The sequence below is a fragment of the Prionailurus bengalensis genome, chromosome C1 (genome assembly GCF_016509475.1).
Source record: "Prionailurus bengalensis isolate Pbe53 chromosome C1, Fcat_Pben_1.1_paternal_pri, whole genome shotgun sequence".
In the NCBI taxonomy this organism is placed as follows: domain Eukaryota; kingdom Metazoa; phylum Chordata; class Mammalia; order Carnivora; family Felidae; genus Prionailurus; species Prionailurus bengalensis.
In genome coordinates this window covers 362,171-478,745 of record NC_057345.1, presented here as the reverse complement: position 1 = coordinate 478,745, position 116,575 = coordinate 362,171, and the positions used below count along the sequence as shown (strand labels likewise).

Sequence of the window (116,575 nt, the reverse complement as noted above, 5' to 3'; positions counted from 1 at the left end):
CTCTGGGTTTGAGCAGTTTGAGGCGAGGGCAGTGTCTGCACCTGCCCCACCCCAGCTGCCCCTCACCCAGGCTTTCCCAGCATCCTCACATGGGTTCTCGCACTAGTCCTGGTAAAAGTTTCGGTACAAATCATTTGTACCGCAGTTACTCCTCTGGTACAGATGCGATAGCAGTACTGCTGTCAGATGACGTTAAAAAAAAGAAAAAGAAAAAAAGATAAAAACCCTGAGAGAGCTAGGAGTAACTGATGAGGAAACAGAGGCTCAGGATCAAGAGGGGTTCACAAATGCACAAACCCCTTCGAAGGCTCCCCACCGGAAAATAAAGTCCAAGCTCCCTCCCACCCTCCCGGGGCCATCCACCCTGGCTCTCTTTCCCCCGATCCCGGGAAGAACTAAGGCCTTTTCCCATGCTCCGCAGAAACATCGAATTCAACGTTTACAGTTACTTTTCCCGTGGCCCCCGTTTGGAAGGCAAGAATTTCAGGAATCTGGTGGCAACATCTGCACCCCAAGGATAACGACCACGCCAGCTGTCACGTATCAACTCCGGCAAACCGCACCCCATGGCTGCGGGCGCGGGTTGGAGACAACTCACCAGCACGCGCACCAATCTTTTCATCCTGTCGACCGGCCACCGGAGGCCTCCGCGGGCCCTGCTCCCACGCCCCGGGCAGCCCGGCTCTCGGGACGCAATCCCGGCGGAAAGAAAGCCGCCACGCCCCCGCACGCGCCCTCACGCAAAGGTGCCGCGCCCCGCCGGTCCGGCGCGGGGTCGGCCTACCGCGCGCAGAATCTCTCAGGATAGGCCGGACCCCGCCCCCCCAAGAAGCCCTGGGGCTGCGGCGGGAGCTCCACGAGCTGCCAAGGCTTTGTGCCGAAGGTTCGGACTCGCCGGGCAGGGCACCGCCAGTACTGCTTCCGGGTCGGGCCGCAGACCCTGGTCTCACCCGGGCGCCGCGGGGTCCCCTGGGTAACGAGCCCGCCCCCGCCCTCGCGGGGTTCCGGCGTCGACGTCTGTCGCGACGCTGACGGGTAGATTGCCCAGCCAATCGCGGCAAGGCGGCGCCGGGCCGCCCGCCGAACGAACCAATGGCACGCGGAGGGGGCGGGGCAGTCGTGGCTGTGGATCGTCGCGAGGAGCCGCCCTGCCGGGAAGGAGCCCGAAGGGGAGTCAGCGGCACAAAATGGCGGCGGCGGCGGCGGCGGCGACGGTCGCGGCTGGGACTCCGGGGCCGGCTGCCACCGCGGCAGCGGTCTGCGCCCCGGGGTCGGGGAACGCAGCCCCCGGGTCGCAGGGGATGTTGATCGGGGACCGGCTGTACTCCGGGGTGCTCATCACCTTGGAGAACTGCCTCCTGCCTGACGACAAGCTCCGCTTCACGCCGTCCATGTCGAGTGGCCTCGACACCGACACAGAGACCGACCTCCGCGTGGTGGGCTGCGAGCTCATCCAGGCGGCCGGCATCCTGCTCCGCTTGCCGCAGGTGAGGGCGCGGCCGCGAGCCTGAGGCCGAGGTAACCGCCGCGCCGGCTCCGGGGGGAGGCCGTCGGGCCCTTTGTTGGCGGCGGGGCCGGGCCTGGCGCCGACCCCCGACCCCTCCTCGTCCCCGCAGGGGCCCCGGGCTCCGCGCCGATCCCGGCCCCGCGTCTCAGCGCTGCCGTCCGTCAGGGGCGATGAGGGAGGCGAGGCGGTGGGGCGCGAAGAGCCTGTGCGGACTGGGGACACGGCTTAGTGCCTGCTCCTGTGTCCGTCGCCCGAAACCAGGGGACTGCGCTGCGAAAGCCTTGGGTCGCGGCTTTAGAAGTGAGGGGAACTCTTCTCTTTTCCAGGTGGCCATGGCTACAGGGCAGGTGTTGTTCCAGCGATTTTTTTATACCAAGTCCTTTGTGAAGCATTCCATGGAGGTAAGCGTGCTCCCCCGTGTCTTTCCCGCGGAAATCCACCGAGGGAAAACCTGGGCTGCTGTTGGCGGGTTGCTCAGAGGAGCGAGAACCTGCCTTCTGGCTGGGGTGCTGTACGTGAGGGGTTGGGGAGCCCCCGGGACTCGAGTGGCCTCTTGGAAGCGGCCCTTGCGGGGGTGCCCCCGCTCGCTGCTCTGCCGCGCTGTTGAGGCGGCGGAGGGTCTCGGTGGAGGGAACCCACCTGTGTGTGCGATGCTCACCTTCCAGCACGTGTCGATGGCTTGTGTTCACCTGGCCTCCAAGATAGAAGAGGCTCCGAGACGGATACGGGACGTCATCAATGTGTTCCATCGCCTTCGACACCTGAGAGAGAAAAAGTAAGTAAGCGTTGGTGTGCTCGTGTTCGCCGTTAGGCTGCGCGAAGGTGTCTGGGTGTGGGGTGCTAAGCTGCGCCCGGGACAGGGCCTGCGGCCCAGGAGGTCCGCACCGGGTGCTGTTCCTGAGCGAAGGAGCCGCGGCAAGAAGGGCAGGGCGCTGTGGCTACGGTTGCGGGACCCTGGCCTCCTGGTGTGCCCACGCCAGTCTCTCAAACGCTCTGGAGCTGTGTCCTCCGTCTCCGCGCTGCTGCCCTCACGGGCCGGGTGGTGCTTTGTCTCGAGGACCGTCCTGTGGGTGGCAGGGTGTTTAGCAGCATCCCCGACCTCTCTCTCGGTCGTGACGGCCAAACCGGGTCTCCCGACGTGGCCCCGGGATAGCAGAATTGCCCCCCGGTCGAGCACCACCGCCCGGACGACCCAGACTGTGCTCCTCAGGCTGACGCGAGTCCTTTGGAAAGCGCAGCCGCTGGCTGTTTAAACGGTCTACGTCTGTGGTTGTCGGTTTTCCATTTCGTCTACGACGCACGACACTTGCGTCCTGAGCCGGGTGACGTGCTTGTGTGATGAGGCCTCGAGATCTTCCGCTCAGTGCTCGTCGTGCGTCTTGGGCTGGTCGTGGAAGGAAAAGAGTACGTTTAGCGCCGGGGTTTGTGGAGGAGCCTCTGCTTGTGTTAAAGGAGACGAAGCGAGCTTCCTAGGCCGCGTGTATGGTGTGGCGTGTGGCGTAGACTTTCACCGGTTGGCGGTCATCGGGGTTCGAGGGACTGTTCTGTTTGACCCTTACGTGGACATGTGCTTTGTCTGTGTAGGAAGCCTGTGCCTCTGCTGTTGGACCAAGATTACGTTAACTTAAAGAATCAGATTATAAAGGCAGAAAGACGAGTTCTCAAAGAGCTGGGTTTCTGTGTCCACGTGAAGCACCCTCACAAGGTGGGTATGTGGCCCTGCTGCCACGTGAGCCCACCTGAGCCACTGCTCCGTTGTCACCAAGGTCGAAAACTCTGAAGAGGACTAGATGTATCCCTGATGTGGTTTTCCAGTTTCTATCTAAAACGTCAGAACGGTTACTTGTTAGTCTTCTCATACCGTTAATTTTAGTGGTACGTGTTTGAGAGTTCTGGAAATGGCGTTAAGTTTGAGTTTCCACAGAGAGCGATGAACTTGTAAAAATGGAATCTGTCAGTTTATGTTTTTCTTTCCCGACAACTAATTTTCTGAAGTTGCTTTAGTGATAGCCTTATTTCCTCTTTTGGGGGCACTGGAAGGATTCTGAACCCTCTGTTTGGAAATGAGCTAAAGCAACGCTGTGGCGCGTGTCCGCCGAGGAGCGTGGCTGCCGTACGGCACCAGGGGAACTTTTATGTGACACGCACACAAATTTCTTTAAAAAAAAAAAAAAAAAAAAAAAAAGACTGCAATTTGCATCTTTGCTTTTATTCCCCCTTTTTTTTTTGGTGCATGTTTTCGTATCTTTTCTCTCTTGCTTGTTTGACTTTCTGGCATTCATTCAAATTCTTGATAAGTTACCGTAGTTTTTAGAACTTTTTTTTCACACCGTGTCTTGTGTAAGTTGGTGACTAGGGTGCAGAGATGTTTAGGACAAGCTGATCTCACTGGTGGAAACTATGTCGAAGATGAGAATGAGAATCAGCCTTGTGATGGCCATGAGAAATGAGGCCGCCTCTGCTGTGGGAGCAGCCTGGTCCTCACGTGCTTTTGTGCTGCCTGGGTTCGACAGCAGGTAGCGGGGCCTGTCAGCAAAAACTCCCCTCCAGCCAAACTGTGCACCGGGCATTTGACCAGGAGCCACCCCTGGGATCTAGCATGAGGCTCATGTTTGCTGCATGGACGCTCTCAAGATCTGGCTTCTGGCTTCTCGGCGTTCTTGGTAATAACTGCCTGACCTGTATCTTCCAGATAATCGTTATGTACCTTCAGGTGTTAGAGTGTGAGCGTAACCAGCACCTGGTCCAGACCTCATGGTGAGTTTACTTTCCTTGTTTTATGAGAGCAGCAAGGGCAGTGCAGGAATATGTTGATTTGAGGCACTTGGGCAGTGGGTAGTCGGTCCCATGACTTGATTGTGGGCTGGAGTTGTCTGAGTGCCCAGTGTTCCTGCTGTGTAAATTCCAGTCAGCCTCCCCAATATATCAGGCACTGGTGTAACGGTAAGGTGGCCCATACCCTCCCCCGACCCTCCAGGACAGCACTTACTGGGCTTCCCTTTGGGGGCGGTTGACTTGGCACGTCACGATCTTTCCCACGTCGGTGCCAACGTCGATGTAGTGGTCCTGTATCTCCTGTGAAATTGCTTCCAACTGCCTCTCGTTAGAGAGGATCTTACGGGGAGAGAGAGGGTTAGGATAAAGTTTTTCGGGGGACCGGTTTTAACGATGCATATGTGCTAGAAATGAAGCCCAGGGTAACAGTCAGTGCTGGGTGCTTTGTGAATTTTTTCCACCGAGTTAAGTCTGTAAGGGTCATATTTTTGCTGCCTGAATTGTCTGGTGCTATGCCATCTCTAATAGAGAACCCATTTTGACTTTTCTTTTCTGTACTCTTTCAATCAAAGGGTAGCCTCTGAGGGTAAGTGACTAAGACTTCTCCTCTACTGTCCAAGCGCTTTGGTGCAGGGACAGCGGCCGTCCTCAGCCAGTCCAGTGCAGGCTCTCCGCCGAAGGCCGGCTCTAGACGGTGGTATGCTCTCGATAGTATAGTGCTGGCCGACTGCTGCTGTGGTTCTCTGCCGGTTGTGCTTCTTGTAATCCTCTGTCGTGCTTTGGTAATTGTATCGATTAGAGTTAACTGTCTTGACTTGAATTTTGTCCCTTTAAAACTGCTGTTCTTGTGCAATAAAGATGCAGTACCTTTCTCTTAAAAATTGTTTCTACGGAAAGCCGTTAAGAATTGGCTGATGGGAATTCAGACTTCAGAGTGGGATTATGTCATTATTCCTGGAAGTCCTAAAGTTGCTCTTTTCAGCAGCTGAGTATTGACACGTTTTAGTAAAAGGTGTGCATCTTTACATTATTTCATGGACACTTTTTATATTGTAACTTAGATGTACAATAAGTTAAAATACACGTTTCAGGGACTTCATTTGTTTTGTTTTTAGGATTTAAAAGTTAGTAGATTAATGTTCTGACTGTTTGAGTACTGAACATTTATTAGAACCAAAAAAGTTACTGATGGTTATGTTGATGAAGTGTTTGAACTGTTCAGTTGAATTGCTCTGAGACCTACGGCCTTGGTGCCATCACATGGGTTTTTCCTCCATTACCTCTCGGTGCCTGGAGCAAGGGCTTCCAGAGCCAGGGGCCACTAGCTGGCGTTTGTTGACTGTATCACTGAGAAATCGGGAGCGGGTCTGTGTGTTCTCTTCGCCAGGGTTTAGGGCAGAGGTATTGGGGGGGTGGGGGGGGGTGGGGGTATCAGTCAAATCCGGCAGCCTGACTTGGCTCCCCTGTGGGTGTGGCCTGATCTTAAGGCTCGCCGGAGTGGGATACGTTAGGAGCAGTAAATGTATGATCTAGTTGACTGTCTTCTCTTGGAATTCATCTGTCGTTTTTGCAGTATTGATGAAATTAATATGAGATCTGATTTTGGTCTAGTTTAGAGAAACAGATCTAAAAGAAAATGTTGAAATGTAGCCAATTTTAAAACCCTTAAGCTTATTAAAAATGCAAATGTTTTGTATTTTTATATCTTCTAAAGTACAGTGTTTTTTAAATGTATTGATTATGATGAAACTTGTAGTGTTTTGTTGCTTTTGTCTGATTTTATGAATGTTCATTTTAAGACTCCTTATTGAAATGGGACAATTTGGAAACGGTTCTTTGATAAGCCTGAGAAGAGGACTTCCCTTTGGGCATTGAGTCTTCCTCTGCATGATGTTCCCATGCACCCAAGGGTGTTTTCCCTTTCCAAGTGGACTCCGTCACGGAACGAGAAGGGCCAGACCCCGAGCGCCTCTTCAAGGAAAAGGGACACGAGAGGACGGCTTGTCTCCGAAGAGCCCTCGCAGGCTGCCTGCTCAGCCCATTCATTTGAGTTTGCATGTTTCTCTGCACTATGGATTTTGAGCATTTAGATTCCTTTCATCAAGTACATTTCAACCGCTACGGTAGACCTTTTTTCTCTGAGGCATTGTGCTTTGCACGAGAGCAGCCAGAAGTTGAGGGAAAAGTAAAGTTAAAGTCGGTTCTCTTTCATGGCAACACGTGTTGTCTGACATTCAGCCAGCTTTTTAGATTTTTTTCCAGTAATTTCCCTGTTTTCCTATCCTGTCCTCAACAAAACCCAGCTAGAATGTCTCTCCAGGAATCCTGAGCCTCACAGGACTGTGTAGCTCTAAGCCTAGGAGTAGACTGCGTAGAGTAGTGGTCTTGTGTAGACGGCGCACACGGGTATCCGGGGGGCGCCCGGGGCGTTGCAGTTCCTCCTGCCTTTGGTTTTCAGGAATTACATGAACGACAGCCTTCGCACAGACGTCTTCGTGAGGTTCCAGCCTGAGAGCATCGCCTGCGCCTGCATTTATCTTGCTGCCCGGACACTGGAGGTCAGTGTTGTGCCAGCACAGGGGATCCCCGTGTGATTCTTTCTCCAGTCTCCATTAAGCTTCTATGTAGCGTCCTTCAGATTATGCTCATCAGTGCCAATAGAAAGCATGTCTCGGTGACCGGCAGGCTTGTATTTTCTTGCCCTGAGAATCTGATTGGCCATGAAGAGAAGTATTGACAGGGATGCTATTTGTGTTTACAGATCCCTTTGCCCAATCGTCCCCACTGGTTTCTTTTGTTTGGAGCAACTGAAGAAGAAATTCAAGAAATCTGCTTAAAAATTCTGCAGCTTTATACCCGGAAAAAGGTTCTATATTTTTCCATGTAACATACGCATTTGTGTTTGACTAGAGGTATCTGGTTCTGAGTAAGTGGAGTTTGACTCTCATAGGTTGATCTGACACACCTTGAAAGCGAAGTGGAGAAGAGAAGGCACGCCATCGAAGAGGCCAAGGCACAGGCCAAGGGCTTGCTGCCTGCTGGCACCCAGGTCCTGGACAGCACTTCAGGGTTCTCACCTGCCCCCAAGCTGGGTGAGTGTTGGGGTGTGTGGCCCTCCTTTCCTCCAGATTTCTTAGAACTGTGTCTGCTGCTGGCCTGAGCAGTCTGTAGGCACCAGGGTCCCCAGCAGATGTTTGGTGATCTTTGAAATGAGAGGCGTGCTCCTAAAGGAGTTTTCGTGGCTTGTACGTCTTCTTTTTAAGATTTAATTTGTTTTATTAAAAGTAATTTTGTAATGTTTACTTTTTATTTTTAGTATTTTTTAAAATGTTTATTATTTTTTGAGAGTGAGAGAGAGCGTGAGCAGGGAAGGGGCAGAGAGAGAGGGAGACATCCAAAGCAGGCTCCAGACTCCGAGCTGTCAGCACAGAGCCCGATGTGGGGCTCAAACTCATGACCTGAGCCGAAGCTGGACGCTCAACCGACTGAGCCACTCAGGCACCCCTAATTGATTTTTAAATGTTTATTGATACATTTTGAGAGTTCGTGTGTGTGAGCTGGGGAGAGGCAGAGAGAGAGAATCCCAAGCAGACTGGGCTGTCAGTGCAGAGTCCGATGTGGGCCTCAAACTCACAAACTGTGAGATCATAATCTGAGCCAAAATCAAGAGTCAGATGCTTAACCAGCTGAGGCATCCGGGTGCCCCTAAGATTTTATTTTGAAGTAATCTCTACACCCAACGTGGAATTTGAAATTGAAACCCCGAGATCAAGAGCTGCACGTTCCACCAACTAAGCCAGCCAGGCGCCTTCCTTCCTTACGTTTTTATTAGCAAGAGACGTGGGCAGGCTTTCCAAAATGCATTTGTTTATCCAGCCCACCTAGTTAGCTACTCTCTTGATGAAAACAGCATAAATCTGGAGCAGCAGATTCTGTTGTCGGGGCCTAGAGTTAAGCATGCTGCACATCCCTAGTCCCTGAGGGAAGTCAAGTGAGACAGGTGGCCTTTCTGTATCTTTCAGGTGCGTGTTTAGGTTCTGAGTCCCAGGCCGGGAACGGGGAGTCTCCACAAGTCCCACAGAAGTGGTGTTGTCTTGCTCTGCTAGTGTGCTTCTTGTTAGAACGGTTTTCTGATAAGAAACTTTGTTTTTAAGTTTATTTTTTGAGAGAGGGGCACAGAGACACACAAGCGTGGGGGAGGGGCAGTGAGACAGGGGGACGGAGGACCCGAAGCAGGCTCCAGGCTCCAGGCTCCGAGCTGTCAGTACAGAGGCTGACGTGGGGCTCGAACTCATGACGTGTGAGATCACGACCTGAGCCAGTCGGACTCTTAACTGACTGAGGCACCCGGGTGCCCCTTAAATTTTTTTTTTATGTTTATTTTTGAGAGTGAGTGGGGGAGGGGCAGAGAGAGAGGGAGACACAGAATCCGAAGCAGGATCCAGGCTCCAAGCTGACGTCACAGAGCCCGACGCTGGGCTGGAACTCCTGAAGCATGAGATCATAACCTGAGCCAAAGTCTGACGCTTAACCGATCGAGCTCCCCAGGTGCCCCTCTCTATAAGAAACTTCTTGATTCTTTCTAGCAGAATCCCCCAAAGAAGGTAAAGGAAACAAGACTTCCCCCCTGTCTGTGAAGAACGCCAAGAGGAAGATGGAGGGCATGAAGAAAGCCAAGGCTGACAGCCCGGTGAACGGGTGAGTACCCAGCAGGCTGTTGGGGTCGGCCGGAAGGACTTCAGGTCTGTAACTGCTCTCCCTGTGTCCTCAGCTTGCCAAAGGGGCGAGGGAGCCGAAGCCGGAGCGGGAGTCGTGAGCAGAGCTACTCGAGGTCCCCGTCACGATCTGCTTCTCCTAAGAGGAGGTATGTGCTGCGCAGGGCCCATCCGGGACCTGCACCTGGCAAGGGGGGGGTCTTTTCCCCAGGGTGGCTAGAGGGGGTGTGGCTGCCCCTCGGGAAAGTCACTCCTGACCCTGAGGTGGTTGGGGCAAGTGGTCATCTGCTTGGTGGTGGTGTCCTTCCTAACAGGAAAAGTGACAGTGGCTCCACGTCTGGCGGGTCCAAGTCGCAGAGCCGCTCACGGAGCAGGAGTGACTCCCCACCGAGACAGGCGCACAGAGGTGCTCCCTACAAAGGCTCCAAGGTAAGGAGCTATCGGAAGTCTAAGGACTGCAAGTACCCCGCCCAGAAGCCACACAAGTCCCGGAGCCGGAGCTCCTCTCGCTCTCGAAGCCGCTCACGGGAGCGGCCAGATAATTCTGGGAAATACAAGAAGAAAAGTCATTACTATAGAGATCAGCGAAGGGAGCGTTCTCGGTCTTACGAGCGAACAGGCCATCGCTACGAGCGGGATCACCCTGGGCACAGCAGGCATCGGAGGTGAGGCGTGGGGCTCCCAGAGCGCTGCCCTTTGACCCTTGGTGTGCACACCCCGGTGTGACTGGCCCTGTGGTGAGACTCTTTTTGGAAGCGGCTGTTGACTCTGGACCTTGTGATGAGTTTGGAGATGGAATCCAGAGGCCGGCGAGGTGCCCTTTAGGCCGGCCTGGGCACGGCGCACAGCTGTGCCGGCACAGGGCCCACCTCAGCAGCAGCCCCGTGGCTGCTGGATGTGGACGTCCTGGTGGTGTGGCTTGGTGCTAACGACAGGCTGTGTCTTTACTCCCGTACCGATACTGAATTACGTTAAACCAAGAAAATGACTATTAGAATCTTTGCCTATATTAGGTTGTACTTATGTACATATTTTGCAGCATTTCACAATGAGAAATGGCCTTAATAGCCCCTTATTCTCTATCCACCTTGTAAATAAACATGTGTTTAATACAAGTTAAAGCTATATATGAAAACTCAGAACTTGAATTCCGTCAGCTTAAAACTTGTGTAGAGAATTCGGATTTTTAAAATGTGAAGGTATTTAGATCTGTGTTGAAAGTCGTATATTTTTATCTGTGCGATGCTGAGTGCAGGCCACCAGCTCCTAAATAGAGAAGTTTCCTATATATGCATTTTACGTGGTTAAATAAACAATTCTCTCTACTCAGGACATTTGGACGCTGAAGAACGTGTAGTTTGTCATTCTGCTTGCTTGTCCCCGTGCACAGCCTGCGGCACCGTCCTCGTGGTGTGTCTGTGCTGCCGGCTCTGATCTCATTCCGGTGTTGCATTTCGTGTTGAGCTCCTGTGCAGCTGGTTTTCCCTGGAAGGCCGGTCATGAACCTGAGCCATCTCTGCTCTGACAAAGGCTGCTTCCTTGGGGGCCAAAAAGGGAAGGTTGGAAAAGAACAAAATGCTTCTGGAGTCCTCTTGCTCTGGAGGGTCAGCGTGTCTGCGTCAGGCTGGTGGCAACCAGGCAGGCACTGGGAGCATCAGACCTGGGGGGTGTCCCGCAGAACAGGGGTTTGGTGAGCAGGGAAGGTCTTGGGGTTGTTTCCCAGTCCTGTCTGAGCTGTAAGGATGGGGAGGGCTGTTGGGGGCTTGTCCTAGGCCCAGCATCTTCCCAAACCAGGACCTCCAGGTGGGTGTGAGGCAACTGGACATGGCCATCCTAGTGTCACTGGCCCTGGAGAAAGGTGCCCGCAAGTCAGGCAAGTCCAGGAGCTGTGGAGGTGGCAGGGTCGGCACCTAGGGTCCGGGAGGCTCGCCCTGATGACCAAATCGTGAATGCCTGAGGAGGCTGTGCAGCTGGAGTGAGGCACACTGCGGGTGCGTGGGGGCATGTCAATAGACCTTCCTACTTGGGAACCCGAGTGACACCTCTGGCCGCCGCTGTCACGGAACGGGGCCTGTTTCTGCCATCCGCTGGCCTCTTCTCCACTCAGTGCTTCGCCAGGTTGGGGCAGGGGGATGACCCGGCCTGGCCGCACCCTGCAGAGACCCGCTGGGAGCTCCTTCTGCAGGGGCAAACTTCGGAGCAGATCCAGGGACTCCGAGGGCCACCCCCCCTCCCCGTGCCCCTCTCCTACCTGGCCCCCTGAAGGTTCACTATGGGGATCCTGTCCATCCTTGCCAACCTCAGTGAGAACAACGGAACCCCGGCAGCCCCCTACCCCGAGGCGCGGCGGAACCCAAACCACGGAGGCCGCTTTCGGTTTTCGGCAAGAACTAAAGTTTCTAATTTTTCTTCCCACGGCACAGGAAGGCAGTCGGCTTTCAAAAAGGAAAAAATACGTATCCCCCTAAGCAAAAGGCGTCGTGCTCTCCCGCGTTAGAGGCACGGCCGCCTTCACTGATCCAGTTTCGTGGGTCACTGATCCAGTTTCGTGGGCAGAGGAGGCTGCTGGGCCCGCAGCCCCGCGGGAGTCCTGGCGGGCCGGGCGCCCCGGCTCTGCCTAGGCTCTGCCCCAGCACCCGGCACGGCGCCCTCTCCCCCAGCGAGACCACTCCCCAGGCCACGGAGGAGGGGCCGAGGCCCTTCGCTTACAACCCCAGTGGGTCACTTCCGTCTTCCAGAGAACTCTTTCCGCCGCCGGGCCAACGCCACTTCCGCCCGCCCTCGATGCCAGGCCGCCGGCTCATCCGGAAGTAAAGCGGAAGTAAATCCGGAACTAAAGCGAGGTCGGGCCAAGCCGGCGCACAGGGCATCCCTTGGGATTGTGGGAAATGTGGTTTTTCGCCAACGTCAGAGAGGGGCGGAGCCTGCGGGCTGTGGGCGGGGCAGGCCGCTCCTCTGGCCGGAAACCGCTGCCTTCTGGGCCCGGCCGGACCTGGGCCGACGCGGAGCGGGACGCCGTGACGCCGCCAGGGGGCGCTGGGAGTGGGTACGGCCTGGCGGCTGCCTGCGGGGCTCAGGGCCGGTTTAGGGACGGACCGGAAGTGCCCAAACTCGGCGGCAGAGTGGTCAGTTTCAGTCCACCCGGGTTAGGTGTGGGGAGGCTCGGCGCGAGCCCTAGGCTGCGGGGGGTCGCGGTCGGGTGAGGCTGGGGCCGGACGGGGACCGCCGCCTCGGGGCCTGGGACGCGCGGCTTCCGTGCCTCCGAGCGTCGACTCCGCCCCCTTGGTGGGTCCCTGGGGTGAAGCGGAGGCTCGGGGAGAGTCTGTGACTGCCCCCAGCTGCGCAGCTGCGGAGCGGGGTTTGTGCCCCAGGCTGGCTGTTTGAGGGAGTGAGCCCTGTTTGAAGTGGCATCCTCATCGTGGGAGAGGGTGATGAGGGTGCCGGGAGTTCTGGTCTGACCGGGGCCGCTGCCGGCGCCTCCCCGCCACTCCCGCGTGACCTCCACGCTCACCTACCTATATTCCAGCCACCCTGAGCACCTGGGGCCGCCACCGCCCACAGACCATGTTCCTGGTGCGCCTGACTTCTCAGCTGCTTAGGGCTGTTCCTCGGGCAGGTAAGCGGCCCCGTGGGGGCAGGGCAGATGGGCAGGATACACACCTGGATTAGGAATGTGGGGCTAGGTAGTCCGAACTGCCCCACCTGCAGAGCCTCACCAGCTTGAGGCCGGGGCCTGGCCACACAGACTCCCTTGTAAACATCCAAGTAACAAAAAAGGGGAAGTCTGGGCCTGAGCACAGCCAGCAGGAGTTCCACTGGGCATACTAGGCCATCCTAGTCTGTGAAGACAGTTCTGCTGCCCAATCGGTGAGGCGGGATTGGCCGTGCTCAGGTCTAGTGTGGCTGGTTGAGTGGTGACTGTGCCATCGTGTTTCCTGCAGGTTGCGGTCGGCCCTGGCCCGTCTCAGGGGTGCTAGGCAGGTGTGCCTGTCGGCCCTGCTACAGCACACAGCCAACAGGCCCAAGCGGAGTTGCCGCCATCCCTGGCAGGGGGCTCCAGCTGGAGCTTGAGGAGATGCTGGTCCCCAGAAAGATGTCCGTCAGTCCCCTGGAGAGCTGGCTGACCGCCCACTACCTCCTACCCAGACTAGCTGCTGGAGGCCCAGCGACCGTGGCTCCAGCCCGACTCTATGAGTGTCCACCTAGCCAAGTGGGGGAACGGGCTGAGCGGGGGGATGTGGGGGCCTGGGACGCACCCCGGATGCAGTGCAAAAATGTACTGAAGATCCGCCGGCGGAAGATGAATCACCACAAGTACCGCAAACTGGTCAAAAGGACCCGGTTCCTGCGGCGGAAGGTCCGGGAAGGGCGCCTGAAACGGAAGCAGGTGAGTGTGGGCCTCTCAGCCTAGGGCCCGGCAAGGAGGCTGAGAATGCGTGACTGTGCCACAAACCAGTCAGCGGTCCCTCCCTGTGCCTTTGCAGATCAAGTTCGAGAGAGACCTGAGGCGCATCTGGCTGAAGGCAGGCTTGAAGGAAGCCCCTGCAGGCTGGCAGACCCCCAAGATCTACCTGAAGGGCAAATGACTCTAGTGCTCCTCCCCCCACCCGTTACCGCTGACGACCCATTGTAATAAACGTTCAGAGAACGCAGCTGTCCCCGACTGCCCTGGACCCTCTTCTGCCTAGTGTGACCTGTCTTAGGTTCGATGCTGGTGCCAGCCTCTGGTTTTCTAGGAGGCACAAGGGCCCCAGGGTGCAGACTGGTGGTTCCTTCCCGGCGAGGGCCCTTCCTGGTGCCAAGCCTGCAGGAATGACAGCCTCCCCTGCCTAGGAACGGTTGCTGCCAGAACAGCTGTAAGCAGAGGCCCAGCCCCGCCCTTAAGGCTGTTTCAGTGGGGGAGGCCGACTCTTACTGGACACACCGATGGCAAGAGTACCAAGGGACAATGCTGGGGGTGGGCGGTGTCCGGACGGAGTGGGGTGTGGTTGGGTTGTAAGGCGGGGCAGGGAGGGCCTCACTGGGAAGACTGGGGGAGGGGGCCAGGCCGCGTCCCCAGAGATGGAGCTTGGTCCCCTGCAGGTCCCACAGGCCTGGGCCTCGAGTGGCTCTCCGAGCTGTCCTGCTCAGCTAGGGCTGGGGACCCCTCGTCTCCTTTGGGCTCCGTGGCTCTGCACCTCACGGGACCCTGAGTGGGGGCTGATGAAGAAAGGATGGTTGGAGGCAGGTGCTCTGGCAGGCCGAGGGTTGGGGCTCACTGAGGACAGGGCGCTGTTAGCGTGAGCAGGTGGCCCCCAGTGGTTGCAGGTTCCTCCTGGGTGCGGAGGGTCATATGATCTCCGACAGCGGGTGGGGGGGACCCGGAGCAGCCTGTGGGCCCCTGCGTCCAGGCTTGGCGAGGGCTGGGCTGCGGGCAGGGGGGCCCGGCCGGAATGCCATGGATGTGGGTGAGGCTGGTTCTCAGCATCTGCCCCGCTCCCTGGTGGCTGGTGTCCTCCCCCCCATCCCCACCACCCCGTGGAGGGCGACACCACTTCTCACCGGGGCTGTAGGGACTCCTCGCCTTGTTCCAGAAACGTGTCTGGGGCCGGGCTTGAGTTCTCAGCAAATTACGCACCTCTCGGGGAGGGCTTGAGCGTGGGTTACCCGGCAGTTTCTCTGGGATGGAACAGACCGCATTGTGTTTCTCACCCCACGTTGTCTCAGCGAGCCAGGTGGGCCCCTGCCCTGTGCGTGCCAGCCAGCCAGCCAGGTAACAGCTGGGCCTGTCCGGGTCTCTGTCCGTCAGGGGAGACGGCTCGTGGAACTGCTGTGTATTGTGGGTGATGAGAAGGGTGAAGCTGGCCGTGATCTGGAGGGGACCTTACACAATTGAGGGTACAGGCCTGCTTCCGCATTCGGGCTCCTGGCAGCCCCCAGGGGTCGGGGCTGGGACCAGGGCAGCCAGAGCGCCCTGCCGGCCCAGTCACCTGAGAGGGCCCAGGGGGGCCCTGAAAGGCTCCCAGCTAGGATCACAGGCATCCTTCCTGGGTCTCGGTTTCCCCATGTTGGGGGTGTGGGGGCAGTCAGAGGTGCCAGGACGCGGCGGTGGAGCCTTCTGGGGTGGAGGGGGCCATGCCCTGTTAGTGCCAAGTCTGGGCTCCAATCCGCCCAGTCTCCCAGCAGGGCCTCTGCTTGCCAGTGGTGCCCTTGGCCCGTGCCCATGGCTGCCAAGCAGCTGCTGTGCTCACGGATCTTGGGCCACCCAGTCGCGGTAGCTGCCCTGCGGTTTACTCCACTCCTCCCCGGCCGGTGAGAGAGGCACCGGGATACTAAGTTGGTCTGCCATCTGGAGACAAAGCCCCTGTCAGGAGCTTGGCTGGGCAGTGGTTCCAGGAGGTGTGACTGGCTGGCCCGTGCAGGAAGCCACAGACCCAGGCTCCTGGAGGCCGGCAGCTGGCAGAGCACCACAGGGCCCCGGCACCCGGGGCACCTGCTCCTACCTCTTCCACCTGCGGTGGGTGCCAGCTGGGGGGGTCCCCTGGAGGTAGGGCACCTGGCCACACCTGGTTGTCCCATGCGTGGGGTACTGCCAGCAGGGGGCAGGGGCCGGGAAAGCTGTTAAGTGAGCGCATGGGGCAGCCCCTGCTGGAGAGTAAAACATCAGTGGGACTGTGGTTGAGACCTCCGCTCCAGGTGTCACTCACGCCTTTGGGTTCCCTCGTGAGCCCCCCCCCCCCCCCCGGCCCCTGCTCCCTTCTCTCCCTGCCACTGCCTGCGCTGCACATGTGCACAACCCCTCCTGCCCGTGGCTCGGACCTCTTTGGGCCCCGACCGCGGCCTCAGGAGGCAATTTTGGTGATTTTATTTTTATCTTTGCAGTTCCTCCCAGACTATGAGAGACTCTGCCCCTTCCCTCTTCCCCGTGGGGCCTCCACCCTGCCCCCAGCCTGCGGGGATGTGCAACTCCTCCCTGCTGGCCCCGGGCACCTCCACCCAGCAGAAGGGCAGAGGCAGATGGGCGTGGCAGAATACCCCTCCTGTCCCTCACTCCAGCCTCTCCCAGCACTGCCTAGGGCTTGGGTTCTGGCCAGAGGCGGCCCCAGCCAGGGCCAGAGCTACTGGCGGCGTTCTTAGGCCCTCGCCGGGGCCCTGCCTCTTGGGCCCAATGTGGAGGCATCTCTGAACTCATCCCTTGTGCCTTGCCACTCTGCTGCTCCGTGTCTGGGGCACGGCCGGTGTCTTGCCTGGGTGTTCCTGCCTACACGGTGGGCCGAGGAAGGAGCCCGAGGCAGGCTCAGGCCCCGGGGGAGGATGCTGAGGCTGGATGCTGGGTCCTGGGAGGGCTGGTTGTGGCCCGTTCACAGCAGATGCACAGGAGACAGCGTGCGTATGTGCAGGGGCCCTGAGCTGGGAATGGCTGTACTCCCCGCTGTCCACGAGGAGTGTGCAGACTGGTGAGGGTGACAGGCTGAGAGCGAGGCCTGTTCCCTGGCCTGGCTATGGTCAGCTGAGCTTGGTGAGGAAGGTCTCTGGAACCCAGGTGGACAGGGGTGGGAGGGAACATTCCTCTCGGGGGCCGAGTTTTGGGAAAAGCTCTTAAAGGGTTCTTGAGCTATGGCCCCTGGGATGGGGCCAAGGAGTCCAGACCTGGGTGTGGAGTTGGCCTCAGGTGGGGGCCAGAGGGTGACAACTCCCACCACCCAGTTTGGCGCCCAGAGGCCAGCCCGTGCCCCCATCAAATTCTGTCCACTGCTGACCTCAGCCTCACAGGGCCATTTGAATGAGGAAACTGCCCCAGGGCATTGGGTCACACAAGGGCTAAATGCTAGAGCCGGGCCTAGAGTCCAGGGAGGCTGGGACTTGGCCACTTCCGGGGGTGGAGTCTGAGCAGCATCCTGAGGCTTGGGGGTCTCGGAGGGTGTGGGGGGGCCACTATGCCTGCGTGTGTTGAGGACCACTCCCGGATGTGCAGGGGAAGGAAGCCCTGAACACGACTCCCAGATGAGCCACGGGCAGGGGAGTGGCTCTGGGAGCGTGGGGCCAGCCACAGGGCTGTCAGGGCTCCCTGAGGCCGAGGCTGAGGGGAGGGGAGGGGAGGCCTCAGGCCGGGTGCAACCTCTAGAACGTGGCCAAGACCGGGGTCGAGCGGGGTCACCAGGTGGCATTCATAATGCCTGCATCTTGTGGAGGGTGCGTCGGCCCGGCAGATTCGGGAACACAGGGGTCAGCTACAGCTGGACACGGGTGAGTGCCCTGGGACCCGGCACTCCGCGCCCCACATCCTTGTCCCCAGGCTGGCCTCACCCTGCCGCAGATGACGTGCGGTGCGGGAGAAGCAGAGCCCAGCAGCCCAAGGTCTGCTGCGGGTGGAAGGGGGTCCCCGAGGCCAGCGAGACCGTCTCATGGACAGGGGCCTCCTGTCCACCACCTGTGCCAGCCGAGGGGGGTCAGGTAACCACTGGGTCCTCTGCGCCCAGACCAGGGGGGGCCGGGTCGGACGGGCTCTGGGCCCCTCCCCTCCTCCAAGAGGAGCCCATTCACTTTGACCGGTCTTGTTGGTTTTATTATTTTGTATTTACAGTTGAATTTTATTCTTTAGCTTTTCAGCTGAAAGGGGTCTATTCAAAGCCCCCTCCCCAGTCAAGCTTACAGACAAAACTGACGGTTGTCTGCACTTGGCCCTAACTGGGTTTCTCCAGGTCGTGATGCTCTGCATTCTCAGAAAACAGACCCCAACTACAAAACATTGTTGTTTTAATTTTATTTGAGAGAGAGAGCTGGTGAGAGGGGCAGAAACGGGGGTGGGGGGGTGGGGGGGGGCAGGGGAGAGAATCTTAAGTAGGCTCCACGCTTGGCATGGAGCCCAGTGTGGGGCTCAATCCTACAACCCTGGGATCATGACCTGAGTCGAAATCAAGAGTCAGATGATCAACCAACTGAGCCACCCAGGCGCCCCTGCAAAACATATTTTTCTCCTGCTGGGCCACAGCCCACATCCTGGATACAGCCCAGGACAGAGCCCCTGGAGAAGGACACAGCCTAGGACATAGACCCTGGAGAAGGACACCGCCCAGGACACAGCCCCTGGAGAAAACTGCCATCTCTTGCTGTCCTCTGGACCGGAGTCGGCCCCCTCCACACACACCCCAAGGGCACAGCCAGGCAACCTTCTCACACCCTTAAAACCCCTTAAAAGGCCCAGCCCTACAGAAGCTCGGAGCCAACATTTCGCCTGACGTCCGGCCCCTCTCCTCCCTTGGAGAATTAACTCGGTCCTGCTGGCTGCTCCGCCCTGTGTCACGGCCACCCCAACACCCACAGCCCAGTAAGATTGTAGCTGCGGGTGAAGCTGTCGTACCAAGCTGAGGACAAAGCGGCGCCCACTGCCTCACCCGCCCTGAGGCCATCGCAGAAGGGCACCCACGGCCCTGCATTCCTGCGCCTCCCGGTGCGGCTGCGACCCAGCCTCCCAGCGCTCCCGCGGCCCCTCGACTCGGCAAGATCACGTGTCCTTTCTCGTGCCGCTATTTCTTGTCCGGTTTTGTTGTTGCGTGTTTTTCTTTCTATTTACCTGAAGTCTCAGTTTGGCCCAAAGCCCTCAAGGAATTGTTCACAGGGAGCCGCCCTCCTGGCGCCTCTGTCTGGGACCCCTTCGGGGACGCCATGTTCCCGTCTTTCCAGGTTTCCTCCCTTCTGCTGGACCACGTCCTTCTGGGGGTGCGTGGGAGATAGATCATACAGTAGGGATCATGTTTTTTTTAAAAAATTAGTAGGGGGGCGCCTGGGTGACTCAGTCGGTTGAGTGTCTGACTTTGGCTCAAGTCACGATCTCACGGTCCGTGGGTTTGGGCCCCACGAATGGCTTTGCGCTGACAGTGTGGAGTCTGCTTTGAATTCTGTCTCCTTCGCTCTCTGCCCCTCCCCCGATTGTGCTCCCTCCCTCCTTCTCTCTCTCTCTCTAACAAAACATTAAGAAAGGTAAAAATACGTAAAAACGAGTGGTAAGAATTGGCACGCGAGCGGATTCCCTGCACCACAGGTGTTGTGCTGGTTCTTGACGGGAGTGACTTCCTTTCACAGCAGACCCGTGATGCGCCTGTTTTCCGAGGGCCCAAGTACAGGGGTCAACCTGCCTACCGGTGGCGAAGAAGCATCCGTGACCCAGCTGCCAGTCTGCCTGACTCTAAAATTTAATTTTAAAATATTTTTACGGAGGTTATGCTCGCATGTGCCTGAGTAGTTCAATAGTTCAACGGTGCTTATGGAAACTACCACACCACCTGCCCAGAGGCCACTGTAGCCCCTTAGGTGATTCTTTTGGTGTTTGTTGTCATAACTTCAAATTGGTGGCTTTTAGATTTTTTTTTTTTTTTATTTTGAGAGAGAGAGAGAGAGTGAAGGAGGGGCAGAGAGAGCGGGGACAGAGAATCCCAAGCAGGCTCCCCGTTATCAGCGCAGAGCCCGATGCAGGGCTCAAACTCACAAACCCGCGAGGTCATGACCTGAGCTGAAATCAGGAGTCGGGCGCTTAGCCGACTGAGCCACCCAGGCCCCCCCAAATAATTTTCATTGTAAGTATGCCCCAGGGGTGCCTGGGTGGCTCAGTTGGTTTAAGTGGCCAACTTCGGCTCAGGTCATGATCTCAAGGTCTATGAGTTCGAGCCCTGAGTCGGGCTCTGTGCTGACGGCTTGGAGCCTGGAACCTGCTTCGGATTCTGTGTGTGTCTCTCTCTCTGCCCCTCCCCTGCTCTCTCTCTCTCTCTTTCTCAAAATAAATAAAACTTGTTATTTATTTACGGTCATGTAAACGTACATATGTATGTTTATATCCTATGAAAATAAGTGCTCTCTATCACTAAACATGTCTTGTAAACGCCAGTGCTCTGAATTATTTGCACTTCATTATGCCACGTATCTCTCACGTCCCGTGGTACATTATCTTGACGATGTCACAACAGTGTCCCCTTCCCTGCACACATGCTGCCGGGCATCGTGACTCTGTTGCTCGTTCTGCCGAAAGTGGCGTCTGCCTCCCTCCGCGTGACCTGCTCTGGCCCCAGCGTGGAAGCTGCCGAGCCTGGGCCTTGGGGGCCCGGCAGCTTCCGTCAGCGGAAGGAGGCCTGGGCCGGGTTGCTGAGAACCAGGTGAGCGGAGAGAAGGGGCCCCATGGACAGAGGGCCACGTAGAGAGAGACGGGGCCCCGTGGAGAGAAGATCCAGCCGATGCCCCCTCTGAGGCCCCAGGGGCCAGAATGAAGCCGTCCGGACCCTCCAGCCCCGGTCACACCATCCCTCCCAGCGCCGCGTGGGGCAGACAAGCTGTCCTGCCGGAATTCCTGACCCGCAGAAGCGTGAGCAGGAGATCACGGACACAGGTCGGGTCCCTCCCGCACCACGCCGTGTGGTGAGGGCTGGGCCCCTGCAAGCTACTTTCTGCTTTGGCCGCATAAATGATCTGGGACTCTCCTGCCTTTATCAATCAGCATGGGGGCGCCTGGGTGGCTCAGTCGGTTAAGCGGCCGACTCCGGCTCAGGTCATGATCTCACGGTCCGTGAGTTCAGGCCCCGCGTCGGGCTCTGTGCTGACCGCTCAGAGCCTGGAGCCTGTTTCAGATTCTGTGTCTCCCTCTCTCTGCCCCTCCCCCGTTCATGCTCTGTCTCTCTCTGTCTCAAAAATAAATAAACGTTAAAAAAAAATTAAAAAAAATCAGCATGGACGCGGGGATGCTGTCTTTCTATTTGGATGACGATGCAACAAACTTGACTGACTTTCTTGCCGCACCGGTCCCAGCTTTGGCTCCTGCGCCCTTTGACACACCCCATCATTCTTGTTTGTTCGTTAGCACTTGCTTGCTTTTTGGCACCATGGGTTCTCCAGGCTTATCTCGTGTATTTCCTCCCCCAGTCCTAAAATAAGCCATTTCTTCAAGGAACCCCGATTCCTTTGTTGGAAAATGGTCTTAGGGACCAGGATCTAAGGGGTGGGCTTGCTGCCTCCCGAACGCAGAGCTAGAAAATGCGAGTATGTGTACTGACCCACGTGTAGACACAGCTCTATGCTTCACATATGCACCTGTGTGCACACCGCTCGGGACATGAGCTGATACAGGCGTCTCCCGGCAGTAATCCACGGCCACACGGCTCATTGGAGCCTCCTCTCCTTCCTTAGCCCCCAAGTAGTGACGGACCCGGCCGCCACTGGCCGCCACCACCCGCTTGCCTCATTGTACACATCGGAACGGGTAACCCTGACCCTAACCCGCTGGACAGCTCTGTCGGCTCGAGGGCGGGGCTGTGTGCACTTCCTCTCGTGTGGTAGTGCAGACTCTTACCTTAACTTAGGCCAGCGCTGCCCACCCCCAGTCCCTCCCCTCCCCTCCCCCACCTCCTCCCCTCCCACTCCACTCCACCCCCTCCACTGAGCTCCTTTCACTCCTAATGTCCTTTGCTTGCTTGTTTCTGTCACTTTCTGATTCTCCCAACTTCCTAAACGAGTTTTTAAAAATGTGTCTGTCTTGAGGTTCACTGAGAACTGTGTGGTTCCTTGGGTCTCAGTAAACACACAGTGTCACTTATGCACCATCACGGTAATGTACAGCAGGGCTCTCTTGCTCTTAAGAAATCCCCTGGGCCCCCTACTCAGCCTCATGTTGTAGTTTTAAGGTGGTTTGTTATGCATCAAAGGCTATAAGAAATATCTGGATATATATTGGAATTCCCAAAGATCGAGACTACAGAAATAGTGATCACGATATAAAAACATTTGTTCTTTTCGCATTATGTGTTCTCTGGATGGTAAAGTCAATGTGGTATTTGTGCTGTGTTGCATACGCACTTGAGTGCAGATAACCTGAAGCTGACAGTTTAAATATGTTATCTACAATATAAATGTCTGTGTACGTGCACTCACACAAAGGTAAAGGAATGTTGTTAAACTGAGAAAGTGTGTACATAATAAAGAGAAAATGGGGCGCCTGGGCGGCTCCGTCGGCTAAGTGTCCGACTTGGGCTCAGGTCATGATCTCACGGTTCGTGGGTTCGAGCCCCGCGTCAGGCTCTGCACTGACAGCTCAGAGCCTGGAGCCTGCTTCGGATTCTGTGCCTCTCTCTCGCTGCCCCTCCCCCGCTCATGCTCTTTCTGTTTCTCAAAAATAAATAAAACATTAAAAATAAATAAAAATAAATAAATAAATAAATAAATAGATTAAAAAAAAAAAAAGGAATGCCATCATTATTGCTACGTTTGAGCAACGTCGCATGTTCACGCCCACGGGTGGGACCCGCACGGTAAGCGTGTTTTGGTGCCCTTGCCCGTCAGTGACAATCAGGACCCCATGAGGTGAGCAGGAAGCCCCTGGCAGTTTCTCGCGCCCTCCAAGCTCGTCATCGGTTCTTGCTCTCAGAGTGATTGGTGATCAAATCCTTGGAAGGTGCGTTACAGCTGAAGACAGGCTCCGCTCTCCGACCTTCGGATGCGCCGGCCGCCCCGTCAGCTGCGATGCTTCCTGCTCTCCTCATACTTCCCTGCTGCCAACTGCAAATCTGACGCGGATTTTTCTGCGAGAAGGATCAAGAGGGCCCGTTTCTGACAGGCTGTTTCAGGGACTCTTGGCTGGCGATGCCGTACGAAACAGCCTCCTTGGACAAGCTGTCATATGACCACAGCCGGGGACCCGAGCCACGCTGTCCCCGGGGGCCACATCGGGGCTCCGGGGCCCCTCCGCACCAGTTGCTTCCTCTCTGGATGAGGAAGAGCATCCCTCGCATCCAGACTCAGCCTCTTTGGGGCCTCTCCTTTCAGTGTCAGGCTGGTCCCCACCGAAGCTCAAAGCAGACGGCCTGGGAACACATTCAGCTTAGCCCCAGGTCCCCATGACGAAGCAGAGTGAGCGGCGGCCCCGGCTGTGGGTGCAGGTGGGGGTGCTGGGCACGCGCAGCGATGGGAGCCCCCCAGGCTGCGGAGCCCACGGCGGGCAATGCAGAGGGAGGCGGGCGCCGGTGTCCCTGTTGAGAGCACTCCAGGAAGATTGCTGTGGTCAAGTCAAGGCTTCAGGATGGCCGAGGGACCGTGCGCCGTGGGCACGACGCCACCGGCCCACCCAGCCCAGCCGGACACACGGGAGAGCCCGACACCCAGTGCAGAGCGGAGATGTGCACAGGGCTCGCGTGCGTGGCCCTACGGCCTGTCCTGGGGGACGGGATGGTGGTGGCCATGTCACATTTAAAGGCAGATCTATTGCCCTCGGGTGGGCACGGGAAGCAACCATGTCCTCGAGGAGCCGGGACACGCACTGCGTGCGGGAGCAACGCTCCGTGGGGCCTCTCAGGACACTGGCCCGGAGGCCGCTCCGCAGCCTGCCCGCCCAGCCGTCCCCAAGGACAGAGCGTCCCTTCCCGGCAAGCTGGAGATGTGGGGGGACATGGGGATCTCGCAGGCGGAGGTCACCCCCACAGTCAGAGGCGCCGCAGGCGGAATCCGCTAGAACCAGATCATCGGTTCTTGGTTCCTGGCTTCAAAACTGATGGCCTGTGAGGACAGTACAGAAACGATCCCAGCACGACAGGAGACGCCGTTTATGGACGTGGCCCAGGAGCCCGAGGCTTACAAACCATAGAATAAATAGGCTTCTGCGCATCATCGGCTGGTTGGCAGGGCCGCCACAGACCGAGGAAGCCGAGCGAGGACAGCACCCCACTAACGATGCCACGCCAGGAAACCGCTGATCGGGGGGCCGACCGTGACTAGTAAAATCTGTGGTCCTGGTCGCTTGACATTTTCTCGGGACGAAAGCGTTGGCTGCTCCCTGAAGCCAGGTTTCTGTATTTCCATAGTTTGTCTGTATTTTCAGATCACGGTGTCTCGATGCCTGGACGATGTCCCAGCCCCGTCTTGGCGGGCCATCCGGCCCACGGTCCTCACGAGAAGGCAGCTCACGGTCTGTTCCTCGGGGTCACCGGCTCTCCTGAGGGACGCGCCCAGGCTGTGCGAGTCTACTGCCTCCCTTGTGGCGTGAGACGTGACCGTGTGGCAAACCGCTGCGCCTCGGGGGGAGGGACCAGCACACATGCAAGCGGCCCCTCCCCGGAGCTGGTCAGAACCGGCAGAGGCTGGCCGTGGCGCTGGGAGAGCTTGTGTCGCTCACACGTGGACGCAGCTCCCGAGCAGCCTGGGGCCTGCCCGCACCATCCCTGCGGCCAGCGGCCAGTCCCAGACTGGACACCAGCTGCTTTTCCTTGTGGAACTTGTGCCTCGTGCTGCCGTAGGCCCTGCCCCCGCTCTGTGCCGGGAGCCCGCTGCCTTGGCCGTCCAGTGCTGTACCGCGCGCGGCCACAGGTTAGCGGCGTGGCACGGGAGACTCGTCACACAGCTCCCATGGCCCACACGCCCGGATACGTGGCTTCTGGGCCCTCGGCGTCCTCCCCCGCGATCATTCCGGGGACGCTGCAGGACTGAGGTCCATTTTCTTCTCGGCTGGTTGCCTGGGGGCAGCCCCGCGGTCCCCTCCAAGGGCCCTTTCACGCGCCGGCCGGCCGTGATGGCGACCGGCAGACAGTGACATCCCAGCATGTTGTCACGTGGGTGCAAAGGACTCTTCCAGCCTTGTCGCCGCTCCTGCCCACGCTGAGGGAGACAGGACACAGGGGGACCGAGCCTCACAGCTCGGCACACCACCTGGCCCCGGCAGGGCTGTTTTCCTTGTGTGTTCACGTCAATCCTCCCAGCCCTGAGCCGTCTGGACCACACCCTCCTCACTTAGACCCTGCGGGCCCCCCCACGAGAGCCAGACTGCAGCCCTCACGGACCTCCCTGTGCGAGGCGCTGCTCTCTCCCCTGGGAGGTGGTTCCCCAGGCGCCGCCCGCCTGGAAGGACATTTACCTGTGGGTGTCCCTGCATCAGAGGCCATCCCGGTCAGTCCCACGGAGGAAGACCCTGCCCCGTTTTCGTCTCCAGACAGCACTTCTCCCAGAGATGAAAACAACCTTATTTGTCAGTGGGCGGACCTGCCGTCCGTCTGCCTCCCTCCAGCAACTCGCAGTGCCCTGGCACACAGTAGGCGCTCAGCAAATATTTGTTGCGTGACATTATTGGTGGGTGTGAGCACGTGTCTCTGTGTCTGGTTGTGGCTGGTGGCGTCTCTGAGTGCCTGTGGTTTCTCCTCCCAGTGAGCCCGGCTGCCTGGAATGTCTGAGTCCTCGGGAGGAAGAGGCAGAAGCTGAGTCTGTCAGGCTGAGTGACCGACCCCGGCCTCGTCCAGCCACGCCTCCGAGGAGAGGGGCGGTGGGTCTGGGCCTCTGGGCTGGCTGGGGGATTGGCCAGAGTTCAGGGTGGGACCAAGGTGATGTCCGTGGGTTTGTTTTGTCCTGGTCGGTTCCCTTCCCTTCCCGAGGGAAAACGGAGTGCGGGCGACACCGGGAAATGAGCAACCCACAGGCACTCGTGAAGGAGCAGGAGGCCTCAAGCCTCTGCCGGGGGAGGGGCACGTGGCCTGCTGGCTCTCTGCTCTCATCTGTGGCTATTTCCTGCCAAGAGCGGGGGTGGAGGGGTGGGCAGCGGCCCTTTGCCGCTGACTTTGGTTTTGCTGGCCTCAAGCAGAGAGGGCAGGGAAAGGGGTTTGCAGCCCTCCACTGCCTCTGTCCCTTCTTGCCCAGGGTGCGTGGGGGGTCAGCTTCCCCCCAGGGGCGGCCCCCTCAGACTTCTGCACTTGGGCCGAGCTGAGGGCTGAGTCCAGACCTCGAGGGCCCCGCTGGACCTCAATGTGCAGGGCCTGAGGCCAGGGAACCTGTTGGGAACAGGAGGGCGCCCACAGGCTCAGGGCTGGAGCTGCCCCCTACCCCCTTGTCCCCTCCCAGACAGAGGGACCAGCCCTGGGCCATTTCTGTCTCCCTCCAGCACTGCCTGGACATCTTCCCTCCGTGGGGGAGAGGCAGCCCGGCAGACAGAGGCGGGAATGGGGGACAGAGATGGAGAGACATGGGCGGGGCCCAGAGAAGGGAGGTCACCAGCTAATATAAACCAGTTAAAAAAACAGGAGGAGAGGCCAGGCCTCAAGGCCAGCCAGGCGGGCTTGTTTTTCCAGAATGAAAGGCCCAGGGAGGGGCTGGGGCCAGGAAAAGCTCTGATTCCAGTTTGGAAAAGGGGCTCCAGCCCCCCCCCCCCGGGGCCTGGGTCTTGCTGAGGAAATGGGTTCATTAGGTCTGGGTTGGGGGGGCCCTCTTCACACCCTCGTGGCTGGTCCCCCTTGTGGCCTTCACTCCCTCCGTGGCAGTGGCAGTCTCCCCAGCTGACTTGGAGCCTAAGAGTCTGGTTGGGCTGGGTTTCTTGCTACTCTGAGGACTTGGGGACCAGGACAGGGTTCAAGGGTGAGATGCCAGCCACCAGGAACTGATGCCCGTGACCATAATTCTATTCAAATGGGCAGTCTAAAAAATGCACTGTGGAGTTTTTGCGGTTGTTTGGATTTTTTCTTCCTTTTTTTCCTTTTTGAGGTTTGCTTAACTAGAAAGAGTGGGTTTGGTACACAGTGTGTGCTCTGTTATTTTGCATTTGTTTACGTGACTTGGTAATTTTTCCCAGAGCTTCAAATTTGTGCTTTCCGGGGGGCAGGCTCCCAGCACCACCCCCCCCCCCCGACTCTGGGCAAGGAGGAGGTGCTCCAGGGAACATCTTCGCCAGGGTTTGGTTTCAGGGACACCAAGGTCTGCCCTTGATGGTGGGCAGATGGGGGGGGGCAGGGGGTGTCCAGGCGGGGGGGAGGGGCTGCTCAAACGCTGGGTGCTCAGTGCTCAGGGTCCCCACCCTCATGCCCTGGCAGGCTCCTCTGGGTGGTAGAGATGACTGACCAAGAGCAGGGCCCACTGTGCTGTCCTGAAGCTCCTGGGCTGGTGTCCCTGTTCCCTTCGGTTTACGGGTGAATATGTGCAGCGCCCCCTCCCCCCAGGAGGCTAAGGGGAAGAGCTGTGGGTCTGGTAGCTGGGGCTCCTTGGGGGTCCCCAAGCCCCAGGATGCCTGGAACGACACAGCAGGCGCGGAGGGGACGGCCAGGCTGTCCACGTAGGGGAACCCCCTGGGCCAGGGTCCGCCTACAGAGGTGGAAGGGAGGTGAAGTACGCCCCAGAAGCCCAGCTCTGCAGCAGCCCCAGAAGGGCCTCTTATGTCACAGCCGCCCCCACGGCATTAGGGCCATGCCCTCAGCCCTCCTGCCCCTCTAAGGGCTGGGCTACTGCCCCCCCATCCTCCCAGGGCCTGAGCCATCCCCGGGCCGGATGGCTGCTCAGATTCCCCTCACCTTGTCGGACACAGTGACCATGCTCCTACCCCTCCCCACCAGGCCAGACCAGGATTCGGGGAAGACTAGGGGCCAGCTAGAGCCAGAGGGGGCGGTCTGCAGACTGTCGACCCGGCCCAGGGCTCCGTGATGTCATGGCGGGTGCTAAGGAGGGGGAGGGGGCCGGGCTGTTTTTCTGGAGAGTTGGAGCAGAAGTGAGACAAAGCCAGGCAGGCGGGCCAGGCGGGCGCCATGGAGCTGCGGTCTCATCAAGTCCTGCTCTGGGAACTGTTGCTTCTGCAGAGTGAGTGCGGGGTGGGTGAGGGTCCGGAGTGGGAGCACAGGCGGGTCTTCGGGAGTTTCCATTCTGGGCAAAGCCTCCGGTCTGAGCTTGAGCGCAGAGGGGTGGGACACTCCCACCCTGCCGGGAAGGGGCTGGTCTGGGGGGCCTCGAGGGAGTAGCTCGCCAGGATAAGGGCCCCCCAGGACCCAGGAGGGTGTGAGGATTTATGTTGGATCTCCACCAGAACTTTCCCTCACACGGATTAGGGAGCCAGAGGCTGAGGTGGTGGGCGCCTCTCGCTGGGGTCCCTCCTGCACCCCACTCTTCCAGGAAGCTCCTCAGGTCTGCACTTCTCCCAGTGGCCAGAAAAGGAGTAGGTTGGGGATTTAGGGGGCCTGGGAGTGGTGCGGCTCACAGGGTCTGTTCCAGACGCCCCCTGGCTCCCAGGCCCCCTGAGCCCGCCTCCTGGGCTGGCCTGCTGACCCGGCACATTCCTCCTGGTCCCGGGCGCTCAGCCCATCTCTGGAGCAGGAACTTGCTGGTGGGGTGCGGATGGTCCAGCCGCTCGTGCTTTGGACCTCTGCCCTTCGGAAGGGCTGAGGGGGCTCCGACCCTGAGAACTGGGTGCGGGGCAGGGCTCCCAGCTGTCTGAGAACCCTCAAGGGCTCACGTGGCATGGCCCTCGGCAGGTGCACCTACCACGTGGGATATGAACCAGCAGGAGCCCCCTCCCCCCCCAAACCAGCTTGGGTATCAGGCTTTGGTGCTCTGGGGGCCTTGCTGCAGTGATGGTGACAGTGGCCACCATTCCTGTGGGGGGCTGTTGGTCACACACACACACACTCCAGAGCCGGCCCCACCGTCCAGCCCCAGAAGGGCAAGTGCTGCGCCGCAGCCCAGGGAGGTGGCTGTGAGGACTGGGTGGGGGGGCCGTGGGAGGGGTGCCTCTGTCATGCCGGGCTAAAGGAGACCGCCCTCCGCCCACTTGGCCTGGCTCTCCTGACTTTATCCCCACCTGTGAGGCAGGTGTTCATTAACACCCACCTGGCAGGGACTATAGAGGGACGCAGGGATCCAAGTGTGATGGCCCTGGGCCGGGTGGATGACGGGGGTGTAAATGTTCAGGTTGCGCTCCCCCTCCCCCAGTGTGACTCTCCTCTTCTTCTAGGCTCTGCTGTGCTTCTGTCCTCAGGTTAGTGACCGCCCCCTCCCTCGTGCCAGACCCACCCTATACCATCCCCTCGGGTCCTTCCCTCCCCCTGACTCCTCCTCCCCACCAGTGCCCTCAGGGCCCGCGCCAGCCGCCAGCTCCGTGGTGTCCGAGTCCACCGTGAGCTGGGCGGCCGGCGCCCTGGCGGTGCTGCGCTGCCAGAGCCCGAGAATGGTGTGGACCCAGGACCGGCTGCACGACCGCCAGCGCGTGGTCCACTGGGACCTGAGCGGCGGCCCGGGCGGCGGCCCCGCCCGCCGGCTCGTAGACATGTACTCCGCGGGCGAGCAGCGCGTGTACGAGCCGCGCGACCGCGGCCGCCTCCTGCTGCCGCTCTCCGCCTTCCACGACGGCAATTTCTCGCTGCTCATCCGCGGTAAGGAGCCTGGGGCGCGCGGCGGGGGCCGCAGGGGCCGCGGGGGCGCGGGCCGGCCGCGCACCCCACCGCTGGGTTTTCTCTCGGGTCCGCAGCGGTGGAGGAGGCCGACGAGGGGCTGTACACCTGCAACCTGCACCACCATTACTGCCACCTGTACGAGACCCTGGCCATACGCCTCCAGGTCACGGACAACCGTGAGTGCGCCCGCCCCCGCCCGCGCCCCCCGCCCCCCGCCGGCCCCCTCCCCGCCCGCGCGCGCTGACCCGCACCTGCACCCCCAGCCCGGGCGGCCGGCGCGCACTGGGACGGCGAGAAGGAGGTGCTGGTGGTGGAGCGCGGCGCGCCCGCGCTGCTGACCTGCGTGAACCGGGCGCACGTGTGGACCGACCGGCACCTGGAGGAGGCGCAGCAGGTGGTGCACTGGGACCGGCAGCCGCCCGGGGTGCCGCACGACCGCGCCGACCGCCTGCTGGACCTGTACGCCTCGGGTGAGCGCCGCGCCTACGCGCCGCCCTTCCTGCGCGACCGCGTGGCGGTGGGGGCGGACGCCTTCGCGCGCGGCGACTTCTCGCTGCGCATCGAGCCGCTGGAGCCCGCCGACGAGGGCACCTACTCCTGCCACCTGCACCACCACTACTGCGGCCTGCACGAGCGCCGCATCTTCCACCTGACGGTCACCGAGCCGGTCGCTGAGCCGCCCCCGCGGGACTCGCCGGGCAACGGTTCCAGCCACAGCGGTGCCCCTGGCCCAGGTGCCGCGTGGCCCCTCCCCGCCCCAACCCCGGGCCCTGGGTGTCTGGCGAGGGGAGCCGAGCCCCCCCCCCCCCCCCCCCCCCCGGCCCCACCGTGGGCCGCGGCCGGCTGTCCCTTCCCGGGACCCGGACCCGGTGCACGCTCGGCGGGTCATGCCGCGCGCTCCCTGACGCCTTCCCCGTACGGCCCCGTGCAGATCCCACGCTGGTGCGCGGCCGCAGCGTCATCAACGTCATCGTCCCCGAGGGCCGGGCCCACTTCTTCCAGCAGCTGGGCTACGTGCTGGCCACGCTGCTCCTCTTCATTTTGCTGTTCATCGCCGTCATCCTGGCCACCCGCCAGCGCCGCCGCGGAGGTGAGCTGGGGCTCTCCGGCGCAGGGGTGAGGCCAGAGCCAGCAAGCCTTTCCCGACCAGAAGCGGGATGTGGGGTGCGGCGGGGATGGGAACGCCCCTCAGGGCCTAGGGAGCTGGGGAGGGGGCGAGACGGCACCCAACTCGAGTCTCCCTCCCCAGGCTACGAATACTCGGACAAGAAGTCAGGGAAGCCAAAGGGGTGAGTGTCGCCTCCAGGCTCTCCTGGGGACCAGAACCACCCCCCCTCCACCCCACCGCCTGCTCTAACCACCCACCACCCTCGCACCTCCAGGAAGGATGTGAACATGGCAGAGTTTGCTGTGGCCACAGGAGACCAGGCTCTTTACAGGAGTGAGGATATCCAACTAGGTGAGGGGGGCCCCAGAACCAAGACCGACTGTGGCTCCAGGCCTGGGCTAGGGGAAGCACAGCCCCGCGGGGGGCGGGGCGAGGAGGCTCAGCCTGCTCTTTGCCTACACCAGATTACAAAAACAACATCCTGAAGGAGAGGGCTGAGCTGGCCCACAGCCCACTGCCCGCCAAGTACATTGACTTGGACAAAGGTGAGTGGCTAGGAGGGCGGGGCTGGTACCTCACCTCACCCACGCTCACTAGCCAACACCCCCCCCCCTGGGGGGGGGCAGGAGTCCCTGGGCGGTCCTGCTGGATGTCTGCCTTGTGTTTACCCCACCTGTCCCCCTTGGCTTCCAGAGTTCAGGAAGGAGTACTGCAAATAAGGCGACCCTGGGCTCCTGGCTGGGCCAGCAGCCCTGCCGACTCCTGTCTTGGAGGATGACCTCCTGACCCTCATGTGGCTCACCCTACACCCTTCAGCGGCTGGTCCCGCTGTTCTGGAACTTGGCCTCGACTGGCACAGAGCAAGGCTGCCTCCCAGGAGCTGTACTAATCCCCACAAGCAGCAGGGGGCTCTCTGGGACTCTGCTCCATGCAGCAGCCCTCAGGTGCCTATTGGCTCCCACACCCACTGGTGGTCCTGCCCCCCCCCCCCCTCCAGGCAGAGCCCAGACCCCACTGATGTTGACCAACCCTTTGGGCTCTCCTGGCCTCTGGCGCTGTGGGCTGGGGCTCGGTGCTCAGATCAGCCCCAGGACTAGCACCCCTCCTTCACCCCTTTCTAGGGGGACCCTAAGGCTGGGATCTGAGGATTGCACACTCCAGGCCCCAGGCTAATTCCCCTCTGCTCTGTGTCGGGGTACTTGGGGCTGCGCGGGGGCCCCTTCTCTGCCTTCCGCCCAAATTGCCTTGACAGTCACTGGGCTCCGTGTGACTTTTGACCCTGACCCCACTCCCATAGCCCCTCCCTGGGCTGGAGTCTGGGGCTGGGACCTCCTCCTTCGGCCTGTTTTGGCTGAGGACAGGGGAAGGGTAAAGATGGTTCTAGAGTGGCTTGTGTTGCCACTCCCAACACCCCACGTTTGCTCCTCCTAGGAAACTGCCATCATCACAATAAAGACCACATGATTTTTAGACTCTGCCCGGGTATGCATGCCTCTGTGGCTCCTGCTTTATGTCCCGGGGGCAGAGTCTGGGCTTTGGGAACCTCAAAATGCTTTCCTTCATCTGAAGCCCTGCTGTCACTGCCCATTTCTTTGAGTGGAAGGTCTGAGTCCAGGTACCCCGGGAAGAGCCACATCAAGGTCAATCCTATGGCACTATTCCTGGTCGGTCGTGAAGGAATTTCAGTTCTCTTCTGAGGGTTTATTTGGACACGGAGGAGGAGAGCCAGGATGCGCTCAGGGGACAGTCCTCTGAGAAAGCAGACGCCAAAATGGGATTCGATGTGTGAGGGTAAAGAGGGGGGAAGCAGGAGTGGGCACCAAAGGTAGGACACTTGTGAGGGGGAGGGGAGGGGGCTGCAGGAGGAAGAGGACTGTGTTTCTCCAAACATGCCCCCCTCCTCTAAAACCCTCCCAGGCAGCAAGGGCTGGAAACCGGAGGTCGTGTGTCAGTAACATGCAGCTTAGGGCGCCTGGGTGGCTCAGTAGGTTAAGCATCTGACTTTGGCTCAGGTCATGATCTCATGGTTTGTGAGTTTGGGCCCCACCTTGGGTGAGCACGAGCCCCGCTTCTCTCTGCCCCTCGTGGGATTCTCTCTCTCTCCTCACTCACTTGCGCACGCGCTCTCTCTTAAATAAAAATGTGCAGTTTATGACTGTCTACGTTAGGGTGCACAAGCCACCCACACGGAGTCCGCAGGTAACTTGGCATCTGAGCTCCCACTCTGGGGACGTGAAAACCCCAGGGCTGCTTTGGGGAAGGCACAGTTTCAGTACACTCACACAAAGGAAGTCAAAAGATTTGTTACTTACAGATCCTAGAACAGGGGTGCAGTGAGCAGGGGGAGGGCAGTTCTCTATCCCAGATCAGCAGAGAGCAGAAGAGAGACTGCAGGGTGCCATACGCCCATTACTTAGAACGTGGCTGGGGCAGGGGTCGCTAATTTTTTGTAGGCTCAATTCTGAACGGCCAGTTTAAAAGGTACCTAGGGAAACACGAGGCAGGCGTTTGTGGTGGACACCCTAAGCTCGGGTTCTTAGCTCAGTGTCGGGACTCAGTGTGAGCAGGCTTGTCTTGCTGTAAATGCCTGGACAGCACCTCAGAATGGCTGTTTTCTCACCACACACCTGCAAGGGTCCCACAGTGGCAAAGGCAGGGAGCGAGGCTGGGCCAAGGGGCTGTGGCTTGCTTGCTAATGGGCCTCCCTCTCAGCCTAGTGACCCCTAGCCCCACAGTAGCTGCACTGCTCTGACCACAGACTCACCTCTCCTTGCTGTGTGCCAGCCTGACCACATCAGAATCCACTCTGGTATTGTCTCTAGCCTCCAGCTACCAGTGTCCCATGACTTGGGCAGTCTGGTGAGAAAGAAAGGCTTGGGGGGGCCAAAGCGCGGATGGGGCATCAGACCCCCTGCATGTACGTGACCGGCAGTCATTTATATCTGGCCCGCGAGATGCTGGGCCACTAGTGAGCTCTCGGGTGGGGACTATCTTCCTCCTTCCCTAGACACCCAGCAGAGAGCCATGGCAGACCCTTCATCCAAGGCCATACTGCCCAGTATCCTCAGATTACTTCTGGGGAAACGGAGCCCCAAGGGGAGAAAGCACAGGCTTTGTTAAGTGGAGGTCAACCTCACAGATCCCTGCCTGCTCTCCCTGTCAGAGCGCAGGAGACTGGAGGTCAGCACCCTTGGCCCAGGCTGACCCAGGGGTGGTCCCCAGCCTGGGCTCAGGGACTTACCTTCTTCAGTCTGGCCCCGCCAGTCAGTGGTGGACTGATGGGCTTTCTCCTGTGCTGGTCACCCTCCAAGGACAGCCATGACTAGGCAGATGGCAGAACCCAAGCTCCAGCCAGCTTCAGGGGAAGTGCTGGGGACACACCAGGAGGGGCATCCCCCTCAACATCACTCTTGGGTCCTGTCCTGGGGACTATCCTGTTCCTCACTCTGGCCAATGTGGGACTCCCTCTAGTGGCCTCAAGTTGTCCTCCTGGGACGGACGCGGGGGGGGGGGGGGGGGAGGCGCGGGAGATCCTTTACCTTCAGTTGGAGCAGCGTGTGGTTGTACCCTCCACAACCCGAGCGAGAGGCACTGCTCTGGGTCTCCCGTGGTTCACAGAGGACCCCAGGCTGGTTGGATCCGCAGATGCAGGGGTGGGGGTCGGGGGATCTCTTCACCTGCTACCAGAAGCACCTTGCCTGGGTACCTCTATGCACACGCGCGAGTGCACCGCTGCTCACGCTGAGCTCCGCTGACCTTCGCTGTTGCCGTCAGCAGCACATACACGTGTTCACGCGAGCACTCCCGCCTTCACGCCAGCACTTGCATGCACTTGGCCCGTGTTTCTCAGGGCCTCCGTGGGACCCGGCAGAGGGCGCGAGAGCCCGGAGTGGGCGCGGGGGCGCAGAGACCGGGCTGTCTTCGGCTCACGGCCCGGCCCAAAGTATCCCCAGCTTCCCGTGGTGCCCGCCGATATGATTTTGAGCACCTGAGGACCCTGGGAGACCTCGCGAGGGGGCGGAGGACCCGAACCCCGGCCCAGCCACACTTCTGTGTTCCGCAGTGGACCCAGGGAGCCCTGGCCAGGGGCTTGGCGTTGCCTGGGGCGGGGTCTCCTTTCTGACAGCTGGGTTGCACGTCGAGGGTCCCCAGCCGCCTCCCTCCGGGGGACGCCCCCCTGTCCGCCCACGGACCGAGACCCTAGGCCCAGCGTGGGGTGAGACCCGAGCACATTGTGGACGTCCCCTCGTGCCGGGCCAGGAACCCGTGGCCCACGACAGCCGCGAGGGCGGCGCGCCGGCGCCACCACCTCCGCCCGGCCACTGCCCACGCGCGTGCGCTCCGCCCTCCCGCCCTTCCGCGCGTGCGCAGCCCTGCCCCGCCCCGCGCCGCGGGCGGCCGGGTGACGTCAGGCCCCGCCCGCTCTCGGGCGCCCCCCGGCGGGCGCGCTCAGCCCGGGGCCGGCGGTCCCTTTAACTGCGCGGCCCGAGGGGGCGGCGGCGGCGGCGGCGGCGGCGGGGCGCACGGACGCGGCCGGGCCTCGCACGCCCTCCCTGCCTGCGTCCCCAGGCCGGGGCGGATGGGCGGCCGCGGGCCGCGGGGCAGCAGCCGGGGCGCGAGGAGAGCCGGGGCCGGCGGGGCGGGTGGGGCTGGGGCGGCCGGGCGGGGCGCCGGGGGCCTGGTAGCGGCCGGGCCCGGAGCGGGCGGGCGGGCAGGCGGGGCGCAGGCCGGCAGCGGCGAGGCGGCGGCGTCCGAGCCCCGGGCCGGGCCGGGAGCGCCGCGCGGGCCCCGCGCCGCCGCCGCCGCGCCATGGCGGAGACCAAGATCATCTATCACATGGATGAGGAGGAGACGCCGTACCTGGTCAAGCTGCCCGTGGCGCCCGAGCGCGTCACTCTGGCCGACTTCAAGAATGTGCTCAGCAACCGGCCCGTGCACGCTTACAAATTCTTCTTCAAGTCCATGGACCAGGACTTCGGGTCAGTGGGCCGTGGGGCCTGTGCTGCCAGGACGGGTGTCCGCACCTGTCCGTACCGGGGCAGGGCCTTGGGGAATCTTGGGGCTGTGACTGGGGCAGTGCCTCCGCTCCCTGGGGTTGCCGCGAGTCCCATCTGTCTGTGGCCTGAGCTGGGAACGAATGATTGTCCCTGACTGCCTGTCCAGGAGCCCGAGAGTGCTGGCCAGTGTGCGGGAGAGGGTCCTCGTTTCTGCCCCCACTCTGGACCTGGGCCTGTGTGCCTGAGTGTGTTTGACTTTCAGGTGGTCAAGGTCCGTGGCCCAGAGTGAGCTGACGTCCTACCTTGGCACTTGTCAGACTCAGGATCCCACTGCCCCCCTTCTGTGGAAGGCAGGTGCTTAGAGCTGGCCTGGAGGGCTTGTGATTCATGGGGCCCCGGGGTCACAGGAGTGGAGGGGTGGGGGGAGAAGGAGAGGGGCAGTATCCCAGCTGCCCAGTAGGTCCTCTGTAGTTAGCATGGGGGAAATGAGGTACTCTGGGACAGACACAGATATGTCTGTTGGGGTCTGCAGAGGTTTCCAGAGGCTCAAGGCAGCCTCTCTCTGGACCCCTTCTCCAGGGTCCTGAGGATAGAGCAGAGATCAAGGGTCACTGGGGACCCTGGATTGTCACTCCACCTGCCCCTGCCTGAGTGTTGCCGTTTGTTGGGTCTCTATCCCTGTTGAGCCACATAGTACTTGGGTTCCTGGGAGCAGCCTAGGCCATCTGCTGACTCCAGGCAGCCTCTGGGTCAGTGTCCCCATGTCCAGCCTTAGTGGTGGTTGTCTTGGCTGAGGGGACTTCCCGCTTGCACCGTGCTGGGCTTCTGGAACTGTGAGCAGGAGGCTGGCCGTCCACTTGAAGCTCTATCCGAGGCCTGACCTAGCACAGCCATGGGTAACCTGAGTCCCCAGCTCAGCAGTGCTGGGGGGTGGGGTACTCAGAGGCCTCATGGGCTAAGCAGGTGGGCCTGGCCGCCCTCAGGCAGCCTGTGTCCTTGTGTGCGACTGTGTCTCGGGACTTTGACATTGAGGCCATTTCCTGGATTCTCTGGTTTGCATGGATACTGGACAGCCCCAGGGCAGGTCACGCTGGGGCCATTCTGCAGTTCTCAAGGGGCCTGAGGTACATTTGGACAACTAGACTCTCTTGGGCACCACCACCACTGGCGAGAGGCAGAGAGTGAGGGCGTGTTCTTAGCAGTCCTGGCTGGGCTGGGGCAGCGGCCCTACCATGCGAAGGGTAGCCTGGAATCAGGGGCTGTGAGGAACACCCTGGTGAGCCTCCTGCCCCAACCTTCCTTCCCACTGTGGGCCAGGGCCTGAGTTCCCAGAGCCTCATGTTCCTGGCCACAGCTGGACACCTAGTAAGGGAAAGGGGAGTCTGAGCTGTGGCCATGGCCACCTGCTCTGGGCCGGGTCCCACTCCCATTTTTGGCCAGGTGGGTGGGGAGTCCTGAGCCCACGTCTCACTTTTCCCATGCAGGTCACAGCCATTCTGACCCAGCAGAGCTGGGGAAGGTCTCTGGGCCTATGGGGGGCTGGCCCAGAGGTGCCAAGCTTTGGCTTTGGTGAGCCATGGTGCAGGGAGGGGTCTGGGCCTAGCTTTTAGATGGTGAGGCACACGTTGAAGTGCCCTTGCCACCAGGGCTGCCTTGCTGATACCAGGCCTGGTTGGGCTTGGCACTTAGTTCGTCTGCCTGGTGGTGGCCCTGGCCTCTCCATCTCTGGGCCAGGAGCTCCGGTCGCTGGAGCCACCTGCCTGTGGGCCGTGTGAGGGCTGTGGGGCAGGGGATGGGGGCTGGGCCTGACCCAGATTGCCTGGGTGAATGCCCACTCTGCCCTCCACAGCTGGTCCGTCTGGGGTCAGTGCCTTAGTGGTGTCGGGAGAGTCCAGGGTGTAGAGGACCGGGGCCCCCTGGCCCTGGAGTCTGCAGAGCTGAGCTTGGGGGAGCTCTAGGATCAAGAGGTGGTGGTGGGGGGCAGGTGAAAGCAAGGTGGGAGCTGAGGATCCCTGACTCGTGGGTGCAGGAGGGGGACTCTTGGAGGTCTCCCCGGTTGTGTCTAGTTTGCTCTGCAGCCTCCCGCTCCATGGTGGGGAGGTCTGGTTGAGGGGACCCTGTGCCTCTGGGGACACATTTGTGGCTAGCCCACTGGGAAGGGCTGGCCTGTGGCATGCTGTGGCCTCTGGGAGCCCTGGGGGTTCCCCTGGGCCTGCGTCTGTGCCCGGTTCCAAGGGCCCTGGGGGTCCCCTTGGGCCTGTGTCTGTGCCCGGTTCCAAGGGCCCTGCTCTGCAAAGATTCCTTGCCAGGGCGAGTCTGCGGGGGCGGCAGGCGGGGCCGGACAGCCACGAGTTTGAGGTTAACCGGGATCTCGCCAGGAATTCTGAGGTTGGGGGCGTGATGCCAATGGCGGTGCCCCTGGATGGCCACCCCTGAGGGTCGGTGGAGACTCCTCCTGAGGCCTGCTCTTCCACCTGGTGAGGCCCGGCCCAGGAGGGGGCCCCAGAATTGCTTGGAGGCACTTCCCCCAGCTCCACTGAGGCCTCTCCTACCCTTGTCTCTGCCCTGGAGCACCCAGAGATCGTGCTGGTCAGTGGTGGGCAGCATCGTGTATCCTGGGGAAAGCACCCGCGCCCTCGTCCTGGGGGCTCTGGTGCCCCTTCCCCCAGCCTGGCTGTCTTGGCCTAGCTGGGTGGGGGACTGTGGTATCCCCCAGTGCCCCAGGCCTCAGGTGGAAGGCAGGATGCTCTGTCGTGCTGGTTGGAGGACAGGCTGGGGGGGCCAGGGAGGCAGGGACTCTGGGCCCTGGGGGTGGGGCGTCTGTACAGGGGTCGGGGACAACCCTGGCTGATTGGTCATCTCTAGGCCCTGGCCAGGTGAGCAGTAGAGACCTGGGGTGCTTCTGGCGCGTCTGCCCCTGGGGGAGCCAGGCAGGCCCTGTGGTGTGGGGGCTGGGGCACCCATCTGCCTGCTGGGGCGGGGGGGGGGGGGTGAGTCAGAAAGGGCGGGGGTTTGGGAATGGCAGGAAAGGCTGGGCCACCTGGGCTGTGAGACAGGAATCAGGTCCCTCCCAAGTCTCTGTCGCTGCCGTCACTCAGAGACTGTGCTCTCCGCCTGCTGGGCTCCCAGGAGGGCTTGCTCCAGGGCTTTGTCTGCTGGCTGCGGCTGGCAGAGCCCCAGGTGTCCCTAGGCCACCTCAGGTCTTGCTGTGGTGACACCCTCTTACGTGGCCTCTGCTGAGTCCGGGGCTGGGTCACGGCCTCCCCTGGAAGCCCAACTCTGTAGGGCTGTGGTGCAGTCGTAAGTTGGGGCGGCAGACGTGGGGCCTTCTCCCACTGGGGTGTCCACCTAATCATTGCGTGTGTGGCTGACCCTGGCAGGGTGTCCCTTCCCGCCCAGGCTGGCCTTGTGTCTTTTGTCTTCTGAGGCCTGGGTGGTGGGTGGTGGACTTGGGCCTTGCTCCCTGAGGGGAGTGTGCGGTGCCAGCTCCGTGGGGACCTCCTGCCACCTGTTGCTGCCCAGGACTAGCAGAGTCCAGGTGTCCGGGCTCAGCAGGTCACAAGGCTGCTTCCTGCCTGTTCTGGCTCCTGTTTCTCCACTGGGCCCAAGTCCCGGGTGTGGAAATCTCTCTGTGTTGGGCAGGGTTGGGCTCCAGGGGGGTAGGGCGTAGGGGTGCCTCCTGCTGTAGGCCTGACCCTGCCTGCCCTCATCCCTGGGGGTGCGTCTGGGCCGTAACCACTGCCTGCTCTGCCCCACCGCCCCTCCCCAGCTGCCCCTGTGATCTGTGCGGGCTGCTGTTCTCCTTGGCCCTCTGAATCTGAGACCTGACACCCCGCCCCCCTCGCAAACCTGTGTCTGACCACAGCATTGTACGCTTCCCTCCCAGTGTCCTCTGTGTCCTGCCTGGGTACCTTCCCCACCCCGAAACCCCCCTGAGCAAGTGTGGCATTGAAACATAGGCCGGGGGCTGATGGCGGGGCATCGTGGCTGCTGGGGCTTGCTGGCCTCTGGGGCTGAGACTCCGCGGTGGGCCCCAAAGCCTTGTGCCTGGCTGTGTTTCAGTCCTTGGGTTGGGCTGTTGCAGTGAGTCGGGGGGTCTGCTTCTGTCTCCTTGGCCAGTTAGATGGGTCAGGAGGGCTGTGGCCTGCCCTCCGTGTGCGTGTACAGGCCTGTCTGCCACCCATCTCTACCTGCCTGTGTCCGTGTGGTCTGACTGACTGTCCTCACATCTGTATGGAGGCCTGCTGTGAACAGGCCCTGTTCTGGGTTGGGGCTGGGGTTGGGGGAGGGGAGGGGGAGGGGGAAAGCCAGACAGAGCCCCACCGTCACGGATCCACACTGCGTGGGGCACACAACACAAAGCAAGATTAATGCTCGCATTATAGGGGGCTGTAGGAGCTGACCCCCTGCTGGTAGAGGGTCGGGAGTTTGGACCTCTCTCTGACCCGGGCCCTGGGAGGGGTCCGCAGGAAGGGAACGTGTTGGGCAGCAGCATCCACAGACTGGCATCCGGGCGTGGGGCTGTGCGCCCTGGGCCGGCACGCACCCTGGACGCGAGTGTGGGGCGGTCTTAGCTCCGGCGTCCGCTGGTGTGAGCAGGCCCTGGTGCAGGTGGCCTCACGGCCGTGTCTGCCCACAGGGTGGTAAAGGAGGAGATCTCTGACGATAACGCCAAGCTGCCCGGCTTCAACGGCCGCGTGGTCTCCTGGGTGAGTCCGTGGGATGTCGGCAGAGGCTGCTAGGCTACGGTGGGGGCTGGGCTTGGGTGAGCCCGTGGCGGGGGTGGGGGTGGCGGTGGGGGGTGGGCCCGCAGGCGGGGGGCGTCCCTGAGCCATCGCTCTCCTCCACAGCTGGTCCTGGCTGAGGGCGCGCACTCGGACGCAGGGTCTCAGAGCACCGATGGCCATACAGACCTGCCCCCGCCTCTTGAGAGGACGGGCGGCATTGGGGATTCCCGGCCCCCTTCTTTCCAGTAAGGACTGTGGGCGGGGGGCTGAGGCTGGTGGTGCTGAGGGGCCCTGCTGCCGGCCAGGCCTTTCGGGAGGAGGGGCAGCTGACCAGGGACCCACGGGCAGTAGAAACTGGTCAGCGGATGCGGGGCGGGCAGAGAGGCCCGATCTAGGTAGGTGGGCGGGTGGGAGAAGGGGCAAGGAGCTGGGAGGGCGTCCAAGGTACAGCCTGCCCTGGCCCACCCCCTCTTGTGGGCACAGCCCCAATGTAGCGAGCAGCCGTGATTGCATGGACAACGACACTGGCACGGAGTCCATGGTCAGCCACCGGCGGGAGAGAGCCCGACGCCGGAACCGCGAAGAGGGTAACAGGGCCACACGGCGGACACCCCTGGGCCCCTATGGTGCACCCCATGTCCCTGCCTGCTCCCAGTTACTGCCCCCAACCGGTAGGGGACCCTGGGTGGAGGTCCTAGGCCCGTCTGCACAGGACCCCGGTGATCCCGCCCCCCAGCAGTCCCACAGTCACCTGGCCAGCTCCTAGTTCAGCTGGTGCTCGAGGCAACACGGGACCCCACGGCCAGCTCCCCTACTGGCTTTCCCCGCAGCTGCCCGGACCAATGGGCACCCGAGGGGGGACCGGCGGCGAGAGCTGGGGCTGCCCGCCGACAGCGCGTCCACCGTGCTGAGCAGTGAGCTTGAGTCCAGTAGTTTCATCGACTCGGACGAGGATGACAACACAAGCCGGTGCGTGGGTGTGCATGCAGGTGTGCACGGGTGTGCTATAGGTGTACGCACACGTGGGCGTGGTGTGTGGGGGCACGTGTGTGTAGGTGTGTAATGGGTGCGCACGTATGGGCATGGGCCTATGTGTGTGGACGGGTGTGTGTGTGCATGGCCACATTCTACATGGGTGCGCAGGTGTATACAGGTGTGTGTGTGTGTGTGTGCGCGCGTGTGCACGGGTGTGTGTGACCCTGGACGTGTGCTTGATTGCACGGGCATGTGTACGTGAATGGGTGTGTGTGTCGAGTGGGTGTGTTACAGGTGTACGTGCACGAATGTGCTGGCTCAGTGTCTGTGTCTCCGTTTGTCCTGAGAGAAGTGCTCCGTGCAGGTGCGGGGTGTGTACGTGTCATGTGTGCACAACCAGAAGCTGAGCCTTCTCCTGAGCAAACTGTACCTCAGCCCCGTGTCTCCCACAGTCGGCCTGGTCGGGGCCGGGGGGCGGGGGGGACAACGCCCATCACCTCCACTCCCTGCGTGTGTGTGTTGGGGGGCGCCCTGTTCTCCCCACCTGCCTCAGCCCTGCAGCCTGTGGCCTGGCCCCTGACCTTCACGCCCCCCCAGACTGAGCAGCTCCACAGAGCAGAGCACCTCCTCCCGGCTCATCCGGAAGCACAAGCGCCGGCGGCGGAAGCAGCGCCTGCGGCAGACGGACCGTGTAGGTGGCAGCCAGGCGCTGGGTGGGGTCTGCCCTTCGGAAGCCCCCACCTGCACCCCCTCACTCGTGCCCCTCCACAGGCCTCTTCCTTTAGCAGCATCACGGACTCTACTATGTCCCTGAACATCATCACCGTCACGCTCAACATGGGTGAGGGCTCCGTGGGGCCTCCCCAGTGGGGTGCGGGGCGCCTGGGTGGGCCGGTCCCCCTCAGCAGACCGTGGGGCCTCCCCAGTGGGGTGCGGGGTGCCTGGCTGGGCCGGGCCCCCTCAGCAGACACTTGCTCACCCCTCGCCCCTGCAGAGAGGCACCACTTCCTGGGCATCAGTATCGTGGGGCAGAGCAACGACCGGGGAGACGGCGGCATCTATATCGGCTCCATCATGAAGGGCGGGGCCGTGGCTGCCGACGGCCGCATTGAGCCCGGGGACATGCTGTTGCAGGTGCGGGGCTGCGGGAGCTGCTGGGGGGCCGAGAGGCCGGCACCCCCAGCCCACCGCGCTGAACCCCTCCCTGGCCCCCAGGTGAATGACATCAATTTCGAGAGCATGAGCAACGATGACGCTGTGCGGGTGCTGCGGGAGATCGTGTCCCAGACGGGGTGAGGCGCGGGGTGGGCAGGTGGCATGTTGGGGGGCCCGCACGGGGCGTTCCCCTTGTGACCTGCCCCACCCCACAGGCCCATCAGCCTCACGGTGGCCAAGTGCTGGGACCCAACCCCCGGAGCTACTTCACCATCCCGAGGGGTAAGTGACCCCTCAGGGCTGACAGGGGAGGGGGATGAGGGCGCTCGCCCAGCCTGAAGGTCCTTTCCTCTGTGCCCCCGTGCTCCATTGTGTGTCCTACCATCCGCCCGTCCGTTTGTCCATCTGTCCGTTACCACACGCGTTACCACACGGCGGCCACCCAGCTGACCCGGTTCGGCCCATCGACCCTGCCGCCTGGCTGTCCCACACGGCGGCGCTGACCGGAGCCCTGCCCCGCTACGGTACGAGCCCCTGCTCCAGCGCCGTCACGCGCACCAGCTCCTCCTCACTAACCAGCTCTGTGCCCGGCGCTCCGCGTAAGTGGCAGCTCAGGAGAGCAGGGACCTGAGGCACCCGGGTGGGGGACCCGTCCTAAGTGCCCACCCAGCACAGTCAGGCGCAGGGCACACGTACGGATGGACACTGCCGACACGTGTGTCTGACCCGTGTGTGCCCTCGTGCGCACCCTCCTTCCGGTTTGCTGCCTGTGTGGTGGGTGGAAAGGTGCCCAGAGGACCAGGACAGCCCTGTGGTCCCTGCCCAGGGCTCTGCCTCGGCGGGGACTGGGGGAGTAGCCTGTCCCCCATGTGTGTGACCCCCGCCTGCTTTCTTGCAGCTAACACGACTAACAGCCCCGAGCTAGCGGAGGAGTGGCGGGAGGGGGGTGGTGGTGGTGGGGAGAGGCCTGATCTCTCTTCTTGGGGGTCTGACCTGCAGGGCGGGGGTGGCTCCACCTTGGTTTGGGCCCAAGATCCCGATGAAGCATCTGCAGGGGCAGGAGACAAGAGATTCAATCTCCCCGGCCCACGCCCGCTCCCCGCCCCTGGGAGGGCCCATCCTGTGGTGGGCGTGGGCCCCACAGTCACGAGACAGCCTTGCCATCTGGGCTCTGGGACCAGAGACCCTACGCGGAGCCCGGTCTCTGAGACGGATGCAGCAGCAGGGCCCGGGGTCCACCCCAAGCCCTGCCCCCTGCCCTCAGCTGCTCGGGGCTGAAGGGGGGGCTCTGCCTTGCAGAGCTGGAGGAGGCGCCGCTGACGGTGAAGAGTGACATGGGTGCCGTGGTGCGTGTCATGAAGCTGCCGGACTCGGGCCTGGAGATCCGAGACCGCATGTGGCTCAAGATCACCATCGCCAATGCCGTCATCGGTGAGGGGTCCCCGCTGGGCTGGCTCCGGGTGGGCAGGGTCAGCGCCCCCAGGCTCCGTGCCCTGACACGTGCCGCGGGCCAGGGGCGGACGTGGTGGACTGGCTGTACACGCATGTGGAGGGCTTCAAGGAACGGCGCGAGGCCCGCAAGTACGCCAGCAGCATGCTGAAGCGTGGCTTCCTGCGGCACACGGTGAACAAGATCACCTTCTCGGAGCAGTGCTACTACGTCTTCGGGGACCTGTGCAGCAGTGAGTGAGGGGCTGCGGGGCAGGGGGTCCCCAGAGGGCCTGCCCACCCCGCCCTCAGCCACCCTCCCTTCCTGCCAGATCTCGCAGCCCTGAACCTCAACAGTGGTTCCAGTGGGGCCTCGGATCAGGACACGCTGGCCCCGCTGCCCCATCCGGCCGCCCCCTGGCCCCTGGGTCAGGGCTACCCCTACCAGTACCCGGGCCCCCCGCCCTGCTTCCCACCCGCATACCAGGACCCTGGCTTCAGCTACGGCAGCGGCAGTGCTGGGAGTCAGCAGAGTGAAGGTGAGAGCCTGCCTGGCGCCTGGCTCCCTGCTGTCCCCGCCGCCTGGCTCTGCCCTATGTGCCCGCCCCCCCCCCCCCCAGCCCTGTGTGCTCCTGCCTGCTCTGTGTTGAGGCCCTGGGCGTGCTCCTTCTGGAAGGGGTGAGTGGCTGAGGGGGACGGGGCGAACCCTGCAGACTTCGGTGGTTGTGTGTGTGCGGGAGGGGCTGGTGGTCCAGGTGTGGCAGAAGCAAAAGGCCGGGAGATGACGTGGAAAAGGGCGGTGGAGGGGCCCTGGGACACAGTGGAGGACAGACCTCCCCCACCCTCGCCGCGGCACCTGCAGCCCAGCAGGGAGCCAGAGGGGACACTTTCACAGACAACTGCGTATCCACTCTGGGATGTGTGGAGAGCTGAGGAGGGGCTTGTTGGAGGAGTGGCCTGAGGCTGTCTGTGTCGCTGAGACCAGGAGAGAGAGGTCAGGCAGCCGGCCCAGTAGACCCAGAAAGGGGCGGGAGAGAGAGGAGAGCAAGTCAGAGGGCAGTGGTGCCCAAGGGGAAGCTGTGTTGGGTGCCTGTGGACCCTGGATAGGCCCAGCTGGTGGCGGCATGCCCCTGTGGGCGGGAAGGGTGACCGGGCTGGGCCTGCTGTGTGACTCATGCTATCCCTTGCTTTGTGCTGAGCAAGCCTTAGACTGAAGGACTAGCGGAGTGGACCCTCCGGGCCGGTAAGCCAGGGTCCTGCCCGGCGTCCCTCTCGGCATGTTCCCAGCCAGCTGGCCTTCTCAGGCTCCCCGCTCTTCCTGGGAGCCCAGGACGGGGGCTGAGCTGAGTAGCTGGCCAGGGCCTTGGGGCTGGACGGAAGGCGGGTCTTTGGGGGGGGGGGGGCCCAGGATGGCCGATGGGAGCACCAGGCACGCAGGGCCTCACTGGTGCCTCAGGTCCTCAGCTGCAAGGTCAGGCATTGGGGTGAGAGGAGGCACTGTGCTGGCCCCGGAGTGTCCCTGCCTGCCGCCGCTCGCCCTGCGCCCCCCTCACTCCCACTGCCCCCCCCCCCCCCGCCCTGTGCTGCTGCAGCTGCTCTGGCTTCTCTGAGTGGGGTCGGCCCTGCCCTCCTGTCTGCATGGCTGCCCCCCTCCCACCCACCCTGCTTGAGACCACCAGGCTCTGCCCCTGGTTGCCCTGGCAACGCCCGGTTGTCCTGGGAGTGGCACGGCCTCACGCCATCCCGTTCCTCCCTCCACTCCTTGACTCCAGGAAGCAAAAGCAGTGGGTCCACCCGGAGCGCCGGCGGCAGCAGCCGGCGGGCACTGGGCCGCGAGAAGGAGCGCCGGGCGGCGGGAGCCGGAGGCAGTGGCAGCGAGTCGGACCATGCAGCACCGAGTGGGGTTGCTGGCAGCGGCTGGAGGGAGCGTCCGGCTAGTCAGCTCAGCCGGGGCAGCAGCCCACACAGTCAGGCCTCGGCTGCCGCCCCGGGGCTCCCCCCACTGTACCCCCTGACAAAGGCATACTCGGCGGTGGGGGGGCCGCCTGGGGGGCCGCCCGTCCGGGAGCTGGCTGCTGTTCCCCCAGAGCTGACGGGCAGCCGCCAGTCCTTCCAGAAGGCCATGGGAAACCCCTGTGAATTTTTTGTTGACATCATGTGACCGAGGAGAGAGTGCCTTCAGCTGGGCCCCATGGTGGGGGAGCTGGTGGTCCTGGCCGTTCCTGCACGGGCACTGGCCCTGGAGCTTGTGTGGGCTTGCCTTACTGGTGGCTGTCCTGCCTCAAGCCAGCCTGTGCTCTGGGGCACACAAGGGGCCGTGTCTTGGGGCCCAGGCCTGGACAGAGAGTGGGAGCAGGCTGGGGGGATGGGCGGAGGGCAGCCCAGACCACCACGATCTGGACTCGGTGGCCTGCACATTGCTGTTCAGAGCGGCTTGTGTCCATGCAGACCCTGGTGAGGGTCCTCCACCTCCCGGTGCCCTTGGAGTGCCTCTGGGACTCCCACTTGCCCACAGAGCCATGCACAGGGCTTCAGACTAAGCTGAGAAGTAGCTGCTGGCCCTGGGCCCCCTGTTTGCCCAGGACACAGGCCCCACCACTCTCTCCTGGGCTGGATCGGACCCCTCAAAGGTGGAATCAGAGCCCCCAGGCTCTTCTGTGGATGCCCAGGATAGGGATCTAATTTATTTATTTATTGTCTGGCCTGTGTGCCCTGGGGAAGGTGGTGGCCAGGTCAGCTGCCCCCCTGCCCCCAGGACTCAGACTGAATGCAGGGACACAGGTTGTGTCTGAAAGTGGGAGGGTTGGTGAGGGAGAGACAGGAGAGGCATGTGTTTGAGCTAGCAGTGGTGGGGATGTGACCCTGAGGGGCAGAGGGCACAGATGCACGCAGCTGCTGCAGGGGCAGGGTCTGGGGGAGAGGGGGTAGGCAGCCCACCCTTCCTTGCTGTCCTCAGGTGACTGCCCACCCACTCACGCCGCTTCCTTCCTGGCGTTTCTGGCCTGCACACATCTGCGCTGTAGATACTGTATCAAGTCAGAGTGTCCGTCCAGATAGTTAATAGAGCTGCTTCTGTGTAAATGCTATTTTAAAGACTAAAAAGCATTTAATTTTATGGGACTGACGTGTGGACTGTCTCTTCTTTCCTGCCGGGGTACCTTAGAAGACTTGTCCAGCCTCCCCAGGGCCTGGCTAAGAGCTGACCCAGGACTGGCCAGGTGCTGCGCTCTGGGTTCCCGGTCAGCCACAAGGCTCTGTCCCCAGTGCTGGCTGCCAGCAGAGTCCCGGTGGCTGGTCTTCTGTCCGTGGTGCTGCCTTCCGGCTCCAGGGGTCTTCGTCGTGGGTGCTGGCCTTGGTGCTGAGTCCCACCACCACCCTGCCTGGGCTCTGTCCACGGTGCTGGTGGCGGCTGACCCCATTTAACCCGCTTGGGTTGTTGGGCCAGGGAGGGGAAGAGTTTGGGTGTCTCCCTCCCCCACTAAGTGGGCTTCTGCCCTGCTCACTATTCCTGCACCACTCTGGGAACCACGGTCTGTCACGTGCCTCTGCGGAGGAGTCAGCACAGCTGACCACCACCCACCAACCTCCCACCCCTGTGATGCTTGGAGGGGGTGCTGGCTGGGGTCTCCAGGCTGGGCCTGGCCAGGCAAGGGATGCCCAGCTTGGCCTTCAAGTGGTCTGGCTAGGGGCCTTCCTGAGCTCTTGGCCTGAGCTAAGGAGCCCCGAGGAAACTTTTGTTGGCTTTATTCTGGAACAGTAGGGCTGGATCACCTGGTTAGGCCCTGGCCAGGGCTTGGCTGGGACAGGGGCAGAGTCTCTCTGGGGCCCCAGGTGGGTGCTGAGGACCTTCCTGAGTGCTGCAGGCCCAAGGATCTCTGTGGCATCCAGGTCAGCGGTCAGCCTGCTGTCAAGATCTAGAACTGGGGGTGTTCTCAGCAGTTGAGGTACTGGCTGGGTTGCTTCATAAGAACTAAGTTTGGGGGCATCTCAACTAAGTCTAGTAGGCTCACTGCGGTGAGGTCACTGGATCAGGTGTCACTTGTTTTTGCCCCGATTCTCCCCTCCCCTGCCCCCAACTGCTGCCCTGTGCTCTGGCATTGTCTTCCAGGAAGAACTCAGGGGTGTTGAGCTCCGGCCGCTGCAGCAGCAGGTAGCACTTGGGCAGGTGGAAGGTGGCTAGGATACCCAGGGCACAGAGGAGGATGGCGCCCATCTGCACGGCAGGCTGGTAGGCCACGTGCACATTGGCAAAGAGGGGCACAAAGGAGATCCAGGTGATGAAGTAGGCCAGCATGGCAAAGGTGAGGCCGCGGGCACCATTGTAGCGGCCTGGCCGGCTCTGCACCAGGAAAGTGCCCAGGAAGCAGAGGAAGGCCAGCATGGCGTTAGTGGCATGCACCAGGCCGAAGCTGATCCAGGAGTGCACGTGGCAGTGCACCAGCGCCTCTGTGGGCAGTACCCGCCAGTCCGTCACCACCTCTGGCGGGAAGGCTACCAGGTACCAGGCACACCATGCGGCTTCTGCCAGCATAGCAAGCAGCACTACCAGCCAGCCCCAGGGCCCCCGCAGGTGGCCACGCATCTTCTCAGCCCAGCTTGGTGGCAGCTCCGACCCCACAAATATCTCGGCCGCTTGCAGGAAAAGCGTGCTCAGGCAGCCAGTGAGTGGGAGGTGGAACAGTGGCTGCTGGGCTAGGCAGCTGGCAGGGCCTGGCTGGCCAGGGAACAGGAGGACACTGAGGCAGACCAGGCCCAGGCAGGCCAGGCCAAAGCAGGCCCGCGGCCCACCTGAGGCCTGAACCAGCGGGCTGTCCGAGTGCCAGAGGAAGAGCCCCAGGGCCGCCAGCGCCAGGCCCAGCGCCAGAGCCAGCAGCGCGAGCAGTAGCAGCACAGCTGGCTCCCCCCATGCCAGGAACATGGGCTTGCGGGGGAAGCAGCGTGTGCTCCGGTCTGGGGACCACTGGTCCTGGTCACACTGGGTGCAGAGGAGGTCATCTGTGGTGTGGGAGGAGAGGGGGGGCACTGGGGGGACGGGCTCTGCCACCACACTCCCACCTGCCGTGGCCTCAGAGTTGGGCTTGGAGCCAGGACGTGAGGCCGTGCGGGTCCCCGCCCCTGCTCAGCCTCAGGGAGGCGCTCACCTGGGTGGCGCTGATAACTGCCCGCCTTGCAGTCCACGCAGTCGTAACAGCAAGAGTGGAAGCCCTTCACGCGGCGCACCTGGCCCTCCTTGCACTGCCGGGAGCACTGGGACACGGGCTGCTGGCATAGGGCCTCGGGGCTCGGGCTGTGCTCAGCTTGGTGCACCCGCCCGGACCTGTGGACGGTCCCCCACTGCGCCCCAGGCAGGGCCAGAGCTCTCTCCCGGCTGAGGGGAAAGCTGCTGTGCAGCTGGGGACCGGCCACCCAGTGCTCACCTGCTTCCCCGGCGTGTGCCAGCACATCTGAGAGCGCCAGAGCTCCAGGCGGCCCTTGAAGGTGCCTACGGTGCGCAGCTCGGGCGTCGGGTCCTGCCACACCCACAGTTTCAGGTGGTAATCCACGTTCACGTTCCCGCTGGCGTCGAACTGCAGTGCCAGGCCGCGAGCACGGAAGCTCACGTTGTACATGTTCTCTAGGAGCTGACGGGTGCGTTGGAGCAGGTGGGTGGGGCCGGGCCAGGCCGGCCGAGCTGCCGCCAGCCCAGATTCCCCACTGAAATTCCCCGCTCTCGGGAGGGTGGGGGCTCCTCGGCCTTACCTGCCAGGGCCGCACAGGCTCCCGCCTGGGGCAGCCCGAGGCATTGCAGCGCAGTGTGTTGTGAAGGGCCTGGGCCACGCCATACACAGCCGCGTAGGCAGCGAAGGTCTGGTGGTGCAGCAGCCCCGCAGATAGGTTCTCTAGCGTGACGTGGTCACATTGGGGGCAGCGTGGCCCCACCACGTGCTCCTCCAGGCCTGGCTGCTCAGCGTCCAGCGAGGCGCAGAAGGCGGGGTCAGCGGCCAGGGCCAGGCGGGTCCGCACGTAGGATGGGAACTCCGGCATCGGGGCGCCCTGCTGCAGGAAGCCCAGCACGGTGCCCACCCCAGGCATGCCGGGCAGCGTCATGACCAGGTCTGAGGTCAGCCAGGCCTCACTGGCCACCCACACCTTGGGTGAGAGCTTGCGGCGGATGCTGTCGCTGAAGAGGGTGCGGGCCGCGTGGGCGGAGGAGAACAGCACCACCACCTGCACGCTGCTCTGGTTCACCTGGCGCAGCAGGCCCTGTAGGGCGCCCAGCCGCAGGCTGCCTGGCGGCAGTGGCACCAGGCCCTCATGCGCGATGCAGATGCCCCTGGCGTTGGCCAGGCCGGAGAAGAGGCTCAGGCCCTGCCGGCCATACTCGTCGTCACTACCCACCGCCGCCACCCAGTTCCAGCCGAGCTCCTGCAGCAGCTCCACCATGGCCGCCACCTGCACTCGGTCGCTGGGCACCGTGCGGAAGAAGGACGGGAAGATCTCCCGGTTGCTCAGCCGGTCGGTGCTGGCGCCGTAGCTGACCTGCAGTGGCCGGGACGCACCTCCTGATGTGGGGGCCCCGGTGGGCAGGGCCAGTGGGGGTGGGTGGCACCGGGAGAGGTGGGGGGGGGGGCGCACCTGAGGCACAAGGAAGAAGCTGAAGAACTTGCCGGTGACGAGGGCGAGCTCGGACGAGTGGGGCCCGATGACGGCCAGCACGCGGGGCTGGTACTGTGTGTAATTGCAGTAGGCGGCAATGCTGCAGCTGCCTGCTTTGGCCATGAACGCGAGGCTGGGCTTCATGGCCACCATGGGCTCTGAACACGTGTCAAAGAGGTCATAGCCCAGGTGCAGCCCGGGCAGCAGGGCAGACCCGTTGTTGATCTCCTCCACCGCCATCTTCACGGCCAGCGCCCAGAGCAGGCCCAGAGACGAGAACCTGGGGCCACACAGGGCTGCGGGTGGCCGACACCTCATCCCCACTCAGGAGCACCCCCAACCCGAGCCACTCCCAGCCTCGCTCCCCACCCCCTGCATTCCTACCTGGTGCACACGGTGGCATTGGGCTGCAGCCTGTCGCCAAGACCTGTACCCTCGGCAGAGCCCAGAGGGAAGAGCCCACCCAGCACGTAGTCCCCCTGCATCCTGAGCTGCTGTGACAAGCACGACGTTGCGCCCTCCCCGTGGTCCAAGAGAGCCGTGAGGCCCAGGAGAGCCGTGAGGCCCAGGAGAGCGAGGCCGGGCATGGCAGGGATGGCAAATGAGAGAACGGGGTGGGGGCCCCAGATACGACGAAGCGGGGTAGGGTGTGTGCAGGGAATTTGCTTAGCAAAGTCCTCGCCTGTCTGCACCTGCTGAGCCCGGGGGGCCCCTGGAGACACCCTTGATTCCCCGCCCAGTAGGTTTGCAACTCTCTGGACTCTTTGATCCTGATGTCACAACCAGGCTCCCTGGCTGAGCAACCACGGACCATGATCTTGTTACCTGCCTGTGCCCAAACCGCTCTGCACCCACCCCATTCCTGGAAGGGAGGGAGAACACTCAGGATGTCTCTGGGAGAGGGTCCTGGGGTCTCCAGCTGCCTGTAGGAGGTGCCAGTGCCCCGAGGAGTAGGTACAGAAACACCTGTCTCCAGCCCTGGAGAGGGCGGTTAGCAGCCAGGGGTGGGGAACTCCATCTACAGCCTCAGGGGACAGACCAGCCCGCCAGCTTGGTCTCCACCCTGTGGCTGGGGTGGGGAGGGCCCCAAGGTGGGAACAGTGCAACTGGAAGGTCTGGGCTGTTGCCCTGCTAAGTGTCTGAGGCCTGGAAACTTTGGGGCCCCTGAGCCTGGCTGTGCCCACACCGAGCCTAGGCTCTTGACACAGCAGGTGCCTCCCTCTGGGGACAAAGGTCACAGCTGGGCCTGCAGAACAGTGCATGCAAATGAGGGAGGAAAGGCCATAACCAAATGGGCCTCTGAAGCTGGGTCAGCACCAGGTGTGTGCAGGGGAGCCTCAGTGGATTGCCAGCATTCCTACTTAGCCTCTGGGCGCCTGGGGACCTGACACCAGGCTCAGGGGTGGATGTGCCCATTAGGCACCCAGAAGAACTGGGGGAGGCTGCAGACGCCCCTGGAGTGGAGTGGGAGAGCTCCAGGTGGACCCCGCCCTGGCTGGGGCCTGGCAGATGTTTATAGGAGGTGGTCTGGGATCTGGTCTTTGCTGCCTGTGGGGAGGGCCCCCGCTGCACGGTGCTCTCGGGACGTGCACACATGTGCAGAACACACACTTGACGCACTGTACCTGCACGCACCACACACACAAACGCATGACACGTATGCAGTGCGTGGCACCTGAACATTTGCATGCGCATGTGTGCACATACGTGCAGCACTGGCTCTCTGGTCCTCGTGGACCCCAGGCTGTCTTCGCAGGCTCTGGCGCCACACGGTGCTGCGGTCCCTACTGGGTCTAGGGTAGCGCTGGACAGGGTGAAGCAGCAGACCTGGAGGTGGCGGAGGTGGCATGGGACACCGCTGTTCGGGTCTGATACGTGTTCTCTTTCCGTCCCAACCACCGTGTGGCACAAGGCAGCTCCCCTTCCACATTCTCCTTACAAGCTGTGTAGTTGGCCTCAGACCTGCCCTTCCAACCCAGGCCCTTGTGTGATTGTTTTCTTAACTACAAAATGGGGATAATGTGGACCTCAGCGGGGGCTCAGGGTGGGGGGCAAGCTAAAGCCTGCGCAAGGACAGACGGGCAGCATGTCCCTGCCCCCTGCTGGCCGAGACATGCCACGTGTCCCCATGGTTGCCGCTGCCCTGTGAGCCTGGCAGTGGGGCCTAAGCCCCCACGGGGTCACGCCTCCCCTTCAGTAAGCTAGTGCCTGACGCAGCAAATAGCCCCCATCCTGGAGCGTACCACCTGCTCTAGAAGGGGAATTTATTGACGTTTGAAAATCCATCACCCGTATTACATTTTCCCAGGGTCTCTGCAAGTTCACACTTACGCACATCTCCGTATGGTGGATACGGTCCCCTCGGCATTGAGGGCCCTGAGCTCACAGTGAAGAGCCAGTAGGAGACGCTAGGCCCCCAAGTGTCTGGTGACGGCTGGCCTGTCAGCTGGGCAAAAGGGTCCAGGCCCTCTCCGTGTGCCGTATCATCCCGGGTCTCCTGAGCTCTGTAGGGATGGGGAGGATGGAATGCAGCCTCTTGTTGGATGATGGGGAGGGAGAGGCCAGAACTGGACCAGCAGAGTCATGGGCTCTCTAGAGCTTTGGAGTTGTGCTGTGCAGACTCACAGGCAGCTGCCTGGGGGAGCACCTGAATGACAGGGTGGCTGTAGGGGGCAGCTGATAAGTGCGCGGAACTAGAGGCAGGGCAGGCCTCCGCTCAGGGCTTTGGCTCCTGCATGTTGCTGCTGAGGACATGTGGGACCCTGGCTAACAAGGAGGTGAGGGACAGGGAGAGAGCCTGTCCACTGCTGCCCAGGGGTTCCATCCCTGTCCTGGGGACAGCCAACCCCGTGTGGAGGGGCCCGGGCACCTGGACCTAGGCACTGCACCCAGGGCCTGACACCGAGATGGGCCAGGGACAGAGAAGCACCTGCTGGGTGAGTTTGCTGGCAAGCAGGATGAAGTCTCTGCACTGTGGGGACCTGTGACTTCGCCCCATTTCACACACTTGGCTCACAGGCAGGGGGCAGCTTTTCAGGGTTTCGCACGAACACGGATACTGCCCTTACCCTCCCCGCCTTCGGCACTTTACCCATCCGGGCAAGGCCTGGTTGCACATGTATAACCTGGTTGAGGGTGAAGCCAAGGTGCCCTTGGGCAGAGCAAGACAACAAGGAGGAGCGATGGCCAGGGCTTGCCTTCTCTGTCACAGCCCCCATGCTGCAGCCCAGAAGCTCAGCCCGAGTGGGCTATGCTGGGCCCGTAGCTCAGCTGGCAGGGGAAAGCGTATTTCCCATTCCTGGGGCACCCACAAATCTCCACGGTGGGCCTGATGGGTTCTGGCTGCCCCAGCCCAGCTCTGGAAAGGAGAAACATGCCCCACCTCACCCGCTGGCCCTCAGGGCAGGTTCAGCAGGGAATGCTCAGTGTAGAGTTTCTGGGAGACATCGTAGACACGCTCAATGAAGGGCAGGGCCTCGCCCAGCATTTCCACGGCCTGCTCTGGGGACCCCACGTTCATGGCCTCCAGGAAGACCTTGCGTGTGGGCAACGTACAGAAGGCCACGGTGACGGCCCGGCGGATGATCCAGGGGTGGTAGGCAGCCAGAGAGGCGTTGTAGGAGTCGGTGCAGAGCACGGCAGTACGCGCGTCCTCGGGGCTGGTGCGCAGACCTTCCAGGAAGAGCTGTAGCCAGCGCAGGGCGCGGTGCAGCCGGAGCACCGTCCGGCAGCCTGAGTCGGGGTGCTGGGAACGACGCTCGAGGTCCACCAGCCGGTTGCCCACCTCGTAGGCCATCATGGACTGCAGGCTGCTGTAGTGCTCCTGCTGTGGGCCACTGCACAGACGCTCCATGATCTGTAGCTTTGTGGTGACATCCTTAGAGATGAAGGAGAAGATGGCACCCAGGCTGTTCAGGAACCTGCTCGAGGGGAAGCAGGAGCTCAGCCCAGGGTGCAGGGGAGACCTCCCCCCACCTCCTGGGGTACATGTCCGCGTGCCAGCAGGTGTGGTAAGGTTCGGTGCTGCCAGCCAGGTGGCGAACGAGAACGGCTGACCAGTTCCGGGCAGGCAGGAGCCTGGTGTGCACAGTGCATAGCATAGCACGCGGGAAGTGTGGCCAGAAAGGCCCCACCTTTGTGTGGGGGCCCACAGGGCAGTGCCCCCGAATGTACCTGACCAGCCCCCTCCAGCCAGCGAGGTAGTGATCCAGCAGCACCTCCTCCTTCTCGTTGAGACACTGCTTGAAACTGACTAAGACAACTTTCAGGTTGAAGTCCGACTCCAGGTCGCCCATTTTCCAACACACACTGAAACACACAGGGAGCCAGGCTGGCGGGGGGGTTGTGTCCCTGTGAGTCAGCTCGCTCCCTGAGTCATTACTTCAGGGTGGGGGGAGGGGCAGAAAGCAACAGCTGGGATCCCGCTGCCCCCCCCACCCCCCCAAGAAGGCCCGGAGTGGGATCCATCCCCCGGCCAGCCCCTTCTCCCCTGGAGCCTGCTTCACTCTGCTCGGGTCACAAGCTTGAACTCAGTGACCTGAAGCTGCCCTTGGCCCGGAACACGTGCCCACAGATGTCAGCGTGGCCCTGTCGTGTCACTTGGCTTGCACCATCGCTGTGCCGATCTCACCTGCAGCCTGTGTTCCTGCTCATTTCTTGCTTGTCTCTCACCAGAGCACCTGTTTTTGCCAGCTGCAGAAACACCAGCTGAGTCCCTGCCCAGAGCCAACTGCTCTCCCAGGCACTTGGACGCCCCATGAGACACATAGCCCTGCCTATCAGGGCAACATTCTTGGGGAGGTTGTCAGACAGAAACAAAACCAGAAAATTCCAACACGGTGCGCAAAAAAAGATGAGTACTATGGAAAAAGAGACAGTAGAGTGAGGAGCAGGGCCACGAAGGGTGGCCAGGTGGGCTGAGTCCTTCCTTGCTCACTGCTGCGTCCTGAAAGCCAGAGCAGAGGCTACAGAGTCAGCACTGCCGGACAGACTGACACCAATCTTTTCCTACTGGAACTGTACAGGTCCCACACGGAAAGGCAGCTGGGTCAAAGGTCCTTCTACACTCTGAAGACAGCCACAGGGAACCTTCCGGAAGTGCCCCAGGCCAGAGTTCCGCCCTAGATTCTGCTCACGTTAATGCAGTCACTCCATAAACATTCAAGTGCCCACACACTGAGTGGGTGCCACTGGACAACCCAGCCTCTGCTGTCCTGGGCACCCAGGGTCAGCACTGCAGTTGGGCTTTGACGGTCCCTGGGGACTCAGCTGCACCTCACCATCCAGGATGAGCCCTCACCCCACTGGGCCTGGGGGTTCCCGGTCCCTAGTGCTGGAAGCCCTGCAGGGCTTCTCCTTGAGGGAGGGAGGGAGGCTGCCCCAAGCTGTGGCAAGAACCCTAGCCAGGGCTAGGTGCCCTGGGTGCCCTTGCAGGTTCTATCTTCCACTCTGGGGGCAGGTAACTCAATGTCTTAAGACTTGGTCCTTCATTTCTGGGGAAATGGGCCAGCACGCCCTGCCCTGTCTGCCACCCAGGCTGCCAAGAGCATCTGTTGGGGTCTCGCGGCTGCTGAGGCCCTGGAGGCCCCATGGGTTGGGCCATGTGCTTGGCATTGGGCGGAGCCCCCAGAGATGAGCTCACCCTGTCTTCAGGTGTGGGGGACAGCTGTGCCTGGCCTCAGGAAAATGGTGCTCTGGAGACTTCCGGCACGCCCCTCCCCTCTCTCAGGGCCTGTCTTCTGTCCACTGAGCAGATGGTCTATGAAGCCTTCAGGGCTACGTTCCTGGCCACCAGACATCCTGTGGGCCTGGCCTTCCTGTCCAGAACCTGAGCCAGCAGCCAAGAGGATCTGCTGGGAACCCTTCAGAGCTTGGAAACAGGAAGGACATTGGCTGTGCAGCCGGGGCAGGCAGCCTGCCAGCTCTGAGGAGGTGATGCAGGGCACGGCCAAGGCTTCCCCAGGGTCAGCTCACTGCCCCAAGATCAAGTCTCGGCAGGAGAGCTGCCTGAGCACCCCAGCTCCACGGCTGACAGCAGGCTGAAGGTCCCCACAGGAGAAGGGGGCACTCACCCTGGCACCCCAGGCCCAGCCGGCAGGAGCGAGGCCCTGTCCAGGAAGCTTTCTAAGTCTCGTTCGAGAAGGGAGCTCCAGGTGGCGCCGGGCTCGGACCCGGGGCTCGGGCAGAGTGGGGCCCCAGTCCTAGGCGGGTCCAGCTCCAGCTGAGGCCCAAGGATTGAGCAAGAGCCCAGCGTCCAGGGAGGCGTGGAAGCCGAGTGTTCGGCCGCCCCCTCCCGCGTCTAGCCCCTTGGCGATGTCCAGGCCCACCTGTCCAGTTCGGTTGGTATCTGCTCCCCTGCCTCAGGCCCGAGCCCGCCGCCCTCCGCACACCTGCGCCGCCGTCGTTCACCTGCGCCGCCGCCGCCGCGCCCCGGGACCCGCCGCCCCGCCCCCGACCACCGCCCTGCCGTCCGGGATTGGTTGCCGCTTGCCCAATCCCGAGGCTCAACGCGTGGGCCGGCGTTTCCGGCGGGCGCACCGGAAGCTGGCGCCGTTGGGATCGCGCCTGCGCGGTGCGGTGTCGTGGGTTGTGGCGCGCGGCGGAGGTCCTGGGTCCGGGATTTCGTCGTCGAAGTGGTCCCGCTGGCTCGGTGAGCGCAGAGGCGACGGGGCCTGGGAGCCCGCCCGACAGCATGCCCGAGATCAGGGTCACTCCCCTGGGTGAGTGAGGCGCGCTCGGCCGGCCTCCCGGTCGCGGGGCCGGGCGGTGGTGTGGGGACGAGCCGCGGGGGCGCCGAGGGCCGGCCAGGTTCCCAGAGGCCACAGCTGTCGTCCTCGGAGGCCTCGGGCCGGCTCCCGCTCCCGGCTCAGACCCTGTGTGGAGAAGCTCGGAGGAGCACCGGAGGGACGCTTTTGGGGTCGGGTCCCGGCCCGCTGCGTCCCCAGCTTTCTTCACGGTGAAAAGCAGGCCTGAGCAGACTGTCTCTGCACCTTCTCCTGGGGCCTGCCCTCCGGACGCCGTCACCGTAGAGGCACAGGGTCTCCACCATCGCTGCGCCAGCTTTTGTCCACATGGACTGATGCTTTAGGTCGCCTTTCCTCCCTGCCTCTGCTTCCTTCCGCCTCCTCCATCGTCTCGCACCCGTTACCTGCAGCTTCCCGTTTACCCAATACAGCCATTCACTCTCAGTTCAGCCCTTGTCTTACATGATCCCTGCGACGCTAAAAAGAAAAGAAAAAAAAAGCTTTGAATTTTGTAAAAGATATAAACGGACACTTTTAAAAGCCCAGACAGTGCAGAACACTGTGAAGGATGAAAGATCACTGGGAATCCAGAGTCCCAGAAACAACTGGGTTATCATTTTGGTGGCCAACCCTCTAGGTGTCTCTGGGCATCCTTCCAGCACTCCTGCTCTGCTGTTCCAGAACCTGCCTCCTACACTGGGTTGTGTGTGGGGAGCGTTTTCCTGCACAGATGTTCCACGCAGCTGCGTATCCTTTCTCATGGTGGAGCTCTTCCTCAAAACAGCCCACCCAGTCCTTTGTGTGGACCCTGAGCTGTTGACAGTCACAATGAAGGCCCCTGCCCCTCGCCTGCCAGGTCAGAGTACACATCTCTTTGCTGCCATACAGGTCACTCCTACAGACTCTGGCAGCTGTTGGCGCAGGGTCCCCTCTGGCTGCTGTGACCCACACTCTTCCCTGCCTTTGGCTCCCTTCCAGGGGCCTCTGCGGGACCCTCCTTCCAGCCTGCCCCTTCACGATTTGTCCCCTGTTCTCCGTGGACAGTTCTTTCTACTGCTTTTCTTACCCCAGATCTGCACCTGGATGTGCTCCCAAGGCCGTAGCACCGTCAAAGCAGAGCTGTTTCTCTTGTTTTCCTTTGCCGGTTTGTACCTCATGGGCTCTCTGGTCAGATACGGAGAGCCCCAAAGGCTGTCCTACCCCACAGCCTTTGCACAGCTGCCCCTCCCATCCTGGCTGTCCCTCTGCACACTACTCAGAAGTCATTTTGTGGAGGACTTACCTGGTATGGTTCTGGAAGTTTTTGGGTTCCCTTCTCTGCCTTAATCTTCTCCATGACGCACTCAGTGTGTCTTATCTATGTGGTTATCGTCTGCTTGCCCTAGAACATAAGCTTCTGCGGACATGGCGTCTCTTTTATTTTCTCCGGAGTCCTGCCTCTTTTTGTGTGCCGTCGACTGTTCCCCATCTTCCTGCCCAGTTCAGGCCTCAATCCTTGCTCCCCGGGATTGTTGTGGGTCCTGGTGGGAGCAGGTGGCCAGTGTCTCAGAGCTGAGCTCTGGAGTCCAGAAACCGTCCCTGGTCCTGTGCTTAGGAGCCATGTGCCTGTGAACCGATCCTATGACTTCTGTGATTTCACGTCCTCTGTAAAGAGAGGCAGCCCTCCCCTTTCCCCTGTCACAAATGTTTGGAGGGCCTCTGGGCACAGCTTTAGGGCTGAAGATGTAGCAGTGGGCAGACAGCTGGGACACTGCCATCGTCCTGATGGGTCAGGATCAGGCCTTTGAGAGACCTTCAGGACAAGGCCTGTGGCTGAGCTCTTGGCTAGGATCGCCTCCTATTGTCACGGGTGACTGAAGCTTCTCAAGGACCAGCCAGGGTCCTGCTCTGAGCCATGGCCTGGTCACCCTAGTGTGTGTGGTGTTAATGGAAGGTTCGCGTGGCTGGTAGAGGGAGGCTTGTAGGATCAGGATAGAAAGCAGGTCATTTGGTGACATCATGCAAGGGTATGTCCCTTTCTTCCTGGGCCTCCAGACCCCAGAGGAGATGACACATGGCCAGAAGAGATTGCTGGGATGTGTCCTGCTGGGGCTGGAGCAGCTGGTAGGACTCGGAAGTCAAGAACATGGATAGGACTCAGGTTAAGTCTGGACTGGGGATGTCTTGAGGGGGTGCAGTGATGGGGCATCTGCACTGAGGCCACTGTAGCTGGTCATTGCTGGACAGCTGGGGCCCTGTCTCCCCATGGCTGGGCTAAAGCTACTGCACAGTGTCCCTCTGCAGTGGCACCACCTGGAGGCGCTTGATGCCTTCTGGGAGTAGGCCCTGGGGGAGGGTCCCCACAGCTCAGATGTCACCCCAGTTGAGGTTTCACGAGGGGTGGCGAGGCCTCGTGGAGCATCAGCTTGCCCCTATTAAGTGCCAGGACCACGGTCCAGCACCTGTTGCACATCCCCTGGCCTTTGACGGTTGAGGTCAGCCGGCGCAGGTAGGCTGCTCCCTCGAGAGGTGAGGGGCGTTTTCTGTCTGACCTAGGTGGTAGTGGCAGGGCCTGAGGCTCGGAGGTGCAGTAGGGGAGGGCACATGGGCTGGAACTCGCTTGGCCCTTTGTCCCTTCCCTGCACATCTCCCTGGCCTGTGTGTGGAGGTGACAGTGCTTCTTGCCTCACCCTTTGTCCACACAGCAGCCGTGGGGGATCTAGTTTCCCCAACCCACTGAGGGTTCTGCAGGGCCGGGGACCCAGAGCACCCACTGGAGGCCTGAGGCAGGCGGCTGGGGCCATCACTTGCAGCAGCAGGGAAACGGACATGGGGGAAGTGGGAAGGGGGTGGCGGCACCTCATCCCACCTTCCCGTTCAGGAGCTGGCCAGGATGTGGGCCGAAGCTGCATCCTGGTCTCCATCGGGGGCAAGAATGTCATGCTGGACTGCGGAATGCACATGGGCTTCAATGACGACGTGAGTCCTGAGGGAAGGTGGAGGTCCCCGGAGGGACCTCACGCTACCTGTTCCTTGTTGCTGTTCTCAGTAGGATCCCAGGCTTTAGAGCCTCAGGCTCTGACCCATAGAGTAGGGACAGTTTGGGCAAGTGGGCAGTGGTAGGAGGCAGGTGGGTCTGGGGTCACTGCCTTCCCTGGCAGCCCCGGGCCCCACCACTTGACAGGTGGGGTACCCTGCGTGGAAGCGTTGATCTGTACCAGAGCAGGGGCTCGCGGGCTCCTGCAGGGTCATGTGGGGCAGCTCAGTGCTTCCCAGGCAGGGCTTCTGGCTTGGTTACTGGTTCTGGTGGTTTGACCCCTCCCTGGGTTTTCAGAGGCTGTGAACAGTCGATGGTCCTGGTGTGGCCTGCCAGGGTGGGGGTATTAGTGCCCAGGCTCAGCCTGTGCCTTTATTCCCCACTCCTGGGAGTCGCTCCCTGGAGAGCTGGCTGCCCGCCACTTCCATCACCTGCAGACCCAGGGCAGCTGCGTTCTGACCCTTTTTCTTGGCTTCTCAGAGGCGCTTCCCTGATTTCTCCTACATCACCCGCAATGGCCGGCTGACCGACTTCCTGGACTGTGTGATCATCAGGTGAGTGCCCACTGGCTGCTGGTCATAGTGTGATGTCGGCTCACATCTAACCCCACTTCGGGGGCCCTATTGGGCCCAGGAGAGCCCCCGGGGCCCGTGGAGGCTGCAGGCTGTGGGGTGTTGCGGGCCCAGGTTCTGTTCCAGGTTGCCTATGTGACTCACCCCCAGGGCTGGCCCTCTCCACCTCTGAACAGTGGTCCTGGAGGCTGTGTCTGCGTGAGCTTATAGGTGTTCATGGTTGCCCCTTGACAGGCTTTGATCAGCCCTGTGGAGGCAAGGGGCGCTCTGTGCTGTGGGTGCCTATTGGCTCTGCCCCTGAGTGTCATGGATGAGAGCCCCAGGTGCCCCAAGAAGATGAGGTTGTGTTAGGGCAATAGGCCCGTGGCAGGGAGGCCACTGCCCCCAGTGCAAAGATGGCACATTTCACCTTGAACCCCGGGGCTGCTTCTCAGACTTCCTCACTCAGCCTCTCAACAGCATTTGGCAGCGGTGACTACACCCTCCCTGCTTGTCCTCAGTCCTCAGACTTCCCCATACATCCTCATCCACCCTGCCCCTCACCTCTAGTCTCATGGTCTGGCTCTTCTCTGGTGACGGTTGAACTCCCCAGCCTGGCTGAATGGAGCTCCTGCTTTCCTCCTCTTCCTCACACTCCACCCAGACAGCCCACCGTTTGTGGGTCCAGCCCTTTTCCTGACCTTCAACTTTGCCATGTGGCCAGATGACCAGAGCAGCCTCCTGCTGGTCTTCTCCCCGCACCTTGCAAGCCAGGGACCTGGTGGCCCAAGGCGGCCTCGTCCTCAGCTGCTGTGAGGCTCCTGTGGACTCAGTCCCTTCTTGGACATGGGCTTGATGCAGCGGTTTGCTCCGTTTGTGGACCCACAGCACTCTGTTCCCTCTGCCCCAGTGCCTTCCTCGCCTGGCTCACATGCCCTGGGGTCTTTCCATCCATGTGCCGGAGAGGGCAGCTCTCCTGATGCCCTGTCCCCTTCTCAGCTACTTTCTATTTGACCGTAGAAAACGTACACCTCTGATGCAAGCATTACCTCTTTAATGCTCACTGCTTTACCAGACACTTAGATTGTAGGTTCCAGGAAGGTAGCAGTTTTCATCTGTTTTGCTGCCTCCTCACTCTGCAGTACTTAGGATGACATCTGACACACGGTGGGGCCCTGGTGTGGAGGGGCTGTGGGGGCGGGCTTGCTCGGGGAGCAGTGGCCCTGGGCTGATCTATGTTGCACCCTCAGCCACTTCCACCTGGACCACTGTGGGGCACTCCCCTACTTCAGCGAGATGGTGGGCTACGACGGGCCCATCTACATGACCCACCCCACCCAGGCCATCTGCCCCATCCTGCTGGAGGACTACCGCAAGATTGCTGTGGACAAGAAGGGAGAGGCCAACTTCTTTACCTCCCAGATGATCAAAGACTGTATGAAAAAGGTGGTAGCTGTCCACCTCCACCAGACGGTCCAGGTCAGGGTCCTAACAGACCCCATCCCACTCTCTGTCTGATACTGCGGGGCCACTAGGAGGCAGCAGCGGGCAAGCATGTAGGGACCCAGCCCAGATTCAGGGTGGGAGGGGGGCGCTAGAGTGCCCATCAAGTGCACAGAGCTTCTGCTGCTCACCCAGCCGTGCGTCTGAACACATGTAAGAAGGTGGAGACCAGACAGTGAGACGGGCAAGCCCTGGAGGGCACCCAGTACTAGCTGTGGAGCTTGGGCTTTGTCTCGGTAAGTGTCATATGTGGGTCACGGAGGAAGGTTAAGGTTTTAAGCAGGCAAATGCAATCAAATTGGGTAAAACTTAGCACAAGGATTGTAGATTTGTCTGTTTCTCCTTAGAGTCAGTGGGTTTCGCTTGTTATTGGATGCCTATATATTTTGGGTTGTTTTATCCTTCTGGTTGAACCTCTCGTCAATACAAGTACGTGTATTTATCTTTAATAACGCTTCTTACCTTAAAGTCTGTGTTTCTGGTAACATCACACCATCCCTGCCTTTCCCACCTTTGGTTACTGTTTGCATGGCATGGCTTTTTCCATTGCTTTATTTTCAACTTTACTACAACACATTTCAGATGTTTTTTTAATTTGTTTTTATTTTTTAAGTTTATTTATTTTGAGAAAGAGAAAGCGCGCATGTGTGTGGGGGGAGGGGCAGAGAGAGAGAGAGAGAATCCCAAGCAGGCTGTGTGCTGGCAGCATAGAGCCCAATGTCATGAACTGTGAGATCGTGACCTGAGCTGAAATCAAGGGTCAGACACTTAACCGACTGCGCCATGCAGGCGCCCCTGCATCATGTTTTAAATGTAGCTCTTTTAAGTGGCATGTAATTTGTTTTTGTTTTTGTTTGTGTATGAAAATTTCCTACTGTCATGTGTTCACCATCAAATTGAGGATCTTGGTCTTTCCATTTTGCCTTTGTATAAGGCCAAAGGAGAGACATTGGCTACTTTGACAAAACCTTCAAGCGAACTCCAGGAGTGTCACCGACAGCATGACCTTTGTGACCAAATCCAGCAACCAGAACTTCATAATTTTCCTCAATAAAATTCAAACAGCCATCATTGGGTACAAAGGCTGAGATTTCTTTTGTCGTTCTTGATCAGCTGGACCCTGATACACTTCCTGATGGCAGAATTTGGCTGTCTGGTTTCAACCCCTATTTTTTCCGGCTTCATGCTCAGTGCAGAGCCCAATATGGGGCTCAGTCCCACGACCTGGGATCATGACCTGAGCCGAAATCAAGAGTTGGATGCTCAACTAACTGAGGCCCCAGGCGCCCCCACGAATCTCTTTTATTTGTTTGCAGATGGGTCTGCTTCACCCTCATTCCTGAAGGACTTTTTTCATTACGTGTGGAATTCTGGTTTGGCTGTCATTTTTTTCTTGGTACTTTGGATGTGTCTTTCTATTCACTGTTTGGAAGAGCATCTTTAATCTTAGACTGCTTGTAGGGTTGTGTTCTTCTCTTTGGATTTTGGGGGGTGGATTTTTGGATGCTACGATGGGCCTGAATGTTGTTCTGTTCTCATTGAATCTGCCCAGGTGTGAAGCCTCTTGGATCTGTGACCTGATGTCTTTCATCAGGTTCTTCCAGTGTTACTCCTGCCTGTTGCTCTTCTCCAGCCCAGGGCTCCAGATGGCAGAATGTTAGGCCTCTCACTTCAGACCTTCCCTGACGCTTTTGTCTTTCTGTGCTTCGTGCTAGATAGTCTTTTCTGTATATTTTAGCGCATTAGTACTCTGATTATATGCAATGTGCTGTTAAATTCATACATTGAATTCTTTGAGTTATTATGATTTTTGGTTTAGATTTCTGCTTTTTAAAATGATTTCTAGGGGTGCCTGGGTGGCTCAGTTGTTTGAGCATCTGACTTCAGCTCAGGTCATGATCTCATGGTCTGTGGGTTCAAGCCCCTTGTTGGGCTCTCTGCTGAAGCATGGAGCCTGCTTCAGATCCTCTGTCCCCCTCTCTCTTTGCCCCTCCCCTGCTTGTTCTCCCTTCAAAAATAAACATTAAAAAAAAAAAGATTTCTAGTTTTTTGGTCAACATCCTGGGTCCTTTTTATGTCTCTGAATGTATTAGTCACAGCCCTCTTAAAGTCCATGTCTGAAAACTCTAGGAGCTCTGAGTCTGCTTCTCTAGACTGTTGTTTTGCTTTCTGTGGTGGTGTCTCGTCTCTTATGTCTGGTTGCTCTTGGTTGAGAACTGGACGTTGTGTGTGAGAAACAGGAAATGATGAAACATGATGAAACGTGATGAGAACCATGTTCCCTTCTGCCCTCTGCCTCCCCAGTGTCCACCTCCCTGGCCCCTTTGCCATCGTCTTCAACCCAGCATAGCCTGCAGACCTGAGTTGAGGCCTCTTCTCTGTAGGTGGATGATGAGCTCGAAATCAAGGCCTACTATGCAGGCCACGTGCTGGGGGCAGCCATGTTCCAGATTAAAGTGGGCTCAGAGTCTGTGGTCTACACGGTCAGTGGAAGCACCTGGGGCACAGGAGGGACTGCCTGGCCGGGGAGAGGAGGCACCTGCCTTATTGCCACATTCTTTGCCAGGGTGATTATAATATGACCCCGGACCGGCATTTGGGGTGAGTAGGCTATGTGTTTGTTTCTTCCTGTGTGGACCCCCTAGGAGTGCAGTGATGCACAGGGGTGTGCTGGGTGCCTTCAGCGTCCACCATGTGTCCTCTGTGCGTGGCAGAGTCTCTTCCTTCTGCTTGTCAGAGGGCCAAGGGAGGCTATGGCTGGGGTCCGTTTTGTTGCTCCTAAGCCTTGAAGCCTAGCCTTGCAGCCATGTGGATTGTCTACCTTGGCCCACGCCCACCTCTGTCATAGAGCTGCCTGGATTGACAAATGCCGCCCCAACCTGCTCATCACAGAGTCTACATATGCCACGACCATCCGGGACTCCAAGCGCTGCCGGGAGCGAGACTTCCTGAAGAAGGTCCACGAGGCTGTGGAGCGTGGCGGGAAGGTAGCTGGTGCAGACGGGGCTCTGGGCCTTGTGCCCACCCCGACCGTGCTACACGGTCCTTCGCCACCTCCGGCATGTCAGGGGACGGGTGCCATGTGTTCTCAGCATTAGGAAGAAAAACTTCCCTGAAGACCACGGGGGTTCTTATTCATCCCTTATCTCAGATCCCAGCCCAGGGCTGGCCAGAGCATCCACCGCAGTCAGTTTGGGATGTATTGTGGCTGGGAGCAGGACTTGAGGGCAGAGCGTGGGGGCCTTACCTGTGGCCTGCAAAGGGCCTCTGACTCTCGGGGATACCTGGCCTTCCCCCTCAGTGGACGCAGGCCCTGGCCATCAGAGCTGCCAGCAGGGCCAGTGTTTATAGTAGCCGCTTCCTGAGAAGGCAGCCACAGGGAACCACTGCCTGCCCACTGTGATCAGAGGTGGCTTTAACTTGGGTGGGCAGCATGGCCAGGGGTTCCTGCCTGAGCCAGCCTTGCCCTTCCCCTGCAGGTGCTGATCCCTGTGTTTGCGCTGGGCCGCGCTCAGGAGCTCTGCATCCTGCTGGAGACCTTCTGGTAGGTGGTAGCCAGTCGGTTTCTGGGAGCCCTGGCTTGAGTGGGTGCCAGCGGCATGTCCGTGTCCAGCTCTAGGCAGAGTATAGTCAGGGTACCTGACGTCTGTTGGGGCGCCTGCCTGTACCGGGCCCCCCAGTCACGTGCCTACGTCCCCTCTGTGGGACCTGGATGTATAGGAGGGAGCAGGCAGGGGGTGATTCCTTCACGGATGCAGCCTGGGCTGCATCCTGGGGACGCGGGCTGGCCCTGCCCCGGCAGCTCCTCCACCGTGGCCCTGGCGCGGTCCGCAGGGAGCGCATGAACCTGAAGGCCCCCATCTACTTTTCCACGGGCCTCACGGAGAAGGCCAACCACTACTACAAGCTCTTCATAACCTGGACCAACCAGAAGATCCGGAAGACCTTTGTCCAGAGGAACATGTTTGAGTTTAAGCACATCAAGGCTTTCGACCGAGCATTTGCTGACAACCCGGGTCCGATGGTGAGGCCCTGGCCAGGAGGGGGTGGGGATGGCTGTCCTGTGCCCATGGTAGCCAAGTTGGGCCGAGGCAGCCAGCGTTGGCTGTCTACACGTGTGCACCTTCTCCGTGTCTGGGACGTGGGAGTGGTCCCTGCCTGCAGGTCTCCCTCAGGGAGTGGGGTGCACTGTGCTGAGGGAAAGATGGGGGGGTGGTCAGAAGATGGGGCCGGTGGTGGGTGCAGGGTCAAAAGACTCTGAGGGCAGAGGAGGGGCTGGACTTGTGGCCAGTGCTGGTTCTTTGGCAGGTGGGTGTCCACTGCCCTGACTGTGCCCTGTCCCCTGCCTGCCCTGCAGGTTGTTTTTGCCACACCAGGCATGCTGCATGCCGGCCAGTCCCTGCAGATCTTCCGGAAGTGGGCAGGGAATGAGAAGAACATGGTGAGGGATCTGGGCTCCAGGTGTAGCTCCCAGGAGGGCCTATGAGGTTGGGCAGAGGTGGGGGAGCAGGGGCTCCACCCGGCTTGGGGGCACTGCTGTTGTCAGGACGGGGCTCAGTATCCCAGGGCCCTGTGTCTGATGCAGGCAGCTCCCACCCTTGCTGTGTGTCGGCCTCTCTGCATCGGGCAGTAAAGCCTTCTGGCTTCCCTAGCTGACGTGCTACTCGGGCCTGAGATGGGGAACTGCTGGCAAGGGGAAGGGGCCATCAAAGGTTCAGGTTTAGACAGGCAGCAGCGGTGGGGTGGAGAGACAGAGAGGAAGCCCGAGGCAGGAATGGGGGGGGGGGGTGTCATCTGCAGGGTGGCCGCCGGCTCTACGCCTCACTGCCCCACAGGTCATCATGCCTGGCTACTGCGTGCAGGGAACCGTGGGCCATAAGATCCTCAGTGGGCAGCGCAAGCTGGAGATGGAGGGGCGGCAGGTGGTGAGTCCCCACTTCCTGATAGCTCCACGGGCCCCACCTTGGCTCGCTTGGGCGCCCTCTGAGCCTTTGCTTGTGGTAAGGGCCTGTGCGCACTGTGATTCTGCAGCTGGAGGTCAAGATGCAGGTGGAGTACATGTCCTTCAGTGCCCATGCCGACGCCAAGGGTATCATGCAGCTGGTGGGCCAGGCGGAGCCCGAGAGCGTGCTGCTGGTGCATGGGGAGGCCAAGAAGATGGAGTTCCTGAAGCAGAAGATTGAGCAGGAGTTCCGTAGGTTGGGGGTGGGGGGTGGGGGGGCGCGGGCTGCCACGGGATGTGGGGGGGGGGGTGTGTGGGAAGGGCTTGGGGGGGCACAGGGGGGTGTGGGCTGCCACGGGATGTGGGAGGAATGGGGGGCGCGCGCTGCCCGTGGGGTCAGCATGGGCAGAGCCAGCTGATCCTGACGGGCTTTCTGCCCCTCCCCCTCCGGCCCAGGGGTCAGCTGCTACATGCCAGCCAATGGTGAGACGGTGACACTGCCCACAAGCCCCAGCATCCCTGTAGGCATCTCGCTGGGGCTGCTGAAGCGGGAGATGGCACAGGGTACGCAGGGCAGGGCAGGGCAGGGCAGGGCAGGGGAGCGGCTCAGCGGGTGGACCCGATGGCAGCTCCAGTCCTCGCCCCTTTCTCCACAGGGCTTCTCCCTGATGCCAAAAAGCCCCGGCTCCTGCATGGCACTCTGATCATGAAAGACAGCGTGAGTGCGCGTGGGTGGGGGCACGGCGGGGGCGGGGCGCTCCATGCCCCCTGACCTGCCCCTGTCCCGCAGAACTTCCGGCTAGTGTCCTCAGAGCAGGCCCTCAAGGAGCTGGGTCTCGCCGAACACCAGCTGCGCTTCACCTGCCGTGTCCATCTGCACGACCCTCGCAAGGAGCAGGAGACAGCCATGCGCGTCTACAGCCACCTGAAGAGGTGGGTACCCAACCCTTCCCGGCCCTGGGGCGGGTAAGAAGAGGGGTACGAGGCAGGTCTCACGGTGTTTCCCCACAGCGTCCTCAAGGAGCACTGCGTGCAGCACCTTCCCGACGGGTCCGTGACCGTGGAGTCCATCCTTATCCAAGCCGCGGCCCACTCCGAGGACCCAGGCACCAAGGTGCTGTTGGTCTCCTGGACCTACCAGGTGAGTGGCCCCCAGGGCCCTGTACCCGGCAGGTCAGGATAGGCGGGGTTACCCCATCACCTTGCTCTGCCCAGGTATGGTGGTCAGGGAAGGTGAGATGACTGCCCCCTCTTGCATCTGGCTACAGGATGAAGAGCTGGGAAGTCACCTCACGTCACTGCTCAAGAAGGGCCTACCCCAGGCCGCCAGCTGATCACCAGCCAGAGGGCCCTAGGCTTCCCTCTAGAGCCATGTCTGTGCCTCAGGTCTTCCCCGTGTCCCTGGATGTGGAGCCCACGGCTGGTCACAGCACTTGTCTCTGAGGACACAACCAGCGTTATGTGCCTACGTGATTGGCCAGTTCTCGCTGAGGAAAGAAATAGGCCTGGGGACTTCATCACCCTTTATTTCTATTCCTGAGCCCCCAAGAGATGGGTGGTTGCTCCTGAGGTATTTTGTCCAGTAAAAAGAGAACCAAAGACCACATGGGTGTTCCCTTCTTGATGCCCAGACCTTTTTCCTGCAGTCTACCCAGAGCAGCCCACCTGGGGCAGACCGGGGTACCCAGGAAGGTGGGGACTTCTGGAAGGTACGGGCCAGTGGGAGGCAGGAAGCCTGCTGTGGCTCCGGATGGCCAAGTGCTGGTCCCTGCTGCTCCATGGCATGCAGAGCTGGGCAGGGTCCAGTGGCAGGGCCTAGTATGTCACAGCTGCCCTGATCTCAGCTGGGCATCTGGGGATTATCTGTGCCTCCCATGTGGTGAATCCTGCAGGGCACAGGAGGTTTTCTACAGGGGCTGGGCCTGTCCAGGCCACAGCTTCCTCTGGGCTGCAGAGCCTCTGCCTGTCAAGGCCCTCCCCGCTCCCTAAGGCGAGCCCCCTCAGCCTCCCTCCCTACTGGGAACTTGATCACAGGGGCCGGGTCAGGAGTATGGCTTGGGTCTAAGGGCCCAGGGGAAGGAGACCCCTCACTCCAGGCTGCCTGCTTTTGGGAGCAGCTGGAGACTTTTTGTCCAACCTGGTTGGGGCTTCCTTGCCTCCAGGGCCCTGGCTTTCCTGCTGAACACAGGCTGGATTCCCACCTGTTAGGACAGAGGAGAGCTGCAGCTGTGCTGCTACCAGGAACCCCTCCTCCCATCAAGCACCCCACCTTGGGAGGGGCTCAGTCATTGGGGTGCATGCAGGGACTTTTCCAGGCTGTCTACCCTTACCGAGACTCCCGTACTGCACTGACTTGAGGAATAAGCCGTGGGCCGGGGCCACACGTGTCTGGTGTTTGCCGAGGGGGTCCCGGCTTTCCAAAATCACCTTCACCTGAGCGGGCATCAGAGCTCCCAGCCCCACGGCCACCAGCACAGCTGTCATTCTCCGAACCTGCAATACGAGGCCAGGACTGCCATGGTGACCCAGCTCTCGGGTCCGTCCCCATCCCTGGAGGCCCAGGCAAAACCCACCTGTCTGTACAGAAAGGATTGGCTCTCAAACTCCAGGTTCCAGAACTGCAACCTAGAGATAGAGGCACCTGTGACACCTGGGCCAGGACCACCCCCAGTCTGCACTGTGGCCCCAGAGGAGGGGGGCAGGGGGAGTGAGCTAGGAGAGACTGGTTTCCACTCTCTCTTCCACCCTAGGGGCTTCCGTTGGCCACCCTGCCCTCAAGTGAAGCTGCTGGGAGAGACCTTGTGAACGGGAGGGGCTGCAGAGCCTTCTGAGAGGCCTAGGCAGTGGGGACAGGGCTCTCAGGTGGAGGTGCTGCTGAGGCACGGGTCCTAGGGCAGCTCTGGGGCAGGGAGGTGAGCATGACCAACTCCTCTACCAGAGACCCAAGGCCCAGGGTAGGGGTTCTTCAGCTGGTCATGCAGAAGTTCCTCCTCCCTTCAGTGCAGGCTCAGACTGAGAAGGTTTGGGAAGCCGACAGCTGACATCTGGCCAGAGGCCCCAGGAACAGTGGAACCGACCGCCTGCCAGGTAGCGCTGGGACCACTGGCCTGGTGCTTCTCTTCCAGCAAAGTGTTTTCAGCAGCTGCCAAGATCCATCTACTAGTCCACGAGCCGTGGCTGGACAGGGCTGGGAGCCCTTGGAGAAAGCATTCTCTGTTCCCAGTGTGGCAGGACCCCAGCCCAGGGCGGGGAGGGCACAGCTGTAGGTTCATGGTTGTTGGGGCCATGCCACTTAGCTGACTAGCATCTCCCCTGTGAGGTTGCTGATGGGCACCCAACTCCAGCTGTGTCCTGCACCACCCTTACCAAGGAAGGTGCTAAATCTAAATCCAGCTCCCCCAGCCTCTGGCCAGTGTGCAAGGTGCCTTTCATTACCTGTTCTCCTGGGGGAGGACAAAGGGGCTGCCTAGGTCGGGGGACACAGAAGCTCGGCGCAGTGTGCGCACTGAGCTCGTGACTGGACTGCCAGCTGACTGGAAGGCACTGAAGTCATGTGTCCCTAGAAGGTGCTGGGCAGCCTCCTGCATGGCCTCTACATCCAAGCAGCTGCAGGGAGACAGGTGAGTGGTCAGGAGGGAGTAGCCAGCCAGGTGTGCCTGGCAACCCTCTCCTGCTCCCTCACATCCACGCTCACCCTGCCCGTAGTGCCCAGCATCGGTTTCGTTCAAACACAGACAGCTGATCGGGCCGGTGGCAGCCGGTGGCCAGGCGGTACAGGTAGGTCCTGGATGTGGCAGCATGGCGGGCATGGAAGTCAATGGGTACTCGGAAGGCCTGCAGTACCCTGTGGGAGCACGATCAGGCATACCAGAATGACCCCTATGCACCCACGGACCCAAGCGACCCCTCGGTATCTCCATCATTCCCAAGTTCTGTGCAGACACCAAGTCCTTCCTGACTCGTGGTCTCCACCCACAGTGGACCAGTTTGGAGACAGCAGACAGGTGCTCACCGGATGGCCGGGTGCCTCAGGTGGGCATTGAGAGCTTCAGCCAGGACCTCGGGGGAGAAGGGGGGCTGGCCTGAGCGGCGCTGGACGTCTAGGTGAGCCGCGTTGCTCAGCGCGTGGACTCCAGCATCCGTGCGGCTGGAGATGGTGAACTTGACCGGCACCACCGAATTCAGCCTCTTTGCAGCCTCCTGCGAGGACAGAGCCGCCTGGGGCGGGGTGGGCAGCGCAGGGCGAAGGCCGGAGCCCAGAGACCCGGGGGCTCCCATCTGCCCATTCCCCGGGTCTCCCTCTTTCCATTCTGAGGGGGTGGCCGGCGGAGCTCACCTCCAGGTAGTTCTGGACCCCGATGGCGCGCTGGGAGCCCCTGATGGCCGCGACCCCGCTGCGGGCAGAGGCGGGCTCAGGTTAGCTGACGGAGGCCCGCCCCGCACAAGCTCGTTCCCTTCCCGGGCGTCGAGTCCTAAATTAGCTCCCCCGCCACCTCCCCGGCTTCACCTAGGATGCCGGGATACACTTGGGGGCCGCGGGCATGGATGGGAGGTCCTGAAGACGTACTTGAACTCCGTGCCCAAGTACTGGAAGTACACGAGGTAGCGCGCCCTCACCGAGCCTGCGGCAGGGCCCATGGCTGGAGTCGGCAGAGCCAGGACGGGTCGAGAAGGGCCAGGCTGAGCAGATCCGCGTGTGTGCCCTGCGCGCGCGCACGGAAGCAGCCTGGCCACGCCCCCCGGCTGCGCCTGCGCCTTAGCTTTCCTCCCTGCAAGGCACTCGCTCGCCCCAAGGCCGCCGAAGGCCAGAGCAGGGGAGGGGCCGGACTTAGGGAGCGGGTGCAAACTGCCAGCGGGCTGAGGAGCGCGTGGATCGGATTCGGACAGTGGCACCAGGGAGGGGCTCCCGCGGACGGGCGCTCCTTCATCCGTCCTCTCGCCCGCTCACCCACTTCCCACCGTCCTGGAGTGCGTCCGTGCCCACGATCCGCGCAAGCGGTTTTCGCAAACGCCCCGTCTTGCGTAACGGCCGCCTCGCTGGAGCGGGCAGTCCCGCGCCCTCCCCGCCCCTCGCGGACCGGCGACTGTCGCTGGGCCCGACCCTCTTCCCAGCCCGCGGTGGCCTGGGAACGGGGCGGCAGGACGACGGGGCGTCCGGGCCGGAGCCAGGCGTGGCCGTGGCCGCAGGGAGGGGAGTTTGGCGACGCTCCCCGGCAGTGACAGCGGGAGGCGAGCGCGGGCGGCGAACATTGGCGACGCTCCCCAGCCGTGACAGCCGGCGGCGCGCGCGGGCGGCGGACTTTGGCGACATTCCCCGGCGGTGACAGGCGGGGCGGGGCGGCGGCGCGGCGGCCTCATTCCGGGGCGGGCGGGCGCCGAGCGCGGCGCGGCGCGGGCGGGCCGGCTGACGGAGGAGCGAGCGGGCCGGCCGGGGATGCCGCTCGGGGCTCAGCGGTCCTCGTGTCAGTGAGCGCCGCGCACCGCCGCAGCCATGACGGTGGAGTTCGAGGAGTGCATCAAGGACTCGCCGCGCTTCAGGTGCGCCCCCAGGGGCGGCGCGGCCCTTTGTGGTCGGCGGGGGTCGCCGCCCCCTCGGGGCACCCGGGGTCGCCGTGGGTGGGCGCACGGGGCGGGGGGGGCGTCGTTGCCGCCTTTGAGCCGGGGCACGGGAGCCGGGGGTGGGGGGGCGCGGGAGCTGGAGGACCCCTCCTCGGACAAAGCCCGCAGCCCCGTGCCCAAAGGCGCCTTGAACAAAAGATGCCCCTTGTGCTGGTCACCTCGCGCGGAGAGTGCGCGCGTGGGGGTGGGGTGGCCGCCGGTACAGCCACCTTTCCGTGGGAGTGTCCACCCCCGCTTTGTGTCTGCACCATCGAGCTGGCCACCTGCACGGGGCTGAGGCCCTCCTGGCCCTGCGGTCCTTCTCTGGCCGGGGTGGCCTGGGTGCCAGGAGCGTCAGTCCCTGGAATGTGTCTTGGTCCGTGTGCCCAAAGCAGTGCATGGGGGTCAGGCAGCAGGAGCCACGCTTCAGTCTAGGGCTGGCTGCTTGGCAGGGGTGACCTAGGGGCCTGGAGGTGTGGGCCCTAGGCTGAGCAGACTGGGTGGGATTTTCGGGTGGGGGTCCTGCCCTGTACCCAGCCCTGGGCTTGTCTGTTTAGTCCTTCCTGGTAGTGCAGGTGGGCTCACCCACGTGCACCACGAAGCACCCTCTGTGTGGCAGGTGCATATGCTTGTGTTCTGGTGCACATGCGTGAGCTCTGCTCCTCTGGACCCTCCCTTGAGGTGCCAGATCCTGGACGTGAGTGTGTGGGTGGGCCGCACCCCTGGGCTGGCATGTTTTGATGTGTACATGCAGACCAGGGATAGGTGCGTGCCTGCGTGAGTGCGTGTGCACGTGTCACTTTGTAACCTCTCTGTGTGGATATGTACACGGATGTATACATGTACTATGTGTTTATCACGCACATATGAGTTCTGGCACTAAACACACGTGTATTCTGACAGTAGGCATATGTATCTGTACATCTGTGTGTATCGTGTATACATATTTGAGTGTGTGTGTGTGTGTGTACTCTGTGTCACTGCCTGCATGCACATCTGATTGCACGTGAGTGTTTCTACCATGCTTCTGTGTACATGTGTCCTTGGTCATGCGTGTGTGTGCCTGCTGGGTCTTGGGTGTGCCGGCATGAGGACCTGTGTGTGGATGGACTGGTGAGCCTCAGCCCTGGTGCTCTTCCCCCTGGGTCCCTTGCACAACCATCACACAGGGACAGAGAGTCACAAAGGCTTGGGGAGGCTACGGATGAGGAGTCAGGGGTTGGTCCAGGAAGGGGCCCCAGGCAGAGGGGCTGGGGGGATCCTCTGCGTTCACCCATCTTCTGTTGCTGACTGGTTGAGGGAGGGGGTGTGAGCAGCTCAGGCACCTACAGTCGTGGACCCCCACCACCACCCACTGCCCTCCAGGACCCAGGCCGTAGGGGGAGACATAGCCAGGGTCTTGGTCCTGGCTGAGGCACGCTAGCCTCACCCCCCCCCCCCCTTGCTCAGAAACCTCATGGTCCTTCTCCCCCGGAGTGGAGGGGTCCAGGCCCACCTTGCCTTGTCGGACTGGGGGCACTGGCATCCCATTTACCTCCTGGCCTTCCCTCCCACTAGCTTGGTCTGCCACCACTGTGGCACACAGTGAGTGCAGTGGCTGCCTGGGTTTTGCCATGCTTCCTCTGGCAGGGAGGGGCTACCCCTGGAAAGTGCCCAGCTGGGCCTGGGAGGGGGGCTGAGGAGATTCATCTGAGCCTTGGATCGTAGAAGCTACACCGTGTTGGTTTGGCGGTTGGGCTGTGATTTAACAGGGCGTTGAGGTTCTCTTGGGGGTCCACTGTCTCCTCCCCCACAGGGACTTCCGGTGGCAGGCCTGAGATGAGCCAGAGTGGGGCTGGGTGGGAGGCTGTGGCCAGTGATGTGAGGCCAGGTGGCTTCAGACCTGGGAAGAAGGACCCTGCCTACATGCTCTTGGCCTCGGGAGAGCCACACAGCCTTGGGATGCACGTGGGAGAGTCCAGACTCTTCCAGACAGGCCTGGAGGCGCAGCCCCCTAGTTCTTAGTGCCCCCTCCCCTGGGTGGGGTTTCAGGCGCTGAGTCATGGCTTTGGTGGGAGAGCCTGCCTCACCCTCCTCCTTGTCATACAAGCTGCTGAAGAAATCCTGGAGGGGGGGTGGACAGGAAAGGAGGTCTCGGGTCCTTGGGGGCCAGGGCTCCCAGGACAGGGTGCTGGTGCTTTGCTCTCTGCTGAGCACCCACTTGCCTCCCATGAGCATGCTCATCAGCATCTGGTGCAGCCCCACCCTTGTGGGGGACCCCCCCACCCTCCACCGGCCTTGCCCAAGGGCAGCAGCTCTCTGTGCAGCGGCTCAGGACAGTTGGGGCAGCCAGGGTTCCTGCTGCAGCATCCATTCCCGGTGCGTGTCTCATACCTTCTCTGGAACTCAGAGTCCCCTTAGCTCCCCTGGAAGGGATGGCGCTCAGAGAGGAGCCCGTGTCCTGCCAGGGAGTGAGTGCGGTGGGGAACTTCCAAAGTCGCTGGCTGGGGCTGCCTGGCACCCTCCCCACAACTCCAAATTGTAGGCATGTGAGGGACTGGGAAACACTGGAACACAGCACCCCCCCCCCCCCGCCCCCGGCTGGCCATGAGGGCAGCGGGGCGGGGGGGGACACTAGACCTCGATGGCCTTTGCTCTGCCTGACCCTGACCTAAGACCTGTCCCTGGAGCTCTGCCTCTCACCTCTGGCCCTGTTGTCAGCCCCGGCCCTGATTCCCCGTTGTCCTTCATCCCCTGGAGGCCAGATGGGCCCAGTTCACCAGCTGAGTGGGTTGGGGGGGGGGGGCGCCAGGATCCTGGCCCTCTTTCCCTGTTTCCTGTTCCCAGAACACGGGGAGGGGGTCACGTGCCAGATCCATCTGCCTTGCCTTCCGGGGATTCTCCCGTCTGTGGCTTCTCTGGTGATGTCATTCGTTAACTCTTCCCTCCCTGAGGCAGCCCCATTGTAAGGCTGTCCCGGTGGGAGTGGGCTCCTCTGAGGCCTGACCCACCACTCCCTTTGAGCAGACTGTGCTGTTTGGTATTCTGAGGTTGGAGGAGTCAGGGGGCACCCGTCCAACAGTTATTCTGGGGTCTCATAATCTGCCGGCACCGGAGAGAGCAGCTAGCTGGCCCCTGCTTACGCGTCCTGAGACTGGCTGGCCCCAGGCTCCATAGGACCTAGGTGGGATCTGGGGTCAATTAAGCCCTGGAGTGGCCGGGCCAGGAGGGTGACCAGCAGCCCCTCTTTCTGTCCTCAGGGACTTGATGACCTTCTCTCCCTGGGGCCACAGCAGCCAGCCGCCATCATCGCCGACTGGGCCTCTCTCTGATGGGAGTGGTGGTGGGTGCTGGGCGGCTCTGGAGTCAGCTGGACCTGGGTCCCAGTCCCACACCCTCTGCCCAGGGGGCATCGGCCTTTGCCAGCTTCTATTTCCCGCATGTCTGAGGAGCGTAGGACAGCGAGTGGGCTGAGGGGAGCGGGTGGCCCAAGCCGAGTGGCCCCTTCTCACTGCAGGCCCTCACAGAGAGGCGCGTGGGGCTGGGGACGCTGTGGCTTGGCGGGCCTGTAGCCACCTGTGTTCCTGTTGCAGGGCTACTATTGACGAGGTGGAAACAGACGTGGTGGAGATCGAGGCAAAACTAGACAAGGTGAAGGCGGGGCCCAGGGGTGAATGGAGGGTCCTGGGCTGCTCTCTCTGCCCCCGTGCCTGGCCCTGACCTGGCTCACACACAGGCTCGTGTATGAGTGTGTGTGTCTGTGTGCGTGTGTGATCAGGGCTCGGCCCTTCCCTCTGGGTTTGTGCCTCGTTCTCCCCGGCTGTACCCTACCTATCATACCTGTCCCAGGGGGCGCGTGCGGCACACGTGTGTCTCCTGTCAAGAGGGGGTAGGCCTTGGTGAGTCCCCCACTGCCATCTTTTGGGCGAGGGGTGGGGATTGTTACTAGGGACGGGGTGGGGAGGGTGCTATTGAGTGGCTGGGTTGGGGGCCCGAGGGCAGGGGCAGGGGAGGAGAAGAGGGAGGAGGGAGGGGTAGCATCCCTGAGCACCCTCACTGGCTGGTCCTGCCAGCCCCCTGGCTGGGACCACATGCCCGCCTGGGCCCTGGGTTCCCCGCTCTGGGCTTCGCTGTCCTGCTCCAGCCTTCTGCTCTGGAGCCGAGACCCACCCGCCACCTTGCTGCCCTCCCGGCCCCAGGTGGGTCACAGGGAGGGCTGGCTCGCACGGCTGCGGCCCGGGCCCCGATGGGCCCTGGGGGGCTCCCGCCTCTGTGGCCCGATCTCTTGGAGGAGGCGAGGGCCGCCCCTTGCAGGCCATGAGAATGTGGCTCCTTCTGTCATCCATAGCTGGTCAAGCTGTGCAGTGGCATGATCGAGGCTGGCAAGGCCTATGTCACGACCAACAGGCTCTTCGTGAGTGGTGTTCGAGACCTGTCCCAGCAGTGCCGGGGCGACACCGTCATCTCGGTGAGGGGGCGGCTGATCTCTGACCTCTAGACAGGGGTGGCACAGGCAGGCAGCCCCTTGACTGTGCCCAGGCCCTGGGAGCAGGTGGGCATCTGTGCTGGGCCGCAGGGGTGGGCGGCTCGGATACCTGTGGGTGGAGGTGCCAGCCACCCTGGGAACACAGCTGTCTCATCTGAGCAAGGGGCCTCCCCTACCCCGCCTCCCCCTAGGAATGTCTGCAGAGGTTTGGAGACAGCCTGCAGGAGATGGTCAACTACCACATGGTAAGCCCTGGCCACAGTGCGGTGATGTATGGGGGCCTGTCCAAGGGCACATCCCTCTGGCTTCCCATCCCAGGCGCCCCCTCCACACCCCCCCCCCCCCGGCCGGCTCCCCGCAGGCCCCGCCCAGCCTGGAACGGCTGTCAGCTGGCTCAGAGGGAGCTGAGCTGGCGGGCTGCTGGGAAGCCACGTTCCTATTCTTCCAGTCTGTGGGGGTGGGGGGTGGGGGGGACATCACTGAGGTGCTCTGCCGTGTCCAGGTGAGGGCCAGGCAGTGGGGAGGTTATTTGGATCCTGGGGTGGGAGGAGGTGGCAGCATAGTCGAGGCCTGAGGGCAATGGGGTCTCAGAGGCTGGTCCAGGGTCCCCCAGTTGAGCAGGGGTCTCTGGCCAGGCGGCAGAAGTATCTCCTAGGCTGACCCCACGTCCCCTGGTTAACTGCCAATCTCATTGCTACCCAGGCTGGGTCTGGTGACCTCAAGCCCCTCAGAGCCCCCCGCACAGGACACACGGAATAGGGCCCAAGGCACATGTGGGTGGTCAGACCCTGGCTTGGGAACCAGATCCCAGACTAAACAAGGAGCCCCACCCCCGCAGGGGAAGTTTAGAAATAAACCAGCTCAGGATAGCTCATTCTGCACTGTCTGTCAGTCTGTCTGTTCCCATTTAGGGCCCAGCCCTACTCCCATGTTGGGAGGGATCTGACTATGGGTCTGGTCAGCGCTGTAGGGACCCCTGACCTGTTCCTAGGTCGAGTCCCTTAGAAGCTCTGGGCTCTAATCCTGTTCTTTCTCCTGTAGGCCTGGCCATCCTTGAGGTGGCCTCCCAGGGCCGGGAGGCCGTGTCTTGTGTATGCCTGCCCTGAGTTGGCATGGGGTGGTGCTCTGGTCTCTAGTCTGGCTGAGAGCCCAGTGGGGGAGATGGGCAGGTGGGCACAGCTGTGGCCTCTGGGCATCAACCCAGGCCTGGGGCCACGCCCAGTCCCCTGGACCCTGTGAGGCTGGCTCTGGGGGGGCAAACAGCTGGAGCCCAAGCAGGGCTGGGCGGGGCTTTCCCTGGTCCTCATCTGCAGTGACAGGGGCTTGGTCCCTGGAGCCCTAACCCCACCGCCCCCACCTTGGCCCACAGATCCTGTTTGACCAGGCCCAGAGGTCTGTGCGGCAGCAACTGCACAACTTCGTCAAAGAGTGAGTGGCCTCCAGAGCCCTGTGGGAGGCCTGGCCTCTGCTGGCCCTGGGAGGGGCTGGTGGTGGCACCTGTGGTAGCACAGGGAGCAGGTACAGCTACGCCTGATTGGGAGGGGGGGTCCTGGGGCCTGCCTTCAAGACTGTGGGTGGGGGACTCGGCAGGAGCCAAGGCTTGGAGGCAGGACAGGCCTGGGGTCAAGGAAACAGTGCCTGGAGGGCAGGATGAGGGGTCAAGGTGCACACAGGGTAGCCAGGAGGGCCTCGGGCAAGGAGTGAGGGTGGGCTATAGAAGGCATTAAGGTTGTGGGAGGGGTGGGGGCTGCACTGAGGCCTGACCTCTATGCCTCATGTGCAGTTGGGGTGCCTGTGGCACCCCCAGGTGAAGATGTAGAATTGAATCTGAGTTTGAGTCTGGGGTCCAGGGTGAGGCAGAGGGTCTCCCTAGGCTGGACTGGTCCTGGGAGTGAGGTGGTAAAGGGCAGGGGGAGGCCCTGGATCATGGGAGGGGCCCTGGTGGGAGAGGAGGAAGAGGAGGAGGAGAATAGGGGAGGGGAGAGAAGGAGGAGGAGGAGGAGAGCCGTAGCGGGGAGGGGGGGTGGTGCTGGGACTGGCAGGTGGGGTAGGGAGGCCCTGCCTGGGGGCACAGAGTGGGCACAAGTAGAGGGAGAGCATTTCATGGACGTGGGAGATCCTACGTGCACCCCTCCCAAGACCCTGGCCTGACACCTGCTGGCCCTCAGGGACGTGCGGAAATTCAAGGAGACCAAGAAACAGTTTGACAAAGTTCGGGAGGACATGGAGCTGTCCCTCGTGAGGAATGCCCAGGCCCCACGGCACCGGCCCCACGAGGTGGAGGAGGCCACAGGTGCCTTGACCCTCACCCGGAAGTGTTTCCGTCACCTGGCACTAGACTATGTGCTCCAGGTCAGCGGCTGGGCACAGAGCAGTTGTGGCCTGGAAGGGGGTGGAGGCCGCTCCGTATTCCGACAGACAGACAGACAGACAGACAGACAGAGCTGTTGCTCGGAGGGGCCCCTCTGCCTCCAGAAAACCCGAGATGCCAGATCTTGGGAAGGGACAGGGTGGCGGGGTGCCCAGGCGAGGGTGGGCCGGGGACAGGGGTGGGGCTGAGGCCTTGAAGATCTTGCAGAGGGGGCCTTGGAAGGCCTGGGAGCAGGTCTGAGAATTTCTGGCTTTGCCCGTGGGAGGAACCCACGGTCCTGACGTGGGGAGGGACTCCTTGACCACAGGAGGGTGAGGCTGGCACAAGTGCAGGGAGCTGAAGATGAGCTGGGGGTCTCGGGGAACCACAAGCAAGCCTGAGAGGACTCTGCGGTAAGGGACAGTCCACGGGCTGCCTCGTCCCTGACACCCTTCCCCCGTTCACCCCTCCCCTGGCAGATCAACGTACTCCAGGCCAAGAAGAAGTTTGAGATCTTGGATTCTGTGAGTGACTGGTTGGTAGGGGTGGGGGGGCATTGGCCTTGAGTACAGGCCGTGAGGTGCAGGGATGTGAGTGCACCTGCTGGGCCCCTGGGGGCCTGGTCCCACCTGTGCCCCCCCCCCCCCGCCCCTGCCTACAGATGCTGTCCTTCATGCACGCCCAGCACAGCTTCTTCCAGCAGGGCTATAGCCTGCTGCACCAGCTGGACCCCTACATGAAGAAGCTGGCAGCCGAGGTGAGCCCGTGGGGTGGGGTGAGACCCAAGACCCGGGTCTCAGGAAGAATGTTCATGCCCCTCCCTGGTGATCCTCCCCCACAGCTAGACCAGCTAGTGATCGACTCGGCGGTGGAAAAGCGTGAGATGGAGCGAAAGCATGCCGCCATCCAGCAGCGGGTGAGGCCCTGCACCCCCTGACCTCCGTGCATGGAAGGGGGACCCCAAGAAGCCAGTACCCCTCTCCCCCAGGCCTGCCCACGCTGCTTCGCTTGCAAATGTGTGCTCAGAAGGAGAGGTCTCTGTTTTTTTTTTTTTAATTTTTTTTAACGTTTATTTATTTTTGAGAGAGAGAGAGACAGAGCACGAGTGGGGGAGGGGCAGAGAGAGGGAGACACAGAATCCGAGGCAGGCTCCAGGCTCCGAGCTGCCAGCACAGAGCCTGACACAGGGCTTGAACTCACGAACCCGTGAGATCATGACCTGAGCTGAAGTCGGATACTTAACGACTGAGCCGACTGAGATGCCCACTCTCTCCAGAGAGGTCTCCATTCTTAGGAGCCTCAAACGGCAGAGTAGAAGGGGCATCGGTCACTTAGGGGTCACTTAGAGGCCAGGCCTGGGTGGTGGGCAGGGGAGCCAGCCCATCCGGGTTCCAGATGCTGGGGCTGGGGCTAGAGCGGGGACCCAGGGTTTCCTTCCTTTGAGGCCAGTGGTGGTCTCTGAGGCCTCAGTTGCTGGCTCTTGCCCAGACAGCCCCAGGGTAGAGGTGGGCTGCAGGTAGGAGTGACTGTTCCCAGACCACTGGGAGCCCACTCATCGGCTCTCTCTCCCTCTTTGCACCCCCTCCTGCTCCTGGCCCCCTCAGACGCTGCTGCAGGTGAGTGGGAGTGCCCTGGGGGAGGGAATGGGGGCGGGAGCAGTTGAGCAGGCAGGGCCGGGCCTCTGCCCTCCCCCGCCCCGCAGAGCTTCAGCACCAAGGACACCTCACTTTGCTGCGAGCACGCGGCGGCGGCTGGCACCAGCGGGGACTTGGGCTGAGCTGGACTGCATCCCCCGCGGGAACAGCAGCAGCTGTCCCTTTCTGCCCCCACTCAGCCAGGGGAGCAGGTGGCCGGGCCTCCTCTCCTGCCGCCGGACACACAGGACAACGCCCAGTGTCTCCTCAGTCTCTGTGAATGGAGCTCTCTGTCAGGCTGGCTGGAGCAGGCCCAGCTGGCAACGTGAATGGGGGACTCAGGATGGGGGCAGGAAGCTTCCTTCCTGATCCCAGAGCCTGCTGGCCCCACAAGGCTGGGGGTGTGGGCTGGGGCCCTCAGCTGTAGTGTGAGGCGTCTGCCCTCAGTGGGGTTTCAGGGTGAAGGTCCGTGCTGGGGTCAGAGGAGTGCCCCACCTCAGCGTTGGCTCTGGGGGAGCCTGGCAGGGCAGCAGTGTCCTCGCAGCCAGGCCGGGCACTCACTGGGGGCTGGGCTCCAACCACCCCCAGGACTTCTCCTACGATGAGCCCAAAGTGGAGTTTGATGTGGACGCGCCCAGCGGTGTGGTGATGGAGGGCTACCTCTTCAAGAGGGCCAGTAATGCCTTCAAGACGTGGAACCGGTGAGGGAGGGGCCTGCTCAGGGGGTCTGCGGGGTTAGACAGGGGACTGGCCCTGCCTGACCCCCTCCTGGCCCATCCACCTGCCCAGGCGCTGGTTCTCCATCCAGAACAGCCAGCTGGTCTACCAGAAGAAACTCAAGGTGCGCTTCAGGGCTGCTGGGGCTGGGTCAGTGACAGCCGGGCCCCTCCCCGCCTGGACCCCAGGGCGGGCTGGGCGGCGGGGGTTGCACAGGGTTGAGGACACTGAGCCTGAATGGGCCGCCCGAGGGCAGAGACCACCTGGGTCTCAGATGGTCTGTGTCTCTAAAATGGAACGATAAATGGGTGGTCAGCGCAGGGCCAGGCCTGCGTGCTGAGCACAAGGGCCCCGGTGGTGCTGCCCGCAGGACGTGCTCACCGTGGTGGTGGATGACCTCCGTCTGTGCTCCGTGAAGCCATGTGAGGACATCGAACGGAGGTTCTGTTTTGAGGTCGTGTCACCCACCAAGTGAGGAGGCCCAACCCGGGGCGGGGTGGGGGAGGGAGCCCTTCCGCCCGCCCGGCCTGATGGTCCCCTTCCCCTAGGAGCTGCATGCTGCAGGCCGACTCAGAGAAGCTGCGGCAGGCCTGGGTTCAAGCTGTGCAGGCCAGCATCGCCTCTGCCTACCGGGAGAGCCCGGACAGCTGCTACAGTGAGGTGCGGCCCTCTCGGGACCCTCCACGTGTGTGCACACGTGCCTGCGTGCTGCAGAGAGGCAGCCCCTGCAGGCTGCATGCAAGCGTGCATGTGAGTGTGAGCACGTGCTCATGCACACGTAGGTGTGAGCGTCGTGTGTACGTGCGTGTGAGTATGCGTGCACACACGGACACGCAGGCTTACGCTTCAGGCGTCCTAGCCTGTGCCGGCATCTCTGGGTCGGGGGGGAGAGGGGGCCCACCGGGGTGATCGAGGCTGGAACTCCTGAGGGCTGAGTGGCCCCTCACACCATCCCCAGAGGCTGGACCGCACGGCGTCTCCGTCCACGAGCAGCATCGACTCTGCTACGGAGTCGCGGGAGCGCAGCGTCAAGGGCGAGAGCGTGCTGCAGCGTGTGCAGAACGTGGCCGGCAATAGCCAGTGTGGGGACTGTGGCCAGCCGGATCCCCGCTGGGCCAGCATCAACCTGGGGGTGCTGCTCTGCATCGAGTGCTCCGGCATCCACAGGTGCGCCCACTGGGTGGGCTGGGGCTGAGGTGCTGGGGTAGAGCCACGCCCTGACTCACCCCTGCCTCCTCACCTCCCAGGAGCCTGGGTGTCCACTGCTCCAAGGTGCGGTCCCTGACCCTGGACTCATGGGAGCCAGAGCTGCTGAAGGTATGTATGGAGGCCACCTCAGACCGTTGGCAGGGGGTGGTGGCTGCAGGAGCCGGGTCTGCAAGCCTGGGGGTGGGGGTGAGAAGGAGGGGCATGACCTGGGGCTGATGCTGCACACCCCTTCTCCTGCTAGCTGATGTGTGAGCTTGGCAACAGCACCGTGAACCAGATCTACGAGGCTCAGTGTGAGGGGCCAGGTGGCAGGAAGCCCACAGCCAGCAGCCCTAGGTGAGGTTGGCGGGGGGGCAGCCTAGACGGGGCCAGGGCAGCCCCCACCCACACGGTGCAGCCTCACGGCCCTCCCTGGTGCAGGCAGGACAAGGAGGCCTGGATCAAGGACAAGTATGTGGAAAAGAAGTTCCTGCGGAAGCCACCGCCGGCACCAGCCCGGGACGTGCCCCGGCCCTGGAGGGTGCAAAAGTGCCAGCGCCACCACAGCTCCCCCCGGGTCCCCGCTGCCCGCCGCAAGGTCCGGCTGGAGCCCATCCTGCCCTCTGTGGCTGCTCTGTCCTCAGGTGCCAGCAGGCTGCTCCCTTAGCTCACGTGCCCACGCAGAGTTGGGGACGGGCTCCAGCAGGGAGGAGGAGGGAGGCAGGGACTACCAACATGACTCGGGCACCCTGCCTTGCCTTGGGTCTCAGTCTCCCCACCTCCCCGCAGCAGGTGCTGTGGAGCGCAAGTTCCGGAGGGACTCTCTCTTCTGCCCGGATGAGCTGGACTCCCTCTTCTCCTACTTCGATGCTGGGGCTGCTGCAGCCGGTCCACGGAGTAAGTGCCGTGAGGGCCCTGGCCCCTGTCACCCGACTCCCCTCAGTGAGGCCAGCAGAGCAGGGCCAGGCACGCTCATCTTGAGGTAGATGAGTGTGGACAGCCTTAGCCATGTGCTCGGAGACCAGAGGGACAGGCGTTTTTTTGCAGGAAGGACTGGGCTGGGGCTGGGGAGAATTTAGGGGTCAAGCAGGGATAAGGTTGAGATAGCATCTCAAGGGTCTGGGGTTACTTGGCCACTGACTTGGAGACCGAGGCCCTGATCCTCGAGAGTGATGTGTTTGAATTGTGTGCGCGGTGCGCACATTGGAGTGTATGTGGGCGTGTGGCTGGATGTGCGCACAGGCATATAGGTACGTGTGTGTGTGCGCGCGCGCGCATGTGCATGCTGGGGGCCTGGACAGCTGTGTGCTGGAGCCAGCCCGTGAGAGAACTGTGCACCCTTCCCAGCCCCTCTTGGAGTTGGGGGCCACATGCTACAAGCAGGGTTTCCCGCCAAGGGCTTCCTGTTAACGATTTATCAGCACCCAGTGGTCTGGAGCACTTGTAGAGCCTTTCTGGGCAGTGTAGGCAGAAGGCGTGGACCCAGGCCAAGAACAGACAGGGGTGCTGGGGGTGACAAGGGCGTGCCCTCAGGCAGCAGAGGGCGCTGCCTCACCATTCCTAAGCCTGGGGCTGCCCTTGGGTAAGCCAGCTGAGATTTCACTCAGCATAGTGGGGGAGGGGGAAAGGAGGTGGGGGTGTCCCAGGGCTTGGCAAAGACCCCTTGCTGCACAGTGACCTCTCAGGGTGCACGCAGCACAGACAGGGCTGAATATCCTCTGTGTATGGTCATGCTTCCGCCCATCCATCCTGCCAGGGCTGACCTGCTGGGGGGTGGGGGGTGGCTTCCCCTGGAGTTGTGCTCTCTGATGCGTTACTTTGGCTCCTTTGAGCCCTTTCTTGGTTTTCTCCCCTCCCCACCCCACCCCCCATCCTAGGCAGGGCTCCCCTCCCCTCGTGGCAGCAGATCCTGTCCCTGGAGGATGGATGGGGCTTCCAGCCTTCCCGCAGGGCTCCAGCAGAAGTCAGGAGCTCTAAGGACCCCCTCTGTCCCCGGACCCCGCAGGTCTGAGCAGCGACAGTGGCTTAGGAGGCAGCTCTGATGGCAGCTCTGACGTTCTAGCCTTTGGCGCAGGCTCTGTTGTGGACAGCGTCACTGAGGAGGGTGGGTGTGCCCCTCCCCCCCCTCCCCCCCCCCCCCCCCCCCCCCGTCCCCGCCCCGGCCCTCCCCAGCCCCACCCCCGGCCTGGTCACAGCCCCTGACCGCAGCACCTCTCCCTGTAGAGGGTGCAGAGTCGGAGGAGTCCAGCGGGGAGGCGGATGGAGAAGCAGAGGCCTGGGGCCTGGCGGACGTGCGCGAGCTGCACCCTGGTCTACTGGCGCACCGAGCGGCGCGAACCCGAGACCTCCGAGCGCTGGCCATGGCGCTGGCGCACGGGGCAGAGGTCAACTGGGCCGACGCGGAGGACGAGGGCAAGACGCCTTTGGTGCAGGCTGTGCTGGGGGTGAGCAGGCGCAGGGGGGTGGCACAGGGCACAGGTGCATCTTCAGAGCCCGCTTTCTTCTGGCGCCCACACAAGGGCCCCTTGTGCCTGCCCCCCCCCCCCCCCCCCCCCCCCCGAGATCAGAGAGGAGCCATTTCCTCAGCTTAACCTGACTGTACTCGGCTCCCCAGGGCTCCTTGATTGTCTGTGAATTCCTTCTGCAAAACGGAGCAGACGTGAACCAAAGAGACAGCCGGGGCAGAGCGCCGCTGCACCACGCCACACTCCTGGGACGCACGGGGTGAGTCTCTGGCGCCCCTCCTGCCCGCCCAGGGAAGGGGGGCTGGGGCCACCTCCTCCCGCCCCTGGCCAGCCCCGACCCGTCCCCTCCACCCTTCTTCAGTCAGGTCTGCCTGTTCTTGAAGCGGGGGGCCGACCAGCACGCCTTGGACCACAAGCAGCAGGACCCACTGAGCATCGCGATCCAGGAGGCAAACGCGGACATCGTCACTTTGTGAGCGCGGACGGGGCCGTCGGGGGTGGGGCGCGAAGGCTGGGGGCTCTGGGGGAAGGAGCGCGTCCCGCTCTCGCCCTCCCCGCCCCTCCACACCTCACGCCGCGCCTCCCCCAGGCTCCGGCTGGCCCGCATGGCTGAGGAGATGCGAGAGGCGGAGGCGCCCCCGGGCCAGCCGGGCCCCCTGGCGGGCAGCAGCCCCACGGAGCTCCAGTACCGCAGGTGCATCCAGGAGTTCATCAGCCTCCACCTGGAGGAGAGCTAGGGCGGCCAGGCCCCTGCCCTGCCCGGGACGCCCCGGCCATTCCCTGGAGCCCCAGCTGCCTGCTCTGCCCTCCCGGGGGCTGCCCGACCCCCAGGGCCGTGAGAGGGACCCCAGCACGGGGTCTTCTGAAGCCCCACGTTTCCCCCTGGGAGGTGCTGCATCATCTGATGCCCCTCGCCGCACCCGGGGACCCTCCGTCTTCAGGTGGCCCCTTCCTCGGGAGCCCGGGTCGCTCACGTCACAAACCACTCTCAAGGCCCCGTGTCACCTTGTGCCCCTCAGAACCACCCTCCCTCCCCCGCTCTGGGGCCGGTGTCACCTCGTGCCCCCACCTTTACTGCCATGGAACACTGACCTGCTAGTTGGGTCCCTCCTACACACCCCCAGAGCCCCTCTGCTAGGCCTTGGGGCTGGTGGCTGGCCACCAGCGCCTTTCAAGGGCAGAAGGGGACAGCCCATCCAGGGAATCAACCCGTGTACCTCACTTAGTGACCGGCATCCAGGCTGGGCTTCTCGGGTGCTGGGCGGCGGGGGGGGTGGGGGGGGGTGGGCTGTGGCCTGGGGCCTCAGCCCTGGCTGGACGCGGGCGTCCCGAGGCCATGTGGCTGGCCACGCAGGCCCCAGTCCTGGGCAGCCCGAGACCTGTCTCTGCCTCCTCCAGAGGCGCTTGGCCCAGAGCCGGTGCATAAAGGACTTTGGCACTTTCCGCCCCTGCATCCGACATTCTTTGTCACAGACCGAGCGGATTTTCTACAACGATCTCTTTCTCACTTTGTCTTGTGTCTTTTCTCTGTGGACTCTTGAGGGCCACCTGGACGGGCCCGGCTCTGCCTGCTGCTGGGGGGGGGGGGGGGGGGGAGGGGTGGGGCTCCTGCAGCTCTGTTCTGCCCCTCACCTGCCTCGCTCCTCTAGCTGGGCCCTTGGATGGGCCCAGGGGTCCCTCAGCTCACTCCCCAGGGCCCACCAAGGTGTTCGCTCTGCATTCCCCTTTCCTGGAGCCCTGGGGCAGTGGCTGGGCCTCTCCCCAACTTACATCCTTGGTCAGGCCAAGGCCAGTTGGCCGGTCACTATGCAAAAACTGTCCAGGGAGGCTCCATTGGCGGCAAGGTGGGTGCTGACTAAGCGCCCCCCCCATCTCCCTTGCCTGTTGGCCGTGACCCCTACAGAGCAGAATTAACTCCCTCCTTTCTCCCTGCTTGAGCTCTGCCCCCACCTCCCACCCCACCACCTGCATCAGGGCCTCGGGCTGGCAGGACCCGCCCCCTACTCCAGATCACAGTTAATAAACTGCTGCTTGCACCCCTGCCTGTCATTGGCTCACCCGCCTCACTCCACTCTGTCTCAGCTGGGGAGGGGGTGTCTCCGGGTCACCTGCCTTCTCCAAGGGGTGGCCCTGAGTGGGGTAGCACCAGTGCCCCCAAAGGACACAGTAAGTCAGAACCCAGCCTCTGCCTGCTGGGGACCTGCTGGGGACCTGCGGCCTCTTTGATGGAAACCGACTCCCAACACCAACAGGCCCCATTCCCTGGGCCCTCCGCCTTTCTCTGGCCTGGACTGTGGCCCCTGGAGGGAGTAGAAGTGGATGCAAAGCGGTGGGGGGGATCTGGGTCTGGTCTTGTCTCCTGACCAAGCCCTGGCTCTGCAAGCTAGCTGTGGGCACAGCTGCCCTCCTGCCCCCTGGCCCCCACAGCATGTCTGTGGCTCTGAGGGGTGTGGTGGTGCAGCCTGGGGGTTCCAGCTTACTCAGGAAGGGTGACTGGGGAGGTGCACACACTCGGCCACCAGGTGAGATCACAAGTTTTATTACAAAGCAGCCCAAGGTCACCAAGGTTACCTTGGCCTGGCCCTACCCTTCCTTCCACCTGTCCTGAGTTAAGGAAGGCTCCGCCTGATGCCCGCACACACCTACACATAGGTGTAGACAGATATGTTGGCACACTCAGAAGCACACGTACGTTTTTACGTGACAGTGACACCAAACACAGGCACACTCCCATGTGGAGGTCCCCCCCACCCCCGTGCATGCACACACTCACGGGTACGTACAGACTAGACGCAGGAATCCAGAGTGGTGGGACACTCCCCTCCCCCCTGCCCTGGGCCTCCTTGAGTGAGGCCACCACTGGGCTGATGAGAGGGCCCAAGGGGCTGGGCACCCTGGTGCCTGCCTGCCTGCCTGTGGGCTCCGTGCTGCTGCTTCCTGGGCCCAGGGCTTGGCTTGGCTGCCTGGTGGTGGCTCTGTGGGGCTGGTCTGGTTCACTCTGGGCAGCCAGGAGAGCCCACCGCTCCCATATTCCTCAGGCTCAGAACAAGCTCAGGCTGGTTCAGGTGTCAGGAGGCTGGGGCTCTCACTTGGCCTAACTCTTCAGCAAAGATTCCTGCCATAGCTCCCAGAAGCGGCATGGGAGAAGAGGCCAGCAGGGCCCCCCAGATGATTAACGTCATTCCTGCAGTCAGTGGGCAACTGGCTGGCCTCCGGCTTGGTGTGGGACGCCACTGTGGCTGCCCCTGTCTGGGACCCCTGAGTTCTGCGGAGCCGGCGGCAGCCCAGTAGCAGTGTGAGGGCTACGGCATCGAGCAGCAGCTCCAACAGCTCCAGGACAGAGAGGACAGATGAGCCGAACCACAGGCTCCAGAGGCTGCCCATGGCTGAGAGCAGCTCGGGCACCTGCAGGCATCGGTGGGCTGTGAGCAGGTGCACAGGGCTGCACCATGGCCGGGCCCCAGGGGGTCTGACCAGGGCTGGTCCTGCCCCCACCACAGCTCTTGGTTTCCTGGCTGGCTCACCGAGTAAACGGGTGTCTCCTCCACTGTTCGGTAGTTGAGCTCCTGGTAGAAGATGTTCACCTTGGCCATGTTGCTCCTGGGGCAAGGCAGAGGTGTGAGGGGCAGGGCTCCTCCTTGGGGCCCAGAAGGGCAAGGCTGTCAGGGGGAGGGGCCCGGGCGAGACCTCTGGAGGAGGACGAGTGCACCCACCTGAGGCTTGGGCTTGGGCTCTTGCTCTGGCTTGAGCTCCTGCGGCCCGGCTTGCCCAGCACAGCCAGGATCCAGTCCTGCACACAGAAGCCTCGTTGTGGCCACTGCTCCTCCCAGCCCTCAGGGTGCTGTGGGGCAGGGGTAAGAGCAGGGGTACAGCCTGGTCCAGGGTGGGCTCTTTGGGACCTGTGAGGCCCACCAGCTTGTCAGCCCCTCACCCCACCCCTTCAGCGGACTCACAGCTGACTTGGAGGAAGGCCACCTCGAGGTCCCGGCAGAGAGCTTGTAGGAAGACTCCCTAGGAGAGGCAGATCCCCATAACACTCCTGCTGTCGTGCTATGGCAGTGACCCGTGACCCTGAACCCCAACACTTGCCACTCACCTGCAGGACCTGGGGCAGCGGGAGGCACAAGGAAGTCGGTGTGTCCCCAGGTCCCTGTAGAGGCGGTAGAAGCAGTGGCCTGCAGAAGTGGGGGGGGGGGGGTCACAGATGAACCCATCACCCCGACCCAGGGTGGCGTGGAGGAGAGCTTTCTAGGTTGACCAGGCCTGACCTCCTTCCACCCCCAGGGGAGGGCGTGGCGGAGGGGGGCGTGGCGGAGCGGGCGGAAAGGGGCGGGGTGGAGCGGACTGGGCGGGGCAGGGCGGAGTGGGGCGGGGAGGAGCGGGCAGGGCGGAACGGGGCGGGGCGGACGCGAGCGGGCGGGGCGGGGCGGAACGGGGCGGGGTGGAACGGGCGGGTGCGGGGGAGGAGCGGGCAGGGCGGGACGGAGCGGAATGGGGCGGGGCGGAACGGGGCGGGGCGGGTCTCACCCCAGGCTGGGTGCTGGGAGTAGCTGCAGTACTGGGCCCCTGCCGGCAGAGGGTAGAAGTAGTAGCCGCAGGAGCAGGTCTCCACCATGAGCTGCTGGAAACAGGATACCAGGCAGGCCTGGGGGGACAGCAGGGGACACGGGCTGAAGGTTCCAGAGGCAGCCATCCCTCCGCCAGAGCGTGCAGGAGGTCCTGGCTCAGCTCCTTCTCAGCAGCGCACCTGCCTTCCCTGGGCCCTCCTCCATCACCCCCTCCCCCCTTCCCCCAGCCCTCCCCGCCTCTCCCCATTTCGTCCCTCCCCACCCAACTTCCTCTCCTGACCGTCCTCTCCCCCGGCCTCCCCTGGGTCCTCCCTGAGACGCTCCCTTCCTCCCACCCCATGGCCCCAGACTCACCTGCAGGGTATAGGAGGAATTGTACAGCAGCTGCCCACCCACACCCTCCACACCATCGGTGCAGTGACTATAGGGGCTCCCCAGCCGGCGCACCTCGTCCTGGGGGAGGGAGAACGCTACAGTCCCACTCTTGTCCCGGCCCTTGAGGCCCCAGGGTTGGGCAGGCAAGTGGGGAGTGGGCGGGACGGGGCGCACCCACCTCTCGGATGCCGATGGTGGTCTCGGTCCCTGGCCGGATGCTGAAACCCTGGTGCTCCAGGAAAGGTGTGTGGTCACGTTCATGAATCATGACTTTGATGCCAGCCTCCGTGGACAGCAGCGGGAGGTGGTCCTGCTGCTCAGTCCTGAGGACCAGGCTGATTCCTGGGGGAAGAAGCGGGGTGAGGCCAGGCTGGCCAGGATGCCTTCTCCCCCACTCCGCCTGCGGCTGGCACTCACCATGGGTGATGCCCGGGCGCTGCGCAGCCCAGACACCATTGAAGGTATAGCAGCTGCCATAGGTGGGGTGGTGGAACGTCTGGAAGTGCCTGGAGCCGGGAGCCACACTCAGACCAGCACCCTCCTCTGACCCATGACCCCACTGCATGTGGCCTGAGGGACTCTGACCTGCGTCATCTCTGGAGGAAACTCAGCGGTGGCACCCATATCTGCAGGGTGGAGCGAGGGGAGCAGCCACCCGCCCGCCCCACCCCTACTCACCGGGCCTGGCAGTCCCGGCCGTCGAATTGGCAAGAGAAGACAAAGTGGCCACCGTGGCTCTGGTGGCTGTCCTCGTGGGCAGCGGGCAGCAGGGCCAAGATGCTCACATAGTGGAAGCGGTACCATTCTCGGGCGGCTGTCACACCTGACGAGAAGGCCCGGTAGAAGCAGTCTCCGCCTGTGCGGTTACACTGAGGGGCATGGGGTCAGCACAGCACAGCCTCCCTGCCTGCCCACGCCCAATGCAGAGCCCTGCAGAATGACGGCTCGCCAGGACCTTCCAGGCCTAGGGACACTCACCAGTCTGAAACCCACTCTGCTCTGGCCACCTGGGTGGCTCAGCCTCTGCAGACGGACGCTGCGGTCCAGGTAGAAGGCAGGCCGTGGGCCCTGGTCGTCGGCAAAGGGGACATCCCCGTCCTCGCTGAAGTTGAATTTGTAGAGAGAGCGGATGTTCTCCCGGGCGAACCGATCGAGTGCCTGCAGATGGTGGCGGACTGAGCTCGGCCTGGCGGGTGGAGAGGTCGGGGCGAGGGAGAGGGGGGAGCTGAGCCAGGGCCACCCCCTAAAGTTCCCCGCATCAGTCACGGGATACCGCTGGGGACAGTGGCCTCGCCCCATCCTCGGGAAGCCTGAGCTTCAAACTGGGCTGCAGAGTGAGGCCGCCACCCCCCCCCCCCCCCCCCAGCCCCCAGCCTGGCCTGGAGCCCGTGTGCACTCCACCAACCTTCCGGCACAGCCACTGCTCCCTCCCTCTTTGCCCCCTCTGCCTCCCCACCTGGAATGTTATCCTGCTCTCTTCTCCGGTACCCCCCAACCCGAACCCTTGCTCCAGGCGGCCCAGCACCTGGGTGTCTGGGTGACACTGACCACTGCAAGCTCCAACTGGCTCTTCCTTGTCTGGTACCCGTCCCACCCCCCACTCCCCAACCAGAGGCTCAGGGTTCCTGAGCCAGTGGAGCTTCCACTGTGACCACGCCTGGGGAGACACCCGCAGGCTGCAGAGGTGAGGAGTCAGGAACCCTCACCTGTGTGGGTTCATGTCACACAGAGTGACCGACGGGAAGAGCTTTCGCTCCGAGTGCACGGACACGGTCATGATGACCGGGTAGCTCCAGTACTGCTCAAAGAGGAGCCCGAACTGCCAGTAGAGTGCACCCAGGGCACCCAGGAACAGCAGCCCCCAGGATGCCGTCTTGAGGCGGTTCTGGCTGGAGCAGACGAGGCGGATGGCGCCATGGATGGTGGCGTTGGTGCAGAAGAAGGTGAACAGCTCCCGGAAGGAGGCGTGCAGCTCCACGAGCCCCTCCCCTTGCCCCTCCTCGTCCTCGGGCTGAGGTGGCGGCGGCAGCTGGGCATCATGGGACTCTGGGGAGCCACCGGATGCCTGGGCCATAGCTCCTGCCTGCGCCCAAGAAGAAAGCTTTGGTGTGGCCCCTGCCTGGTGCCTGGCCTGACTCCCACTCAGGCCTCCTCACCCCAGGCTGGGAGGACTTCCATTCTCTGTCCCCGGGAACTCTAGGGACAATTGTGTCCCTCGGCCGCCTATGGCACAGCCCAGCCTGCTGATGCTTGAAAGAGGCCCTATCAGAGGCTCGGGACCAGTCCTGAAGCCATCCCCCCGCCCCCCCCCAACCCGTGGCCGGGCACCAGACGGCCTCCTCAGGCATGCCTCATCGCAGCCAGAGCTGGGTCTGGCTGGTGGGGATGGGGACAGTGGAGGGTATGGTGTCTAAGCCCTGCCTGAAACTGTTTGCAGGCTGGCTTGAGGCTGGGTGGGTCTCTGCTACTGTCCCCTAAGTGGGGCAGGGGCCTCTGGGGGAGGGGCAGGCCAGGTGGCCTGCTTGTCTGGGTTGTGTCCTTGGCCCAGAGCCAATGTGGAAAGTCTGGGGCCCTGGAAAGACCAAACTCTGGGCCCCAGTGGCCTCTACCAACCCTCAATGGCCAGTACGGCCACATTTGATTGGGACGGACAGAAGCAGGCTGCTCGGCCACGTCTGGGCCAAGGGTCAGGCCTGAGTGTCGCTCAGTGCCGTGGGCCCACAGTGAGGCGTCATCTACCAAGTTGTGTCCCCAGCGAAGCCCTGTTTGTGGACCTTGGGCTTCAGGAAGAGCAGGCAGGGGTCAGTGGGCCAGCCAGTGGTGGGGACCTGAGGGCCCCAGAGAAGTAGAGCCACAGACCAGGGCCCCCAGACCCCCAGTTCCTCCGGCACACAGGGACATGGGACCCTGATTAGGCCAGGCCTGTGAGCCCTGAACATGTGCGGAGTCACCGCATGGGCTTCCGGTGGACTTTCCACATTGTCCGCATCTTGATCTGAATCACTAGGCCTTCTTGCACCCAGGGTATGGCCTCCTGAGCTCTGGCCCCCTCCTGAGGCACCTGGGGAGGGGGCTGAGCCAGGGGCAGCGGATAAGCATCTGCCAGCACATGCCCGGCCCGGTACACCCAAACAGGCTGCTCCCGTGAGCTCCGGGAACCTGCATGTTGGAGCAGGCTGTAGGTATGGCTTCGCAGGGCCATAGGTACAGGTGCGGGTAGGTTGGCCTCCCTTCCCAGCTTCAGGTTTGCGGGCCTCCCTCGTGCCTGGCCAGGAGCAGGTACCAGCACAGGGGGCTAATGGTGGCTCTCACATGCACAGAGCTCCGCTCACATGCGTGTCCCCCATGATCACAGCGGGCCTTCACGGGTGAGGTAGGAGCCTCAGCTGTGTGTTTATAGGTTAGGCAAGAGGAGCTCCAGAAGGTTCTCTCTGAATCCAGGAACATGTTTACCCTCCCCCACACATGTAGCCCAAACCAGCCCCCTTCTGCCCCAGCTGGGGCTATCAGGGCAGGAAAAGGGGAGGCCCTGAAAATGGGGATCTGGAGGACCAGTGAGAGCCCCCAGGGCTTCCTGAGATAGGGGCAGGGTCCAGACACCTGGAAGGAGGGCCCCGGATGCACTGGGGTGAATGTGGGCACTCGGGATCCGAGAAGCCTCAAGCCAGACGCAGCAGGAGCAGGGGCGACGGCCCCTTCGGACACACTCGCACATGCACGTGCGTGTGCAAATACACGTTCTCCTGTCACACGCACCAAGCCCTCAGTGGGGACTACACGACCCTCATCTCTCACCCCTTGTGCATGCTGGTGCTCCAGGTGACACGTGGGACACAGCACCCTCCACTTCAGGCCAGAGAGACCCCCAGAGAAGACCTTCCCTCCCTGCCCCGGCATGGGCACATCAGGTGCCCCTGGGTACCTTGAAGCTGGAGCCTTCCTGTGCAGGTGCCTCCATTCTCCCGTGCTGGGTGGCCTGATGACGACGCTGTAGTGGGTAACAAGGCAAAGTGGGATGTGGCCCGACACTGGCCAGGCAGCCTCCTATTTATAACAGGCTGGCTGGGTGTGGGGTGAGGCGGGGAGGGGCCTGGCTGGCGGGGGCAGGCACACCCACTCTGGACCTGGAAGGGGAAGCCATGAGGGCAGGGATGGGGGTCCTCCCCCTGGGTGAGCCTTTCTTGCCCAGAGCCTTGGGCGCCAGGCCTAGGGGTAAAGGGCTCTTGGAGGGAGAAGAGCCCCCCCGGATGGCTGCCCTGCCTCTCTCTGAGCAGACCTTCCCCTCCCGCAGCTCCTGACGCTCAGATCTCTCTTGGGTCAGACACCTGACTCCCAGCAGACCCTGCAGTGCCCTGGCCCCTCGCCTGTCTGCCCGCTTGCCTCCTGACGGGCCCGGGAGGGGTGCCTGCTCCCCACCGCCTGCCTGGCTCACACTGCGAGCACCGACTACAGGTATTTGTGGCCAAGGGGCACTGGGCAGGGGCCTCCGCTCCCAGAACTCAGGTGTCTAGGGCCAGCCGCCCAGCTGCTGGGACAGGCTCTAATTGTGGGAACAACCCAGGGCCTGGGTGTGGAGATAGCACCTGGTGGCCTGTGGCACACAGTTCATCCTTCCTACCATATAATATGGCCAGCGCTGACCACACCACACGCGAAGACAACACGCCTCCCACGAAGATGAGACACCACGTGTCTTGGCCACATACGCGCTGAGACCACATGCTGACAACACACACCACACTCAAGGCCAAATCACACGGTCTGGGGGGGGTTGGAGTCCTTGGCCTCATTGTCGTTGTGTGAGGCCGGACGGTGGACCAGAGGCAGGACAACCCAGGATATCCCACCCCCCTGGCCCAGTTGGCGGGGGGGGGGTCTAGCATGTCCCCAGGATGACCCAGAGGCCTCACCATCCCAAGCAACCAGATCCTCAGCCTGATCCCAGGTTTGAGGGTGTAGCTCAGGCCCCACTGCCCCCTCCCCAGGGCAGGCTCTACACCCTGCCCCCAATGGGTGCTGAGGGAGGGAGCCCCGCTTCCAATAGGCCCTGCTGGGACGCCTGGGCTCTGAGGAGGGGTGGGGTCATCAGCCTTGTGGCTTTGGAAGGAGGCAGATGGCCACTGGTGATGCTTAGAGAGGGAAGTCATGCCTTCACGCCTGGGGAGAGCAGGCCTTGGACTCACGCGGGTGTGGGTACAAATCACATCTCTGTCACTTACTGTGGGACTTTGCCCAAATTACTCAACCTCTCTGAGCCCATTTCCTCAAGTGCAGAATGGGCCTTTGTTTCCTCTTCCTGCACAAGGCTCAGAGGTGGGACCAGCTGATATCACTGGTCCCTCCCCAAGCATCATAGCCCCTAACCTCAGCACGGGCCTGGGGTGTCTCAGGCCTCTGCCACCACGCAAGCAATTTCCCTTTGTGGGGTAGGCGATGTTACCAAGGGGGTGGGGCACACACTGCCCTGCGGGAGGCCTCTGAGCAGCACGGGAAGGTCCCAGGTGCTCTGGAATGAGAACAGGGGTAACCTGTGGCTCAGGAGGCTGAAGAAATGAGCCTCCAGGAAGGACGGCCCTGGAGGCCCCGGCTCAGGTCTGGCCAGAGTCCCTGCCAGCCAAGGGCAGCGTGGAGGGAGCTTGGAGGGAGCCCCTGCATTCCTGTGGGAGAAAGAGCCCTGGCCAGGGACAGAGGCACGCCTGTGCCGATCGATGCCCAGTGCCCTGAAGGACTCGAGTCGAGTGCCCTGAGGAAGCTCAGTGCCCTGAGCTCATCCAGGCAGAAGGCACAAACCTTCCTTCCCTCCTCCTGGGGAAACACCTTGAGGACTGCCAAGGGGCCAACAGAAGGTGCCAGGGCCAAGGGTCAGCAACCAGTGTGGAGGGGAGGAGGCCACCCCAGAGCCCACCTCTGAGAGGGCAGAGAGGACACAGAGACTGCATCTAGTGGCAGTGAGGCCAGCAGCCCCGCCTCTCTTCCGGGCACATCCTTTCTCCTGCCTCCCCAGCCTCACTGGCCCCCAGAGGAGCAGGATTGAGGGCTGGGGCCAGGCAGGGCGTCCCCAGCCCCTGGCAGTGTGGGCCCATGCGGTCACTCCTCTATAGCTGTGTGTTGAAGGGATGTGTGGACGCCTCAGAGGCCCCACGCACTCCACCCTCTCCGCGGGACAGTAGGATGCTGGCCCCACCTGGAGTACACCCCCCATCGGGACTTTGAGAGCCAGCCTCCACTGAGGCTGGGTCTAGGGGTGCCAAGGTGTCCCCGTCCAGGCTGGGGCTCTCCTGGACACTGTCGGTGCTGGTGTCGCATGGGGCCCCCAGGCTCAGCTCATTCCTCCGTGGGTGGCCCTACCCTCGGGCAGCTCAGAGTCGGTTCTAGGAGATTCTGGTGTGACAGAAGTGAAGTCGAGCCCACGGCCCCTGCATGTGTGCTGGATTCCCGGTGGGCATGGGCGGGTGGGGGTCATCCTCCCTGGGCGTGGGGGCTGGCCCACCTGCTTCCAGGAGGGTGAGGGGCCTTCCTGGTGCAAATGCAGAGTCCCCTCACTCCCCCAAGCACTGACCACAGTGTTAAGCAGAGGCTCTGGCCAGCACAGAGGGGGCTCCCTGAGGTGCCTCCGGGCAGTTGGGGGTGGGTGGAGCTCAGGGTCTGCCCAGTGTTCCCACTGGAAGGGGTGGGGTGTGCACACTTCCTGCCTGGTCACCTCCAGGCTGGCTCTTTGGTACCCTCTCTTGAGCCCTGGTCCCCTGGTCCCTACTGGTCACATGCAACTGAGACCCTCAGGTCCTGCCCTGGGGCGGGGGTGGCAACCGGTGGTGGTGGCGGCGGGGGGGGGGGGGGGGGGGGGGGGGGGGGGGGGTGTTTTCTTGGCTCTAACCCTCTTGGCTTCCTGGCAGCTCTTCTGACACGGAGCATGGATCCTGGACCCAAGATGCTCAGGAGTGAGCATGGCCATCTTCTCCCTGCAGCTTGGCCATTGCCGGAAGTGGCAGTGGTTGGACGGAAGTCTGGCAGGAAGGTTAGCTCCAGCTTCTTCTCCAGAAGGGTGGCTTTGGGGTTTGAGAAGGTCTCAGTTGTCGTTAACTGCCAGCCTAGCTGCCCACTCCTGCCTGACTGCTGAGGCCACCAGCTCTACGGCCAGAGGCCTGGGCAGCGTGGGCCTTGTTGGCCCGGAGGGCAGCATAGGTGGGGCCGGTGGGCGAGGGTCTTGGCAGGACCTGGTGGCCACATCTGTCTCGGGAACCTTCTTCCTCAGGTGTGACTCAAGGGTGCTTGGTGATCAGGAGGTTGGGACTGATGCTGGGGGGTTCTGAGCTGAGCTTTTCCATCAAGATGCCACCCCACTGGCTCCCCCACTTTACACAGGGACCAACTGAGGCAGGAGAGTGCCTCTACCTGCCCGAGGACCCAGGCCCGTACCGCCACTGCCTATGCTCTGCAGGTGCGCGTGGGTGCGTGCCAGACACACCTGTGCTTGAACCCCAGGTGCCCCGGGGTAGCCTCCCTTACATAGCTTTCCATGTGCTAAAAAGAGCTGGGCCCGCCCTGCATGGGGACGGCAGAGCTCTCGGAGGAGGGAGAGGAGTGAAGGCACAGGCACGATGCGCAGTGTCGCAGCAGGAGGCCAAGCTCCAGAAACTGCCGGCCTCCCCACCAGGCAGGCAGGCCAGGACTGGGTGACGTGGTAGAAAGCGGAAGCAGGCTGGATTCCCACGGGTCGACTCACCTGGCAGCAGACCGGGGGACGATGGGCACTCCTTCTGGGTTCTGCCCAGGGCCTGGGGCCAGATCCTGCCTGAGATGCCCCGGGTGGGCCAGGGTCAAGGGTAAGCATGGCTGCCTGCCCTCTGCTGGCATCTGTTAATGGTTGTGTGATCAGTCACCTCGCTGACTTGTGGCCTGTACCAAGAGGCACTCAGGGGCTTGGTGCAGGGTTTGGAACACCAGCGTTGTCCCACAGAGCCATGCAGTCCGGCACATGGTTTCCAGACCTGTCCAGGCTGATGATTACCACCTGCCTCATAGTCGATATGCAGCACTTCCCCTGAAACAACCTATGAATGGATACCCCAACCCCCGCTTGGCCCTGTCCGGGGATTTCTCTCCAGGGAGGGCAGTAGGCAGTACGTATGCTGGCTTACTCAGCTGCCCAGCCCACCCCGCGTTCAGACACCAACTCTCCTACCTCCTGTGTGCTCACGTCCCTCCAAGCCTTCCCCCACGGCACTCTTGAGGAGCAGAGAGGGCCAGCCCCAGGCCTCTGCAATCAGGACCCTTTTGATGCTGGCCCTGGGAGCAGCAGCTGCACCTAACTGCTTCAGGCATACTCACAGTGGCCAGGCTCTGCCTCCCCCCCGGCCCCCCTCCCAGGGCCAGGGAGGGGACTGTGGGAGCAGAAAGCAAGCCTCAGTGCAGTGTCCACTGTTGCATAATGACCCCATTCATGGGCTGGGTGGAAAATTCAGTTGGGGAAACAGTGAAACTATTTTTATGAGGCCAGCTCTCCCCATAGGCAGGGGCTGGACAGGCTTGCCCATGGCAGACCCCACCTGGCCCAGGTTCTGGCAGTGCTCCCCATCCCCATGCCTCACTGGTGGCCAGACAAGGAGATTCAGGACGTGACTCTCAGGGGCCCTGGGCAGGTTCAGTTACTGATGGGGCCGGAGGACTCTAGCGCCTCCAGCTCTCTCCTGTTAAGTGGGCACAAGGACTGCGCTCCCCAGGCTGGATTGCTCCCATCCCGTGGAGGGTAGCATGGTGGGAGGGTCGGGGTCCCAGTGAACTCAAGGAGGAGTTCACGCCGGCACCTCCGGAGACACCCTTTGACGGAGCTTGTCTGTCTTCCTGGGATTGGCGCGCCCCGCTCTCGGCCAGGGTTCATGGGGAGGTAGTGTGCAGAGTGAGGGGATCCGGGACCCCTGCGGCCGCTGACAACCCCTGGGGCCGCCCGCCGACAACGCTGTAGCGGAAAGATGCCCAGGAGGGCCTTGGCGGCCTGACCAGATCAGCGGAGACACCGGAGGCCCGACCGCCCGGAGCTGCCCGCCGAAGCGCATGCGCCCACCGTCCCGCGGCCCCCGCCCCAAGGAGCTGCCCGCTAGTGCGCACGCGCCGACGCTCTCTCCCTTGCGGGGCGCGAGGCGGCAGCGAGACGCAGGCGACGTCCGCCCGGCCGGCTAGAGCGGCCACCCCGGGGCACGGCGCACCGGAATCGGAAGTGGGGGTGAGCACCGTTCCCCCGCCCGCCCCGTGAACGGCCATCTTGCAAGCTTAGGCGGCGGCGGCGGCGGCGGCGGCGGCGGCGGTGGCGGAGGCGCTGCAGCGGTGCGGTGGGCTCGCTCCCGGCGCGGTGAGGCTCTCCGGCGCGGGCCACGCTCTTCCTTCCCTGCTCCGGTCTCGACCACGGCGAGCCTGAGCGCGGCGGCGGCCCACGCGCGGCGACGGGGAGAGGTGAGCCAGCGGCGCGGGCCTGAACCGGGGCTTCGGCCGCGCGTCCGCCCCGCTGGAACCGGCCCGCGCGGAGGGTACGGGGCCGCCGCGAGGCTTGTCGCCGTTCGATCTGCCGCTCGGGGGGCCCGGGCCTGGAGCTTCCGTGCGCGGAACCTGAGGTCGGTTACGGCGGGGCGCCCGGGGCTCCGGGCCGGGGTGGTCCTGCGGCCAGCTTGGGGATTTGGTTGGCCTCACGGCTGGGGCTCCCACGGAAGGCCCTCCTGTTAGTGGCACGCTTGCGGGCACCTCCAGGACTAGCCGGCATAGATCTTGGTTTGTAAATGTATCCTGGGAATTGGTGTTGGGGTGGCTGCCATCGAGCCCGCCGCTTCACCCGTAATCAGTACCCAAACTGTTCCGTAAATTCCAGCAGGAATGAGTGTCCTTAGGGTTATGCCTCTTGGGGTAGTAGCTGAGAGAAAATTCAGGCCGTAAGACTGGGAAGCTCCAGTCGGCTGGCTCCACCGTGGGCCTTGCCGACTAGCGCTCACGTTGGGCCCTGGGCCAGTTCCTCGTCTGTGCCGGCCCACTTTCCACCTCTGCCGGTTACCTGCACCCTCTCAGCTTCAAGAGATGTGAACTTGTAGCTCCTTTTTCACTGGATGCCACCTAGCTGGTCTGTATTTAATTCAAGTCCAGTTCCCAGCCACTTTCTGGGCCCAGGCATGGAACAGCCAAAGAGGGGTAAAGCCTAGTGGGAGTAGAGCTACTAAGTGCGTGAGAACACAGCGCAGCGATGGGCCAGGTGGGTACTGTGTTTGTTCCAGGTCAGTGAGACTTGGTGTAATCTGGCTTTAGTAGAAAGGAGCATCATTGGAACACTTGCTGTGTAGACTTCGGGCATGGTGCCTCGTGGCAGGTGCCTGAGTGGTAGTGGGACTGTCTCCACCGGCCCTGGGCCCCTATCCAGCCTGTGAAGCAATCCTGGTGGAGAAAGGAGAGACTTCCGTGAAAGGCTCGGGCTTGGGAGTGTCACGTGCCCATCTGGTCGGTCAGGCCAAGGTCTCATGCCACTTTGTCACCTGAATTACGCTTACTCAGAGTGGGAGAGACGTGCGGAGAAGAGAGGACCAGGGTGTTTGGCTGCTGGGCAGATGACAGGTGTGTCCGTGTGAGGCTGGCGGGACTCGCGGCCAGCCGGGCGTTGGCTCAGGCAGCGCTCCCTTACCTCCCGTGTGCTGACACTTTACTCCTGACATTTGTTTTCATGCTGCGCCCTTTTGCTTTCAGCATAACGCTTTTCATGTTCCCCATCTGTGGGGATTTGCAGGGAACCTGAGACCTGCTTCACGGGTCTGTGCAGGTGCCGTAGACCAGAGGGGCCCCTGAGGGCACTGAGTGGGGCGAAGGAGGGGTCCTCAGGGAGCTTTTTCTTTGTCCTGAACTGAGTAGTTGAATCATAAATGTGACTTTAAAGAACATGCTTTTGAGGGGCATCTGGGTGCTTAAGCGCCCGACTTTGGCTCAGGTCACGATCTTTCAGTTTGTGGGTTCAAGCCCCGCATCGGGCTCTGCGCTGACAGTGTGGGGCCTGCTGGGGATTCTTTCTCTCTCTCTCTCTCTCTCTCTCCACCTCTCTCTGCCCCTCCTGCACTTGTGCTTTTTCTTTCTCTCAACAATAAATAAACTTAAAAAAAAGTTGATACCTTTGAGAGCAAGAATGAGCGAAAAGTTTGTGACTGACCAGGCAGGATCTATTTATTTTGTGTGTCTGTCCTGTAAGCTTCATTAAGCACCCAGCCTTGCCGCATAATTACGCACAAACACGGTGGTATTTGAATTGCCCAGGGAATTTTTTGCGTATTACAGAGTGTTAATTTTAGGGTGAACATTTAAAAAATTTTTTTAATGTTTATTCATTTTTGAGAGACAGAGACAGAGCATGAGCGGGGAAGGGGCAGAGAGAGGGAGACACAGAATCTGAAACAGGCTCCAGGCTCTGAGCCGTCAGCACAGAGCCCGACACGGGGCTCGAACTCACAAACTGCGAGATCCTGACCTGAGTGGAAGGCGGATGCTCAACCGGCTGAGCCATAGGGTGAACATGTAAAAGACACCCAACAAGTCCAGTGTGGCGGTTCTGCTTCCGGTGAGGTGAGCCACCTGGCCCCTTTGGCTTGGCCAGGAGCTTGGGGGCAGTGCTGCTCGGGAGAGCACTCGCTTCCCAGGCTGTCTGCAGCCTGCTCCTGCTCCTGCTCCTGCTGGCGCCTGGAGGGCACCTGTGTGGTGTGGAGCTGGGTCGCAGGGAGGCCTGTGGGGGCATTTGACTAGGGAAATGAGGGAGGCTCTTGAGGGACTTAGCTTTTGAGCTAGGCCAGGAAGGGCACAGGTGGGTTTTCTGCCAGTAGAGACCAGGCTGAGAGACAGCCGTAGGGTTAGGGTGAGGAGGGGGTTGGGAGTCAGACACTAGGAGGGCTCGTTGGGCTTCTTTGTCGGGGGCTTGGCAGGAAGGGGGAGGTGTTGTAGTTTGTCTGTTTGGCTGTGGGGAGACCTTGAAATGCTATGATCAGAACTGTGGGTGGAGAAAGTTAATCTGATGTAAGTGTACGGGGTGGACTGACAAGGGGAGAATGGAAGCTGGGGGGCCAGTGGCGAGTCTGGGGTGCTTGATGGGAGAGGTAGTACGACCCTGCATTAGGGCGAGTGGAGTGGGAACAGGAGGAAAGGGTGGGCAATGACGTCTGCAGGCCCTGGGGTGTGGGAAGCACACCACGCCCCCGCTGTAGTGCAGTGGGTTTAGTGCTCTGAGGGGAATCGAGCCAGCAAAGGGGCAGGAGTCCAGAGACCTCTGACCTGACGGATCGGAAGGAGCTGTGGCTGTTGCCAGGGAAATGAGCAAGCAGAGGCCCTGAGGTGGAAACGATGGGGGGCGGAGAGCGACTTCAGGTTTGTGCAGGCTGGAGGTCAGGGTCGAGATCCTGGCCGCTGATGTCCAGTGTGCTGGCAAGATGGCCTGAGATGGCTGAGTGGCAGCGTCAGTGGCGTGGAGGAGAGCAGGACAGGCATGGCTTCGATCTGCCACCACTCTAGCCTGGAAGCTGCTGTCCCTTCCCATTCCCGCATACCCCCATGTGTCCTCTGTCTCTATCATATTTTAGACTGGCAGCTTTCACACTTTATTTTTAGCAGCAGAACTTTTTTGCCTTGCTGTCTTAGGGGAAACTTCTGCATGCAGAGCACATCAGGCTGAGCTGCTCCGATGCCTGTGAGGGTGGGGAGCTCTGTCTTCTCTCTCACCATCACTCCCCTCTGCCTCCGAGCATCACTGAGGTGTCCCGGGCTCCACCCCCCCCCCCCCCCCCCCCCCCGCCCCCTGAGCCAGGCCGTTTCTTCTCTTGAATGATGGCTGCGACCTCACTCCTGGTCCTCAGCCTTCAGTGCTGTCCGGTCCCGCCCGTGCCATCTCATCTGTCTCATGCTGTCCCCTTCAAGCTCTGCTAACCTGTCCCAAGTGATCCAACAGAAAAGCTGGTCTCTCTTAAGACTTGGACCTAAAAACTTTGTGCAGTGGTATTGGCTGCGTGGCCTTGCCTCCCTGGTCAGCCTTGTCAGCCACCATTGACTGTGCTGTGGCTCCTTACACAGTGGCCCAGTGCCCTTCCCTGGACCCGTGATGCTGTCTGAAGCCTCTACCCGTGTCCTTAGCTCTGATCAGGAGGGTGCTCCTTTTGCCTCTTCCCAGTGTGAATGTCAGACTTTCAGGGCCCCCCATCTTTCTCCAGTCTCCCCTGTTCCTCCGATCCATTTTGTTTTTTAGTTACTTTTTTTTAAAGTAATTTTGTGAGACAGCACTCATGCAGGTGGGGGAGGGGCACACAGAGAGAGAGAATCCTAAGTGGGGCTCACACTATGGGATCATGACCTGAGACGAATCAAGGGTCAGATGCTTAACCGACTGAGCCACCCAGGTCCCCCGTCCTCCCATTAACTTTTGAGCGGTAGTAGATATGTTGGAAAATGTTTAACAACAGGCTTTTGTTGGGGGCTGGTTTGGGGTGCCTTCTGATTTCTGTGGTGTAAACGTTTCATTAGCACAGAGCGCAGGAGCACCAGGCCATGCTGGCCTCAGCACACCGGTCCTTAGGACCCTTTAAATTCGAGGTCTTTCTCCCGGGTAGGTTCTTTGAGGACAGAAGCGGGGCTTTGGTTTTGTTTCGTTTTTTATCTTTGACCTGGTGTCACATAAACGAAGGTTGTGGGGGGCAGACCCCCAAGGAGACTCGTCGAGTCCTGCTGGTGTGGGGGTGGGCGGCAAGTCAGGACAGCCCGCAGGCCTGGCTTCTGGGTGGCTGGGCTTAACCTCGTGGGACTGTTGTAGCTGTCTGTGGCTGAGGAGGCAGGGCGTGTCTGTCGTTCTTTGGAAACAGACGTTTGCTTTCCCTAGATGAGCAGCAGCAGCAATAAAAGAGCTCCGACGACAGCGACCCAGAGGCTGAAACAGGACTATCTTCGCATTAAGAAGGACCCGGTGCCTTACATCTGTGCTGAGCCCCTCCCTTCCAATATCCTTGAATGGTAAGGCTCCACGTGACCATTCACCCCACGCCGACTGTCACCTGGGTTCTCTGCTCGCTTGATGGGGATGCCCTGGTGCTCCTGTCCTGTCGTGGCATTGGGAAGGGTGCATCTGTCTGTACCGCTTTCAGACGCGGGCAGGCTCAGGCCTACGGATGAGGCCTGGTTGTCTTCCTGATGGGCGGCGGCTGGGGCCACCATGGGGTCTTCCTTGACCTCTGTCCCCTGGGTCTGGAGAGAGCACGCTGGGGAGCGCCTCTCAGGTGGGTCTGTGGGATCCATAGGGGAGGCTTCGGGGCACGTCATAGGTCTCACGGCTGTTGGTGGAGAAGTTGCATTTCTAGACTCTCCTTTTGCTCTTTGCGTCTTGGTGCTGTAGAGTGGCCTGTCCTGTCTTAGAGAGTTTGTGACAGAGGGTCAGGGGCCCTGATGCTTGGGTTCCTGGCGCTGGCTGGGGCAAGTGCTTGGTAGCCCTGGCCGACGTAACAGGCTCTGAGCCTCATGCACACTTGCTACGTAGTGACTTTCAGGCTGTGCTCAGGTGTGGCCTTAGGAGGTTACGTGCTTCCACGGAAATGCTGCCCTTACCAGATTTATCGGTTCTGTGGGAAGTAAAGTGTAGGGTTGAGATAGTAAGCATTTTCTGTGTGAAAGGTATTTTGTCCAGAGAAAAGGAATTTAACTGAGTTAAAAGCTGTTTTTTGGATTGGACAGGTGTTTGGACAGGTGTTCACGGGTTCTGGATCTACCTTCCTCAGCTTGGGGAGGAGGGGCTGCTCTGGCAGGTGAGGGAGGGTTTTCAGGGTGAAAAGGGCCGCGCGGGACTGAGGCTTTGGGGTTACAACAGAGCTTCCCCGGCCCCCTGAATTGGCAGATGGAGGGACAGCTCCCACAGCAGTCGCAGGGTCGTCCTCGTTGTTTGGGGAGCCTCTCTCTGCCTGTGAGTTCAGATCTCCAGGTTCAGTCATTCACAAGGAGGATCGATCGCTGAGATTTGTTTCCATGGAAAACCAGCAAAATTAGCAAAGGGACAGACAGTGCGCTGGAGTCGGAGTCCATAGGAGACCGACACGAGCCCCCCCAGCCCTGCTGTGACCACACACATGAGGTGCTGTCCCCCAGGGAAGCCTATCAGAGACCCAGGACGCAAGATTGCCAGTTGGAGCAGGTCACGTGCCTCTGCCCGGCACCTCCCAGTGTTCCAGACCCCCAGCAGGGAGGCTGGCTTCCTTCTAGCATGATCCATGTTGTATCGTTGGCATAAACAGTTTATGTTGCATCAGGGTGGTGAGCCCCTCTCCCCACTCTGGAATCCAGTTCCCAGACTGGCTGGGGACAGTCGTGTCCGGCCTGCTGGCTGGGCTCTATCACCTGCTGGGGTGTCCCCCGAGTGCCGTGCCGCTTGGCCACTCAGGCTGCTGGGCTCTCTGCTCTTGCTCGCTGCCCCTACCCAGTGTTCCCAAACTGGACCCCGGAATTGGGAGCAGTGACAAATTAAGGCCACGTTCCTGGGTGTGTCACGTGCTTAAGCTCTGAGGCTTGTTCCTGGTCCACCAACACAGGATGGCAGTGTCTGTGGAGTAAAACATATCAGCTGGCATGTGTTTCATCCACGACGTTCAAGTGGCATTTGTGGGAAGAGGGGTTTCCGAAGGGATGCTTAGTGACGTGCTAACAGCTGTGTCTGATTGGCTCTACGTTCCCTTTTGTGCTTTTCTCTTATATTTGAAAATGCCAAAGTCCACGCACCTCTTGACGTGCGGCTGAAGCTCCTTATTTGCATGGGAGAGTGGAATCTGTGAGTGCCGCCGCTCGTGGTCTGAAGCACGTGGGTCCACCTGGGCTTGGGCTCTGTGTGAGGACTTCAGTGACAGTTACAGGCTATCCCTGTTCTCCTGCGTGAGGCCAGCTGCTCTGAGGTCACACGTCTGCTTCTTCTAGAACATCAACACTGGGGGACACAGAGCCACCTCATGTCACCAGCCGTTCCCCGCTTGGCCTACTTCGTGATATTTGGGCACACTGAGAAGTGCAAGTTTCTAAGTACATCTCAAGAATGTGTGTGAAATTAGCATTTGAAAATTTGTTAATGGACTTTCATGGTTAGAGAGTGTCAGTTTCTTTGCGGAGTTAAGTTAGTTAGTACTTTGCGGAGGACGTGAAAGATACAGTTCCTAAGACCCCGTTAGGAGTGCGTAGACCACAGCACAAGTTCACCTGGGATGTTCGCACGTCTGGTTTCGGCTGGACCCCACGCCCCGGCCGCGGAGGGACTCGGAACTCGGAGTGTTTGCCGTCCCTAAAGCCAGCTCATTTTCTTCTCTCCCTCAGGCACTATGTGGTCCGAGGCCCAGAGATGACTCCTTATGAAGGTAAGTCAGTCTTCAATCTGAGCGAGGGGAACAAGAGACCTTTTTGTCTTCTGAACAGATCTCTCCTGCCAAGCACTTCGTGTCTGTGACTCACGCTCTAGTCTGCATGTCCGTTAGTAACATTGCACTTGCTTGGAGTCCGTCCTCGTTGCTTCAGATCCTAAAGCGGTTTAGTCTTCAGGGGCTTTCTGTGAGTCTCAGAGGTTACCCAGCCTCTGCCGTGAGTGGGGCCAGAGCCGGAAGACAGACCTGGTAAGCCGTGCAGTGCAGCCATTTTCTCCTGCTGTGTTCAGACCCGCACGAATGTTGTCGGGAAAGAAAGCCGTGGTTGTCGAGCGCTCGCTCTGCCGAGCCCTCTGAGCCACGTGGTAGCCCCTTCGTGTGGATGGGGCCCCGAGGCTCACGGGGAGGGTGCAGGGTCTGCCCTGGCACAGCCGGGCACCCCTGCTCTCCTTGTTCTGCCGGGGCTGACCTGGTGATGCTGCCCAGTGTCCTCTGGTGTCATTTACAAAGTAGACCTGGGATTTTTCAGTCAGAGGGTCGGGGGCCTACAGGGAGCCTGGCACCAGCCTCAGGGTTTAGGCCAGGTCGAGGGATGAGCCGTGGTGGGGCAAGCCCAGGGCAGAGCTGTGGCCGGGCTGTACCTTCAGCTCTCCAGCCACTGGGTCCTCACTTTGAGTGGCATCTGCCTCCACATGGGGGTTTTGCGTAAGATTTCACTGGAAAAGAGTCCGGCTGCTGGAGAAGCACATTCGAGACCCACTGCTCTGGACCATGAGGGGAAAGCTGTGGGTGTGGGTGGGTGGTTAAGAGTGGAACTGGCCTGGCTCTCTTGAAGGTGTCACCAGCCTTATGAGGACTCTCCTTTGACACAGGAGTCTCTGTTCTGGGAAGACGTGTCCTGGGGAAAACAGGTGCAGAAGCCTTTCTGTAGGGTGGGTGTGTTAATAGTGTCACACTGGGGGCCGCCCGAGTGTCCAGCAGCGGGGTGTGGGCTTGATGGGCTTGTGGTGGGGTTCCTAGAAAAGCAGCAGCAGTTGGGCTTCAGGGCAGCCTGGACAGGTCATAATTAAAATGCCTGGTAAGGAGGCGCCTGGGTGGCTCAGTCGGTTAAGTGTCCAACTTCGGCTCAGGTCATGATCTCACGGTTCGTGAGTTTGAGCCCCATGTCGGGCTCTGTGCTGACAACTCAGAGCCTGGAGCTGCTTCGGATTCTGTGTCTCCCTCTCTCTCTGCCCTTCCCCTGCTTGCTCTCTGTCTCTCTCTCAAAATAAATAAACATTAAAAAATAAAAAAAAAAAAAAAAAAAAAAAAAGAGGGGCGCCTGGGTGGGTCAGTTGGTTGAGTGTCCGACTTTGGCTCAGGTCATGATCTCGCGGTTTGTGAGTTCGAGCCCCGCGTCGGGCTCTGTGCTGACAACTCAGAGCCTGGAGCTGCTTCGGATTCTGTGTCTCCCTCTCTCTCTGCCCTTCCCCTGCTTGCACTCCATCTTTCCTTCTCTCAAAAAGAATAAACATTAAAAAAAAAATACTTGTTAAATACACGTGTGTTTCTAACAAACTAGGAATGAGAATTTTTTTTTCTCACAAGTGGGATTTTAAGGTTTTTTTTTTTTTTAATAGTTTTAATATTTTTCCAATAAATTGTGAACATTTAGTAATTTTGTAACCAGGCCTGTTGCTGCTGGAAGTGAACCTGGACAGGGGTGGAGGTGGCAGGGGGAGGAAAGGGCAGGCCCTGAGTGGAGGCTGCAGGGCTTGGGACCGCAGGAGACCACCCCCCCCCCCCCAACCCCCAGACCCAACCCTGTCACCGGGGCTTCTTTATGTGTGGTCCTGCCCTGTGTATCTCCCTGCTGGTCATGGCCTTCAGGCTGTCTCCTCAGAGACCAGCTTTTCCTGCTGTTCCTCCTTCCCCTTCTTTCTTCTTTCTCTCCCCCTCCTTAGCCTTCTCTCCCTCCACTGCCTGCCTCCCTCTTGCCCCTCAGCACCTGCTCCTGCCTCTTCCCCTGCTGCCCATCCTCTCTTGCGCTCAGGGCCGCACTCTGCACTCTGTAGCCCTGCCTTCTGCTGACCATTCTCCTCAGGGTCGATGAGGGGCCCCCTGAATTGTCAATCCGAGGGATGGCTCTCCGGCCTCGGTGTCTGGGGTTCTGTGGACTTTGATGGTGTGGGCTCCTTCCTCCACACTTGCTCCTTCTCTGGCTTCTGGATGTTCCGACCCCTCCTTCTCAGTCTCTCGTGGCTCTGCACCCTGGCCATGTCCGTTCGGCCTGTCCTTGCTCTGGGCTCTGCGCCCACGCTACTCCTGGCAGATTCCAGGCACACCGATCCTGACGGTTCAGAAGTGGCTTCCCGCGGTACAGGCATTGCTGAGGATTCTCCCTGAATCGATCTGTGGATTTTACCCAATCCTGTCAAAGTCCTGGCACAGTTTTTTGTAGACGTACACAAATTTTTTCTGAGGTTTTTATTGTAAAACGTACCCGGAAAGGCAGAGGACCCAGAGCAGTTGAAACAAGAACAGAGTGGGAGGAGTCAGTCGGCCTGAGCTTCGGTGAGCCGAGTGTGGAGGGAAATGCGGGTCAGTGGAACAGAGAACCCAGGAGCTGCTTGGCACCGCGGTGGCCCGCGGATCTTTTGTTGTTGTTGCAACGGAGTTGCAGAAGCAGTTCAGTGGAGGAGGTGCGTGGTGCAACATCGTCCCTTCCCGGGGCGCCGTCCTCCCTGGCCTCTCTCCGGGGCCACCGTGCTCTCTGGGGTTTCCGCCCCCAGGGCGCCGTCAGGGCTGTGCTCGTCGCTCGTCTGCCTGTGGACGCTTGGAATGAAGGATGTGGGAGCTGCTGGCGTGGGGGTGCGTGCGCTTCTTCTCTGCATCCCCCAGGGCTTGCCCTCTGGCTGAGGCTCCGCCCTCCCACGTCCCCCGCTTTGCCTCCTTACCTCTCAGGATGAGCCTCCCCCACAGACCCTCCCGGAGTTCATCTCGTACGCTTGACGTTGCACGTCTGGCCGTGGGGGTTGGTGCGTCTGCGGTCCGCGCGCGCCGCCCGCCTTGCGGTCGCTTCCCCGGTTTGCGCGGCAGCCGTCTGCTCCCTGTGCGGCTGCCTCTCCGCGCGGCTCCTGCCGAGCGAGCCCTTCCCTCGGAGGGTAGCAGGCGTTGGCCGGCTTTCACCTGGCGTCTCTCGGGTGGGCGCAGGAGGCGGGGCTGGCGGGTCAGCGCGGGTGTTGACGTTCACGGGCTCGCCGCGAGGCCGCATCCTCCTGCCCACCTGCCCTGCGCCGCGCTGCGGACGGAGCCGTTGCCCGAGCGGCCGGCTCCCAGCGCGCGTCGGCCGAGCCTGCTTCCTCCTGAGAAAAGCACCTGTTGGTATCTCTCGCTTATTTTCCAGTTGGGCTTTTCTCAGCGACTTCGGCTGACTGTGCCTCGAGTGTCGTTCATAGTGCTAGTTTCTCGCTCGGGGGCCCGTCTGGCTGTTGAGTCGGCCTCACGGGGGACACTCGCTCACGGCACCCTCCGGTCCCGGCAGAGCTTGGAGTGGGAGACGGCACTCACGTGAGGCGGCCGTACGAGACGTGGGGAGGCCCGACCCGAGGGGCGTGAGAGCAGACGTGTGCGGTGCGTCCCGGTCCTTGAGGTGGGGCCCCACCCAGGGTGCTGGGGACGGCAGGGGGCCCGGGGGGAGGACAGGGCGGCACTCCTGAAGCCTCGCTGCGCAAGCACGCACGTGCACACGCATCACTGGGTGTCCGGTCGAGTCACGTCCCGTGTCGCCTGCCTGCAGTGGGCCCGGGGCTTTGCGTTTCCAGTAGGCTCCCAGGTGCAGCCCCGAGAGAAGGGTGTGAGGTGAGGTAGCCCGTGGGACCGTGAGCCGAGTGGGCAGGGGCGAGAGCCTTGAGGCCCGCGAGGTCATCCCAGGTGAGCAGTTTGGATCGGTTTGGAGGCGTGGCCAGCAGGGCTTGCTGGTGGCGGAGGTGTGAGGTGATGGCGGTGGGTGGGGGCAGGGAGGCAGCCGGGCCTCCCAGATTTTGGCGTGAGCGGCTAAGAGGGTGGAGTTCCTGTTCGAGGGAAATGGGTATTGTGTCTTGGACCTGTCCGGGCAGTGTCGCCCGGATGGTCGGCCCGTGGGTCAGCATGGGGGGAGGAGCCCCAGACGGCCAGGTGCAGGTGCCAGTTGGAGATCTCCCCGTGTCACGTGAGCCTGAGGAGCCAGAAGTGTGAGGGGTCAGGGAGGGCACCAGAGGAGCCAGCGGCCAGCGCTCGGGGCAGTGGGACGGGAGTGGGGAGCCAAGGTGGGGTGGCGCCCAAGGAGGCAGGGGACGTGGTTGTGAGGTACGGGGCGGGCTCTGCTGATCTCCGTGTCGGATTTGGGGGACCGCGGTGGGGGCAGGAGCCTCGGCAGGGTGGACCTGGATGTAGCTCTCAAGGGGTTTTACATAAAGGAGGGTGAGTGGCTGGCAGGAGGGGGAGTGAGGTGGGGTCAGGTGTGTTGTTGTTTTTTTTTTTAAACATTCATTTGTGAGAGACAAAGACCCAGCACGAGTTGGGGAGAGGCAGGGACAGGGGGAGACGGAGCACCCCATGCAGGCTCCACATTGTCAGCACAGAGCCCGATGCAGGGCTCAGGCCCACGAACTGTGATATCGTGACCTGGGGCCGGAGTCAGATGCTTAACCGGCTGAGCCACCCAGGCGCCCCTGGTTTTTGTTTTTCTGAGATGGGAGAATCACATGATGGCAGTTGGTTGCTGCAGGGTGTCATTCGGTGGAGAAGGAGAGACCAGGAGTGCGGGAGAGGGGTCTGGAATTAGGGGTGACCTCAGCCGACCTGCTCAGGGGTGGGCGAGAGGACCCAGTGAGGAGCTGGGTACGGCTTTTCCTCTGAGGCTCTGTTCTCAGTGACGGGGGGCCCGGGAAGGGTGAGCAGGGTTGTGCCTGTGGGGCAAGGACCACTCTTGATTTGTGGTCATGAGCCCCCCCAGTGAGACTGCCAGCAAGATGCTCGTGTTCCGGGGGTGGTCAGCCGCTGGGCCCGGGATGAGGGGGGTGGCGCTGGCAGGGTGGGGGCAGAGTGGGAGACTGAGGGTCGTGGCACCAGCCTGAGGGCTGGAGCGGAGCTTGGTGCCTGGGGCTGCCCCCACAGGGGGTGCGCTGTAGACCGTGACAAGGCTCTTTCTCTGTTTTGCTGTAGGTGGCTATTACCATGGAAAACTAGTTTTTCCCAGAGAATTTCCTTTTAAACCTCCTAGTATTTATATGATAACACCCAATGGAAGATTCAAGTGCAATACAAGGTAAGGCATTTCTGCCGTGCTTCTCAAGTGTGAATGTGGTCATGACGAGTGTGTGTGCCCTGTTGAGCGGGTCCCTGTCTTGCAGGCTGTGTCTTTCCATCACGGATTTCCACCCAGACACGTGGAACCCGGCCTGGTCCGTCTCCACCATCCTGACTGGGCTCCTTAGCTTCATGGTGGAGAAGGGCCCCACCCTGGGCAGTATAGAGACGTCGGACTTCACGGTGAGGGGTGGAGAGCACGGCTCGCATGTTGGGGGGCTCCCGCGCATGTCCTCGGCAGTGGGAAGAGCAGGCCGGGCTTCCCTCCAGGGACAGCACGGTGTCTGGTCCTTGTCGACTGGTCTTTATTTTCTCATCGTCTAAGTGGGAACTAAGTTTCCTGTCGTTAATTGATGATAGGGAAAGACGAATAAGCCTTGATGAGGCTGAATTAGTTTGTGGTGAACGGCAAGTTTATCGAGTGCTTTCAGCAACACGAAGACAACAGCTTTTGAGGATAAAATGTGTGTAGAATTTGAAAGAGTTGAAATTAATCTTCAGGCTGATATTTCCCTTCTGTTTCTTCCTAGAAAAGACAGCTGGCGGCACAAAGTTTAGTGTTTAATTTAAAAGACAAAGTCTTCTGTGAATTATTCCCTGAAGTCGTGGAGGTAAGGCACAGATGCTGGCGGTCCGTGTTGCGATGCCCTCGCCAGGAGCACTTCCAGATTTGATTCTTCCGGAGAGAGAACTGTGCTGCTGTGTGTCCCTTTGCTGCACACACACAGCACACAGGGCGCCTGTTCTCACACGCACCTGTAGGTGCTGACTGGCAGGTGCAGCCCTGCCCCCCTCCTCAGGGCGCAGGGCTCCTCGGGTGGGCTGCTGGGCTGTGGGGAAGGGCCTGCCCAGAGGGGCTGGCATGTACCCTCATCTTCGCTCTGGAGCAGGGTAGGCCGCACCCAGGTCGAGGCCACAGTGATTCTGTGTCGCTTGGACCTGCTCAGTCTAGGCCCTGAGCGGCGCAGGCTTGGTGTTTTTGACGAGTCCCTGGGTCCCCTCATCTGTTAAACAGAGTTAAGAGCGCCTCCCGCTTCCGAGGGTGAGTGTCGGGCCGGTGACCGCCGGCCTCCCAGGCAGGATCTTTGTGGTGGATCTTAGGACCCTCCCTTGTCCTAAAGGAAGCAGTTTATTTCGACCAAGCCTTGTTCCTTTCTGTTTTTATCTTAGGAAATAAAACAAAAACAGAAAGCTCAAGACGAACTCAGTAGCCGACCCCAGGCTCTCCCCTTACCAGACGTGGTTCCAGACGGGGAAACACACCACGGTCAGAATGGGCTTCAGCTCCTCAACGGGCACGCTCCGGGGGCCGGGCCGCACCTCGCGGGCCTCCAGCAGGCCAACCGGCACCACGGACTCCTGGGCGGCGCCCTGGCGAACTTGTTTGTTATAGTTGGGTTTGCAGCCTTCGCCTACACGGTCAAGTACGTGCTGAGAAGCATAGCGCAGGAGTGAGCCCCGCGCCACAGCCGGCAGAGGTGGTCGAACCGAGGGCACCGCGCCCGAGCTCGCCATGGGCTGGCTGGACGTGCCGCCAGGCGCAGGGTGGACCTGCCTGACTTCTGGGGTTAGCTTTTTAAAAACCTTTAAAAGGAAAACAAAAACCAAAGCGTGTAATTTGGATTTAGAGGAGGTGCAAGATTCTCAGCTCCCTGTCCTCGCCCTGGGGTCTGTTGGGAACCATGGAGCTTGGGTGTCGAGGAGGGACCTCATGCTTTGGTTTTATAGCTTAATCTCCTGTATCGTCTTTCGGACCTGTTTTAGTAAACCTGTTTTTCATTTTACTAGATTTGGTCACTTAAAAATACAAAACTCGATTAGCAAATACTCTGCGTGCAATTCTTGGTCCAGTGGAGCCCTGGCTCACCAGGCAGGAGCAGTTCCCACAGCTGTGCCTGGCCAGGGGGCCCAGGGGCCAGCCAAGGACGGCCATGGACGGGGGTCCAGGAGACGTGGGGGTTTGGCCTCAGCATTTGAAACGTGTTTGCATTCTCTTGGAAAGAAGCAATCCTTCCTAGGAAAGTGGGTTCTTGTTTTGCTGCAGTTGAAATTCCACATCCGCTTGATGTCTGACCACAAGGTGGCGTCCTTTGTTCAAAGAGCCACCCTATCCTCTGCGGTCCCGAAGGCTGCTTTCACTTTACCCTCCCCCCCGCCCCGCCTTTCCTCCACACCTATGCCAGGCTGGGCTCCCCACTGCCACCTCCAGGTTCCTGGCTACTGCAGGGGTGACCTTCGGTACCCACGGGACATTTCCTCTGACCCCAGCAGCCCCATGGAGTTCTGCACCTGACAGGCTCCCCTCACACTTGGCCCAGAACTTGGGTGTACCCTGAAGATAGGCTCCTGTGTTCCTTTTCCCGGCTGCTCCCTGTCCGGTGTGGGCTCTTCCCCCTAGAAGACCACACGCAACTGGGCATCAAGAGGAGGTGAAGGCTGCCCCGGGAGGACTGGCCTGAGTTGCGGGCGGGGCTGGTGGGGTTCAGCAGGCTCCCCGGGTCGCTGATGTCTTCCGTTAAGCGCCTGCTTGATCGTTTCCCTTGCACGTTATTTGGAAGCACCGTGTCTGTGAGTCATGGGCTGAGGTGCTGTGATTTCACTCCAGAGGCCAGAGGGGGCTTCAGGTGCAGCCACGCGCTTGTACATCTTCGACTTTGGGTTTTGATCAGTTTATTTAAAATTGCCCTATAATTTACCACTCGTGTGTATTTAACCCACTCGTGTGAAAAAAAATCTTTCATTATATCTTTGTTCCTAAATTTTGTGCCGTTTGAGTCTCTGTTGGCGGAAATGCAAGTCCGTCTCGGCCCGGTGCCCGGCTAGCCGCTAGCCCGTGGGCAGGCCAGCGGTTGGGCCTGTGAGGGGTGGGGGGGCTGGAGCTGCCGCATCTGCAGCTCGGTGGTGCCCCAGGAATAACCGCGGGCCCTGGTGGCAATGCTGCTGGGCCTGGGTCCCTGCGTGGGCGGCGCCGGGCAGTGGCGAGGCTCTGCTGTGCTGGATGCTGGGCCTCGCCTTCTGTCCACACCTGGCTCAAGGGTGCGTCTGTGGAGGTGGGCATCTGATCCAACACTTAGTGTTTCCTGAGGTTTTTGAGGAGGTAGATGGCCTAGCAAACATTTTGCTCGACGCGGGTTATTTCTTTGCTGTATGCGAAATCTCAACTATCAAAAACCCTTTGTCAGCAGTAGAGGTAGATCCGTGCAGTGCAGAGCCTTCACCAAGGGTCCAAGGCGGTGTGCTGTCTGAAGTGACCCGAGATAAAAGATGCACTTGGGCACCTGGCTGGCTCAGTTGGAAGAACGTGCGACTCTTAATCTTGGGGTTGTGAGTTTGAGTCCCACGTTGGGTGTAGAGATTGCTTAAAATAAATAAAAATTAAGAAACAAAGATGAACTTGTCCTGTGGGGCTACATGTGTTGCTCCCTCTCGGAGGAATCGCTGGCCCCTCGTTCTTGTGTGGGGTCCCCGGTGGAGGGCAGTTGGACCCCCTTAGGCCACCCATTGGACGTGTGCTTCCCCAGCTGGCCCGGCTGAACCCCTGAGTGTAAGCCGTGCTGTGAAGTCTCTGGATCCAGGGGGAGAAGCCCCCCAAAAAACTGGTCCTGTATGGACGCCGGTGAAACAGTCCCGGAGGTGTGCCCTGTGGTCCCAGAGAAGGGCATACCCGACATTTATTTCTCCCCCAAGAAGCTTCCCAGGCAGCCGACAGGTCTGGGGTGAGGCTGGAGCGGCCCTCCCGGTGCCAAGGGCATGACTTCAGGCAGCCCGCTGTAGGGATGGCACCGGCATCTGGGCTGTGGCTGTGTGGCAGCTGGCCTGAGCCTCCCCTGCGCAGGCAGTTGATGTCTGTGGCAGGGAGGCGTGGACGCTGGAGAGCAGGGTCCCTTTGGTGGTTCCCGGCAGCCCCCATGCTCACTGGGGGCGCTGGGCCCTGGGAGGACCCGTGGGATGTGGGGGAGGGGGCACTGAAAGCAGAGAGCTGGTTCCCTGACACTGGACCCAAGTCTAAGGGGGCAGCGACCTCCCGCAGAGCATGACTTGGCCGAGACTGCTGGACCAGTGGGCCGAGGAAGTGGCTCCTGCTTCCTGCTTGTTCTCAAGGTCCCTGGGGATGGGAGCAGAGCTCATGGTTCAGGCATGGTTGGACCTGTCTGAGGCCCATTGCCACGTGGCTCCCCCATCCTGCTTCAGAGGCCCTCTGCTGTTGGCCTGCCTTTAGGAGGACCGTGCCGGAGGCTGGTGCAGCTGGCAGTGTCCACACGGCAGCCAGAGACGGCGCATTGCCGATGGCACTCCGGTGACGCACTTTTGAGCCTCGAAGGATCAAACTGTCAGGATGCAGTTGATGGGAGCACAGGTACCCAGCCTGCGAAGGGGGGTCTGGCAGCTCAGGAGGAGTCTTCCTGGCTACCTTTCCTGACCCGGTGTTGGGTGCAGGGCACAACTGGGGTTCCACGGGGCAGGGCACAAGGGGATCTTCTGCAGCGCGGCGCCCCCCTCAGGACCCGGGCGTTGGGAGCTCACCAGTTGGACACCCAAGAGACCTGAGGCTCCCAGTCATGAGCTCAGGGTTCACCAGAGCCGGCCTCTGTTGT

The 116,575-nt window shown here is 61.5% G+C and overlaps 11 protein-coding genes and 1 long non-coding RNA gene across 35 annotated transcripts; 7 read left to right on the top strand and 5 right to left on the bottom strand.

Moving 5' to 3' along the window:
* The first annotated feature begins 1,130 nt into the window (after window positions 1-1,130).
* Window positions 1,131-10,329, top strand: CCNL2 (cyclin L2). 6 transcript variants are annotated; one of them, XM_043573524.1, is made up of 11 exons: window positions 1,131-1,487; window positions 1,834-1,908; window positions 2,173-2,282; window positions 3,092-3,212; window positions 4,200-4,264; window positions 6,741-6,840; window positions 7,044-7,148; window positions 7,233-7,374; window positions 8,872-8,980; window positions 9,054-9,146; window positions 9,312-10,329. In XM_043573524.1, the coding sequence occupies exons 1-11, from the start codon at window positions 1,188-1,190 to the stop codon at window positions 9,664-9,666; spliced, it is 1,575 nt and encodes a 524-aa protein (XP_043429459.1). In that variant the 5' UTR covers window positions 1,131-1,187; the 3' UTR covers window positions 9,667-10,329. The 6 variants fall into 6 exon arrangements, 5 of the variants coding, with proteins under 5 accessions (XP_043429459.1, XP_043429458.1, XP_043429462.1 ...); XM_043573523.1 differs by having other exon boundaries at window positions 1,133-1,487; window positions 8,869-8,980; XM_043573527.1 differs by lacking the exons at window positions 1,131-1,487; window positions 1,834-1,908; window positions 2,173-2,282; window positions 3,092-3,212; window positions 4,200-4,264 and adding exons at window positions 4,866-4,979; window positions 6,082-6,332 and having other exon boundaries at window positions 8,869-8,980.
* A 1,674-nt stretch (window positions 10,330-12,003) lies between these two features.
* Window positions 12,004-13,649, top strand: AURKAIP1 (aurora kinase A interacting protein 1). 3 transcript variants are annotated; one of them, XM_043573528.1, is made up of 4 exons: window positions 12,004-12,122; window positions 12,524-12,613; window positions 12,939-13,384; window positions 13,482-13,649. In XM_043573528.1, exons 2-4 carry the CDS (start codon window positions 12,562-12,564, stop codon window positions 13,581-13,583), a joined length of 600 nt encoding a protein of 199 aa, XP_043429463.1. In that variant the 5' UTR covers window positions 12,004-12,122; window positions 12,524-12,561; the 3' UTR covers window positions 13,584-13,649. The 3 variants fall into 3 exon arrangements, with proteins under 3 accessions (XP_043429463.1, XP_043429465.1, XP_043429464.1); XM_043573530.1 differs by having other exon boundaries at window positions 12,025-12,043; XM_043573529.1 differs by having other exon boundaries at window positions 12,122-12,282.
* An 8,538-nt stretch (window positions 13,650-22,187) lies between these two features.
* On the bottom strand, window positions 22,188-26,650 carry LOC122479786. The gene is made up of 2 exons (XR_006296438.1): window positions 24,857-26,650; window positions 22,188-22,535 (listed from the first exon to the last, which is right to left on the bottom strand). It is a non-coding gene; the product is annotated as an uncharacterized LOC122479786 (long non-coding RNA).
* An 804-nt stretch (window positions 26,651-27,454) lies between these two features.
* On the top strand, window positions 27,455-31,718 carry MXRA8 (matrix remodeling associated 8). Of its 4 annotated transcripts, XM_043573521.1 has the most exons (10): window positions 27,455-27,549; window positions 28,697-28,720; window positions 28,809-29,114; window positions 29,210-29,311; window positions 29,399-29,869; window positions 30,067-30,225; window positions 30,385-30,424; window positions 30,518-30,594; window positions 30,708-30,788; window positions 30,937-31,718. In XM_043573521.1, the coding sequence occupies exons 1-10, from the start codon at window positions 27,498-27,500 to the stop codon at window positions 30,960-30,962; spliced, it is 1,338 nt and encodes a 445-aa protein (XP_043429456.1). In that variant the 5' UTR covers window positions 27,455-27,497; the 3' UTR covers window positions 30,963-31,718. The 4 variants fall into 4 exon arrangements, 2 of the variants coding, with proteins under 2 accessions (XP_043429456.1, XP_043429457.1); XM_043573522.1 differs by lacking the exon at window positions 30,708-30,788; XR_006296437.1 differs by lacking the exon at window positions 30,708-30,788 and having other exon boundaries at window positions 29,399-30,225.
* Window positions 31,719-34,980: 3,262 nt separating this feature from the next.
* Window positions 34,981-46,645, top strand: DVL1 (dishevelled segment polarity protein 1). The gene is given in 16 exon segments (XM_043573515.1): window positions 34,981-35,222; window positions 39,880-39,949; window positions 40,091-40,212; window positions 40,451-40,554; window positions 40,798-40,936; window positions 41,540-41,633; window positions 41,714-41,783; window positions 41,937-42,076; window positions 42,158-42,234; window positions 42,313-42,347; window positions 42,350-42,379; window positions 42,544-42,621; window positions 43,397-43,528; window positions 43,612-43,779; window positions 43,858-44,064; window positions 45,298-46,645. Coding segments are annotated over 16 exon segments (2,025 nt in total). The 5' UTR covers window positions 34,981-35,052; the 3' UTR covers window positions 45,687-46,645.
* TAS1R3 (taste 1 receptor member 3) lies at window positions 46,197-52,294 on the bottom strand. The gene is made up of 6 exons (XM_043573520.1): window positions 50,546-52,294; window positions 50,141-50,441; window positions 49,265-50,044; window positions 48,943-49,146; window positions 48,667-48,787; window positions 46,197-48,520 (listed from the first exon to the last, which is right to left on the bottom strand). The coding sequence occupies exons 1-6, from the start codon at window positions 50,746-50,748 to the stop codon at window positions 47,532-47,534; spliced, it is 2,598 nt and encodes an 865-aa protein (XP_043429455.1). The 5' UTR covers window positions 50,749-52,294; the 3' UTR covers window positions 46,197-47,531.
* A 114-nt stretch (window positions 52,295-52,408) lies between these two features.
* LOC122479782 (ceramide-1-phosphate transfer protein) lies at window positions 52,409-56,619 on the bottom strand. 3 transcript variants are annotated; one of them, XM_043573518.1, is made up of 3 exons: window positions 56,488-56,619; window positions 54,335-54,469; window positions 52,409-54,081 (listed from the first exon to the last, which is right to left on the bottom strand). In XM_043573518.1, exons 2-3 carry the CDS (start codon window positions 54,454-54,456, stop codon window positions 53,559-53,561), a joined length of 645 nt encoding a protein of 214 aa, XP_043429453.1. In that variant the 5' UTR covers window positions 54,457-54,469; window positions 56,488-56,619; the 3' UTR covers window positions 52,409-53,558. The 3 variants fall into 3 exon arrangements, with proteins under 3 accessions (XP_043429453.1, XP_043429452.1, XP_043429454.1); XM_043573517.1 differs by having other exon boundaries at window positions 54,335-54,491; window positions 56,488-56,618; XM_043573519.1 differs by lacking the exon at window positions 56,488-56,619 and having other exon boundaries at window positions 52,409-52,665; window positions 53,549-54,081; window positions 54,335-56,481.
* Window positions 56,620-56,696: 77 nt separating this feature from the next.
* On the top strand, window positions 56,697-68,520 carry INTS11 (integrator complex subunit 11). 5 transcript variants are annotated; one of them, XM_043573504.1, is made up of 18 exons: window positions 56,722-56,880; window positions 57,976-58,189; window positions 59,765-59,862; window positions 60,401-60,474; window positions 61,722-61,950; window positions 64,359-64,457; window positions 64,541-64,575; window positions 64,823-64,961; window positions 65,454-65,518; window positions 65,809-65,998; window positions 66,332-66,415; window positions 66,810-66,899; window positions 67,006-67,168; window positions 67,373-67,480; window positions 67,573-67,634; window positions 67,707-67,849; window positions 67,928-68,057; window positions 68,185-68,520. In XM_043573504.1, the coding sequence occupies exons 2-18, from the start codon at window positions 57,988-57,990 to the stop codon at window positions 68,248-68,250; spliced, it is 1,977 nt and encodes a 658-aa protein (XP_043429439.1). In that variant the 5' UTR covers window positions 56,722-56,880; window positions 57,976-57,987; the 3' UTR covers window positions 68,251-68,520. The 5 variants fall into 5 exon arrangements, with proteins under 5 accessions (XP_043429441.1, XP_043429442.1, XP_043429440.1 ...); XM_043573506.1 differs by lacking the exon at window positions 57,976-58,189 and having other exon boundaries at window positions 56,697-56,880; XM_043573505.1 differs by lacking the exon at window positions 66,810-66,899 and having other exon boundaries at window positions 56,720-56,880.
* Window positions 68,427-72,054, bottom strand: PUSL1 (pseudouridine synthase like 1). The gene is made up of 8 exons (XM_043573509.1): window positions 71,484-72,054; window positions 71,253-71,310; window positions 70,929-71,116; window positions 70,611-70,760; window positions 70,352-70,522; window positions 69,490-69,541; window positions 69,247-69,409; window positions 68,427-69,117 (listed from the first exon to the last, which is right to left on the bottom strand). Exons 1-8 carry the CDS (start codon window positions 71,552-71,554, stop codon window positions 68,978-68,980), a joined length of 993 nt encoding a protein of 330 aa, XP_043429444.1. The 5' UTR covers window positions 71,555-72,054; the 3' UTR covers window positions 68,427-68,977.
* A 224-nt stretch (window positions 72,055-72,278) lies between these two features.
* ACAP3 (ArfGAP with coiled-coil, ankyrin repeat and PH domains 3) lies at window positions 72,279-87,369 on the top strand. Of its 5 annotated transcripts, XM_043573502.1 has the most exons (25): window positions 72,425-72,454; window positions 76,087-76,144; window positions 76,343-76,392; window positions 76,842-76,961; window positions 77,171-77,224; window positions 78,349-78,407; window positions 79,148-79,331; window positions 79,809-79,853; window positions 79,991-80,086; window positions 80,171-80,245; window positions 80,934-80,945; window positions 81,552-81,664; window positions 81,753-81,804; window positions 82,051-82,151; window positions 82,229-82,340; window positions 82,639-82,847; window positions 82,928-82,997; window positions 83,131-83,225; window positions 83,310-83,512; window positions 83,658-83,765; window positions 84,874-84,972; window positions 85,092-85,312; window positions 85,483-85,592; window positions 85,695-85,805; window positions 85,923-87,369. In XM_043573502.1, exons 4-25 carry the CDS (start codon window positions 76,863-76,865, stop codon window positions 86,068-86,070), a joined length of 2,376 nt encoding a protein of 791 aa, XP_043429437.1. In that variant the 5' UTR covers window positions 72,425-72,454; window positions 76,087-76,144; window positions 76,343-76,392; window positions 76,842-76,862; the 3' UTR covers window positions 86,071-87,369. The 5 variants fall into 5 exon arrangements, with proteins under 5 accessions (XP_043429436.1, XP_043429434.1, XP_043429437.1 ...); XM_043573501.1 differs by lacking the exon at window positions 76,343-76,392 and having other exon boundaries at window positions 72,279-72,454; window positions 83,661-83,765; XM_043573499.1 differs by lacking the exon at window positions 76,343-76,392 and having other exon boundaries at window positions 72,280-72,454.
* A 487-nt stretch (window positions 87,370-87,856) lies between these two features.
* On the bottom strand, window positions 87,857-99,346 carry SCNN1D (sodium channel epithelial 1 subunit delta). Its single transcript, XM_043573503.1, has 14 exons — window positions 98,000-99,346; window positions 94,199-94,261; window positions 91,983-92,359; window positions 91,255-91,462; window positions 90,955-91,145; window positions 90,694-90,782; window positions 90,455-90,618; window positions 90,256-90,354; window positions 89,861-89,978; window positions 89,430-89,508; window positions 89,287-89,344; window positions 89,047-89,123; window positions 88,858-88,933; window positions 87,857-88,738 (listed from the first exon to the last, which is right to left on the bottom strand). The coding sequence occupies exons 1-14, from the start codon at window positions 98,105-98,107 to the stop codon at window positions 88,436-88,438; spliced, it is 2,010 nt and encodes a 669-aa protein (XP_043429438.1). The 5' UTR covers window positions 98,108-99,346; the 3' UTR covers window positions 87,857-88,435.
* Window positions 99,347-99,448: 102 nt separating this feature from the next.
* UBE2J2 (ubiquitin conjugating enzyme E2 J2) lies at window positions 99,449-114,739 on the top strand. 4 transcript variants are annotated; one of them, XM_043573512.1, is made up of 7 exons: window positions 99,449-99,723; window positions 104,147-104,277; window positions 106,609-106,649; window positions 111,837-111,939; window positions 112,025-112,163; window positions 112,511-112,591; window positions 113,151-113,805. In XM_043573512.1, the coding sequence occupies exons 2-7, from the start codon at window positions 104,147-104,149 to the stop codon at window positions 113,433-113,435; spliced, it is 780 nt and encodes a 259-aa protein (XP_043429447.1). In that variant the 5' UTR covers window positions 99,449-99,723; the 3' UTR covers window positions 113,436-113,805. The 4 variants fall into 4 exon arrangements, with proteins under 4 accessions (XP_043429447.1, XP_043429448.1, XP_043429449.1 ...); XM_043573513.1 differs by having other exon boundaries at window positions 99,519-99,881; window positions 113,151-114,739; XM_043573514.1 differs by lacking the exon at window positions 99,449-99,723 and adding an exon at window positions 99,888-100,035.
* The last annotated feature ends 1,836 nt before the right edge of the window (window positions 114,740-116,575 follow it).

Excerpts from the sequence above, each read along its gene's own strand:
- CCNL2 (XM_043573523.1), top strand. The coding sequence starts at position 1,188 with ATGGCGGCGGCGGCGGCGGCGGCGACGGTCGCGGCTGGGACTCCGGGG. Across the intron at positions 7,149-7,232 it reads AGCTTTATACCCGGAAAAAG|GTTGATCTGACACACCTTGA; the intron begins GTTCTATATTTT and ends TGACTCTCATAG. Across the intron at positions 7,375-8,868 it reads CTCACCTGCCCCCAAGCTGG|CAGAATCCCCCAAAGAAGGT; the intron begins GTGAGTGTTGGG and ends GATTCTTTCTAG.
- AURKAIP1 (XM_043573528.1), top strand. The coding sequence starts at position 12,562 with ATGTTCCTGGTGCGCCTGACTTCTCAGCTGCTTAGGGCTGTTCCTCGG. Across the intron at positions 12,614-12,938 it reads TAGGGCTGTTCCTCGGGCAG|GTTGCGGTCGGCCCTGGCCC; the intron begins GTAAGCGGCCCC and ends TGTTTCCTGCAG. Across the intron at positions 13,385-13,481 it reads GGCGCCTGAAACGGAAGCAG|ATCAAGTTCGAGAGAGACCT; the intron begins GTGAGTGTGGGC and ends GTGCCTTTGCAG.
- MXRA8 (XM_043573521.1), top strand. The coding sequence starts at position 27,498 with ATGGAGCTGCGGTCTCATCAAGTCCTGCTCTGGGAACTGTTGCTTCTG. Across the intron at positions 29,115-29,209 it reads TTTCTCGCTGCTCATCCGCG|CGGTGGAGGAGGCCGACGAG; the intron begins GTAAGGAGCCTG and ends TCGGGTCCGCAG. Across the intron at positions 30,595-30,707 it reads GAGTGAGGATATCCAACTAG|ATTACAAAAACAACATCCTG; the intron begins GTGAGGGGGGCC and ends TGCCTACACCAG.
- TAS1R3 (XM_043573520.1), bottom strand. The coding sequence starts at position 50,748 with ATGCCCGGCCTCGCTCTCCTGGGCCTCACGGCTCTCCTGGGCCTCACG. Across the intron at positions 48,788-48,942 it reads GGCACACGCCGGGGAAGCAG|CAGCCCGTGTCCCAGTGCTC; the intron begins GTGAGCACTGGG and ends GCCCTATGCCAG. Across the intron at positions 48,521-48,666 it reads CAGTTATCAGCGCCACCCAG|ATGACCTCCTCTGCACCCAG; the intron begins GTGAGCGCCTCC and ends CCCACACCACAG.
- LOC122479782 (XM_043573518.1), bottom strand. The coding sequence starts at position 54,456 with ATGGGCGACCTGGAGTCGGACTTCAACCTGAAAGTTGTCTTAGTCAGT. Across the intron at positions 54,082-54,334 it reads GGCTGGAGGGGGCTGGTCAG|GTTCCTGAACAGCCTGGGTG; the intron begins GTACATTCGGGG and ends CCCCTCGAGCAG.
- INTS11 (XM_043573504.1), top strand. The coding sequence starts at position 57,988 with ATGTGCTCCCAAGGCCGTAGCACCGTCAAAGCAGAGCTGTTTCTCTTG. Across the intron at positions 59,863-60,400 it reads ACATGGGCTTCAATGACGAC|AGGCGCTTCCCTGATTTCTC; the intron begins GTGAGTCCTGAG and ends TTGGCTTCTCAG. Across the intron at positions 66,900-67,005 it reads AGATGGAGGGGCGGCAGGTG|CTGGAGGTCAAGATGCAGGT; the intron begins GTGAGTCCCCAC and ends GTGATTCTGCAG.
- PUSL1 (XM_043573509.1), bottom strand. The coding sequence starts at position 71,554 with ATGGGCCCTGCCGCAGGCTCGGTGAGGGCGCGCTACCTCGTGTACTTC. Across the intron at positions 71,117-71,252 it reads GGGTCCAGAACTACCTGGAG|GAGGCTGCAAAGAGGCTGAA; the intron begins GTGAGCTCCGCC and ends CTGTCCTCGCAG. Across the intron at positions 69,410-69,489 it reads AATCCTTTCTGTACAGACAG|GTTCGGAGAATGACAGCTGT; the intron begins GTGGGTTTTGCC and ends CTCGTATTGCAG.
- ACAP3 (XM_043573498.1), top strand. The coding sequence starts at position 76,585 with ATGCCCGCCTGGGCCCTGGGTTCCCCGCTCTGGGCTTCGCTGTCCTGC. Across the intron at positions 82,341-82,638 it reads CGGACAGCTGCTACAGTGAG|AGGCTGGACCGCACGGCGTC; the intron begins GTGCGGCCCTCT and ends CACCATCCCCAG. Across the intron at positions 85,593-85,694 it reads ACACTCCTGGGACGCACGGG|TCAGGTCTGCCTGTTCTTGA; the intron begins GTGAGTCTCTGG and ends ACCCTTCTTCAG.
- SCNN1D (XM_043573503.1), bottom strand. The coding sequence starts at position 98,107 with ATGCTTACCCTTGACCCTGGCCCACCCGGGGCATCTCAGGCAGGATCT. Across the intron at positions 91,463-91,982 it reads TGTGACATGAACCCACACAG|GCCGAGCTCAGTCCGCCACC; the intron begins GTGAGGGTTCCT and ends TCCACCCGCCAG. Across the intron at positions 89,124-89,286 it reads GGCCTTCCTCCAAGTCAGCT|GACTGGATCCTGGCTGTGCT; the intron begins GTGAGTCCGCTG and ends TTCTGTGTGCAG.
- UBE2J2 (XM_043573511.1), top strand. Across the intron at positions 112,164-112,510 it reads TAGAGACGTCGGACTTCACG|AAAAGACAGCTGGCGGCACA; the intron begins GTGAGGGGTGGA and ends GTTTCTTCCTAG. Across the intron at positions 112,592-113,150 it reads TATTCCCTGAAGTCGTGGAG|GAAATAAAACAAAAACAGAA; the intron begins GTAAGGCACAGA and ends TTTTTATCTTAG.